General features: G+C 38.6%; 6 protein-coding genes and 1 long non-coding RNA gene across 9 annotated transcripts; 1 reads left to right on the top strand and 6 right to left on the bottom strand.

Moving 5' to 3' along the window:
* Positions 1-9,962: 9,962 nt before the first annotated feature.
* LOC138316322 (uncharacterized) lies at positions 9,963-17,041 on the bottom strand. The gene is made up of 2 exons (XM_069257989.1): positions 16,947-17,041; positions 9,963-10,844 (listed from the first exon to the last, which is right to left on the bottom strand). The coding sequence occupies exon 2, from the start codon at positions 10,841-10,843 to the stop codon at positions 10,025-10,027; it is 819 nt and encodes a 272-aa protein (XP_069114090.1). The 5' UTR covers position 10,844; positions 16,947-17,041; the 3' UTR covers positions 9,963-10,024.
* A 231-nt stretch (positions 17,042-17,272) lies between these two features.
* Positions 17,273-24,495, bottom strand: LOC138316321 (uncharacterized). The gene is made up of 2 exons (XM_069257988.1): positions 24,258-24,495; positions 17,273-18,154 (listed from the first exon to the last, which is right to left on the bottom strand). The coding sequence occupies exon 2, from the start codon at positions 18,151-18,153 to the stop codon at positions 17,335-17,337; it is 819 nt and encodes a 272-aa protein (XP_069114089.1). The 5' UTR covers position 18,154; positions 24,258-24,495; the 3' UTR covers positions 17,273-17,334.
* A 3,840-nt stretch (positions 24,496-28,335) lies between these two features.
* LOC138317072 (uncharacterized) lies at positions 28,336-34,589 on the top strand. Of its 2 annotated transcripts, XM_069258692.1 has the most exons (6): positions 28,336-28,511; positions 29,002-29,145; positions 29,952-30,071; positions 30,344-30,481; positions 30,604-30,738; positions 34,395-34,589. In XM_069258692.1, exons 1-6 carry the CDS (start codon positions 28,403-28,405, stop codon positions 34,538-34,540), a joined length of 792 nt encoding a protein of 263 aa, XP_069114793.1. In that variant the 5' UTR covers positions 28,336-28,402; the 3' UTR covers positions 34,541-34,589. The 2 variants fall into 2 exon arrangements, with proteins under 2 accessions (XP_069114793.1, XP_069114794.1); XM_069258693.1 differs by lacking the exon at positions 30,604-30,738.
* A 29,446-nt stretch (positions 34,590-64,035) lies between these two features.
* LOC138317070 (uncharacterized) lies at positions 64,036-70,264 on the bottom strand. Its single transcript, XM_069258691.1, has 6 exons — positions 70,147-70,264; positions 69,513-69,656; positions 68,585-68,704; positions 68,175-68,312; positions 67,918-68,052; positions 64,036-64,227 (listed from the first exon to the last, which is right to left on the bottom strand). The coding sequence occupies exons 1-6, from the start codon at positions 70,253-70,255 to the stop codon at positions 64,079-64,081; spliced, it is 795 nt and encodes a 264-aa protein (XP_069114792.1). The 5' UTR covers positions 70,256-70,264; the 3' UTR covers positions 64,036-64,078.
* Positions 70,265-79,399: 9,135 nt separating this feature from the next.
* Positions 79,400-90,605, bottom strand: LOC138317069 (uncharacterized). Its single transcript, XM_069258690.1, has 11 exons — positions 90,450-90,605; positions 87,216-87,338; positions 86,924-87,061; positions 86,420-86,557; positions 86,099-86,224; positions 85,245-85,358; positions 82,767-82,904; positions 81,993-82,118; positions 80,297-80,437; positions 80,054-80,182; positions 79,400-79,562 (listed from the first exon to the last, which is right to left on the bottom strand). The coding sequence occupies exons 1-11, from the start codon at positions 90,598-90,600 to the stop codon at positions 79,420-79,422; spliced, it is 1,467 nt and encodes a 488-aa protein (XP_069114791.1). The 5' UTR covers positions 90,601-90,605; the 3' UTR covers positions 79,400-79,419.
* A 7,374-nt stretch (positions 90,606-97,979) lies between these two features.
* On the bottom strand, positions 97,980-108,710 carry LOC138316320 (bifunctional apoptosis regulator-like). Of its 2 annotated transcripts, none has more exons than XM_069257986.1 (8): positions 108,607-108,710; positions 107,334-107,541; positions 106,597-106,828; positions 105,847-106,003; positions 104,705-104,853; positions 104,128-104,292; positions 103,369-103,544; positions 97,980-102,991 (listed from the first exon to the last, which is right to left on the bottom strand). In XM_069257986.1, exons 2-8 carry the CDS (start codon positions 107,525-107,527, stop codon positions 102,805-102,807), a joined length of 1,260 nt encoding a protein of 419 aa, XP_069114087.1. In that variant the 5' UTR covers positions 107,528-107,541; positions 108,607-108,710; the 3' UTR covers positions 97,980-102,804. The 2 variants fall into 2 exon arrangements, with proteins under 2 accessions (XP_069114087.1, XP_069114088.1); XM_069257987.1 differs by lacking the exon at positions 108,607-108,710 and adding an exon at positions 107,886-107,944.
* A 2,864-nt stretch (positions 108,711-111,574) lies between these two features.
* Positions 111,575-114,992, bottom strand: LOC138317068 (uncharacterized). The gene is made up of 3 exons (XR_011207706.1): positions 114,854-114,992; positions 114,483-114,664; positions 111,575-113,324 (listed from the first exon to the last, which is right to left on the bottom strand). It is a non-coding gene; the product is annotated as an uncharacterized lncRNA (long non-coding RNA).
* Between the last annotated feature and the right edge of the window lie 6,904 nt (positions 114,993-121,896).

Raw genomic sequence — 121,896 nt, 5'->3', positions numbered from 1 at the left:
CATATTTCTGGCATATGCAGTTCTTGAACACTGTCTTCATTCCATAACTGTTGACCACACCTTCAAATGTGCCGGAATTCCAGTCCTTGCACACCCCTTTCCTGTCTGTGCAAACTTAAAAGACAAAAAACACGTTTTCAGATGCAATCTATGTACAAATAGATGTTTTATTTTTCAAATATTTTGTATTCTCAAATGACCTGATTTTGAGAAATTAAAATACTATATGGATAAATTGACAGGAAACAGTACAGTCATTGATGACTATTGACAGGAAACAGTACAGTCATTGATGGACTATTTAAGTTAAATTGACAGGAAACAGTGCAATCATAGATGCACAATTTACGTTAAATTGACAGGAAACAGTAGAGTCATTGATGGACTATTTACGATTAAATGACAGGAAACAGTACAGTCATTGATGGACTATTTACGTTAAATTGACAGGAAACAGTACAGTCATTGATGGACTATTTACGTTAAATTGACAGGAAACAGTAGAGTCATTGATGGACTATTTCCGATAAATTGACAGGGAACAGTACAGTCATTGATGGACTATTTACGTTAAATTGACAGGAAACAGTAGAGTCATTGATGGACTATTTACGTTAAATTGACAGGAAACAGCACAGTCATTGATGGACTATTTACGTTAAATTGACAGGAAACAATACAGTCATTGATGGACTATTTACGTTAAATTGAAAGGAAACAGCACAGTCATTGATGGACTATTTTTACGTTAAATTGACATGAAACAGTGCAATCATTGATGCACAATTTACGTTACATTGACAGGAAACAGTACTAGTCATTGATGCACTATTTACGTTAAAATTGACAGGAAACAGTACAGTCATTGATGCACTATTTACGTTAAATTGACAGGAAACAGTACAGTCATTGATTGGACTATTTACACTAAATTGACACGAAACAGTAGAGTCATTGATGGACTATTTACGTTTAAATTGACAGGAAACAGTACAGTCATTGATGGACTATTTACACTAAATTGACAGGAAACAGTAGAGTCATTGATGGACTATATAAGTTAAATTGACAGGAAACAGTACAGTCATTGATGGACTATTTACGTTAAATTGACAGGAAACAGCACAGTCATTGATGGACTATTTACGTTAAATTGACATGAAACAGTGCAATCATTGATGCACAATTTACGTTACATTGACAGGAAACAGTAGAGTCATTGATGCACTATTTACGTTAAATTGACAGGAAACAGTACAGTCATTGATGGACTATTTACACTAAATTGACAGGAAACAGTACAGTCATTGATGGACTATTTGCGTTAAATTGACAGGAAACAGTACAGTCATTGATGGACTATTTACACTAAATTGACAGGAAACAGTACAGTCATTGATGGACTATTTACACTAAATTGACAGGAAACAGCACAGTCATTGATGGACTATTTACGTTAAATTGACAGGAAACAGTACAGTCATTGATGGACTATTTACGTTAAATTGACAGGAAACAGTAGAGTCATTGATGGACTATTTACGTTAAATTGACAGGAAACAGTACAGTCCCTGATCCACTATTTACGATTAACTGACAGGAAACAGTACAGTTATTGATGGACTATTTACGATAAAAGGACAGGAAACATTATAGTCATTGATGGACTATTTACGATAATTTGAAAGGAAACAGTACAGTTTTTGATGGACAGTAAACAGAAAACAGTACAATCATTGATGCACTATTTATGCTAATTGTTTAGGCATTTAAGTCGTTGATAGGCGATATATGGTTACATTAAGGGCAAATTATTTCAACTAATGTTTAGAAAATAGATTTTTTTCTCAAATTCATTTTTTTATTTGACAGTAAATTGACATTAATAATTTTTGTAGTACACTTGAGGAAATAAATCACAACCTCATTAATGATTCACAAATGTTGTAAATACAAATAAATGGCATATACGATAGCACATGAATAGTAAATACATAATTGTTTTTTAAATCTGTTATAATATATTTGAAAAATTGTTATACATTAGAAAGTTGAAGAGAGCTCAATCAGGATTTCATTGTTAACCTGAAAGACATTAATAAATGGTGTCTTGATTTGTTTATACATATTAATGAGAAAAATGGTTTCTACATATATAGATAATATTTGCAAAAAATGATAACTACAATATATAAGCAAAGCGGTACTTCAACATTCATAGATCGACAGCAATAAGATTGGACGCTTTTCCTCCGTAAAAGTCTTTTATGTATAGGATAAACCACTCGTTGACCTTTTCTTCACCAACGAGTTGTTTATTCAGCTTAAAGATTCCTATCCACTTTGAACCCCATCAAAAATTGCAACAATTCAACTATCCAACTGTTGGATAGTTGAATAGAACTTAATTGATTACAAAGGTAAATCATGTTTATTATATGGTCTAATGAAAACATATAAGTAAGGTTTATATATAGGTACACGTGCATTCCATTTGACATATCACATTTACATGGTCATCACATCAGTTTATAGTGATCCAAAAAGGTTTCCGTGAATTTTATTATTGTGGATATCAAATGAAGATTTTAACATCGATGATGAGGAAATTATAAATTCCAATGGAGCAAAAGTGTTCTTGGAATCCAATTTATGATTGGGAACGAAACACACCTTTAAAAGAAGAGTTGCAAAAGATAACGCTAAAATTGGATATTATTCGACACCTTTACAACCCACTTATGCAGAAGTGAGGTGTCACGCAGACACAAAGGAGATATAAACACGTCGAGAACAACATTCATGACGAATTACAGGGTAGAGCAACATCTTCAACATCAAAGAAAGTAGTAATACGTTTTATATATTACTTTTATACTCAGCGATTTTGTTAGTACAGAGCTCCCTCAAAAATAACCGAGGACTATCATCTAAAATACATCGGTTTTACTGGTCGTTGAAGAGAATCCCGTTTGTATACGAGAATATGCTGTTTAAGTTGTGAGCTTATGTAATCCCGTAAAGACACCAGTGTAATGTATTGAATTTTTGGGTATGACGAGACGTGTCAGAAATAGGAAATATTACCTTTTGATAATAATATAATTTGCCTTATTGATATTTTTACGATAGGAAGTAGTTGCAATCGTATCACCAAAGCCTTTACTGCGAACTGCACGTTCTTAGAATTCCATTCACACAGTCAACCAATCAGCTAACTAACACAAATTTTCATTATTCACCTGATTGGTTTTAAGATTAGTTCTGACCCTGCCATTTCATAAGTTTGTGTATAGTGTGTAACAGCATCCAGACGGGTACTCAAGTTTGCACGTATGGGTCGAGTAGACGTTATACCGGCAGCCACGGGCGATTGGTTTTTTATTATTGTGGTCTTTTGATCCAGACTCGTCTCGCCAATCATGAAATGAGAAACGTCCAGCATATCTTCATGTGTCGACGTGGTGACCAGCATAGTCCCAGCTTCACAGCCAATACTATAAAATATCATACAACAAACAGGTTTAATCTGGAAATCATGAATTCAACTTACGTATTTGGGTTACTGTTGTTTCTTTTTAACTTGATCATTTTTATTCATCCAAATGACTTTTAAGATTAAGTAAGCAATTTCGTGAGAATGTCAGCCATGCATTAAAATTTTTGAGTGATTCTTTCTCATACCGGATGTCATCGGGACGCCTACGACACAATGGAAAACATTTTATCGCTGGTTAATTAACAGCCCATAGTACAAGCTGGAAATGTTATGAAACATCTAGTGTCTGGGGGGGGGGGGGGGGTGAGGGGGGGGGGGAGGGGAGATGTCGGGGACACGGAGTCATGATAGATTGCTGTAAATATCATTGGCGATAGTAAGTTGGCATGGGGGATTGGGTGGGGGCGGGCGGGGAGGTATTGGGATTAAAACCGTTATCTTTGAACAATCAAGCTTCCAGTCGGCCAATTGATTAGATCTCCTTCACTATCATTTCGTAACATATTGTGATTCTAACCCCGATTCCACTAGTGACCCAATTAAGATCCACGAGCAAAATATTCGAAAACTGTTACGTTATATGGACCCTTCACTTGAACATAATTGAGAATAATCACATTTTATGGGCATAATTTATTGTCAAATTTGCAAGGAAGCCTAAAATTAGAAAATATCGTTAATTTAAAAGCGTCGGAGCAATGTTTAAGAATTCAGTATGGCTAATAGTTATTAATTTTGAATTTAAACAAGAAATGCCAGGGTTATTGTACCGGTCCGAGGTAGCATGTGATAGTGTTCGATAACATCGTAAAGCTGTAAGATCGATGTTATCTTTCAATAGTTCAAATTTTGCTTGTTATCGAGCATTTTCATTGGGCCTTAAAAATTTACTTTATCAGACCACCATAACTCAGGTTAAAATTGGCGGTCGCCCGTTATATAACGTTTGCATTGGCTCGAACATAATGAAAAAAAAAGTATTTATTGAATATTTATCATTTATAGTAAATTGAATTATAAGGATTCTATTTGAATATATTTGTTTTTTATGATTTATTGGAGATATAACTTACCTCTCTATGCATAACACCGCTGCAGAGTACTTGCAAGATTTTCATGTGTTATATTTCACATAACACCAAAAAAAAATATAATCAAGTTATTCTTAAATATTAGGATTTATTTATTTTGATACTTATTTTTCTGTTTTTTGGTCACATCTCATTGGTCAAAAACATGCCACGTGATCGCCGATAAACCTATATTGCAAGATTTTTCCGGAAGTAGTTTATAGAAAAAAGTATATTGCATGGTTATTTTTTAGATAACGTTATCGTCTCCGTTACCAAAACGCTTCGTGTTCCTGGCGCTTTGAAACAAACGCTTTGATGACCTGAATTTGAAGCGTAACCACAAAATTTGACAGACGACGTTGATTGTTTCGGTTTCTAACAAAGATGATGATGACTTCCAGCTGAACTAGGCAGTTTAAACTTTTAAATTTCCAACATAAACACGGTAGAAGAGTAGGAAATAATCGCATAACATTCATTAAGCGTCTGGAGCCGTTGAATAGTGAATACGTTTGATATTTATTTTTAAAATTCCACCTAGGCTACTTACAACATTAGGCCTAGGCTAATCCTACTGTATGTATACGATTTTTATTTTACGGAATGGAGTACTTAGCATAAGATAATGTACATGTATCTTAATGTCAATCTGAATCTGTGAAATATATGTTTGACTTGGAAGTATATTATTTCAACGGAGAACAAACTATACATTTAATTGACTGTGTCCTTAAGACATGGAGCTACATGTATAATGGAGTACATGGACATGTATGCAATTTACAAACACGCATGTACCGGGTTCATGTAATAAAGATTTGAAGTGCTTCAATTGATACTGTTTTCATATATTGTTTTTTAATTATACTTGTTACAAAATTATAGGATTATAACTGTCATCAAGAAAGCAGAATTTACAATGCGATGCTCATTTAATTTCACAATCGTTTCAAAATGTAAAAAATCCAGAAAAATAATAAAACAAATATAGCATTTTGATTTCGGTCATTACATGGTTATATCGATCACAGAAAAAATATCGACCTCGGACTGCGTCCTCGGTCAATATTCTTTTCTTTGGTCGATATAACCATGTATCGACCTCATCAAAATGTTATATTTCTATAATATTTTACTTGCAAAAATAAAAACATGATTGAAATATTGAAATGTTATATCGATAAGTATTAATCGACTTGTTGCGGTGAATATGGTACCATCGAAAAGCATGTCGAGAAACTGTGTTGTTTCTTACTTTTATCACTTGGATATCAAAAGTAAAGACACGAAGGACGATGTAGTTAGAATGTTAACTAATAAAAAGACCAGAATGTACATTTCCGGACGGAGACAGGGCACTTTATATAAAGGCTTGGTCACCTTTTGATATGGTGTCATTTGAATGAAAGCCATAGGACGGTCGCCATATTGGAGTCCATGATAGCCGTGATAGTAATATCCATGATATTAAAGTTGTATTGCTGCTAATTTCACACTGTAACGATATGCAACTTAAACATTTGATATTTAAACATTGATATGTAACTTGATGATTTAGCTCCCCAAAAGCATATGTCGGCCTAAAAGAGAGCCGAAATCTAGGAATCATATATTCCTGGTTTTGAATAAAGCGCCTTCAATCACCGCCATGTTCAGTGACTTCGGGTTTTGTCGGATTCCTAATCGTATCACGTGACTGACGTTCGACACGACCTGCACGTGGTCAGCCAGGTAACTAGCGTAAGCACACATGTGTTTGTTTACGTTTTCCTTCTGGCCTATATGAGCAAATCATGCTAGTATATGTCCACAGATTGAGTATTTGAAACATCCAATTTACACATTACCGTAAAATGTTGTGTGTATCAAATATTGTTATGTGCGAGCATTATTTTCTTTGTAGATAGAGTCTGATGAGGTCGACCACATATTTTGTTTATGAAAAATTGTTGATATATTCTCTTGGTCTCACAACTCTCGTTTTACTTCGAGATTGTCGCGACGATGTTCGGAAGAGTTCGGAATGATTCGGCATCTTTCGAGCCTATTTTTCACGTGTACACGTTAAAAAGATTTTTTTATTTTTATAATTTAAGATACTTCCAGTGCTGCAACTTTATAAAAAGTGGTAAAATTAGAAAGTTTAAACCTCAGACAGTGTAAAATAGCGTAAAGGAAAGCAGAAATTACGAAAGTAGCTTTAGATGGTTAATGGGTAGCAGTTTATCTTAGATGCCTTAATTTTAGTGGAAACTTGGCTATCTTAAGAAGGTGTCAGATGGGGTTAAAGATTAAAAAAAGGTAGATTGATAAAGGGTGGTGTTTATAAGAATTGGTTATATGGCGAAGTGTTTTATATTACAACCAATGGGTTGTTTTGGGGAGACTGTTGGTTAATATGTAAAATCACCTACAAGTCTGTCCTACTAAAGCAGAGGTTTGTATACAAATCACGTTGGATAGAAATAAAGGAAGAATAGCATCATAATAAAATTTACTGACCTCTTATAAAGTGTTAGGGGGGTCACCACGTGACGGCTCTCCGCCAATCATTTGAGGACATTTCTGTCCAAGGTGCTATAAGAATTCACAGAATGATGTTACTATTGTGAAAACATTATGTTTAATTACAACTGGTACAACAACACCACCTGTTGCTGTATATAACCCAATTTTCACCTGTGTGTTAGTACTGTACAAATCAGTACATGTAGCAACAGTCCACTGACGCGCTGGACAAGTGATTTTTGTTCGACATAGTTGCTTGGACTGTCTTAAAGTTGTATGGTCTATCACTTTCGCTCTTTTTGTCATAGTAAAAACTGTATAAGTGTTATACACATTTTTCTCCGTCTGTCCGAGGTTTAAACTTTCTACTTTTACCACTTTTTATTAAGTTGCAGCACTTGAAGTATTTTAATTATAGAAGTGAAAAAAATTTTTTAACGTGTACACGTGAAAAATAGGCTCGAAAGATGCCGAATCATTCCGAACTCTTTCGAACATCGTCGCGACAATCTCGAAGTAACACGAGAGTTGTGAAACCATGAGAGATGTCAACAATTTTCGTAAACAAAAGACGTGGTCGACCTCAGCAGACTCAATTTACAAAGAAAAATTAATTCTCGCACATTACAATTTTTAATACACACAATATTGAATTATGGCAATGTGTGAATTAGATGTTTCAAATACTCGCTCTGTGGACATAAACCAGCACGATTTGCTCATATTAGCCAGAAGGAAAACGTAAACAAACACATGTGCGCTTACGCTAGTTACCTGGATCACCACGTGCAGGACGTGTGGACGTCAGTCACGTGATACGATTCGGAATTCCGACAAAACCCGAAGGTACTGAATATGGCGGAGATTGAAGACGTTTTATTCAAAACCAGGAATATATGATCCCTAGATTTAGGCTCTTTTATAGACTGACATATGGTTTTGGGGAGCTAAATCATCAAGGTACATATTCAAATGTCGAATGTTAAAACGACATATCGTTACAGTGAAAATTACAAGAAATACAATTTTAATTACTTCGACTCAGAAAATGTCGACTTATTTCATATCAACAAATTCTTTTATTACACACAAAAGCACATATCAACGTATTATAAAACATGGTAAGCCTATATAAATCTTCTCCGTAGTTGTGCAAATACATATATCAACTAAATAAATTATTTTTATTAGTTTTAGTTGACTCATAAGTGGTTAGATAAATATTATTATAAAGGAGAAAATATCAGACCGAAATATATGTTCGATGAAGGTTAAGGCGTACATAATGTATATTCAGTATTGTTCGATGTGTCAGAATCATAACTCAGAGTCAACTTCGCTATTGAAATTTTAATATTTTCACAGCTGATATGATGGCCTGTTTTATCCACAAGTCAGAGTCAGCTCCCAATCCGCTTCTGTGAAAAACAGTACATTGAATGCTTAGATCAGGTTAAAAGTTTTGTATTACTACGTTTGTTTATATGTGAAATTGACACTCATTGAATCCTACCTATTCCATTTTACAGCACACGTACGCAGACGATATTCCCGTCTTCTCGTTATTTGTGATACCCGGTCACGTGGACAAAACAATCCAACACAGTTTGTCGATCAACTTTTCGGCGGTACCATATGTATATTAATCCTTATCGATATGACATTTCGGGTGTGTTCCACATCTTAAAGTTTTCCATATTTCAAATATAACGATAAATTTCTGTATTAATAGACAATGTCGACATTCTGTATTTTTTGTTTATGACTACATTATGATATTGTGGTAATTGTGATATTACCTTAAAGCTGAAAATGCAAGTTAAAAAACATGCATTTGAAAAAAACACATTGAAATATGTGACGTTTCTAAATGGGTTCGTCACTTATAGTGAATGATCTTGGTTAGTGACTAGTCTACAGAAGCAAATATATACAGATATGACTACTATTTGGTAGCGTAAAACATTGCATAAATTCCGAGCGATTAACAATATCATATATAAGTATATATACAGTGGTCTGCCTGACCATCGACACCTGGTCTTAAAGATTGGGTATACAACAAACAATCTATATTCACCGACTATATCCTATAGTCGTCAACCACCCCGTGGTCACTGACCGTGTCACTGACTACCGTGTAGTCGTTAACCACCCTGTGGTTACTGGCCTAGTCGCCGACTATCGCTAGCCGATGACTCTCGACAACAGTGTTGTCGCTGACTACCTTGTAGTCGCTGACTACCTATGTAGTCGCTAACCACCTTGTGGTTATATGCCTATAGTCACTGTCCTGTGACTCCCGACAACTACGTTGTCGCCGACTACCTTGTAGTCGCTAACCACCTTGTGGTTATATAGTATAGTCACTGTCCTGTGACTCCCGACAACTACGTTGTCGCCGACTACCTTGTAGTCGCTGACTACCTATGTAGTCGCTAACCACGCTGTGGTTGTTACTACCGACTATACTATGTATGCGTAGTCATTGACCTATCACAGGTCACGAGCCGCTGCCAAACACTCTATCAAGGGGAATACTGTTATAGCATATACCTGATATTCTCCGATCTTCTCAGCTTGAGTGTTGATTTCAGACTGACATTCGTCTGCGAGCGCGGGCTTTTATACCCTCGGATTTTGTCAATCCGGGTCTCGCAAACGCTTTACTCGCTAGCGTAAACTTGACTAGCCAAGCGTGTAATACACCGAGACAACAAACAGGAAACCCGGACGCACACATGTTGTAAACAAATATGCGGCGATGCCTGATCGGTATGTGTTAATTATTATTCATTACATTACCCACGCCTTCGAGGTTGAAGCTTCCACGCTTCTTAATCATCAAAACTGAATTACAAGAATCATAGAAAACACACAAGTAATGAACCATCAATAACTTTTAATATAAAGTAAAATGAATGTTTTTCTCCCCTATATGAGTCTATTCACGGCTATCACCAAATGCCTTGAAGTAGAAGAATGTCTCATCTACGGTAGTTTGCTTTACACGTTTATCAGCCTCATGATAGCGATAAGTTGTAGTGACAGTTCTCTTAGTGGTGTTTAAAGCCGTGTCCGTCTGGACACCTACACTGACAAAACGACGGGTCACTGTTTGAGTGTGTCGTTTGATAGGTTGTTCAAGAGTTACAGGTTTGGGGATAACATTGCGTAGATCTGTTGCGCGTAACTTCTTGCTCGTTGCAACGTTTTGCTCCATGGCCGCTCTTTTCTGGTTAAAAGGCAACGTAGGTTTAGTGGACTTCCGAATGACTCTTCCAAGCAACGAATCATCATCAGGTTCCTGATCATTGCATGTTCCTTCTGCCGAGGTAGATGCTCCTTCCTCAGGTTGGAACACATGATCACTAGATTCCATTTCTGATTCCTCTGACAGTAATGGCCCCGGATCCTGTGTTTGCCAGTCTTCTGGTGATGAGACATCATGATCGCTATCCGAGTCACTATCATTACTGCTGCTGATGCTTAAGGCTACGTCGCCTTTCCCGTCAGGCTGGCTGGACACTTGTCCTACTTCAGGCTGACTATTCTTGTCTTCTGATTTCTGGTGCCTTTTCTCATGGCGGGTTAGGTATATTTGCTTTGACGTTGTAAAATTGCAGTGGCTGCAGGAGAAGGGATTCTTTTCCGCATTTTTCAAACCACAAAGCACCAGGTGCTCCTTAAGCTCATCAGTTCCAGCTGTCCGGAATTTACACATTGGGCAGGCCTTCATTGGAGTTGTTTTAGTGTTTACCATCCTGAAAGTACAGAACACTTTGATTAGAGGGAATATATATCAGTAATATCACATATTACTTTTGGCAATAATTTATTCATATTATTCTGGAAATTGTATAACATTTTAGAACAGAATATAATCAGAGTGTTTGGCAGGTGCTTTCCTATGCCTACGACCTTGTCGTGGTACTGTCTTTGTACCCTTCAGACATTCATCCTCACACTTCAACTCTGTCTCACATTCAGGTATAAGGGTAGAGGAACTCTCCTCAAATGAACTGTTCACATTCTCTCCAATTAGGTCTTGCTTGCTCTCGAAGCAACTCTCATTCACCTGTGTCTGCTGCTCTTTTACTTTTGCAAAATCTTCAGCCTTTTCATTTCGTAACCGCTGGGTTTTCTTTGGTTTCATGCGGTCCACATGAATGACTTGCATCTTTCCCTTGCGTCCACAACGTACGCGATAAGTCACGTCAGTGAGTTTGGCTATCACTCGGAATGGACCTTTCCAGCGGCAAGCAAGCTTCGGGCTTTGCCCTGGCTTGACATTAGGGAAAAAGACAAAGACATCATCACCAGCTTTAAACTGTTGCCATGAAAGTTTCTGGTCATGTAGCTTTTTCTGTCGCAACATCTGGCCTTTGACATTTCCTCGGACCAACTGATGTGCATCTTCCATCTTCTCCTGTAGTTCCCAGGCCCACGTGTTCTGTGGCAAGGCTTTCAAGTTCCGTGGCATGGAGTATTGTAGATCAAGTGGAGTAGATGTCTCTCTTCCAAGCATCATAAAATTTGGTGAATGGGAGGTAGTCTCATGTTCGGTTGACCGATATGCCATCATGACATAAGGTAAGTGTCTATCCCAGTCAGTGTGTCGTTCATTCACAAAGGCCCTTAACATTGTGACCAATGTCTTATTGAATCTCTCGACCATACCGTCCGACTGAGGGTGGTAGGGAGTGGTACGGGTCTTTTCAATCTGCAATATGTGACACATTTCCTGAAATAAAGCACTCTCGAACTGAGATCCCTGATCTGAATGGATTATGCTTGGGACTCCGAATCGACAAACAACTTCTTCCACTAGTATGCGTGCTACGGTCTCAGCGCTCATATCTCGCATAGGGAAACTCTCTGTCCACTTAGTGTAATAGTCTGAGATGACCAAGATGTGCCTGTTGCCATCATCAGTCTCAGGTAGCTCGCACAGAATGTCCATGGCTATACGCTCCATGGGATAGCCAGACTCTGTCACCTGCATAGGTGCTTTCTTCGTCTGTGTCATGTTCTTGCTTTTAGCGCACAGTGTGCAACCTGTGACATATCGTTTGACATCATCTTGCATTCCAGGCCAGTAAAACTGTTGGCGGATCTTTGCAAGGGTCTTCCTTATTCCTAGATGAGCAGCTGTTCTGTTGTCATGGGCATGGTTAAGAACTGTGCGACGCTCATCTCTAGGTATGATAACTTGAACCATATTTTTCTCTGTCTTCCTTACCAACAGGTTATCTTGCATGGACAGTGTTTCGAACTGTGACCACAAAGATTTTACTGTTTTGTTTCTGCCACCTATGGACTTGTAACCAGGCTTTTCCTCCTGCCTGACCCAGCCGATAACCAACCCTAGGTCGTCATCATCCTTTTGTTTTTCGCTCAAGGTCTTCTCCTGTATCCCTTTGTTCTCCGACTTACATGGATCTTGACTTTTTATTACGTTGGCTGCACATGACGATGTTATGTTGTCAGCCTTCTGTTCCCAGTCCGGGTCATAGTTACACTGGCGACATGGAATCCTGCTCAAGCCATCTGCATTTTGATGTTGCTTGCCTGGTCGATGGACGATGTGCATATCATAAGAGCTTAAGACTTGCAACCATCTGGCCATTTGCCCCTCTGGGTCTTTGAAATTCAGCAACCACCTAAGTGAACTATGGTCTGTTCTGACAGTGAATTTTCTGCCATACAGGTAATGCCTGAAGTATTTTGTGAAGTTAACAACTGCCAGTAACTCCTTGCGAGTAACACAGTACTTCCTCTCCGCCTTGGTCAATGTACGACCTGCAAATGCTATTGGCCTCTCCACACCATCTACTATCTGTGATAGTGCAGCCCCGATTGCTTCATGACTCGCATCTGTGTCGAGTATGAACTCCTTACTAAAATCGGGATGAGCTAAAGTCTTTGTGCTAGTTAGCTCTTTCTTCAGAGTGTCAAATGCTGTTTGACACTGGGGTGTCCAGTCAAATTTCCGCCCCTTCTCTGTCAGTTTGTGTAGAATTTTTTGCAATTGCAGAAAAGTCCCTGACAAATTTTCTGTAGTAACTACAGAATCCTAAGAATGATCGCAACTGCTTAACGTTGACAGGCACCGGCCACTCTGCCACTTTCTTCACTTTATCAGGGTCAGTGGAGATACCTTCCTCCGAGATCTTGTGGCCTAGGAAAATTACTTCCTTAGCAAACAGACAACATTTGCGTGCTTTAAGCTTTAACCCCGCTTCTTGGAGTCGATTGAATACTTGTCTGAGATTCTCGACCATTTCTTCAAATGTCTTTCCGGTCACAATAACGTCGTCCAGGTATATCAAGCAAGTCTGCCACTGTAAACCTGCTAACACTGTCTCCATCAGTCTCTCGAATGTTGCAGGAGCTGATGCTAGACCAAATGGCATGACCGTAAATTCGTATAGCCCTGTCCTTGTTGCAAAAGCAGTTTTCTGCCGATCTTCAGGTGCCAACTCAACTTGCCAATATCCAGAGTTAAGGTCCAATGTTGAGAACCATGAGCAACCTGACATCTGATCAAGAGCCTCATCGATTCTTGGAAGTGGATACGCATCAGGGATGCTGACAGCATTCAGCTGTCTATAGTCCACACAAAATCGTAAGCTTCCGTCCTTCTTTTTCACTAGGACATTGCCAGAGTTCCAGGGACTGGATGACTTCTGAATAATTCCCCGATCAAGCATGTCTTTGACCTGCCTATCAACCTCAGGACCGAGGTTACCCGGAACTCTTCTGACTGGCTGTTTTATTGGTCTGACGCCCCCTGTATTAATCTTATGTTGGGTTACACCCGTTCTACCCAGATCGTCGTCAGTAACAGCAAAAAGTGCCTGGTTTGCAATCAGCAACTCGAATGCAGCATTGTACTGCTCTTCTGTAAGATTGGGCTTGGACTCATCCAATAATGATTGAATGTCAGCCCTCAGTCCGACTGTCTTCTTAGGCGTTGGGTTGTCGACATCTCCCATTACCTTATCGACAGTGCTGACTTGTGCAATCGTCGTCCCAGGGTAAAACTGTTGACTTTCGTTACACAGATTCATCAATCTTACAGGCACAGTGGTATCATACTGTACAAGTGCCCTGGCGACTAATGCCTTTTCCGTTTTAAGGAAAGTATCGGGCTTCTCAACTAGAAGCAGATTACTGACGGTTTCGCCCTCTGGTAGGCATACCTTTCCCTGAACCACAACCTCGGTGTTGGCGGGGAGTGTCACTTTCTCTACCAAGGAAAGTCGGTAACAACCCATACTGCCCTTATAGGTTGTCGGTATTTCAACACCGTCAAGAGTGAGAACACCTCTTGTGAAATCAAGGGAACCATTTCGGGCCTGCATAGCGTCAAGTCCTAGAATACCATCGGTATTTATCTTGGCAACAATGCCTTCAACACAAATATTCTTTGTGCTGTTAAGTTTCAGAACAAAACTGCCCTTGCCTTTGACCTTTATTTTTTCACCACTGGCTGTTAATACCTCTTGGCGAACTTGACTCAGTCGGGGTTTCGCTGAATCCGGAACTTGATCAAAGACGCGCTCTGATATAATAGTGACTGTCGCCCCCGTATCAACCAAAAGATTTACTTTTGTTCCGTGCAGTTCGGCAGCTATATACATGCCTGCCTCTTGCACTGCAGTTGAGGACCCTATACCAGCTCTCGGCTTCTTCCGTCGCTGTCGACGGCGAGTGTTTACTTGCTGGGCACCAGCCTGTTTCTGATCTTTATTGACATCTTTCTTTTTGTTAGGTTTAGGACAGTTTCTCTTGAAGTGTCCCTCCTCACCACAATTAAAACAGCTTCTGTTTTTGACTGTATTGGTTTTTGTGTTTGGCTTGCTCTTAGTTTTTATCTTTCCAACATCTTTCTCTAATGACTCTAACTTCTTCTGCATATCTTGCAACAGCTTAAGCATCTCTGACTGTTCAGATGGTTCAGCAGTAGTGTTACGGAGATATGACTGGCCTTCTGTTGACTTCTTCTCGCAGCGGTTGTAGGCTTCTAACTCTACTGACAACTGTATAGCCTCAGTCAAATTCTTAGGCCTAGCCTGCTTGATGCGTATGCGCATCTCTGAGTCTGCGAGGGCCTCTATGAACTGCTGCTTGGCCAATGTTTCCTTAACATCACTCGACACAGTACGGTATGTTAAGTTTACAAGCCGCCTGATGGCTTGCCCCAACTCTGGTAGAGTTTCGTTAGCCTTTTGGCGTCTCTCCATTAACTGGACCCTATACAACTCCGTCTGGTTAGGGGGAGCAAACCTTTCTTCTAAGGCTTTGACCAGTGCCCCATAATCCTCCTGCTCAGCAATATCGAGGTCACCTAATATGCCCTGAGCTTGGCCTCGTAGCGACACCGCTAGGTGGAGACCTTTCTCACTAGTGGACCAGCGATTTATTCTCGAGCAAGCCTCGAAATGTGACCTAAAGTCAACCCATGGAGTTGTGCCATCGTACGTTGATGCTTTCACATTAACAGTTTTCTTTCTTTGTTTCCTGGTCGTGTCGCTGACTTCGCCATGCTCATCATCTGATTCATCAACATCATGACCAGTAGTTCTGTATGATTGTTTCTTGCGTGTCGTGACATGGTCAAACTCGTGACTACCTGATATGGGCCCTTTGGTTTGTTCTGATGTCGCCGGTTTTGTTCTTGCCAACAGATTGTAACTGTCAGTTTTCATTTGCAACATCTGTTCTCTGAGATCGCTGATCTCTTTCTCGACCTTTTGGATACTTTCATTTTGTAACCCCAAACTCGTATCAAGGTTCAGTTTCACCACTTTTGGGCGAGTATCCTTCTCCCTAGTCCCCAACCCAGAGTCAGTAACTGAACTTGGGCCATATGGTATATTGGGTATATAGGGTTGTGAGAATGGGGTAGAGAAATCAAAATTCCGCTGACCGGTATTGTCAAAATCAAGGCCATGGTCAGACTCATCACCCAAAAGATCACGGATATTGGCTTCCGCCATGATGATTGAGAACAACAAACAACCACACCGTTTTGTGATTTTATTACAAAAACAATTTACAGTACTGTAATATCAATAAGAATTTCAAAGTGTAGACTGATACAATTATATTACAAAAACGTTGTCAAATAACCAAGATCCACACCGCTGCCACCAAAAACTGTGACGTTTCTAAATGGGTTCGTCACTTATAGTGAATGATCTTGGTTAGTGACTAGTCTACAGAAGCAAATATATACAGATATGACTACTATTTGGTAGCGTAAAACATTGCATAAATTCCGAGCGATTAACAATATCATATATAAGTATATATACAGTGGTCTGCCTGACCATCGACACCTGGTCTTAAAGATTGGGTATACAACAAACAATCTATATTCACCGACTATATCCTATAGTCGTCAACCACCCCGTGGTCACTGACCGTGTCACTGACTACCGTGTAGTCGTTAACCACCCTGTGGTTACTGGCCTAGTCGCCGACTATCGCTAGCCGATGACTCTCGACAACAGTGTTGTCGCTGACTACCTTGTAGTCGCTGACTACCTATGTAGTCGCTAACCACCTTGTGGTTATATGCCTATAGTCACTGTCCTGTGACTCCCGACAACTACGTTGTCGCCGACTACCTTGTAGTCGCTAACCACCTTGTGGTTATATAGTATAGTCACTGTCCTGTGACTCCCGACAACTACGTTGTCGCCGACTACCTTGTAGTCGCTGACTACCTATGTAGTCGCTAACCACGCTGTGGTTGTTACTACCGACTATACTATGTATGCGTAGTCATTGACCTATCACAGGTCACGAGCCGCTGCCAAACACTCTATCAAGGGGAATACTGTTATAGCATATACCTGATATTCTCCGATCTTCTCAGCTTGAGTGTTGATTTCAGACTGACATTCGTCTGCGAGCGCGGGCTTTTATACCCTCGGATTTTGTCAATCCGGGTCTCGCAAACGCTTTACTCGCTAGCGTAAACTTGACTAGCCAAGCGTGTAATACACCGAGACAACAAACAGGAAACCCGGACGCACACATGTTGTAAACAAATATGCGGCGATGCCTGATCGGTATGTGTTAATTATTATTCATTACATTACCCACGCCTTCGAGGTTGAAGCTTCCACGCTTCTTAATCATCAAAACTGAATTACAAGAATCATAGAAAACACACAAGTAATGAACCATCAATAACTTTTAATATAAAGTAAAATGAATGTTTTTCTCCCCTATATGAGTCTATTCACGGCTATCACCAAATGCCTTGAAGTAGAAGAATGTCTCATCTACGGTAGTTTGCTTTACACGTTTATCAGCCTCATGATAGCGATAAGTTGTAGTGACAGTTCTCTTAGTGGTGTTTAAAGCCGTGTCCGTCTGGACACCTACACTGACAAAACGACGGGTCACTGTTTGAGTGTGTCGTTTGATAGGTTGTTCAAGAGTTACAGGTTTGGGGATAACATTGCGTAGATCTGTTGCGCGTAACTTCTTGCTCGTTGCAACGTTTTGCTCCATGGCCGCTCTTTTCTGGTTAAAAGGCAACGTAGGTTTAGTGGACTTCCGAATGACTCTTCCAAGCAACGAATCATCATCAGGTTCCTGATCATTGCATGTTCCTTCTGCCGAGGTAGATGCTCCTTCCTCAGGTTGGAACACATGATCACTAGATTCCATTTCTGATTCCTCTGACAGTAATGGCCCCGGATCCTGTGTTTGCCAGTCTTCTGGTGATGAGACATCATGATCGCTATCCGAGTCACTATCATTACTGCTGCTGATGCTTAAGGCTACGTCGCCTTTCCCGTCAGGCTGGCTGGACACTTGTCCTACTTCAGGCTGACTATTCTTGTCTTCTGATTTCTGGTGCCTTTTCTCATGGCGGGTTAGGTATATTTGCTTTGACGTTGTAAAATTGCAGTGGCTGCAGGAGAAGGGATTCTTTTCCGCATTTTTCAAACCACAAAGCACCAGGTGCTCCTTAAGCTCATCAGTTCCAGCTGTCCGGAATTTACACATTGGGCAGGCCTTCATTGGAGTTGTTTTAGTGTTTACCATCCTGAAAGTACAGAACACTTTGATTAGAGGGAATATATATCAGTAATATCACATATTACTTTTGGCAATAATTTATTCATATTATTCTGGAAATTGTATAACATTTTAGAACAGAATATAATCAGAGTGTTTGGCAGGTGCTTTCCTATGCCTACGACCTTGTCGTGGTACTGTCTTTGTACCCTTCAGACATTCATCCTCACACTTCAACTCTGTCTCACATTCAGGTATAAGGGTAGAGGAACTCTCCTCAAATGAACTGTTCACATTCTCTCCAATTAGGTCTTGCTTGCTCTCGAAGCAACTCTCATTCACCTGTGTCTGCTGCTCTTTTACTTTTGCAAAATCTTCAGCCTTTTCATTTCGTAACCGCTGGGTTTTCTTTGGTTTCATGCGGTCCACATGAATGACTTGCATCTTTCCCTTGCGTCCACAACGTACGCGATAAGTCACGTCAGTGAGTTTGGCTATCACTCGGAATGGACCTTTCCAGCGGCAAGCAAGCTTCGGGCTTTGCCCTGGCTTGACATTAGGGAAAAAGACAAAGACATCATCACCAGCTTTAAACTGTTGCCATGAAAGTTTCTGGTCATGTAGCTTTTTCTGTCGCAACATCTGGCCTTTGACATTTCCTCGGACCAACTGATGTGCATCTTCCATCTTCTCCTGTAGTTCCCAGGCCCACGTGTTCTGTGGCAAGGCTTTCAAGTTCCGTGGCATGGAGTATTGTAGATCAAGTGGAGTAGATGTCTCTCTTCCAAGCATCATAAAATTTGGTGAATGGGAGGTAGTCTCATGTTCGGTTGACCGATATGCCATCATGACATAAGGTAAGTGTCTATCCCAGTCAGTGTGTCGTTCATTCACAAAGGCCCTTAACATTGTGACCAATGTCTTATTGAATCTCTCGACCATACCGTCCGACTGAGGGTGGTAGGGAGTGGTACGGGTCTTTTCAATCTGCAATATGTGACACATTTCCTGAAATAAAGCACTCTCGAACTGAGATCCCTGATCTGAATGGATTATGCTTGGGACTCCGAATCGACAAACAACTTCTTCCACTAGTATGCGTGCTACGGTCTCAGCGCTCATATCTCGCATAGGGAAACTCTCTGTCCACTTAGTGTAATAGTCTGAGATGACCAAGATGTGCCTGTTGCCATCATCAGTCTCAGGTAGCTCGCACAGAATGTCCATGGCTATACGCTCCATGGGATAGCCAGACTCTGTCACCTGCATAGGTGCTTTCTTCGTCTGTGTCATGTTCTTGCTTTTAGCGCACAGTGTGCAACCTGTGACATATCGTTTGACATCATCTTGCATTCCAGGCCAGTAAAACTGTTGGCGGATCTTTGCAAGGGTCTTCCTTATTCCTAGATGAGCAGCTGTTCTGTTGTCATGGGCATGGTTAAGAACTGTGCGACGCTCATCTCTAGGTATGATAACTTGAACCATATTTTTCTCTGTCTTCCTTACCAACAGGTTATCTTGCATGGACAGTGTTTCGAACTGTGACCACAAAGATTTTACTGTTTTGTTTCTGCCACCTATGGACTTGTAACCAGGCTTTTCCTCCTGCCTGACCCAGCCGATAACCAACCCTAGGTCGTCATCATCCTTTTGTTTTTCGCTCAAGGTCTTCTCCTGTATCCCTTTGTTCTCCGACTTACATGGATCTTGACTTTTTATTACGTTGGCTGCACATGACGATGTTATGTTGTCAGCCTTCTGTTCCCAGTCCGGGTCATAGTTACACTGGCGACATGGAATCCTGCTCAAGCCATCTGCATTTTGATGTTGCTTGCCTGGTCGATGGACGATGTGCATATCATAAGAGCTTAAGACTTGCAACCATCTGGCCATTTGCCCCTCTGGGTCTTTGAAATTCAGCAACCACCTAAGTGAACTATGGTCTGTTCTGACAGTGAATTTTCTGCCATACAGGTAATGCCTGAAGTATTTTGTGAAGTTAACAACTGCCAGTAACTCCTTGCGAGTAACACAGTACTTCCTCTCCGCCTTGGTCAATGTACGACCTGCAAATGCTATTGGCCTCTCCACACCATCTACTATCTGTGATAGTGCAGCCCCGATTGCTTCATGACTCGCATCTGTGTCGAGTATGAACTCCTTACTAAAATCGGGATGAGCTAAAGTCTTTGTGCTAGTTAGCTCTTTCTTCAGAGTGTCAAATGCTGTTTGACACTGGGGTGTCCAGTCAAATTTCCGCCCCTTCTCTGTCAGTTTGTGTAGAATTTTTGCAATTGCAGAAAAGTCCCTGACAAATTTTCTGTAGTAACTACAGAATCCTAAGAATGATCGCAACTGCTTAACGTTGACAGGCACCGGCCACTCTGCCACTTTCTTCACTTTATCAGGGTCAGTGGAGATACCTTCCTCCGAGATCTTGTGGCCTAGGAAAATTACTTCCTTAGCAAACAGACAACATTTGCGTGCTTTAAGCTTTAACCCCGCTTCTTGGAGTCGATTGAATACTTGTCTGAGATTCTCGACCATTTCTTCAAATGTCTTTCCGGTCACAATAACGTCGTCCAGGTATATCAAGCAAGTCTGCCACTGTAAACCTGCTAACACTGTCTCCATCAGTCTCTCGAATGTTGCAGGAGCTGATGCTAGACCAAATGGCATGACCGTAAATTCGTATAGCCCTGTCCTTGTTGCAAAAGCAGTTTTCTGCCGATCTTCAGGTGCCAACTCAACTTGCCAATATCCAGAGTTAAGGTCCAATGTTGAGAACCATGAGCAACCTGACATCTGATCAAGAGCCTCATCGATTCTTGGAAGTGGATACGCATCAGGGATGCTGACAGCATTCAGCTGTCTATAGTCCACACAAAATCGTAAGCTTCCGTCCTTCTTTTTCACTAGGACAATGCCAGAGCTCCAGGGACTGGATGACTTCTGAATAATTCCCCGATCAAGCATGTCTTTGACCTGCCTATCAACCTCAGGACCGAGGTTACCCGGAACTCTTCTGACTGGCTGTTTTATTGGTCTGGCGCCCCCTGTATTAATCTTATGTTGGGTTACACCCGTTCTACCCAGATCGTCGTCAGTAACAGCAAAAAGTGCCTGGTTTGCAATCAGCAACTCGAATGCAGCATTGTACTGCTCTTCTGTAAGATTGGGCTTGGACTCATCCAATAATGATTGAATGTCAGCCCTCAGTCCGACTGTCTTCTTAGGCGTTGGGTTGTCGACATATCTTCCATTACCTTATCGACAGTGCTGACTTGTGCAATCGTCGTCCCAGGGTAAAACTGTTGACTTTCGTTACACAGATTCATCAATCTTACAGGCACAGTGGTATCATACTGTACAAGTGCCCTGGCGACTAATGCCTTTTCCGTTTTAAGGAAAGTATCGGGCTTCTCAACTAGAAGCAGATTACTGACGGTTTCGCCCTCTGGTAGGCATACCTTTCCCTGAACCACAACCTCGGTGTTGGCGGGGAGTGTCACTTTCTCTACCAAGGAAAGTCGGTAACAACCCATACTGCCCTTATAGGTTGTCGGTATTTCAACACCGTCAAGAGTGAGAACACCTCTTGTGAAATCAAGGGAACCATTTCGGGCCTGCATAGCGTCAAGTCCTAGAATACCATCGGTATTTATCTTGGCAACAATGCCTTCAACACAAATATTCTTTGTGCTGTTAAGTTTCATAACAAAACTGCCCTTGCCTTTGACCTTTATTTTTTCACCACTGGCTGTTAATACCTCTTGGCGAACTTGACTCAGTCGGGGTTTCGCTGAATCCGGAACTTGATCAAAGACGCGCTCTGATATAATAGTGACTGTCGCCCCCGTATCAACCAAAAGATTTACTTTTGTTCCGTGCAGTTCGGCAGCTATATACATGCCTGCCTCTTGCACTGCAGTTGAGGACCCTATACCAGCTCTCGGCTTCTTCCGTCGCTGTCGACGGCGAGTGTTTACTTGCTGGGCACCAGCCTGTTTCTGATCTTTATTGACATCTTTCTTTTTGTTAGGTTTAGGACAGTTTCTCTTGAAGTGTCCCTCCTCACCACAATTAAAACAGCTTCTGTTTTTGACTGTATTGGTTTTTGTGTTTGGCTTGCTCTTAGTTTTTATCTTTCCAACATCTTTCTCTAATGACTCTAACTTCTTCTGCATATCTTGCAACAGCTTAAGCATCTCTGACTGTTCAGATGGTTCAGCAGTAGTGTTACGGAGATATGACTGGCCTTCTGTTGACTTCTTCTCGCAGCGGTTGTAGGCTTCTAACTCTACTGACAACTGTATAGCCTCAGTCAAATTCTTAGGCCTAGCCTGCTTGATGCGTATGCGCATCTCTGAGTCTGCGAGGGCCTCTATGAACTGCTGCTTGGCCAATGTTTCCTTAACATCACTCGACACAGTACGGTATGTTAAGTTTACAAGCCGCCTGATGGCTTGCCCCAACTCTGGTAGAGTTTCGTTAGCCTTTTGGCGTCTCTCCATTAACTGGACCCTATACAACTCCGTCTGGTTAGGGGGAGCAAACCTTTCTTCTAAGGCTTTGACCAGTGCCCCATAATCCTCCTGCTCAGCAATATCGAGGTCACCTAATATGCCCTGAGCTTGGCCTCGTAGCGACACCGCTAGGTGGAGACCTTTCTCACTAGTGGACCAGCGATTTATTCTCGAGCAAGCCTCGAAATGTGACCTAAAGTCAACCCATGGAGTTGTGCCATCGTACGTTGATGCTTTCACATTAACAGTTTTCTTTCTTTGTTTCCTGGTCGTGTCGCTGACTTCGCCATGCTCATCATCTGATTCATCAACATCATGACCAGTAGTTCTGTATGATTGTTTCTTGCGTGTCGTGACATGGTCAAACTCGTGACTACCTGATATGGGCCCTTTGGTTTGTTCTGATGTCGCCGGTTTTGTTCTTGCCAACAGATTGTAACTGTCAGTTTTCATTTGCAACATCTGTTCTCTGAGATCGCTGATCTCTTTCTCGACCTTTTGGATACTTTCATTTTGTAACCCCAAACTCGTATCAAGGTTCAGTTTCACCACTTTTGGGCGAGTATCCTTCTCCCTAGTCCCCAACCCAGAGTCAGTAACTGAACTTTGGCCATATGGTATATTGGGTATATAGGGTTGTGAGAATGGGGTAGAGAAATCAAAATTCCGCTGACCGGTATTGTCAAAATCAAGGCCATGGTCAGACTCATCACCCAAAAGATCACGGATATTGGCTTCCGCCATGATGATTGAGAACAACAAACAACCACACCGTTTTGTGATTTTATTACAAAAACAATTTACAGTACTGTAATATCAATAAGAATTTCAAAGTGTAGACTGATACAATTATATTACAAAAACGTTGTCAAATAACCAAGATCCACACCGCTGCCACCAAAAACTGTGACGTTTCTAAATGGGTTCGTCACTTATAGTGAATGATCTTGGTTAGTGACTAGTCTACAGAAGCAAATATATACAGATATGACTACTATTTGGTAGCGTAAAACATTGCATAAATTCCGAGCGATTAACAATATCATATATAAGTATATATACAGTGGTCTGCCTGACCATCGACACCTGGTCTTAAAGATTGGGTATACAACAAACAATCTATATTCACCGACTATATCCTATAGTCGTCAACCACCCCGTGGTCACTGACCGTGTCACTGACTACCGTGTAGTCGTTAACCACCCTGTGGTTACTGGCCTAGTCGCCGACTATCGCTAGCCGATGACTCTCGACAACAGTGTTGTCGCTGACTACCTTGTAGTCGCTGACTACCTATGTAGTCGCTAACCACCTTGTGGTTATATGCCTATAGTCACTGTCCTGTGACTCCCGACAACTACGTTGTCGCCGACTACCTTGTAGTCGCTAACCACCTTGTGGTTATATAGTATAGTCACTGTCCTGTGACTCCCGACAACTACGTTGTCGCCGACTACCTTGTAGTCGCTGACTACCTATGTAGTCGCTAACCACGCTGTGGTTGTTACTACCGACTATACTATGTATGCGTAGTCATTGACCTATCACAGGTCACGAGCCGCTGCCAAACACTCTATCAAGGGGAATACTGTTATAGCATATACCTGATATTCTCCGATCTTCTCAGCTTGAGTGTTGATTTCAGACTGACATTCGTCTGCGAGCGCGGGCTTTTATACCCTCGGATTTTGTCAATCCGGGTCTCGCAAACGCTTTACTCGCTAGCGTAAACTTGACTAGCCAAGCGTGTAATACACCGAGACAACAAACAGGAAACCCGGACGCACACATGTTGTAAACAAATATGCGGCGATGCCTGATCGGTATGTGTTAATTATTATTCATTACAAATATTTTTTCGAAAATTATTTTTGAGAATCCCCTTATTATGACAGTGTCGTATCCAAGGAAGTGGCAGTCATTTTCTTTTAGCGCTGCTTAGTAATTATAAACTTCACTGGCCAACCCCCTATATAAAGCACGGGACTTGACACACGTGAGTAAAATAACTCACGAGCATGCGCATGCAACCACTAAATACTTACACTCAGTCCGTCGGATGGGACTTAAAGACTATGTCCCGTGTGAGGATGCCCAGCCTCGCACGATAAAAACCCCTCGTAGTGGAGCAGATAAGTGCAGAAATATGGCCAAATTGTGCACATTAAGATAAAAGTATGAAACTCGGTGGTGTACTAGTAGGTGTGACAACGCCGGCCCAGAGGATAGGTATAGGTATATGTTATACATTAGATATTTTACACAGATAATTAGAAGGGCTTCAAAATTATATAATCTATATACAAAATTTAAATGCTAAGCTCTTCCCTTTGCGCCTGCTCTTGATGGGTTAGGCTTGTTACTGACAGATATATAGGTATAACAGACGACTACTTTCTCTTCATATTTTACTCTTCCTACTTCTTTTCCTGTCTTTTCTTGTACCATGAAACGTTTAGATGACGTTACGTTAAACTAACTCAACTCAACTCAACACACGTGCGTCATTCTAAACATATCTAAACATAAACCGAAATAAACACTGTATTCACCTGACAAGGTTTTCTTGGAGTAATACATGACTGTGTTGTCAGCTTTATCCCAAAATTTGTCCAATATGAGCTCATAAAACACTTAATATACACTAGGTTTTACACGTACATCGACACGTGTGTATCCTTGATATTTGTCGCTCGTACATGGTCAGTTCAGTGCATTGAGTACGATAATATATATACGTGGAGATACGTGGACGGATTATTGTTTGGATTTCTATTCACTTGTGTTGAAATTTTATTTTGACAAACATCTAAATGACAGTTTAGAGGAGTTAACATGTTTTCTTGCTAAAACAAGCCCCATATAGTTTTACAGGTGAGGGCTTTGTCAACCTATTTGTAGGTGAGTACATGACTGAGCGCACGTGTGTCGATTCACGGGCTTTATGTACGTAGGAGTCGGTGAGTCGTCGGAATGTAAAACAAAAATGGCTGTCCTCAACAGGGAATGTCTCATAAACGATTCTTGAAATACAGGTATACTTATTTAATAAAAATCATTTTAATAATTTTTAACTTGCATTGTCAGCTTTAACATGCAGGTATTCAAATGATGCTTTGTTTATTCATATGGTGTCAAACAGAGTTTTGTCGAATAAAATTACATTAACACAACAAGCGAGAATCCATATATGTAACATATATCATCAGTATTTTCATTGATATAGAACTTCGTTTTCAAACGCAGCGTTTGTTAGGAAATCAGTTTGGGTTAGTCTGATGTTCAACATTTTATTCCGGAGGCTTTAGCATAAAATTGTGCACTTTGTGATACAAGTATGAAATTTGGTACACCGTTACTATGACCTAATACAAGGTATTTGAGAACGAGACCCCAAGCGGATCTTGCTACTGACGGCCATGGCGCCCATTTTTCAAAATGGCCGCCATAAAAATATTTAAAGGCGAATGTCTTGAAAACCAAATGATGAAGAGTCCTATTTTTTTCAATACTTATATTTTCAGGGTTACTGAATAAAAAGATAAACATTAGAAATTGGTAAAAGACGTCGGCCATCTTGTTTTTTCAAAATGGCCGACATTGAAATGTTAATATTCTAATATCTTGAAAACTTATCGATGTATCGAAAACGTATACCTTAATATCTGCTATTTGGATTAGACATAGACAACTTCAGACTCATTTTTTTCCTCTGACCCATGCATGATTTATTTTTCAAGTAAAGACACTAATCGATGTACTGTATTATATGAAAGCTGAATGTATTTCGTCAAAAAAACAAATGGATTCAAAAATATTACTCCCGAAAAATTATATATATCTGTGATATGCCGGTTCTCATAACTTGGTATATAGAATTAAATCCGCCAAATCACAGTAGAATTAAATGACAATAAATATGTATAAATAATACAAAAATACTGGCAATGGTATTAAATTATATTAAGTCAAACGATCGATTGAAGACATAACACAATTGGTAGATGCATTCACATATGTGCAATAAATTCAGTTTATAATCATACCTTAATTCGTATGTGCAGGTTTTATGAAAAAGTCAGAATTTTGTAAAGAGGATTTGACCAGTAGACATTAGACGACCCGAGTCGGGTGTTGGATAACATAATCAAGAACAGAGTTTCTCGATATGCTTTTCTATGGTAACATATATATTAACCGCAACAAGTCGATTAATACTTATTGATATAACATTTCAACATTTCAATCATGTTTTTATTTCTGCGAGTAAAATATAACAATAAATTGCAGTATTAATAGACAACATCGAATTAAGTTTATCGACTTCACATCTAGCTCGACTTTCAATATCAAAAACACTATCTACAACAGATGAAAAATATCACATCAAAACATTATATATACCAGATGTAGAAGATCACATCAAAAACAATGTCTACTACAGATGTAAAAGATCAACATTAACTAACCCTGGTGATGTGATGCTAAGAAAGACAGTGGCGTGTCGATGCATTGACAAAAGTTTGGTCAAATGTCAGTGACTTGTACATACATGTATAATGAAATCCGCAGATAGAAAAACACCAAAGAAATGCGATACAATTGATATGACGGGTATCCCATAACCCGATTTATTTCTATTGTTAATTGAGATAGATAAAAAGAACAAATGTTACAAACAGAAGAATGTCTGTGTGTATGCCATTGTAACAAGATTAAATCCTTGGGGATAAGTATCGTGCTGACAACCTCGATATCTTCACATGTTATACCACTGTCAACATGAATGCTTTTACACTGACTCTCGTGGTTTTGACTTGTCCTGCAATATTTGCTGCTAATGAAGAATGTTCATCAAAAGGTAGGTTTTCCGTATTAATGACACGGAGGGCGTTTTCGCGATATTTCGAAACATTATGGGTTTTTTTTTCTACTGACGCAAAAATGGTTTATTGTTTTACAATTCGGTGAAATTTTCTAACCAGATTTATAATTACGTTTTTGTTTTGTATATCCTTATTTCACTTATAAGATATAAAATAATCAAAATAGTTGTAAAATAAACAAGTTCATTATATCATAGCAATTAATTCGGTCAATCAGTCGTTTTCCAATTTGGACATTTGATTACATGGTAGTTAAAATGGCGTTATTCTTGATATTTGAGCAAATTTTGAACACTAGTATCGAAGATTAATTATTATATTCTAATATATAATTGATGAACTGGAAAACGCTCTCTTGTTTTTGGTGATTCTGTAATTTCACAGTGTCTCCTATATAATGTCCTCTTTACCAATATCTTATAAGTGACGACGTCATTACAACGTCAATGTTTTTCTGCACAATCGAAATATTTGTTTTGATGCTCGTGAATGTCAAAAGTAATAATACTTTGAATGTGTAACATGATTCATGGGATAACCTGTATATACACTGACAGAACAATGCACGGCCGTCGACGGTGTCACCCTGGAGGAATGCAATACATACAAATGTAGGAAGAGCGACAAGGTTTTGAAATACCAAATCGTCAAAAAACTGCTAAATATGTCATAGATTGATGATTACAAACTTTTACCAGAATTCAATTCTAGGGTTTTATTTTATTTGTCATTAACCCGAATAATATATTTATAGCAGAAGTCGCCAGACCGGCATTCGAACACTAGCCGCATACTCTTATCAAATACAGAGACTTATTTGTGGTTATAAAATTGTAGAGTGTAAAAGACCAGACGGGACGTGTATGAAAAAAGGAATGGGCGAGAATAATGAAGAAAGGTGTATTTTTGAGACTTGTCGGCGTAGGAAGAATGACGGAAGCTTTACTATGGTGTATAAAGAAAGAGCGTATGGTATGTATAGCATTACTATTGCAACTATTAACATTTTATCTATATATAATTCAGTTTAGCTTGCAAAGAACATTTTCATAGTCCTCACAATTAAGTTTGAGAATTTCTTCTTTTTCATAGAGAAAAGCAATCAATGCATTTGAAACAGTCGAGAGATTATATAAATTGGTGATATAATATTTAGGATTAATTTAAATAGATGTTTTATATAATGGAGGTATGCTATTATTGTTATCACAATAAACTGCGAAGTGGTGGTCGGTTTATGATCAGAGAACACGCACATGTTTGTGTTATATTTCCAACATAATAAGGTTCCATCGCAAACAAATATATTTCAATTTCCATTGTTCAAAATATTTCGTTTAAAATCTTATGTGTAAAATCAGTCTTATTCAGTAGCTGCCTTTATACTATAACAATGATGTTTGTGTTATTGCTGTGTATAGCGAGTAAGAGCCTCCTTGGACGTCGCTTTCCATTTGTGCAGGTTGTCCTATGGATGATAGAACATGTTTACGATTCGGGAAGAGAAATGCACTACCAAACCCAGACAAATGTACAGTGACGACCTGTAATAAAAGGAGAAATAAGAAAGGAGTGCCAAGTACTCTTTTAAAAGAGAATTATTTTGGTAAGAGTACATGCGATTTGGTTTTTTCCACGTGATTTGTAGGTTATGTTTTAATATTGAAACCAAAGCTTAGCAAATGCTGTACTCGTATAACAGTTAGCCATTATACTGTGTTGAACAGTTGTGAAAGGGATTACGGTCATATGGCATAAGTCATCGCCCGTTATGTGCCAGACTTTCCGGCAAGATGTTACAAAGCCATGGGTGTGATATATGTCCAAGTCAATGAAAACAATGTAACGCTATCTCGGAGAATTCCTTTGTATTCTTGATTTGGTGGAATAATTAATGAGTGATATGTGCGTGCTAAATAAGCAAATATTTTAGTAGACGTAATGGAATTAAGACATTGTTAATTTGTTACTTTTTCCTCAGATCTTTAATCAGACAAACTAAGAGAACGATATCGTGATCATGTGACAAAAATTTGACTAAGTTCATTCCCTACCACTTGTACTCACGTGACAAAAAGATCTGACGGAAGGTCAATACCTGACCACCTGTACTCACGTGACCTTGTTTTGTAACCTGGACCTGGAAATTAAAGGCTTACCTTTGCCAGATTTTCGAAATAATATCTAAACCTATTTTCCACACATATTGGCATAAATGTAAGCGTGTGCGAAATTTAAATGATGCTCTGAAAAAAAGTACCATTTATTTGTCGTGATATGAACGCGTCAGTGGATGTTACCGAGGAAGATTGATTGATTTCTATCATGTATTTGAATAAAATACCACCCGGTGCTATACACATATCGTACTAAACTTGTTCACGTGTACCAATTGTTTGCTGTGTCTGTCAGGGTGTCCACATGATGGGAAGTGTATGACGGACGATGAGACCAGGACCGAGAATTGTACTACCTATCGGTGTGAGCTAACAAAAGGACGCACGATGATGAAGTGGGCGATAATCCAAACAGGTAATCAACTGGAAACTAATGACATGGTATACACGTATAAATATACCAACATCAACACTACAAAAAATTAAGAGTTTAATATATGCTTTAATGTTTTAATATTATTCCGTATTTTAAAGTGAAAATTAAACGGCAAATAATCATACTGTTACACAAACATGAACTGAACACTAATCCATAACCATTGTATCAGACAATACCACAATGACCTGTGTTGTATTCCGGCTATAGTAACAATGAGGCCTACATTTTTGTAAAAATTAAAAAAACAGGCTGTAACACTGAAGAGGGCTGTAAGTACGATGGCGAGGAATGGTCCGACCTTGACGCTCCTTCCTGTGTTAAGAGACGCTGTGACGTCACGTATGACGGAAACAAATATACCAGATCAAATACTGTGGCAAAGCACGGTAAGATAAGAAAATATCTGAGAGTTGTCAAATTATTCCAAACCCATATAATCAAGATCATTTACGAAAAAGCTTTTACTTTCTATAATACAATATAAGAGGATGATTTACCCTTTGTGAAGGCTGCAGAGCAACTAGCGGTATGTGTTACTATGATGGCGAGACGTGGTCTGAAAGTGACTGTTACACAAGACGATGTGAAGTCAGTGAGACGGAGGATGGTAAATCGATGGCATCCACTAAAATTGATAGTGGAGGTAAGTTAAGTACATAGAGATTCCCCAAAACAAACTCGAGATTGATAAACATAAAACAGTCACTTAGTAACCGTAGTCTCGGATATCACACAAAACAAAAGTAAATAAAATATGCCAAAAATCTGATCAAAAGTAGACTCGCAATTCTGCTCCACTACGATGATCTTCATTACGCTCCAATACAAGTAATCCTAAACAATTGTAATTAGATTTAATAAAATGATTTATTCAAATGTCCAACTTGTTTTACTTGTACAAGGATATACGTCACTGATTTGTCTCAACAGATACATAGTATTTCTCCACTTGTGGGTCCTTGATGTTCCACATCAATTTTACATCGTCAAAGAAGCTGTTAGGCATGTTAAAATATCACTTTCACACATAACATGATTTCAGGAGTTCCACATCAAAGGTTTCAGGTAACAGGGAACATCAAATTAATTTAGTCTTTTTAAAAAACTTAATCGCATGATAAGATACGCGCTTTCGACACTACGTTATCATAGAGATATGCAGGGCTGGTGCTACCATAGCGATGTTCAGAGCTGATTTTACCATAGCGATGTTCAGGGCTGATATTAACCTAACGATGTTCAGGTCTGATGTTACCATAGCGATGTTCAGGTCTAATGTTACCATAGCGATATTCAGGGCTGATGTTACCATAGCGATGTTCAGGGCTGACGTTACCATAGCGATGTTCAGGGCTGATGTTATCCTATCGATGTTCAGGTCTGATGTTACCATAGCGATGTTCAGGTCTGATGTTACTATATGATCAGGGCTGATGTTTCCATAGCGACGTTAAGGCTGATGTTACCATAGCGATGTTAAGAGCTGATGTTACCATAGTGATGTTCAGGGCTGATCTTACCATAAGCGATATTCAGGGCTGTTGTAACCATAGTGATGTTCAGGTCTAATGTTACCAAAGCAATGATTAGGGCTGTTGATACTATTGGGATGTTCAGGGCTGATGTTAACATAGCGATGTCCAGGTCTGATGTTACCACAACGATGTTCAGGGCCGATGTTACTATAACGATATTCAGGTCTGATGTTACGATAATGATGTTCAGGGATGATGTTACCATAGCGATGTTCAGGTCTGATGTAACCATAGCGATGTTCAGGCCTGATGTTACCATAGCGTTGTTCAGGGCTTATGTGTTACTATAACGATGTTCTGGGCTGATGTTACCATAACAATGTTTAGGGCTAATGATACCATATCGATGTTCAGGGCTGATGTTACCATAGCGATGTTTGCAGCTGATATTACCATAAAGATGTTCAGGGCTGATGTTACCATAGCGATGGTCAGGGCTAATGTTACCAAAGCGATGATCAGGGCTGATGTTACCATAGAGATGTTCAAAGCGTATGTTACCATAGCGATGTTCAGAGCTTATGTTACCATAGCGATGTTCAGAGCTGATGTTACCATAGCGATTTTTAGGGCTGATGTTACCATAGCGATGTTCAGATCTGGTGGTAAAATAACGATGTTCAGGGCTGATGTTACTATAGTGATATTAAGGATTGATGTTACTATAACGGTGTTCAGGGCTGATGTTACTATAGCGATGGTCAGAGCTGATGTTACCATAGCGATGTTCAGGTCTGATGTTACCATAACGATGGTCAGGTCTGATGTTACTTTAACGATGTTCAGGTCTGATGGTACTATAACGATGTTCAAAGTTGATGTTATGTTAACAATGTTCAGGGCTGATGTTACCATCGCGATGTTCAGGGCTGTTTTTACTATAAGGATGTTCAGGGCTGATATTACTATAGCGATGTTCTAGGCTGATGTTAACATAGCGATAATCAGAGCTGATGTAACCATAGCGATGTTCAGGTCGCATGTTGTTATAGCGATGTTCAGGGCTGATGTTACCATAGCGATGTTCAGAGCTTATGTTACCATAGCGATGTTCAGAGCTTATGTTACCATAGCGATGTTCAGAGTTTATGTTACCATAGCGATGTTCAGAGCTTATGTTACCATAGCAATGTTCAGAGCTGATTTTACCATAGCGATGTTCAGGGCTGATTTTAATATAGTGATGTTCAGGGCTGATGTTACCATAGCGATGTTCAGGTCTGATGCTACTATAGCAATGTTCAGAGCTGATGTTACCATAGCGATGTTCAGGGCTAATGTTACCATAGCGCTGTTCAGAGCTGATGATACCATAGCAATGTTCAGAGCTTATGTTACCATAGCGATATTCAGGGCTGATGTTACCATAGCGATGTTCAGGGCTGGTGTTACCATAGAGATGTTCAGAGTTTATGTTACCATAGCGATGTTCAGAGCTTATGTTACCATAGCAATGTTCAGAGCCGATGTTACCATAGCGATGTTCAGGGCTGATTTTACTATAGTGATGTTCAAGGCTGATGTTACCATAGCGATGTTCATGTCTGATGGTACTATAGCAATGTTTAGAGCTGATGTTACCATAGCGATGTTCAGGTCTGATGTTACTATAGTGATGTTCAGGGCTGATGTTACTATAGCGATGTTCAGGGTTGATGTAACCATAGCGATGGTCAGAGCTGATGTAACCATAGCGATGTTCAGGTCTGATGTTACCATAACGATGTTCAGGTCTTATGTTACTATAACGATGTTCAGGGCTGATGTTACCATAACGATGTTCAGGGCTGATGTTACTATGGTGATGTTCAGGGCTGATGTTACCATCGCGATGTTCAGGGCTGTTGGTACTATACGGATGTTCTGGTCTGTTGTTACTTTATCGATATGCAGGGCTGATGTTACCATAGCGATGTTCAGGACTGATGTTATTATAGCGATGTTCAGGACTGATGTTATTATAGCGATGTTCAGGTCTGATGTTATTATAGCGATGTTCAGGACTGATGGTATTATAGCGATGTTCAGGACTGATATTATTATAGCGATGTTCAGAACTGATGTTATTATAGCGATGTTCAGGACTGATGGAATTATAGCGATGTTCATGACTGATGTTATTATAGCGATGTTCAGGTCTGATGGTACTATAACGATGTTCAGGTCTGATGTTATCATAGCGATGTTCAGGACTGATAATCCTGATCACTTCCACTGATGAATCAAATGGTTCAAAGTAACAAAGAAATGAACTGAAAGTACTTTGGACAGGTCAACATTAAAGATGGTGTTTTATTCATGTGCGTAAGGAAATGTCTTCGTTTAGGTGGATTAATTATCTGATAATGCTCTAGCTGGCGTTGGCAGATTGATATCAGTACAAATGTTATCATGACGATGATAGGTCCCTGAGGACGCTTGGCCATACTATATATCTCATAATTTATCTGATTAGGGATAGGGCATACCACCAAATATTTCTTGATAATAAGGTATTAATCATTAATAATATACAGGGAAATGTTTATCTGCTATTCAATAAGTCATCTATATCATCAAATAGATATATTATGTTAATTACCCTCTAATGTTTTGTTAATGAAATATCTTACTTGTATTCAGGATATATATTATTGATTATATCTGGTGCTTTATATATGATACTAGATATTTTGAATAAATCAGATAGTTTAAATACTGACACTACTGTCTCCTTTTCCTGTGAATTTTTTGTGTGTTGAATGACGTTGACTTTTTTTATCAGTTTGTAAGGATGCTGATGGGTCGTGCAAGAGTTATGGCGAGTCATTTAAATACAGGGCGGGAAGTGAACTTCTTGACTGTGTGTGCGAGAAAACCACCTCTGAAAGCGGATACCCCCAAGGAAGTCCAAAGTGTGCAGTTCCGTAATCATTATGAACACCTAGGAATACACAACGTCTGGATAAATGAATTGTTGTAGCTGCCATATTATTGCTATAAGTAATTGATATAGTCACTCCGTATCAATTAAATCCACATATTCCTGTTAAGTTGACTTCCTTATATTTACATTCACTTGGAAAACGTTATAGACGGAATCGCTGCATGTTATACGGGTAACTATGATATTTGTTTACTTTAAAAACCTTTCATATCATAGCTATAAAATTATGCCCTTTATCCTCCAGAATGCAATATTAAAGAGTATAGAATTAATGTGAGGAGCCTGTATGTGAAAGTTTAATTATTCATCTGAAACAGGGAATACTAGACCAAGCAGTTTTTGTCCGTCCGTTCACAATACACGCCAAACATATACGGCACATTTGAGTAGCACAAAGGTCGACATGGTTACTGAAGGATTCACGAGTAGCACAAAGGTCGACATGGTTACTGAAAGATTCACGAGTAGCACAAAGGTCGAAATGGTTATTGAAGGATTCATGAGTAGCACAAAGGTCGACATGGTTACTGAAGGATTCATGAGTAGCACAAAGGTCGACATGGTTACTGAAGGATTCATGAGTAGCACAAAGGTCGACATGGTTACTGAAGGATTCACGAGTAGCACAAAGGTCGACATGGTTATAGAAGGATTCATAAGTAGCACAAAGGTCGACATGGTTACTGAAGGATTCATGAGTAGCACAAAGGTCGACATGGTTACTGAAGGACACATGAGTAGCACAAAGGTCGACATGGTTATTGAAGGATTCATAAGTAGCACAATGGTCGACATGGTTATAGAAGGATTCACGAGTAGCACAAAGGTCGACATGGTTATAGAAGGATTCACGAGTAGTACAAAGGTCGACATGGTTACTGAAGGATTCACGAGTAGCACAAAGGTCGACATGGTTACTGAAGGATTCACGAGTAGCACAAAGGTCGACATGGTTACTGAAGGATTCACGAGTAGCACAAAGGTCGACATGGTTACTGAAGGATTCACGAGTAGCACAAAGGTCGACATGGTTACTGAAGGATTCATGAGTAGCACAAAGGTCGACATGGTTACTGAAGGATTCATGAGTAGCACAAAGGTCGACATGGTTACTGAAGGATTCATGAGTAGCACAAAGGTCGACATGGTTACTGAAAGATTCATGAGTAGCACAAAGGTCGACATGGTTACTGAAGGATTCACGAGTAGCACAAAGGTCGACATGGTTACTGAAGGATTCATGAGTAGCACAAAGGTCGACATGGTTACTGAAGGATTCAAAAGTAGCACAAAGGTCGACATGGTTACTGAAGGATTCACGAGTAGCACAAAGGTCGACATGGTTACTGAAGGATTCATGAGTAGCACAAAGGTCGACATGGTTACTGAAGGATTCATGAGTAGCACAAAGGTCGACATGGTTATTGAAGGATTCATAAGTAGCACAAAGGTCGACATGGTTATAGAAGGATTCACGAGTAGCACAAAGGTCGACATGGTTACTGAAGGATTCATGAGTAGCACAAAGGTCGACATGGTTACTGAAGGATTCATGAGTAGCACAAAGGTCGACATGGTTACTGAAGGATTCATGAGTAGCACAAAGGTCGACATGGTTACTGAAGGATTCATGAGTAGCACAAAGGTCGACATGGTTATAGAAGGATTCACGAGTAGCACAAAGGTCGACATGGTTATAGAAGGATTCACGAGTAGCACAAAGGTCGACATGGTTACTGAAAGATTCATGAGTAGCACAAAGGTCGACATGGTTATAGAAGGATTCACGAGTAGCACAAAGGTCGACATGGTTACTGAAGGATTCATGAGTAGCACAAAGGTCGACATGGTTACTGAAGGATTCATGAGTAGCACAAAGGTCGACATGGTTACTGAAAGATTCATGAGTAGCACAAAGGTCGACATGGTTACTGAAGGATTCATGAGTAGCACAAAGGTCGACATGGTTATTGAAGGATTCACGAGTAGCACAAAGGTCGACATGGTTACTGAAGGATTCACGAGTAGCACAAAGGTCGACATGGTTACTGAAAGATTCACGAGTAGCACAAAGGTCGACATGGTTATAGAAGGATTCACGAGTAGCACAAAGGTCGACATGGTTATAGAAGGATTCACGAGTAGCACAAAGGTCGACATGGTTATAGAAGGATTCACGAGTAGCACAAAGGTCGACATGGTTACTGAAGGATTCATAAGTAGCACAAAGGTCGACATGGTTACTGAAGGATTCATGAGTAGCACAAAGGTCGACATGGTTATTGAAGGATTCATAAGTAGCACAAAGGTCGACATGGTTACTGAAGGATTCACGAGTAGCACAAAGGTCGACATGGTTACTGAAGGATTCATGAGTAGCACAAAGGTCGACATGGTTACTGAAGGATTCACGAGTAGCACAAAGGTCGACATGGTTACTGAAGGATTCAGAAGCACAAAGGTCGACATGGTTACTGAAGGATTCAGAGTAGCACAAAGGTCGACATGGTTACTGAAAGATTCACGAGTAGCACAAAGGTCGACATGGTTATTGAAGGATTCACGAGTAGCACAAAGGTCGACATGGTTATAGAAGGATTCACGAGTAGCACAAAGGTCGACATGGTTACTGAAGGATTCATGAGTAGCACAAAGGTCGACATGGTTACTAGAAGGATTCACGAGTAGCACAAAGGTCGAAATGGTTACTGAAGGATTCATTAGTAGCACAAAGGTCGACATGGTTACTGAAGGATTCATGAGTAGCACAAAGGTCGACATGGTTACTGAAGGATTCATGAGTAGCACAAAGGTCGACATGGTTACTGAAGGATTCATGAGTAGCACAAAGGTCGACATGGTTATAGAAGGATTCACGAGTAGCACAAAGGTCGACATGGTTACTGAAGGATTCACGAGTAGCACAAAGGTCGACATGGTTACTGAAGGATTCACGAGTAGCACAAAGGTCGACATGGTTACTGAAGGATTCACGAGTAGCACAAAGGTCGACATGGTTATAGAAGGATTCACGAGTAGCACAAAGGTCGACATGGTTACTGAAGGATTCACGAGTAGCACAAAGGTCGACATGGTTACTGAAGGATTCATGAGTAGCACAAAGGTCGACATGGTTACTGAAGGATTCACGAGTAGCACAAAGGTCGACATGGTTACTGAAGGATTCATGAGTAGCACAAAGGTCGACATGGTTATTGAAGGATTCATAAGTAGCACAAAGGTCGACATGGTTACTGAAGGATTCACGAGTAGCACAAAGGTCGACATGGTTACTGAAGGATTCATGAGTAGCACAAAGGTCGACATGGTTATAGAAGGATTCACGAGTAGCACAAAGGTCGACATGGTTACTGAAAGATTCATGAGTAGCACAAAGGTCGACATGGTTATAGAAGGATTCACGAGTAGCACAAAGGTCGACATGGTTATAGAAGGATTCATGAGTAGCACAAAGGTCGACATGGTTACTGAAGGATTCATGAGTAGCACAAAGGTCGACATGGTTACTGAAGGATTCATGAGTAGCACAAAGGTCGACATGGTTATAGAAGGATTCACGAGTAGCAAAAAGGTCGACATGGTTACTGAAGGATTCATGAGTAGCACAAAGGTCGACATGGTTACTGAAGGATTCATAAGTAGCACAAAGGTCGACATGGTTATAGAAGGATTCACGAGTAGCACAAAGGTCGACATGGTTACTGAAGGATTCATGAGTAGCACAAAGGTCGACATGGTTATAGAAGGATTCACGAGTAGCACAAAGGTCGACATGGTTATAGAAGGATTCATGAGTAGCACAAAGGTCGACATGGTTATAGAAGGATTCACGAGTAGCACAAAGGTCGACATGGTTATAGAAGGATTCACGAGTAGCACAAAGGTCGACATGGTTATAGAAGGATTCACGAGTAGCACAAAGGTCGACATGGTTATAGAAGGATTCACGAGTAGCACAAAGGTCGACATGGTTATAGAAGGATTCACGAGTAGCACAAAGGTCGACATGGTTATAGAAGGATTCACGAGTAGCACAAAGGTCGACATGGTTATAGAAGGATTCACGAGTAGCACAAAGGTCGACATGGTTATAGAAGGATTCACGAGTAGCACAAAGGTCGACATGGTTACTGAAGGATTCACATGAGTAGCACAAAGGTCGACATGGTTATAGAAGGTACTGAAGGATTCATGAGTAGCACAAAAGGTCGACATGGTTACTGAAGGATTCATGAGTAGCACAAAGGTCGACATGGTTACTGAAGGATTCACGAGTAGCACAAAGGTCGACATGGTTACTGAAGGATTCATGAGTAGCACAAAGGTCGACATGGTTACTGAAGGATTCATGAGTAGCACAAAGGTCGACATGGTTATAGAAGGATTCACGAGTAGCACAAAGGTCGACATGGTTATAGAAGGATTCACGAGTAGCACAAAGGTCGACATGGTTATAGAAGGATTCACGAGTAGCACAAAGGTCGACATGGTTATTGAAGGATTCATGAGTAGCACAAAGGTCGACATGGTTACTGAAGGATTCACGAGTAGCACAAAGGTCGACATGGTTACTGAAAGATTCATGAGTAGCACAAAGGTCGACATGGTTATTGAAGGATTCACGAGTAGCACAAAGGTCGACATGGTTACTGAAGGATTCACGAGTAGCACAAAGGTCGACATGGTTACTGAAGGATTCATAAGTAGCACAAAGGTCGACATGGTTACTGAAGGATTCATGAGTAGCACAAAGGTCGACATGGTTACTGAAGGATTCACGAGTAGCACAAAGGTCGACATGGTTACTGAAGGATTCAGATAGCACAAAGGTCGACATGGTTATGAAGATTCAAGTAGCACAAAGGTCGACATGGTTACTGAAGGATTCATGAGTAGCACAAAGGTCGACATGGTTACTGAAGGATTCACGAGTAGCACAAAGGTCGACATGGTTACTGAAGGATTCACGAGTAGCACAAAGGTCGACATGGTTACTGAAGGATTCACGAGTAGCACAAAGGTCGACATGGTTACTGAAGGATTCATGAGTAGCACAAAGGTCGACATGGTTATTGAAGGATTCACGAGTAGCACAAAGGTCGACATGGTTACTGAAGGATTCACGAGTAGCACAAAGGTCGACATGGTTACTGAAAGATTCATAAGTAGCACAAAGGTCGACATGGTTACTGAAAGATTCATAAGTAGCACAAAGGTCGACATGGTTACTGAAGGATTCATGAGTAGCACAAAGGTCGACATGGTTACTGAAGGATTCATGAGTAGCACAAAGGTCGACATGGTTACTGAAGGATTCATGAGTAGCACAAAGGTCGACATGGTTACTGAAGGATTCACGAGTAGCACAAAGGTCGACATGGTTACTGAAGGATTCATGAGTAGCACAAAGGTCGACATGGTTATAGAAGGATTCACGAGTAGCACACAAAGGTCGACATGGTTATAGAAGGATTCACGAGTAGCACAAAGGTCGACATGGTTATAGAAGGATTCACGAGTAGCACAAAGGTCGACATGGTTATAGAAGGATTCACGAGTAGCACAAAGGTCGACATGGTTATAGAAGGATTCACGAGTAGCACAAAGGTCGACATGGTTATAGAAGGATTCACGAGTAGCACAAAGGTCGACATGGTTACTGAAGGATTCACGAGTAGCACAAAGGTCGACATGGTTACTGAAAGATTCATGAGTAGCACAAAGGTCGACTTGGTTATAGAAGGATTCACGAGTAGCACAAATGTCGACATGGTTATAGAAGGATTCACGAGTAGCACAAAGGTCGACATGGTTATAGAAGGATTCACGAGTAGCACAAAGGTCGACATGGTTACTGAAGGATTCATGAGTAGCACAAAGGTCGACATGGTTACTGAAGGATTCATGAATAGCACAAAGGTGGTCGACATGGTTACTGAAAGATTCACGAGTAGCACAAAGGTCGAAATGGTTACTGAAGGATTCATAAGTAGCACAAAGGTCGACATGGTTACTGAAGGACACATGAGTAGCACAAAGGTCGACATGGTTATTGAAGGATTCATAAGTAGCACAATGGTCGACATGGTTATAGAAGGATTCACGAGTAGCACAAAGGTCGACATGGTTACTGAAAGATTCATGAGTAGCACAAAGGTCGACTTGGTTATAGAAGGATTCACGAGTAGCACAAAGGTCGACATGGTTATAGAAGGATTCACGAGTAGCACAAAGGTCGACATGGTTATAGAAGGATTCACGAGTAGCACAAAGGTCGACATGGTTACTGAAGGATTCACGAGTAGCACAAAGGTCGACATGGTTACTGAAGGATTCATGAGTAGCACAAAGGTCGACATGGTTACTGAAGGATTCATGAATAGCACAAAGGTCGACATGGTTACTGAAAGATTCACGAGTAGCACAAAGGTCGACATGGTTACTGAAGGATTCATGAGTAGCACAAAGGTCGACATGGTTACTGAAGGATTCATGAGTAGCACAAAGGTCGACATGGTTACTGAAGGATTCATGAGTAGCACAAAGGTCGACATGGTTACTGAAGGATTCACGAGTAGCACAAAGGTCGACATGGTTATAGAAGGATTCACGAGTAGCACAAAGGTCGACATGGTTACTGAAAGGATTCACGAGTAGCACAAAGGTCGACATGGTTATGAAGGATTCAGAGTAGCACAAAGGTCGACATGGTTACTGAAGGATTCAGAGTAGCACAAAGGTCGACATGGTTACTGAAGGATTCACGAGTAGCACAAAGGTCGACATGGTTACTGAAGGATTCACGAGTAGCACAAAGGTCGACATGGTTACTGAAGGATTCACGAGTAGCACAAAGGTCGACATGGTTACTGAAGGATTCACGAGTAGCACAAAGGTCGACATGGTTACTGAAGGATTCACGAGTAGCACAAAGGTCGACATGGTTACTGAAGGATTCATGAGTAGCACAAAGGTCGACATGGTTATTGAAGGATTCATAAGTAGCACAAAGGTCGACATGGTTACTGAAGGATTCACGAGTAGCACAAAGGTCGACATGGTTACTGAAGGATTCATGAGTAGCACAAAGGTCGACATGGTTATTGAAGGATTCACGAGTAGCACAAAGGTCGACATGGTTACTGAAGGATTCATGAGTAGCACAAAGGTCGACATGGTTACTGAAGGATTCATGAGTAGCACAAAGGTCGACATGGTTATAGAAGGATTCACGAGTAGCACAAAGGTCGACATGGTTATAGAAGGATTCACGAGTAGCACAAAGGTCGACATGGTTACTGAAGGATTCATGAGTAGCACAAAGGTCGACATGGTTACTGAAGGATTCATGAGTAGCACAAAGGTCGACATGGTTATTGAAGGATTCATAAGTAGCACAAATGTCGACATGGTTATAGAAGGATTCACGAGTAGCACAAAGGTCGACATGGTTATAGAAGGATTCACGAGTAGCACAAAGGTCGACATGGTTATAGAAGGATTCACGAGTAGCACAAAGGTCGACATGGTTACTGAAGGATTCATAAGTAGCACAAAGGTCGACATGGTTATAGAAGGATTCACGAGTAGCACAAAGGTCGACATGGTTACTGAAAGATTCACGAGTAGCACAAAGGTCGACATGGTTATAGAAGGATTCACGAGTAGCACAAAGGTCGACATGGTTACTGAAGGATTCATGAGTAGCACAAAGGTCGACTTGGTTATAGAAGGATTCACGAGTAGCACAAAGGTCGACATGGTTATAGAAGGATTCACGAGTAGCACAAAGGTCGACATGGTTACTGAAGGATTCATGAGTAGCACAAAGGTCGACATGGTTACTGAAGGATTCATGAATAGCACAAAAGGTCGACATGGTTACTGAAGGATTCATGAGTAGCACAAAGGTCGACATGGTTACTGAAGGATTCATGAGTAGCACAAAGGTCGACATGGTTACTGAAGGATTCATGAGTAGCACAAAGGTCGACATGGTTACTGAAGGATTCATGAGTAGCACAAAGGTCGACATGGTTATAGAAGGATTCACGAGTAGCACAAAGGTCGACATGGTTATAGAAGGATTCACGAGTAGCACAAAGGTCGACATGGTTATAGAAGGATTCACGAGTAGCACAAAGGTCGACATGGTTACTGAAGGATTCACGAGTAGTAGCACAAAGGTCGACATGGTTATTGAAGGATTCACGAGTAGCACAAAGGTCGACATGGTTATAGAAGGATTCACGAGTAGCACAAAGGTCGACATGGTTATAGAAGGATTCACGAGTAGCACAAAGGTCGACATGGTTATAGAAGGATTCACGAGTAGCACAAAGGTCGACATGGTTATAGAAGGATTCACGAGTAGCACAAAGGTCGACATGGTTACTGAAGGATTCATGAGTAGCACAAAGGTCGACATGGTTACTGAAGGATTCACGAGTAGCACAAAGGTCGACATGGTTATAGAAGGATTCACGAGTAGCACAAAGGTCGACATGGTTACTGAAGGATTCACGAGTAGCACAAAGGTCGACATGGTTACTGAAGGATTCACGAGTAGCACAAAGGTCGACATGGTTACTGAAGGATTCATGAGTAGCACAAAGGTCGACATGGTTACTGAAGGATTCATGAGTAGCACAAAGGTCGACATGGTTATAGAAGGATTCACGAGTAGCACAAAGGTCGACATGGTTACTGAAGGATTCATGAGTAGCACAAAGGTCGACATGGTTACTGAAGGATTCATGAGTAGCACAAAGGTCGACATGGTTATAGAAGGATTCACGAGTAGCACAAAGGTCGACATGGTTATAGAAGGATTCACGAGTAGCACAAAGGTCGACATGGTTACTGAAGGATTCATGAGTAGCACAAAGGTCGACATGGTTATAGAAGGATTCACGAGTAGCACAAAGGTCGACATGGTTATAGAAGGATTCACGAGTAGCACAAAGGTCGACATGGTTATAGAAGGATTCACGAGTAGCACAAAGGTCGACATGGTTATAGAAGGATTCACGAGTAGCACAAAGGTCGACATGGTTATAGAAGGATTCACGAGTAGCACAAAGGTCGACATGGTTACTGAAGGATTCATGAGTAGCACAAAGGTCGACATGGTTACTGAAGGATTCATGAGTAGCACAAAGGTCGACATGGTTACTGAAGGATTCACGAGTAGCACAAAGGTCGACATGGTTACTGAAGGATTCATGAGTAGCACAAAGGTCGACATGGTTACTGAAGGATTCATGAGTAGCACAAAGGTCGACATGGTTACTGAAGGATTCACGAGTAGCACAAAGGTCGACATGGTTACTGAAGGATTCATGAGTAGCACAAAGGTCGACATGGGTTATGAAGGATTCATGAGTAGCACAAAGGTCGACATGGTTACTGAAGGATTCATGAGTAGCACAAAGGTCGACATGGTTATGAAGGATTACACAAGTGCACATAGTAGCACAAAGGTCGACATGGTTATAGAAGGATTCACGAGTAGCACAAAGGTCGACATGGTTACTGAAGGATTCATGAGTAGCACAAAGGTCGACATGGTTACTGAAGGATTCATGAGTAGCACAAAGGTCGACATGGTTACTGAAGGATTCATGAGTAGCACAAAGGTCGACATGGTTATGAAGGATTCACGAGTAGCACAAAGGTCGACATGGTTACTGAAGGATTCACGAGTAGCACAAAGGTCGACATGGTTATAGAAGGATTCACGAGTAGCACAAAGGTCGACATGGTTATAGAAGGATTCACGAGTAGCACAAAGGTCGACATGGTTATAGAAGGATTCACGAGTAGCACAAAGGTCGACATGGTTATAGAAGGATTCACGAGTAGCACAAAGGTCGACATGGTTATAGAAGGATTCACGAGTAGCACAAAGGTCGACATGGTTACTGAAAGATTCACGAGTAGCACAAAGGTCGACATGGTTATAGAAGGATTCACGAGTAGCACAAAGGTCGACATGGTTACTGAAGGATTCATGAGTAGCACAAAGGTCGACATGGTTACTGAAGGATTCACGAGTAGCACAAAGGTCGACATGGTTATAGAAGGATTCACGAGTAGCACAAAGGTCGACATGGTTACTGAAGGATTCACGAGTAGCACAAAGGTCGACATGGTTACTGAAGGATTCATGAGTAGCACAAAGGTCGACATGGTTACTGAAGGATTCATGAGTAGCACAAAGGTCGACATGGTTACTGAAGGATTCATGAGTAGCACAAAGGTCGACATGGTTATTGAAGGATTCATAAGTAGCACAATGGTCGACATGGTTATAGAAGGATTCACGAGTAGCACAAAGGTCGACATGGTTACTGAAAGATTCACGAGTAGCACAAAGGTCGACTTGGTTATAGAAGGATTCACGAGTAGCACAAAGGTCGACATGGTTACTGAAAGATTCACGAGTAGCACAAAGGTCGACATGGTTATAGAAGGATTCACGAGTAGCACAAAGGTCGACATGGTTATAGAAGGATTCACGAGTAGCACAAAGGTCGACATGGTTACTGAAGGATTCATGAGTAGCACAAAGGTCGACATGGTTACTGAAAGATTCATGAATAGCACAAAGGTCGACATGGTTACTGAAGGATTCACGAGTAGCACAAAGGTCGACATGGTTACTGAAGGATTCACGAGTAGCACAAAGGTCGACATGGTTACTGAAGGATTCATGAGTAGCACAAAGGTCGACATGGTTACTGAAAGATTCACGAGTAGCACAAAGGTCGACATGGTTATAGAAGGATTCACGAGTAGCACAAAGGTCGACATGGTTACTGAAAGATTCATGAGTAGCACAAAGGTCGACATGGTTACTGAAGGATTCATGAGTAGCACAAAGGTCGACATGGTTACTGAAGGATTCACGAGTAGCACAAAGGTCGACATGGTTACTGAAGGATTCATGAGTAGCACAAAGGTCGACATGGTTACTGAAGGATTCATGAGTAGCACAAAGGTCGACATGGTTACTGAAGGATTCATGAGTAGCACAAAGGTCGACATGGTTACTGAAGGATTCATGATAGCACAAAGTCGACATGGTTAGAACAAAGTAGCACAAAGGTCGACATGGTTACTGAAGGATTCATAAGTAGCACAAAGGTCGACATGGTTATAGAAGGATTCACGAGTAGCACAAAGGTCGACATGGTTACTGAAGGATTCATGAGTAGCACAAAGGTCGACATGGTTATAGAAGGATTCACGAGTAGCACAAAGGTCGACATGGTTATAGAAGGATTCACGAGTAGCACAAAGGTCGACATGGTTATAGAAGGATTCACGAGTAGCACAAAGGTCGACATGGTTACTGAAGGATTCATGAGTAGCACAAAGGTCGACATGGTTATAGAAGGATTCACGAAGTCACGAGTAGCACAAAGGTCGACATGGTTATAGAAGGATTCACGAGTAGCACAAAGGTCGACATGGTTATAGAAGGATTCACGAGTAGCACAAAGGTCGACATGGTTATAGAAGGATTCACGAGTAGCACAAAGGTCGACATGGTTACTGAAGGATTCATGAGTAGCACAAAGGTCGACATGGTTACTGAAGGATTCATGAGTAGCACAAAGGTCGACATGGTTACTGAAGGATTCACGAGTAGCACAAAGGTCGACATGGTTACTGAAGGATTCATGAGTAGCACAAAGGTCGACATGGTTACTGAAGGATTCATGAGTAGCACAAAGGTCGACATGGTTATAGAAGGATTCACGAGTAGCACAAAGGTCGACATGGTTACTGAAAGATTCATAAGTAGCACAAAGGTCGACATGGTTATAGAAGGATTCACGAGTAGCACAAAGGTCGACATGGTTACTGAAGGATTCACGAGTAGCACAAAGGTCGACATGGTTATAGAAGGATTCACGAGTAGCACAAAGGTCGACATGGTTACTGAAGGATTCATGAGTAGCACAAAGGTCGACATGGTTACTGAAGGATTCATGAATAGCACAAAGGTCGACATGGTTACTGAAAGATTCACGAGTAGCACAAAGGTCGACATGGTTACTGAAGGATTCATAAGTAGCACAAAGGTCGACATGGTTACTGAAGGATTCATGAGTAGCACAAAGGTCGACATGGTTACTGAAGGATTCATAAGTAGCACAAAGTTCGACATGGTTACTGAAGGATTCATGAGTAGCACAAAGGTCGACAAAGTTACTGAAGGACACATGAGCAGCACAAAGGTCGACATGGTTACTGAAGGATTCATAAGTAGCACAAAGGTCGACATGGTTACTGAAGGATTCACGAGTAGCACAAAGGTCGACATGGTTACTGAAGGATTCATGAGTAGCACAAAGGTCGACATGGTTACTGAAGGATTCATGAGTAGCACAAAGGTCGACATGGTTATTGAAGGATTCATAAGTAGCACAAAGGTCGACATGGTTATAGAAGGATTCACGAGTAGCACAAAGGTCGACATGGTTACTGAAGGATTCACGAGTAGCACAAAGGTCGACATGGTTACTGAAGGATTCATGAGTAGCACAAAGGTCGACATGGTTATAGAAGGATTCACGAGTAGCACAAAGGTCGACATGGTTATAGAAGGATTCACGAGTAGCACAAAGGTCGACATGGTTATAGAAGGATTCACGAGTAGCACAAAGGTCGACATGGTTATAGAAGGATTCATAAGTAGCACAAAGGTCGACATGGTTATAGAAGGATTCACGAGTAGCACAAAGGTCGACATGGTTACTGAAAGATTCATGAGTAGCACAAAGGTCGACATGGTTATAGAAGGATTCACGAGTAGCACAAAGGTCGACATGGTTATAGAAGGATTCACGAGTAGCACAAAGGTCGACATGGTTACTGAAGGATTCATGAGTAGCACAAAGGTCGACATGGTTACTGAAGGATTCACGAGTAGCACAAAGGTCGACATGGTTACTGAAGGATTCATGAGTAGCACAAAGGTCGACATGGTTACTGAAGGATTCATGAGTAGCACAAAGGTCGACATGGTTACTGAAGGATTCATGAGTAGCACAAAGGTCGACATGGTTACTGAAGGATTCATGAGTAGCACAAAGGTCGACATGGTTACTGAAGGATTCATAAGTAGCACAAAGGTCGACATGGTTACTGAAGGATTCATGAGTAGCACAAAGGGGGTCGACATGGTTACTGAAAGATTCACGAGGTTACATACTGAAGGATTCATGAGTAGCACAAAGGTCGACATGGTTATAGAAGGATTCACGAGTAGCACAAAGGTCGACATGGTTATAGAAGGATTCACGAGTAGCACAAAGGTCGACATGGTTATAGAAGGATTCACGAGTAGCACAAAGGTCGACATGGTTATAGAAGGATTCACGAGTAGCACAAAGGTCGACATGGTTATAGAAGGATTCACGAGTAGCACAAAGGTCGACATGGTTATAGAAGGATTCACGAGTAGCACAAAGGTCGACATGGTTATAGAAGGATTCACGAGTAGCACAAAGGTCGACATGGTTACTGAAGGATTCATGAGTAGCACAAAGGTCGACATGGTTACTGAAGGATTCATGAGTAGCACAAAGGTCGACATGGTTACTGAAGGATTCATGAGTAGCACAAAGGTCGACATGTTTAAAGGATTCACGAGTAGCACAAAGGTCGACATGGTTATAGAAGGATTCACGAGTAGCACAAAGGTCGACATGGTTACTGAAGGATTCATGAGTAGCACAAAGGTCGACATGGTTACTGAAGGACAGATGAGTAGCACAAAGGTCGACATGGTTATAGAAGGATTCACGAGTAGCACAAAGGTCGACATGGTTACTGAAGGATTCATGAGTAGCACAAAGGTCGACATGGTTACTGAAGGATTCATGAGTAGCACAAAGGTCGACATGGTTACTGAAGGATTCATGAGTAGCACAAAGGTCGACATGGTTACTGAAGGATTCATGAGTAGCACAAAGGTCGACATGGTTATAGAAGGATTCACGAGTAGCACAAAGGTCGACATGGTTATAGAAGGATTCACGAGTAGCACAAAGGTCGACATGGTTATAGAAGGATTCACGAGTAGCACAAAGGTCGACATGGTTATAGAAGGATTCACGAGTAGCACAAAGGTCGACATGGTTACTGAAGGATTCATGAGTAGCACAAAGGTCGACATGGTTACTGAAGGATTCATGAGTAGCACAAAGGTCGACATGGTTACTGAAAGATTCATGAGTAGCACAAAGGTCGACATGGTTACTGAAGGATTCATGAGTAGCACAAAGGTCGACATGGTTACTGAAGGATTCATGAGTAGCACAAAGGTCGACATGGTTATAGAAGGATTCATGAGTAGCACAAAGGTCGACATGGTTACTGAAAGGATTCATGAGTAGCACAAAGGTCGACATGGTTACTGAAGGATTCACGAGTAGCACAAAGGTCGACATGGTTATGAAGGATTCACGAGTAGCACAAAGGTCGACATGGTTACTGAAGGATTCACGAGTAGCACAAAGGTCGACATGGTTACTGAAGGATTCATAAGTAGCACAAAGGTCGACATGGTTACTGAAAGATTCACGAGTAGCACAAAGGTCGACATGGTTACTGAAGGATTCACGAGTAGCACAAAGGTCGACATGGTTATAGAAGGATTCACGAGTAGCACAAAGGTCGACATGGTTACTGAAGGATTCACGAGTAGCACAAAGGTCGACATGGTTATAGAAGGATTCACGAGTAGCACAAAGGTCGACATGGTTACTGAAGGACACATGAGTAGCACAAAGGTCGACATGGTTATTGAAGGATTCATAAGTAGCACAAAGGTCGACATGGTTATAGAAGGATTCACGAGTAGCACAAAGGTCGACATGGTTATAGAAGGATTCACGAGTAGCACAAAGGTCGACATGGTTATAGAAGGATTCACGAGTAGCACAAAGGTCGACATGGTTACTGAAGGATTCACGAGTAGCACAAAGGTCGACATGGTTATAGAAGGATTCACGAGTAGCACAAAGGTCGACATGGTTACTGAAGGATTCATGAGTAGCACAAAGGTCGACATGGTTACTGAAGGATTCATGAGTAGCACAAAGGTCGACATGGTTATAGAAGGATTCATGAGTAGCACAAAGGTCGACATGGTTACTGAAGGATTCATGAGTAGCACAAAGGTCGACATGGTTACTGAAGGATTCATGAGTAGCACAAAGGTCGACATGGTTACTGAAGGATTCACGAGTAGCACAAAGGTCGACATGGTTATAGAAGGATTCACGAGTAGCACAAAGGTCGACATGGTTATAGAAGGATTCACGAGTAGCACAAAGGTCGACATGGTTACTGAAAGATTCATGAGTAGCACAAAGGTCGACATGGTTATAGAAGGATTCACGAGTAGCACAAAGGTCGACATGGTTATAGAAGGATTCACGAGTAGCACAAAGGTCGACATGGTTATAGAAGGATTCACGAGTAGCACAAAGGTCGACATGGTTACTGAAGGATTCATGAGTAGCACAAAGGTCGACATGGTTACTGAAGGATTCATGAGTAGCACAAAGGTCGACATGGTTACTGAAAGATTCATGAATAGCACAAAGGTGGTCGACATGGTTACTGAAAGATTCACGAGTAGCACAAAGGTCGACATGGTTATAGAAGGATTCACGAGTAGCACAAAGGTCGACATGGTTACTGAAGGATTCACGAGTAGCACAAAGGTCGACATGGTTACTGAAGGATTCATGAATAGCACAAAGGTGGTCGACATGGTTACTGAAAGATTCACGAGTAGCACAAAGGTCGAAATGGTTACTGAAGGATTCATAAGTAGCACAAAGGTCGACATGGTTACTGAAGGATTCATGAGTAGCACAAAGGTCGACATGGTTACTGAAGGATTCATGAGTAGCACAAAGGTCGACATGGTTATAGAAGGATTCACGAGTAGCACAAAGGTCGACATGGTTACTGAAGGATTCACGAGTAGCACAAAGGTCGACATGGTTACTGAAAGATTCATGAGTAGCACAAAGGTCGACATGGTTATAGAAGGATTCACGAGTAGCACAAAGGTCGACATGGTTATAGAAGGATTCACGAGTAGCACAAAGGTCGACATGGTTATAGAAGGATTCACGAGTAGCACAAAGGTCGACATGGTTATAGAAGGATTCACGAGTAGCACAAAGGTCGACATGGTTATAGAAGGATTCACGAGTAGCACAAAGGTCGACATGGTTACTGAAGGATTCATGAGTAGCACAAAGGTCGACATGGTTATAGAAGGATTCATGAGTAGCACAAAGGTCGACATGGTTACTGAAGGATTCATGAGTAGCACAAAGGTCGACATGGTTACTGAAGGATTCACGAGTAGCACAAAGGTCGACATGGATTCTGAAGGACATGAGTAGCACAAAGGTCGACATGGTTACTGAAGGATTCATGAGTAGCACAAAGGTCGACATGGTTATAGAAGGATTCACGAGTAGCACAAAGGTCGACATGGTTACTGAAGGATTCATGAGTAGCACAAAGGTCGACATGGTTATAGAAGGATTCACGAGTAGCACAAAGGTCGACATGGTTATAGAAGGATTCACGAGTAGCACAAAGGTCGACATGGTTACTGAAGGATTCATGAGTAGCACAAAGGTCGACATGGTTATAGAAGGATTCACGAGTAGCACAAAGGTCGACATGGTTATAGAAGGATTCACGAGTAGCACAAAGGTCGACATGGTTACTGAAGGATTCACGAGTAGCACAAAGGTCGACATGGTTACTGAAGGATTCATGAGTAGCACAAAGGTCGACATGGTTACTGAAGGATTCATGAGTAGCACAAAGGTCGACATGGTTACTGAAGGATTCACGAGTAGCACAAAGGTCGACATGGTTACTGAAGGATTCACGAGTAGCACAAAGGTCGACATGGTTACTGAAGGATTCATGAGTAGCACAAAGGTCGACATGGTTATAGAAGGATTCACGAGTAGCACAAAGGTCGACATGGTTACTGAAGGATTCACGAGTAGCACAAAGGTCGACATGGTTATAGAAGGATTCACGAGTAGCACAAAGGTCGACATGGTTACTGAAGGATTCACGAGTAGCACAAAGGTCGACATGGTTACTGAAGGATTCATGAGTAGCACAAAGGTCGACATGGTTACTGAAGGATTCATGAGTAGCACAAAGGTCGACATGGTTACTGAAGGATTCATGAGTAGCACAAAGGTCGACATGGTTATTGAAGGATTCATAAGTAGCACAAAGGTCGACATGGTTATAGAAGGATTCACGAGTAGCACAAAGGTCGACATGGTTACTGAAGGATTCATGAGTAGCACAAAGGTCGACATGGTTATAGAAGGATTCACGAGTAGCACAAAGGTCGACATGGTTATAGAAGGATTCACGAGTAGCACAAAGGTCGACATGGTTATAGAAGGATTCACGAGTAGCACAAAGGTCGACATGGTTATAGAAGGATTCACGAGTAGCACAAAGGTCGACATGGTTATAGAAGGATTCACGAGTAGCACAAAGGTCGACATGGTTATAGAAGGATTCACGAGTAGCACAAAGGTCGACATGGTTACTGAAGGATTCATGAGTAGCACAAAGGTCGACATGGTTACTGAAGGATTCACGAGTAGCACAAAGGTCGACATGGTTACTGAAGGATTCATGAGTAGCACAAAGGTCGACATGGTTACTGAAGGATTCATGAATAGCACAAAGGTGGTCGACATGGTTACTGAAAGATTCACGAGTAGCACAAAGGTCGAAATGGTTACTGAAGGATTCATAAGTAGCACAAAGGTCGACATGGTTACTGAAGGATTCATGAGTAGCACAAAGGTCGACATGGTTACTGAAAGATTCACGAGTAGCACAAAGGTCGACATGGTTATAGAAGGATTCACGAGTAGCACAAAGGTCGACATGGTTACTGAAGGATTCATGAGTAGCACAAAGGTCGACATGGTTATAGAAGGATTCATGAGTAGCACAAAGGTCGACATGGTTATAGAAGGATTCACGAGTAGCACAAAGGTCGACATGGTTATAGAAGGATTCACGAGTAGCACAAAGGTCGACATGGTTATAGAAGGATTCATTCACGAGTAGCACAAAGGTCGACATGGTTATAGAAGGATTCACGAGTAGCACAAAGGTCGACATGGTTACTGAAGGATTCATGAGTAGCACAAAGGTCGACATGGTTACTGAAGGATTCACGAGTAGCACAAAGGTCGACATGGTTACTGAAGGATTCACGAGTAGCACAAAGGTCGACATGGTTACTGAAGGATTCATGAGTAGCACAAAGGTCGACATGGTTACTGAAGAATTCATGAGTAGCACAAAGGTCGACATGGTTACTGAAGGACACATGAGTAGCACAAAGGTCGACATGGTTATTGAAGGATTCATAAGTAGCACAAAGGTCGACATGGTTATAGAAGGATTCACGAGTAGCACAAAGGTCGACATGGTTACTGAAAGATTCATGAGTAGCACAAAGGTCGACATGGTTATAGAAGGATTCACGAGTAGCACAAAGGTCGACATGGTTATAGAAGGATTCACGAGTAGCACAAAGGTCGACATGGTTATAGAAGGATTCACGAGTAGCACAAAGGTCGACATGGTTACTGAAAGATTCACGAGTAGCACAAAGGTCGACATGGTTATAGAAGGATTCACGAGTAGCACAAAGGTCGACATGGTTATAGAAGGATTCATGAGTAGCACAAAGGTCGACATGGTTACTGAAGGATTCATGAGTAGCACAAAGGTCGACATGGTTACTGAAGGATTCATGAGTAGCACAAAGGTCGACATGGTTACTGAAGGATTCATGAGTAGCACAAAGGTCGACATGGTTATGAAGGATTCACGAGTAGCACAAAGGTCGACATGGTTATAAAGGATTCAAGAGTAGCACAAAGGTCGACATGGTTATAGAAGGATTCACGAGTAGCACAAAGGTCGACATGGTTATAGAAGGATTCACGAGTAGCACAAAGGTCGACATGGTTATAGAAGGATTCACGAGTAGCACAAAGGTCGACATGGTTATAGAAGGATTCACGAGTAGCACAAAGGTCGACATGGTTATAGAAGGATTCACGAGTAGCACAAAGGTCGACATGGTTATAGAAGGATTCACGAGTAGCACAAAGGTCGACATGGTTATAGAAGGATTCACGAGTAGCACAAAGGTCGACATGGTTACTGAAGGATTCATGAGTAGCACAAAGGTCGACATGGTTACTGAAGGATTCATGAGTAGCACAAAGGTCGACATGGTTACTGAAGGATTCATGAGTAGCACAAAGGTCGACATGGTTATTGAAGGATTCACGAGTAGCACAAAGGTCGACATGGTTACTGAAGGATTCACGAGTAGCACAAAGGTCGACATGGTTACTGAAAGATTCATGAGTAGCACAAAGGTCGACATGGTTATAGAAGGATTCATAAGTAGCACAAAGGTCGACATGGTTACTGAAGGATTCACGAGTAGCACAAAGGTCGACATGGTTACTGAAGGATTCACGAGTAGCACAAAGGTCGACATGGTTATAGAAGGATTCACGAGTAGCACAAAGGTCGACATGGTTACTGAAGGATTCATGAGTAGCACAAAGGTCGACATGGTTATGAAGGATTCACGAGTAGCACAAAGGTCGACATGGTTACTGAAGGATTCATAGTAGCACAAAGGTCGACATGGTTACTGAAGATTCATGAGTAGCACAAAGGTCGACATGGTTATGAAGATTCACAGTAGCACAAAGGTCGACATGGTTATGAAGGATTCACGAGTAGCACAAAGGTCGACATGGTTACAGAAGGATTCATGAGTAGCACAAAGGTCGACATGGTTACTGAAGGATTCACGAGTAGCACAAAGGTCGACATGGTTTTAGAAGGATTCACGAGTAGCACAAAGGTCGACATGGTTATAGAAGGATTCACGAGTAGCACAAAGGTCGACATGGTTACTGAAGGATTCACGAGTAGCACAAAGGTCGACATGGTTACTGAAGGATTCATGAGTAGCACAAAGGTCGACATGGTTATAGAAGGATTCATGAGTAGCACAAAGGTCGACATGGTTACTGAAGGATTCATGAGTAGCACAAAGGTCGACATGGTTATAGAAGGATTCACGAGTAGCACAAAGGTCGACATGGTTATAGAAGGATTCACGAGTAGCACAAAGGTCGACATGGTTATAGAAGGATTCACGAGTAGCACAAAGGTCGACATGGTTACTGAAGGATTCACGAGTAGCACAAAGGTCGACATGGTTATAGAAGGATTCACGAGTAGCACAAAGGTCGACATGGTTATAGAAGGATTCACGAGTAGCACAAAGGTCGACATGGTTACTGAAGGATTCATGAGTAGCACAAAGGTCGACATGGTTATAGAAGGATTCACGAGTAGCACAAAGGTCGACATGGTTATAGAAGGATTCACGAGTAGCACAAAGGTCGACATGGTTACTGAAGGATTCATGAATAGCACAAAGGTCGACATGGTTACTGAAGGATTCACGAGTAGCACAAAGGTCGACATGGTTACTGAAGGATTCATGAGTAGCACAAAGGTCGACATGGTTACTGAAGGATTCATGAGTAGCACAAAGGTCGACATGGTTACTGAAGGATTCACGAGTAGCACAAAGGTCGACATGGTTACTGAAGGATTCATGAGTAGCACAAAGGTCGACATGGTTACTGAAGGATTCATGAGTAGCACAAAGGTCGACATGGTTACTGAAGGATTCATGAGTAGCACAAAGGTCGACATGGTTACTGAAGGATTCATGAGTAGCACAAAGGTCGACATGGTTACTGAAGGATTCACGAGTAGCACAAAGGTCGACATGGTTATAGAAGGATTCACGAGTAGCACAAAGGTCGACATGGTTACTGAAGGATTCATGAGTAGCACAAAGGTCGACATGGTTATAGAAGGATTCACGAGTAGCACAAAGGTCGACATGGTTATAGAAGGATTCACGAGTAGCACAAAGGTCGACATGGTTATAGAAGGATTCACGAGTAGCACAAAGGTCGACATGGTTATAGAAGGACTCACGAGTAGCACAAAGGTCGACATGGTTACTGAATTACAAATGAGTAGCACAAAGGTCGACATGGTTATTGAAGGATTCATGAGTAGCACAAAGGTCGACATGGTTACTGAAGGATTCATGAGTAGCACAAAGGTCGACATGGTTATAGAAGGATTCACGAGTAGCACAAAAGTCGACATGGTTATAGAAGGATTCATGAGTAGCACAAAGGTCGACATGGTTACTGAAGGATTCATGAGTAGCACAAAGGTCGACATGGTTACTGAAGGATTCATGAGTAGCACAAAGGTCGACATGGTTATAGAAGGATTCACGAGTAGCACAAAGGTCGACATGGTTATAGAAGGATTCATGAGTAGCACAAAGGTCGACATGGTTATTGAAGGATTCATGAGTAGCACAAAGGTCGACATGGTTATAGAAGGATTCACGAGTAGCACAAAGGTCGACATGGTTACTGAAGGATTCATGAGTAGCACAAAGGTCGACATGGTTACTGAAGGACATATGAGTAGCACAAAGGTCGACACGGTTATTGAAGGATTCATAATTAGCACAATGGTCGACATGGTTATAGAAGGATTCACGAGTAGCACAAAGGTCGACATGGTTACTGAAGGACACATGAGTAGCACAAAGGTCGACATGGTTATAGAAGGATTCATAAGTAGCACAAAGGTCGACATGGTTATAGAAGGATTCACGAGTAGCACAAAGGTCGACATGGTTACTGAAGGATTCATAAGTAGCACAAAGGTCGACATGGTTATAGAAGGATTCACGAGTAGCACAAAGGTCGACATGGTTACTGAAGGATTCATGAGTAGCACAAAGGTCGACATGGTTACTGAAGGATTCATGAGTAGCACAAAGGTCGACATGGTTATAGAAGGATTCACGAGTAGCACAAAGGTCGACATGGTTATAGAAGGATTCACGAGTAGCACAAAGGTCGACATGGTTATAGAAGGATTCATGAGTAGCACAAAGGTCGACATGGTTATAGAAGGATTCACGAGTAGCACAAAGGTCGACATGGTTATAGAAGGATTCACGAGTAGCACAAAGGTCGACATGGTTATAGAAGGATTCACGAGTAGCACAAAGGTCGACATGGTTATAGAAGGATTCATGAGTAGCACAAAGGTCGACATGGTTACTGAAGGATTCATGAGTAGCACAAAGGTCGACATGGTTACTGAAGGATTCATGAGTAGCACAAAGGTCGACATGGTTACTGAAGGATTCATGAGTAGCACAAAGGTCGACATGGTTACTGAAGGATTCACGAGTAGCACAAAGGTCGACATGGTTACTGAAGGATTCATGAGTAGCACAAAGGTCGACATGGTTACTGAAGGATTCATGAGTAGCACAAAGGTCGACATGGTTATGAAGGATTCATGAGTAGCACAAAGGTCGACATGGTTACTGAAGGATTCTGAGTAGCACAAAGGTCGACATGGTTACTGAAGGATTCATGAGTAGCACAAAGGTCGACATGGTTATAGAAGGATTCACAAGTAGCACAAAGGTCGACATGGTTACTGAAGGATTCACGAGTAGCACAAAGGTCGACATGGTTACTGAAAGATTCATGAGTAGCACAAAGGTCGACATGGTTATTGAAGGATTCATAAGTAGCACAAAGGTCGACATGGTTACTGAAGGATTCATGAGTAGCACAAAGGTCGACATGGTTATAGAAGGATTCACGAGTAGCACAAAGGTCGACATGGTTATAGAAGGATTCACGAGTAGCACAAAGGTCGACATGGTTATAGAAGGATTCACGAGTAGCACAAAGGTCGACATGGTTACTAGAAGGATTCACGAGTAGCACAAAGGTCGACATGGTTATAGAAGGATTCATGAGTAGCACAAAGGTCGACATGGTTATAGAAGGATTCATGAGTAGCACAAAGGTCGACATGGTTACTGAAGGATTCACGAGTAGCACAAAGGTCGACATGGTTACTGAAGGATTCATGAGTAGCACAAAGGTCGACATGGTTACTGAAGGATTCATGAGTAGCACAAAGGTCGACATGGTTATTGAAGGATTCATAAGTAGCACAAAGGTCGACATGGTTACTGAAGGACACATGAGTAGCACAAAGGTCGACATGGTTATTGAAGGATTCATAAGTAGCACAAAGGTCGACATGGTTATAGAAGGATTCACGAGTAGCACAAAGGTCGACATGGTTATAGAAGGATTCACGAGTAGCACAAAGGTCGACATGGTTATAGAAGGATTCACGAGTAGCACAAAGGTCGACATGGTTATAGAAGGATTCACGAGTAGCACAAAGGTCGACATGGTTATAGAAGGATTCACGAGTAGCACAAAGGTCGACATGGTTACTGAAGGATTCATGAGTAGCACAAAGGTCGACATGGTTACTGAAGGATTCATGAGTAGCACAAAGGTCGACATGGTTACTGAAGGATTCATGAATAGCACAAAGGTGGTCGACATGGTTACTGAAGGATTCATGAGTAGCACAAAGGTCGACATGGTTACTGAAGGATTCACGAGTAGCACAAAGGTCGACATGGTTATAGAAGGATTCACGAGTAGCACAAAGGTCGACATGGTTATTGAAGGATTCATAAGTAGCACAAAGGTCGACATGGTTATAGAAGGATTCACGAGTAGCACAAAGGTCGACATGGTTACTGAAGGATTCATGAGTAGCACAAAGGTCGACATGGTTATAGAAGGATTCACGAGTAGCACAAAGGTCGACATGGTTATAGAAGGATTCACGAGTAGCACAAAGGTCGACATGGTTATAGAAGGATTCACGAGTAGCACAAAGGTCGACATGGTTACTGAAGGATTCACGAGTAGCACAAAGGTCGACATGGTTACTGAAGGATTCACGAGTAGCACAAAGGTCGACATGGTTACTGAAGGATTCACGAGTAGCACAAAGGTCGACATGGTTACTGAAGGATTCATGAGTAGCACAAAGGTCGACATGGTTACTGAAAGATTCTTGAGTAGCACAAAGGTCGACTTGGTTATTGAAGGATTCACGAGTAGCACAAAGGTCGACAATGGTTACTGAAGGATTCACGAGTAGCACAAAGGTCGACATGGTTATGAAGGATTCACGAGTAGCACAAGTCGACATGGTTATAGAAGATTCACGAGTAGCACAAAGGTCGACATGGTTATAGAAGGATTCATGAGTAGCACAAAGGTCGACATGGTTATGAAGGATTCACGAGTAGCACAAAGGTGGTCGACATGGTTACTGAAAGATTCACGAGTAGCACAAAGGTCGACATGGTTATAGAAGGATTCACGAGTAGCACAAAGGTCGACATGGTTACTGAAGGATTCACGAGTAGCACAAAGGTCGACATGGTTACTGAAGGATTCATGAGTAGCACAAAGGTCGACATGGTTATTGAAGGATTCACGAGTAGCACAAAGGTCGACATGGTTACTGAAGGATTCATAAGTAGCACAAAGGTCGACATGGTTATTGAAGGATTCATAAGTAGCACAAAGGTCGACATGGTTACTGAAGGATTCATGAGTAGCACAAAGGTCGACATGGTTACTGAAGGACACATGAGTAGCACAAAGGTCGACATGGTTATTGAAGGATTCATAATTAGCACAATGGTCGACATGGTTATACGAAGGATTCACGAGTAGCACAAAGGTCGACATGGTTACTAGAAGGATTCATGAGTAGCACAAAGGTCGACATGTTCGACCTTTGTGCTACTCATGAATCCTTCAGTAACCATGTCGACCTTTGTGCTACTCGTGAATCCTTCAGTAACCATGTCGACCTTTGTGCTACTACGTGAATCCTTCAGTAAAACATGTCGACCTTTGTGCTACTCGAGATCCTTCAGGTAACCATGTCGACCTTTGTGCTACTCGTGAATCCTTCTATAAACCATGTTCGAACCTTTGTGCAACTCGTGACTCTTTTCAGTAAACATTCGACCCCCTTTGTGCTAATCATTACCAGAATCTATTCAGTAACCATTGTCGACCTTTGTGCTACTCATGAATCCTTCAGTAACCATGTCGACCTTTGTGCTACTCGTGAATCCTTCAGTAACCATGTCGACCTTTGTGCTACTCGTGAATCCTTCAGTAACCATGTCGACCTTTGTGCTACTCGTGAATCCTTCAGTAACCATGTCGACCTTTGTGCGTTTGTGCTAACTCGTGATCATGAATCCTTCATAAACCCATGTCGACCTTTGTGCTACTCGTGAATCCTTCAGTAACCATTTCGACCTTTGTGCTACTCGTGAATTTTTCAGTAACCATGTCGACCACCTTTGTGCTATTCATGAATCCTTCAGTAACCATGTCGACCTTTGTGCTACTCATGAATCCTTCAGTAACCATGTCGACCTTTGTGCTACTCGTGAATCCTTCAGTAACCATGTCGACCTTTGTGCTACTCGTGAATCCTACTATAACCATGTCGACCTTTGTGCTACTCGTAATCCTTCTATAAATCCATGTCGAACCTTTGTGCTACTCTGTGAATCTTCAATAACCATGTCGACCTTTTGTGCTACTCGTACGAATCCCTTCTATAACCATGTCGACTTTGTGCTACTACGTCCTTCACCATGTCGAACGCTTCTGTACTACCATGTGTCAGGAACTTTGGTCGACCTTTGTGCTACTCATGAATCCTTCAGTAACCATGTCGACTTTTGTGCTACTCATGAGTCCCTTCTATAACCATGTCCGACCTTTGTGCTACTCGTGAATCCTTTCAATAACCATGTCGAACCTTTGTGCTACTCATGTGTCTTTCAGTAAACCAAGTCGACCTTTGTGCTACCATGAATCTTTCAGTAACCATGTCGACCTTTGTGCTACTCGTGAATCCTTCTATAACCATGTCGACCATTGTGCTAATTATGAAATCCTTCAATAACCATGTCGACCTTTGTGCTATTCATGTTGTCCTTCAGTAACCATGTCGACCTTTGTGCTACTCAGAATCCACTTCAGTAACCATGTCGACCTTTGTGCTACTTATGAATCCTTCAGTAACCATGTCGACCTTTGTGCTACTCATGAATCCTTCAGTAACCATGTCGACCTTTGTGCTACTCGTGAATCCTTCAGTTACATGTCGACCTTTTTGCTACTCGTAGAATCTTTCAAAAACCAAGTCTGACCTTTTTGTGCTACTCAAGAATCTTTACAGTAACCATGCCACCGTTTGGTGCAACTGGCGAGAATCCAACAGTAAACATTTCGACCTTGATTCTACTTCGTAATCCTTCAGTAACTCATGTCGACCTTTTTTGCTACTTAATGAATCCTCTCTATAACCAATGTCGACCTTTTGTGCCTACTTATGAATCACTTCAGTAACCATGTCGACCTTTGTGCTAGTCGTGAATCCTTCAGTTACCATGTCCGACCTTTGTGCTACTCGTGAATCCTTCAATAACCAAGTCGACCTTTGTGCTACTCAAGAATCTTTCAGTAACCATGTCGACCTTTGTGCTACTCGTGAATCCTTCAGTAAACATGTCGACCATTTGTGCTACTCGTGAATTCTTCAGTAACCACATGTCGACCTTGTGTGTTATCACGTGAATCCTTCTATAACCATGTCGACCTTTGTGCAACTCGTGAATCTTTCAGTAAACATGTCGACCCCCTTTGTGCAATTCATGAATCTTTCAGTAACCATTTCGACCTTTGTGCTACTCATGAATCCTTCAGTAACCATGTCGACCTTTGTGCTACTTATGAATCCTTCAGTAACAATTTCGAAACCTTTTGGAGCTACCACGAAAATTCTTTCAGTAAGCACAGTGTCGACCAACCTTTGTGCTATTCATGAATCCTTTCAGTAAGCATGTCGACCACCATTTGTGCTATTCATTAAACCTTCAGTAAGCATGTCGACCTTTGTGCTACTCATTTAATCCTTCTATAACCATGTCGACCTTTGTGCTACTCGTGAATCCTTCTATAACCATGTCGACCTTTGTGCTACACGTGAATCCTTCTATAACCATGTCGACCTTTGTGCTACTCGTGAATCCTTTCTATAACCATGTCGACCTTTGTACTTACTCGTGAATCCTATATAACCATGTCGACCTTTGTGCTACTACTCGTGAATCCTTCTATAACCTTGTCGACCTTTGTGCTACTCGTGAATCCTTCTATAACCATGTTGACCTTTGTGCTTACTCGTGAATCCTTCTATAACCATGTCGACCTTTGTGCTACTTACGACCTCCCTTCATAACCATGTCGACCTTGTTGTGCTACTGATGTGTCCTTCATATAACTTTGTCGACTATTTGTGCTACTTACATGAATCCTTCAATAACAATGTCGACCTTTGTGCTACTGATGTGTCCTTCAGTAACTTTGTCGACCTTTGTGCTACTCATGAATCCTTCTATAACCATGTCGACCTTTGTGCTACTCTTAGTCCATTCTATAACCATGTCGACCTTTGTGCTACTCGTGAATCCTTCTATAACCATGTCGACCATTGTGCTACTCATGAATCTTTCAGTAACCATGTCGACCTTTGTGCTACTCACGTGTCCTTCTATAAACCATGTCGACCATTGTGCTAATTATGAATCCTTCAATAACCATGTCGACCTTTGTGCTACTCATGTGTCCTTCAGTAACCATGTCGACCTTTGTGCTACTCATGAATCTTCAGTAACCATGTCGACCTTTGTGCTACTTATGAATCCTTCAATAACCATGTCGACCTTTGTGCTACTTATGAATCCTTTCAGTAACCATGTCGACCTTTGTGCTCTTCGTGAATCCTTCAGTTTCCATGTCGACCTTTGTGCTACTCGTGAATCCTTCAATAACCAAGTCGACCTTTGTGCTACTCAAGAATCTTTCAGTAAACATGTCGACCTTTGTGCTACATCGTGAATCCTTCTATAACCATGTCGACCTTTGTGCTACATGTGAATCCTTCTATAACCATGTCGACCTTGTGCTACTCATGAATCCTTCAATAACCATGTCGACCTTGTGCTACTTATGAATTTTTCAGTAACCATTCGACCTTTGTGCTACTTATGAAATCTTTCAGTAACCATTTCGACCTTTGTGCTACTCAAGAATCTTTCAGTAACCATGTCGACCTTTGTGCGCTATTCATAGAGTCTTTCAGTAACCATTCGACCTTTGTGCTACTTCATGAGTTCTTCAAGTAACCATTTCGATCTTTGTGCTACTCGTGAATCCTTCAGTAACCATGTCGACATTAGTGCTACACAGTGATGTCCTTCAGTAACCATGTTGACCTTTGTGCTACTCCATGTGTTGTCTTCAGTAACTTTGTCGACCCTTGTGCTACTCGGTGAATCTTTCAGTAACCATGTCGACCACCATTGTGCTACTCATGAATCTTTCAGTAACCATGTCGACCTTTGTGCTACTCATGTGTCCTTCAGTAACTTTGTCGTACCTTTGTGCTACTCATGAATCTTTCAGTAACCATGTCGACCTTTGTAGCTACTTATGAATCTTTCAGTAACCATGTCGACCTTTGGTGCTACTCGTGTGAAATCCTTCAGTGATCATGTTCGACCTTTTTTCTTTTCTACTTTCGATTCAAATACAGCAGACAACGATATAGACTTAACATCACTGCGTTTGCATTTAAAAAAAACTGTTTCTTGTGTAATTCCTGATAAAAGAATTGGAATGACTGATTTACCTGATTGTATGGGACTTGGATTTTAGCTTGAGAGATGCAACACCAATATTCAGTATCTTCCAAAAACAGAAACCCCGTCATTTAATGAACCCTGTGCTGTATGAGATGAGTCCGAGGAATAAAAAACAGTTTTATGATCAGCATTCATTAGTACTCAGACTAGTTTTACATTGTTGAAGTTGAATTGATTGTGTTCAAGAGGCATATCCATTTCTCTTTTGAGATTGAAATGTGCCGTATATGTTTGGCGTGTATTGTGAACGGACGGACAAAAACTGCTTGGTCTAGTATTCCTGTTTCAGATGAATAATTAAACTTTCACATACAGGCTCCTCACATTAATTCTATACTCTTTAATATTGCATTCCGGAGGATAAAGGGCATAATTTTATAGCTATGATATGAAAGGTTTTTAAAGTAAACAAATATCATAGTTACCCGTATAACATGCAGCGATTCCGTCTATAACGTTTTCCAAGTGAATGTAAATATAAGGAAGTCAACTTAACAGGAATATGTGTATTTAATTGATACGGAGTGACTATATCAATTACTTATAGCAATAATATGGCAGCTACAACAATTCATTTATCCAGACGTTGTGTATTCCTAGGTGTTCATAATGATTACGGAACTGCACACTTTGGACTTCCTTGGGGGTATCCGCTTTCAGAGGTGGTTTTCTCGCACACACAGTAGTCAAGAAGTTCACTTCCCGCCCTGTATTTAAATGACTCGCCATAACTCTTGCACGACCCATCAGCATCCTTACAAACTGATAAAAAAAGTCAACGTCATTCAACACACAAAACATTCACAGGAAAAGGAGACAGTAGTGTCAGTATTTAAACTATCTGATTTATTCAAAATATCTAGTATCATATATAAAGCACCAGATATAATCAATAATATATATCCTGAATACAAGTAAGATATTTCATTAACAAAACATTAGAGGGTAATTAACATAATATATCTATTTGATGAATATAGATGACTTATTGAATAGCAGATAAACATTTCCCTGTATATTATTAATGATTAATACCTTATTATCAAGAAATATTTTGGTGGTATGCCCTATCCCTAATCAGATAAATTATGAGATATATAGTATGGCCCAAGCGTCCTCAGGGACCTATCATCGTCATGATAACATTTGTACTGATATCAATCTGCCAACGCCAGCTAGAGCATTATCAGATAATTAATCCACCTAAACGAAGACATTTCCTTACGCACATGAATAAAACACCATCTTTAATGTTGACCTGTCCAAAGTACTTTCAGTTCATTTCTTTGTTACTTTGAACCATTTGATTCATCAGTGGAAGTGATCAGGATTATCAGTCCTGAACATCGCTATGATAACATCAGACCTGAACATCGTTATAGTACCATCAGACCTGAACATCGCTATAATAACATCAGTCATGAACATCGCTATAATTCCATCAGTCCTGAACATCGCTATAATAACATCAGTTCTGAACATCGCTATAATAATATCAGTCCTGAACATCGCTATAATACCATCAGTCCTGAACATCGCTATAATAACATCAGACCTGAACATCGCTATAATAACATCAGTCCTGAACATCGCTATAATAACATCAGTCCTGAACATCGCTATGGTAACATCAGCCCTGCATATCGATAAAGTAACAACAGACCTGAACATCCCTATAGTACCAACAGCCCTGAACATCGCGATGGTAACATCAGCCCTGAACATCACCATAGTAACATCAGCCCTGAACATCGTTATGGTAACATCAGCCCTGAACATCGTTATAGTAACATAAGACCTGAACATCGTTATGGTAACATCAGACCTGAACATCGCTATGGTTACATCAGCTCTGACCATCGCTATGGTTACATCAACCCTGAACATCGCTATAGTAACATCAGCCCTGAACATCACTATAGTAACATCAGACCTGAACATCGCTATGGTAACATCAGCTCTAAACATTGCTATAGTACCATCAGACATGAACATCGCTATGGTAACATCAGCCTTGAACATCACTATAGTAAAATCAGCCCTGAACATCGCTATGGTAACATCGGCTCTGAACATTGCTATGGTAACATAAGCTCTGAACATCGCTATGGTAACATAAACTCTGAACATCTCTATGGTAACACCAGCCCTGAACATCGCTATGGTAACATCAGCCCTGAATATCGCTATGGTAACATAAGCTCTGAACATTGCTATGGTATCATCAGCTCTGAACAGCGCTATGGTAACATTAGCCCTGAACATCGCTATGGTAACATCAGCTCTGAACATTGCTATAGTAGCATCAGACCTGAACATCGCTATGGTAACATCAGCCCTGAACATCACTATATTAAAATCAGCCCTGAACATCGCTATGGTAAAATCAGCTCTGAACATTGCTATGGTAACATAAGCTCTGAACATCGCTATGGTAACATAAACTCTGAACATCGCTATGGTAACATAAGCTCTGAACATCGCTATGGTAACATAAGCTCTGAACATCGCTATGGTAACATCAGCCCTGAACATCGCTATAACAACATGCGACCTGAACATCGCTATGGTTACATCAGCTCTGATTATCGCTATGTTAACATCAGCCTAGAACATCGCTATAGTAATATCAGCCCTGAACATCCTTATAGTAAAAAACAGCCCTGAACATCGCGATGGTAACATCAGCCCTGAACATTGTTAACATAACATCAACTTTGAACATCGTTATAGTACCATCAGACCTGAACATCGTTAAAGTAACATCAGACCTGACCATCGTTATGGTAACATCAGACCTGAACATCGCTATGGTAACATCAGCTCTGACCATCGCTATAGTAACATCAGCCCTGAACACCGTTATAGTAACATCAATCCTTAATATCACTATAGTAAACATCAGCCCTGAACATCGTTATTTTACCACCAGATCTGAACATCGCTATGGTAACATCAGCCCTAAAAATCGCTATGGTAAACATCAGCTCTGAACATCGCTATGGTAACATAAGCTCTGAACATCGCTATGGTAACATACGCTTTGAACATCTCTATTGTAACATCAGCCCTGATCATCGCTTTGGTAACATTAGCCCTGACCATCGCTATGGTAACATCAGCCCTGAACATCTTTATGGTAATATCAGCTGCAAACATCGCTATGGTAACATCAGCCCTGAACATCGATATGGTATCATTAGCCCTAAACATTGTTATGGTAACATCAGCCCAGAACATCGTTATAGTAACACATAAGCCCTGAACAACGCTATGGTAACATCAGGCCTGAACATCGCTATGGTTACATCAGACCTGAACATCGCTATGATTACATCAGACCTTAACATCGCTATGGTAACATCATCCCTGAACATCATTATCGTAACATCAGACCTGAATATCGTTATAGTAACATCGGCCCTGAACATCGTTGTGGTAACATCAGACCTGGACATCGCTATGTTAACATCAGCCCTGAACATCCCAATAGTATCAACAGCCCTAATCATTGCTTTGGTAACATTAGACCTGAACATCACTATGGTTACAACAGCCCTGAATATCGCTTATGGTAAGATCAGCCCTGAACATCACTATGGTAACATCAGCTCTTAACATCGCTATGGTAACATCAGCCTTAACGTCGCTATGGAAACATCAGCCCTGATCATATAGTAACATCAGACCTGAACATCGCTATGGTAACATCAGACCTGAACATCGATAGGATAACATCAGCCCTGAACATCGCTATGGTAACGTCAGCCCTGAACATCGCTATGGTAACATCAGCCCTGAATATCGCTATGGTAACATTAGACCTGAACATCGCTATGGTAACATCAGACCTGAACATCGTTAGGTTAATATCAGCCCTGAACATCGCTATGGTAAAATCAGCTCTGAACATCGCTATGGTAGCACCAGCCCTGCATATCTCTATGATAACGTAGTGTCGAAAGCGCGTATCTTATCATGCGATTAAGTTTTTTAAAAAGACTAAATTAATTTGATGTTCCCTGTTACCTGAAACCTTTGATGTGGAACTCCTGAAATCATGTTATGTGTGAAAGTGATATTTTAACATGCCTAACAGCTTCTTTGACGATGTAAAATTGATGTGGAACATCAAGGACCCACAAGTGGAGAAATACTATGTATCTGTTGAGACAAATCAGTGACGTATATCCTTGTACAAGTAAAACAAGTTTGGACATTTGAATAAATCATTTTATTAAATCTAATTACAATTGTTTAGGATTACTTGTATTGGAGCGTAATGAAGATCATCGTAGTGGAGCAGAATTGCGAGTCTACTTTTGATCAGATTTTTGGCATATTTTATTTACTTTTGTTTTGTGTGATATCCGAGACTACGGTTACTAAGTGACTGTTTTATGTTTATCAATCTCGAGTTTGTTTTGGGGAATCTCTATGTACTTAACTTACCTCCACTATCAATTTTAGTGGATGCCATCGATTTACCATCCTCCGTCTCACTGACTTCACATCGTCTTGTGTAACAGTCACTTTCAGACCACGTCTCGCCATCATAGTAACACATACCGCTAGTTGCTCTGCAGCCTTCACAAAGGGTAAATCATCCTCTTATATTGTATTATAGAAAGTAAAAGCTTTTTCGTAAATGATCTTGATTATATGGGTTTGGAATAATTTGACAACTCTCAGATATTTTCTTATCTTACCGTGCTTTGCCACAGTATTTGATCTGGTATATTTGTTTCCGTCATACGTGACGTCACAGCGTCTCTTAACACAGGAAGGAGCGTCAAGGTCGGACCATTCCTCGCCATCGTACTTACAGCCCTCTTCAGTGTTACAGCCTGTTTTTTTAATTTTTACAAAAATGTAGGCCTCATTGTTACTATAGCCGGAATACAACACAGGTCATTGTGGTATTGTCTGATACAATGGTTATGGATTAGTGTTCAGTTCATGTTTGTGTAACAGTATGATTATTTGCCGTTTAATTTTCACTTTAAAATACGGAATAATATTAAAACATTAAAGCATATATTAAACTCTTAATTTTTTGTAGTGTTGATGTTGGTATATTTATACGTGTATACCATGTCATTAGTTTCCAGTTGATTACCTGTTTGGATTATCGCCCACTTCATCATCGTGCGTCCTTTTGTTAGCTCACACCGATAGGTAGTACAATTCTCGGTCCTGGTCTCATCGTCCGTCATACACTTCCCATCATGTGGACACCCTGACAGACACAGCAAACAATTGGTACACGTGAACAAGTTTAGTACGATATGTGTATAGCACCGGGTGGTATTTTATTCAAATACATGATAGAAATCAATCAATCTTCCTCGGTAACATCCACTGACGCGTTCATATCACGACAAATAAATGGTACTTTTTTTCAGAGCATCATTTAAATTTCGCACACGCTTACATTTATGCCAATATGTGTGTGGAAAATAGGTTTAGATATTATTTCGAAAATGTGGCAAAGGTAAGCCTTTAATTTCCAGGTCCAGGTTACAAAACAAGGTCACGTGAGTACAGGTGGTCAGGTATTGACCTTCCGTCAGATCTTTTTGTCACGTGAGTACAAGTGGTAGGGAATGAACTTAGTCAAATTTTTGTCACATGATCACGATATCGTTCTCTTAGTTTGTCTGATTAAAGATCTGAGGAAAAAGTAACAAATTAACAATGTCTTAATTCCATTACGTCTACTAAAATATTTGCTTATTTAGCACGCACATATCACTCATTAATTATTCCACCAAATCAAGAATACAAAGGAATTCTCCGAGATAGCGTTACATTGTTTTCATTGACTTGGACATATATCACACCCATGGCTTTGTAACATCTTGCCGGAAAGTCTGGCACATAACGGGCGATGACTTATGCCATATGACCGTAATCCCTTTCACAACTGTTCAACACAGTATAATGGCTAACTGTTATACGAGTACAGCATTTGCTAAGCTTTGGTTTCAATATTAAAACATAACCTACAAATCACGTGGAAAAAACCAAATCGCATGTACTCTTACCAAAATAATTCTCTTTTAAAAGAGTACTTGGCACTCCTTTCTTATTTCTCCTTTTATTACAGGTCGTCACTGTACATTTGTCTGGGTTTGGTAGTGCATTTCTCTTCCCGAATCGTAAACATGTTCTATCATCCATAGGACAACCTGCACAAATGGAAAGCGACGTCCAAGGAGGCTCTTACTCGCTATACACAGCAATAACACAAACATCATTGTTATAGTATAAAGGCAGCTACTGAATAAGACTGATTTTACACATAAGATTTTAAACGAAATATTTTGAACAATGGAAATTGAAATATATTTGTTTGCGATGGAACCTTATTATGTTGGAAATATAACACAAACATGTGTGTGTTCTCTGATCATAAACCGACCACCACTTCGCAGTTTATTGTGATAACAATAATAGCATACCTCCATTATATAAAACATCTATTTAAATTAATCCTAAATATTATATCACCAATTTATATAATCTCTCGACTGTTTCAAATGCATTGATTGCTTTTCTCTATGAAAAAGAAGAAATTCTCAAACTTAATTGTGAGGACTATGAAAATGTTCTTTGCAAGCTAAACTGAATTATATATAGATAAAATGTTAATAGTTGCAATAGTAATGCTATACATACCATACGCTCTTTCTTTATACACCATAGTAAAGCTTCCGTCATTCTTCCTACGCCGACAAGTCTCAAAAATACACCTTTCTTCATTATTCTCGCCCATTCCTTTTTTCATACACGTCCCGTCTGGTCTTTTTACACTCTACAATTTTATAACCACAAATAAGTCTCTGTATTTGATAAGAGTATGCGGCTAGTGTTCGAATGCCGGTCTGGCGACTTCTGCTATAAATATATTATTCGGGTTAATGACAAATAAAATAAAACCCTAGAATTGAATTCTGGTGAAAGTTTGTAATCATCAATCTATGACATATTTAGCAGTTTTTTGACGATTTGGTATTTCAAAACCTTGTCGCTCTTTCCTACATTTGTATGTATTGCATTCCTCCAGGGTGACACCGTCGACGGCCGTGCATTGTTCTGTCAGTGTATATACAGGTTATCCCATGAATCATGTTACACATTCAAAGTATTATTACTTTTGACATTCACGAGCATCAAAACAAATATTTCGATTGTGCAGAAAAACATTGACGTTGTAATGACGTCGTCACTTATAAGATATTGGTAAAGAGGACATTATATAGGAGACACTGTGAAATTACAGAATCACCAAAAACAAGAGAGCGTTTTCCAGTTCATCAATTATATATTAGAATATAATAATTAATCTTCGATACTAGTGTTCAAAATTTGCTCAAATATCAAGAATAACGCCATTTTAACTACCATGTAATCAAATGTCCAAATTGGAAAACGACTGATTGACCGAATTAATTGCTATGATATAATGAACTTGTTTATTTTACAACTATTTTGATTATTTTATATCTTATAAGTGAAATAAGGATATACAAAACAAAAACGTAATTATAAATCTGGTTAGAAAATTTCACCGAATTGTAAAACAATAAACCATTTTTGCGTCAGTAGAAAAAAAAAACCCATAATGTTTCGAAATATCGCGAAAAACGCCCTCCGTGTCATTAATACGGAAAACCTACCTTTTGATGAACATTCTTCATTAGCAGCAAATATTGCAGGACAAGTCAAAACCACGAGAGTCAGTGTAAAAGCATTCATGTTGACAGTGGTATAACATGTGAAGATATCGAGGTTGTCAGCACGATACTTATCCCCAAGGATTTAATCTTGTTACAATGGCATACACACAGACATTCTTCTGTTTGTAACATTTGTTCTTTTTATCTATCTCAATTAACAATAGAAATAAATCGGGTTATGGGATACCCGTCATATCAATTGTATCGCATTTCTTTGGTGTTTTTCTATCTGCGGATTTCATTATACATGTATGTACAAGTCACTGACATTTGACCAAACTTTTGTCAATGCATCGACACGCCACTGTCTTTCTTAGCATCACATCACCAGGGTTAGTTAATGTTGATCTTTTACATCTGTAGTAGACATTGTTTTTGATGTGATCTTCTACATCTGGTATATATAATGTTTTGATGTGATATTTTTCATCTGTTGTAGATAGTGTTTTTGATATTGAAAGTCGAGCTAGATGTGAAGTCGATAAACTTAATTCGATGTTGTCTATTAATACTGCAATTTATTGTTATATTTTACTCGCAGAAATAAAAACATGATTGAAATGTTGAAATGTTATATCAATAAGTATTAATCGACTTGTTGCGGTTAATATATATGTTACCATAGAAAAGCATATCGAGAAACTCTGTTCTTGATTATGTTATCCAACACCCGACTCGGGTCGTCTAATGTCTACTGGTCAAATCCTCTTTACAAAATTCTGACTTTTTCATAAAACCTGCACATACGAATTAAGGTATGATTATAAACTGAATTTATTGCACATATGTGAATGCATCTACCAATTGTGTTATGTCTTCAATCGATCGTTTGACTTAATATAATTTAATACCATTGCCAGTATTTTTGTATTATTTATACATATTTATTGTCATTTAATTCTACTGTGATTTGGCGGATTTAATTCTATATACCAAGTTATGAGAACCGGCATATCACAGATATATATAATTTTTCGGGAGTAATATTTTTGAATCCATTTGTTTTTTTTGACGAAATACATTCAGCTTTCATATAATACAGTACATCGATTAGTGTCTTTACTTGAAAAATAAATCATGCATGGGTCAGAGGAAAAAAATGAGTCTGAAGTTGTCTATGTCTAATCCAAATAGCAGATATTAAGGTATACGTTTTCGATACATCGATAAGTTTTCAAGATATTAGAATATTAACATTTCAATGTCGGCCATTTTGAAAAAACAAGATGGCCGACGTCTTTTACCAATTTCTAATGTTTATCTTTTTATTCAGTAACCCTGAAAATATAAGTATAGAAAAAAAATAGGACTCTTCATCATTTGGTTTTCAAGACATTCGCCTTTAAATATTTTTATGGCGGCCATTTTGAAAAATGGGCGCCATGGCCGTCAGTAGCAAGATCCGCTTGGGGTCTCGTTCTCAAATACCTTGTATTAGGTCATAGTAACGGTGTACCAAATTTCATACTTGTATCACAAAGTGCACAATTTTATGCTAAAGCCTCCGGAATAAAATGTTGAACATCAGACTAACCCAAACTGATTTCCTAACAAACGCTGCGTTTGAAAACGAAGTTCTATATCAATGAAAATACTGATGATATATGTTACATATATGGATTCTCGCTTGTTGTGTTAATGTAATTTTATTCGACAAAACTCTGTTTGACACCATATGAATAAACAAAGCATCATTTGAATACCTGCATGTTAAAGCTGACAATGCAAGTTAAAAATTATTAAAATGATTTTTATTAAATAAGTATACCTGTATTTCAAGAATCGTTTATGAGACATTCCCTGTTGAGGACAGCCATTTTTGTTTTACATTCCGACGACTCACCGACTCCTACGTACATAAAGCCCGTGAATCGACACACGTGCGCTCAGTCATGTACTCACCTACAAATAGGTTGACAAAGCCCTCACCTGTAAAACTATATGGGGCTTGTTTTAGCAAGAAAACATGTTAACTCCTCTAAACTGTCATTTAGATGTTTGTCAAAATAAAATTTCAACACAAGTGAATAGAAATCCAAACAATAATCCGTCCACGTATCTCCACGTATATATATTATCGTACTCAATGCACTGAACTGACCATGTACGAGCGACAAATATCAAGGATACACACGTGTCGATGTACGTGTAAAACCTAGTGTATATTAAGTGTTTTATGAGCTCATATTGGACAAATTTTGGGATAAAGCTGACAACACAGTCATGTATTACTCCAAGAAAACCTTGTCAGGTGAATACAGTGTTTATTTCGGTTTATGTTTATAAATCGGGGCATGTGTATCTGAGACAAGATATGTTTAGAATGACGCACGTGTGTTGAGTTGAGTTAGTTTAACGTAACGTCATCTAAACGTTTCATGGTACAAGAAAAGACAGGAAAAGAAGTAGGAAGAGTAAAATATGAAGAGAAAGTATAGAGTGAAAGGAGTCGTCTGTTATACCTATATATCTGTCAGTAACAAGCCTAACCCATCAAGAGCAGGCGCAAAGGGAAGAGCTTAGCATTTAAATTTTGTATATAGATTATATAATTTTGAAGCCCTTCTAATTATCTGTGTAAAATATCTAATGTATAACATATACCTATACCTATCCTCTGGGCCGGCGTTGTCACACCTACTAGTACACCACCGAGTTTCATACTTTTATCTTAATGTGCACAATTTGGCCATATTTCTGCACTTATCTGCTCCACTACGAGGGGTTTTTATCGTGCGAGGCTGGGCATCCTCACACGGGACATAGTCTTTAAGTCCCATCCGACGGACTGAGTGTAAGTATTTAGTGGTTGCATGCGCATGCTCGTGAGTTATTTTACTCACGTGTGTCAAGTCCCGTGCTTTATATAGGGGGTTGGCCAGTGAAGTTTATAATTACTAAGCAGCGCTAAAAGAAAATGACTGCCACTTCCTTGGATACGACACTGTCATAATAAGGGGATTCTCAAAAATAATTTTCGAAAAAATATTTCAATGTGTTTTTTTCAAATGCATGTTTTTTAACTTGCATTTTCAGCTTTAAGGTAATATCACAATTACCACAATATCATAATGTAGTCATAAACAAAAAATACAGAATGTCGACATTGTCTATTAATACAGAAATTTATCGTTATATTTGAAATATGGAAAACTTTAAGATGTGGAACACACCCGAAATGTCATATCGATAAGGATTAATATACATATGGTACCGCCGAAAAGTTGATCGACAAACTGTGTTGGATTGTTTTGTCCACGTGACCGGGTATCACAAATAACGAGAAGACGGGAATATCGTCTGCGTACGTGTGCTGTAAAATGGAATAGGTAGGATTCAATGAGTGTCAATTTCACATATAAACAAACGTAGTAATACAAAACTTTTAACCTGATCTAAGCATTCAATGTACTGTTTTTCACAGAAGCGGATTGGGAGCTGACTCTGACTTGTGGATAAAACAGGCCATCATATCAGCTGTGAAAATATTAAAATTTCAATAGCGAAGTTGACTCTGAGTTATGATTCTGACACATCGAACAATACTGAATATACATTATGTACGCCTTAACCTTCATCGAACATATATTTCGGTCTGATATTTACTCCTTTATAATAATAGTTATCTAACCACTTATGAGTCAACTAAAACTAATAAAAATAATTTATTTAGTTGATATATGTATTTGCACAACTACGGAGAAGATTTATATAGGCTTACCATGTTTTATAATACGTTGATATGTGCTTTTGTGTGTAATAAAAGAATTTGTTGATATGAAATAAGTCGACATTTTCTGAGTCGAAGTAATTAAAATTGTATTTCTTGTAATTTTCACTGTAACGATATGTCGTTTTAACATTCGACATTTGAATATGTACCTTGATGATTTAGCTCCCCAAAACCATATGTCAGTCTATAAAAGAGCCTAAATCTAGGGATCATATATTCCTGGTTTTGAATAAAACGTCTTCAATCTCCGCCATATTCAGTACCTTCGGGTTTTGTCGGAATTCCGAATCGTATCACGTGACTGACGTCCACACGTCCTGCACGTGGTGATCCAGGTAACTAGCGTAAGCGCACATGTGTTTGTTTACGTTTTCCTTCTGGCTAATATGAGCAAATCGTGCTGGTTTATGTCCACAGAGCGAGTATTTGAAACATCTAATTCACACATTGCCATAATTCAATATTGTGTGTATTAAAAATTGTAATGTGCGAGAATTAATTTTTCTTTGTAAATTGAGTCTGCTGAGGTCGACCACGTCTTTTGTTTACGAAAATTGTTGACATCTCTCATGGTTTCACAACTCTCGTGTTACTTCGAGATTGTCGCGACGATGTTCGAAAGAGTTCGGAATGATTCGGCATCTTTCGAGTCTATTTTTCACGTGTACACGTTAAAAAATTTTTTCACTTCTATAATTAAAATACTTCAAGTGCTGCAACTTAATAAAAAGTGGTAAAAGTAGAAAGTTTAAACCTCGGACAGACGGAGAAAAATGTGTATAACACTTATACAGTTTTTACTATGACAAAAAGAGCGAAAGTGATAGACCATACAACTTTAAGACAGTCCAAGCAACTATGTCGAACAAAAATCACTTGTCCAGCGCGTCAGTGGACTGTTGCTACATGTACTGATTTGTACAGTACTAACACACAGGTGAAAATTGGGTTATATACAGCAACAGGTGGTGTTGTTGTACCAGTTGTAATTAAACATAATGTTTTCACAATAGTAACATCATTCTGTGAATTCTTATAGCACCTTGGACAGAAATGTCCTCAAATGATTGGCGGAGAGCCGTCACGTGGTGACCCCCCTAACACTTTATAAGAGGTCAGTAAATTTTATTATGATGCTATTCTTCCTTTATTTCTATCCAACGTGATTTGTATACAAACCTCTGCTTTAGTAGGACAGACTTGTAGGTGATTTTACATATTAACCAACAGTCTCCCCAAAACAACCCATTGGTTGTAATATAAAACACTTCGCCATATAACCAATTCTTATAAACACCACCCTTTATCAATCTACCTTTTTTTAATCTTTAACCCCATCTGACACCTTCTTAAGATAGCCAAGTTTCCACTAAAATTAAGGCATCTAAGATAAACTGCTACCCATTAACCATCTAAAGCTACTTTCGTAATTTCTGCTTTCCTTTACGCTATTTTACACTGTCTGAGGTTTAAACTTTCTAATTTTACCACTTTTTATAAAGTTGCAGCACTGGAAGTATCTTAAATTATAAAAATAAAAAAATCTTTTTAACGTGTACACGTGAAAAATAGGCTCGAAAGATGCCGAATCATTCCGAACTCTTCCGAACATCGTCGCGACAATCTCGAAGTAAAACGAGAGTTGTGAGACCAAGAGAATATATCAACAATTTTTCATAAACAAAATATGTGGTCGACCTCATCAGACTCTATCTACAAAGAAAATAATGCTCGCACATAACAATATTTGATACACACAACATTTTACGGTAATGTGTAAATTGGATGTTTCAAATACTCAATCTGTGGACATATACTAGCATGATTTGCTCATATAGGCCAGAAGGAAAACGTAAACAAACACATGTGTGCTTACGCTAGTTACCTGGCTGACCACGTGCAGGTCGTGTCGAACGTCAGTCACGTGATACGATTAGGAATCCGACAAAACCCGAAGTCACTGAACATGGCGGTGATTGAAGGCGCTTTATTCAAAACCAGGAATATATGATTCCTAGATTTCGGCTCTCTTTTAGGCCGACATATGCTTTTGGGGAGCTAAATCATCAAGTTACATATCAATGTTTAAATATCAAATGTTTAAGTTACATATCGTTACAGTGAAATTAGCAGCAATACAACTTTAATATCATGGATATTACTATCACGGCTATCATGGACTCCAATATGGCGACCGTCCTATGGCTCTCATTCAAATGACACCATATCAAAAGGTGACCAAGCCTTTATATAAAGTGCCCTGTCTCCGTCCGGAAATGTACATTCTGGTCTTTTTATTAGTTAACCTTCTAACTACATCGTCCTTCGTGTCTTTACTTTTGATATCCAAGTGATAAAAGTAAGAAACAACACAGTTTCTCGACATGCTTTTCGATGGTACCATATTCACCGCAACAAGTCGATTAATACTTATCGATATAACATTTCAATATTTCAATCATGTTTTTATTTTTGCAAGTAAAATATTATAGAAATATAACATTTTGATGAGGTCGATACATGGTTATATCGACCAAAGAAAAGAATATTGACCGAGGACGCAGTCCGAGGTCGATATTTTTTCTGTGATCGATATAACCATGTAATGACCGAAATCAAAATGCTATATTTGTTTTATTATTTTTCTGGATTTTTTACATTTTGAAACGATTGTGAAATTAAATGAGCATCGCATTGTAAATTCTGCTTTCTTGATGACAGTTATAATCCTATAATTTTGTAACAAGTATAATTAAAAAACAATATATGAAAACAGTATCAATTGAAGCACTTCAAATCTTTATTACATGAACCCGGTACATGCGTGTTTGTAAATTGCATACATGTCCATGTACTCCATTATACATGTAGCTCCATGTCTTAAGGACACAGTCAATTAAATGTATAGTTTGTTCTCCGTTGAAATAATATACTTCCACGTCAAACATATATTTCACAGATTCAGATTGACATTAAGATACATGTACATTATCTTATGCTAAGTACTCCATTCCGTAAAATAAAAATCGTATACATACAGTAGGATTAGCCTAGGCCTAATGTTGTAAGTAGCCTAGGTGGAATTTTAAAAATAAATATCAAACGTATTCACTATTCAACGGCTCCAGACGCTTAATGAATGTTATGCGATTATTTCCTACTCTTCTACCGTGTTTATGTTGGAAATTTAAAAGTTTAAACTGCCTAGTTCAGCTGGAAGTCATCATCATCTTTGTTAGAAACCGAAACAATCAACGTCGTCTGTCACATTTTGTGGTTACGCTTCAAATTCAGGTCATCAAAGCGTTTGTTTCAAAGCGCCAGGAACACGAAGCGTTTTGGTAACGGAGACGATAACGTTATCTAAAAAATAACCATGCAATATACTTTTTTCTATAAACTACTTCCGGAAAAATCTTGCAATATAGGTTTATCGGCGATCACGTGGCATGTTTTTGACCAATGAGATGTGACAAAAATCCAGAAAAATAATAAAAAAATATATTGCAATATTTAAGGATTAACTTGAATATATTTTTTATGTTATGGAGATATAACACAAAAATCTGAGTGTACTCTAAATAAACCGAGAAGCGGTTTATGATGAGAGTACACTCAGATTTTTGTGTTATATCTCCATAACATAAAAAATATATTCAAATTAATCCTTATAATTCAATTTACTAAAGATAATCTCTTCAATATTCAAAAATCATTTTGGGACTCTTTTGTCTATGAAATCATTACGCCGTCATCTTAGCCAATCAGAAGCAACGTTATAAACGGCGACGCCATTTTTTCCTTTATGGGCTGATAAAGTAAATTTTTAAGCCAATGAAAATGCTCGTAACAAGCAAAATTGAATTATTGATAGATAACATCGAATTAAGTTTATCGACTTCACATCTACCTCGACTTACAATATCCTGCATTTCTTGTTTAAATTCAAATAATAACTTGAGATATAATCTTAACATGTCGACTTTTAAATTACGATATTTTAAGTTTGCTCTTGCAAAGTTGACATAATTTATGCCAAAAATTGATATTCAATATATCAAGTGAAGGTCCATAAACGTAGTTTTCGTATATATGCTGTGGATCGTATTGGGTCTCAAAGTGGATTTAAAACCAATATGTTCGAAATGATAGTGAAGAATTAACAAGTGGCGACTGGAAGCTTGATGTCAAAGATAAACGTGTTTAATTCAACTCGAAATCATGATTATTGCCAATGATTTAAGAATTATTTGAAAGTGTTCCGAATATCTTCAAACACTGGATGTTTCATAACATTTCCAGCTTGACTAGGGCTTTATTTAATCAGTAAATGTTCCATTTGTGCCGTCCGTGAAAGAATCATATATAACTCTACATTCTAGAAATGTAATTTAAATATGTGAATAAAAATCAATTAAAGAAAAACAGTAACCAATAAGTACGTGAATTATGATTTATTAACTGTTTGTGGATGATGTTCTATTTTGCTGGAACTGGACATGTGGTCTGACCAATGAGATAGCCTGAAGGCGAGACAGTCTGACTACAGACACACATCGCCCCGTCCTCCTGGATAACGTCTCCCCCATACGGCACACAGGAACCGTCTGCTGCTTTACACACTACAAACATAAAGGTGGTCAACTAAAAACATCAGGGAATAATTGGTATAGAATGGGGTGAATGGAATAAGAAGGCAGTTTTTAAAGGCGTGATCGATTGCACAATTCCTATCGTAAAAATCAATAAGAAATTTTAATATTATAAAAAGGTAATATTTACTATTTCTGACACGTCTCGTCATACCCATATTTCAATAATACACTGGTGTCTTACTGATACATAACTCACAACTTAATCAGCATTTCTCGTACAAACGGATTCTCTTCAATGACAGTAAACCGATGTATTTAGATGATAGTCCTCGGTATTTTTGAGGAACTGTACTACAAAACGCTGAGTATAAGAAATAAACGTATACTACTTTCTTTGATGTGAAGAGTTGCTTACCCTGTATTCGTCATGAATGTTGTTCTCACGTGTTTATATGACTCTGGCTGTGAATAGGGCGTTAAATGAATTACAAATCAAGCCACGTTTTGTAGATACGTACCCCCACTCACGGTATCTGTTCTTACACTTCCTCCGTTAGTCGTCTCACTGACTGTACAGTTTTTAGTGAAGCAGCTCTCTTCCATCCAGGTATCTCCATTGTAGTAACATGTGTCATTGTAACGACACCCTGAGAAAACAGAAACGTGTAGGATAAAACAATTGATTGATGAATAAATGTTTAACATAGTCAGTGTAGATCTTGGCTAACGACTGTTGGAGAAACATATATGTGTTTATATACCTTGATGGACGATTTCCGTGTCCCACTTGAAACCTCCATTCTTGTTACCCTCTACGTTACAACGTTTCTCAACACACATGAACTCTGTATTTTCATGCCAAACGTTGGTGTCATTTTTGCATTCGCCTTCAACAACACATCCTGCAAAATAAGCAACTCGTTTTCAACAACACATACTGCAAAATAAAAAAAAACCACTCTTCATCAACAACACATCCTGTAAAATAAGCGACACTCTCCATCAACAACACATCCTGTAAAATAAGCGACACTCTTCATCAACAACACATCCTGTAAAATAAGCGACACTCTTCATCATCAACAACACATCCTGTAAAATAAGCGACACTCTCCATCAACAACACATCCTGTAAAATAAGCGACACTCTTCATCATCAACAACACATCCTGTAAAATAAGCGACACTCTCCATCAACAACACATCCTGTAAAATAAGCGACACTCTTCATCAACAACACATCCTGTAAAATAAGCGACACTCTCCATCAACATCATATCCTGTAAAATAAGCGACACTCTCCATCAACAACACATCCTGTAAAATAAGCGACACTCTTCATCAACAACACATCCTGTAAAATAAGCGACACTCTTCATCAACAACACATCCTGTAAAATAAGCGACACTCTTCATCATCAACATCATATCCTGTAAAATAAGCGACACTCTCCATCAACAACACATCCTGTAAAATAAGCGACACTCTTCATCAACAACACATCCTGTAAAATAAGCGACACTCTTCATCAACAACACATCCTGTAAAATAAGCGACACTCTTCATCAACAACACATCCTGTAAAATAAGCGACACTCTTCATCAACAACACATCCTGTAAAATAAGCGACACTCTTCATCATCAACATCATATCCTGTAAAATAAGCGACACTCTCCATCAACAACACATAATGTAAAACAAGCTTACGGTAAGTATTGCAAGCAACACACGTCCTCTGCCGTCAATTACAGTTTCTGATCTGTGACAAGTTATTATTGATTAGTTATGTTATCATTGTATGAAGTTTTAACACATTCTGTTGATGTGTTCTCAAGTTATTGTCCGTAAACTAAACTTTCTGAAACAATCTCTTTTTAGTAAAAGTGACCTTTGTAGTAGACATTTTGACGCCAAGTTCATCCCAAGCTGTTTTCTTTCATATGCTACCATTGCATGAAGTTTGATCAAAATCAGTTGATGTTTGTTCAAATTATCGTCTGTTTACAAAATTCAATCATAAGCTGTATTTTTCAATATGCAACCATTGTGTGAAGTTTAATCAAAATCCATCATTTCATTCTCAAGTTATCATCTGCTAACGAAATCCAGACGAACGGGTATAAACACTATAGTCCCCTCCGGTTTCACCGACACTCTCCGTCAACAACACATCCTGTAAATTTAGCGACACTCTCCATCAACAAGACATCCAATTAAGAGTTACCTTACATAGTGATAAAAGTAAATATTCATTCAATTTCTTGAGCAATGAACCCGTTTCACACATTTACAATGACCACAAATATTACTCATCAACAAGTAAATCCCAAACACATGTATTACTTCTTCTCATACAATTATAGAATAAACCGTATGATTTTGAATATTTATCTGGTTGCAACGACACAGGCTTTATTTTATCGTAAAATGTACCGGATATATGAAAAACTTTACCTTGCTGAATTGGAATCCAGGCCATTTTCCGACCTCTGTTGTATAACCTGCATTGTTTAGTTGTGCAGGTCTGTGTGTCCAGTATGGTAGACTGATCTTCTTCACATCCGCCATTGTGAGGGCACCCTAAAATAACAATGACCTTTTTGTACTGAAATAGACATAAGCTTATCAAACCTTTATTATCTTTACAGTTCAACGAAACATTCCATGTTGTGTTGCCCTTTTTAAATGATATAACTGCATCAATTTTATATATTCAAGGAAATTGATTAGCTATTTTACTTACTCAATCTTATTTGTTTACACATCTAGATCCTAGAATCGATTTTTATACCGGACAGAATTTGCTTATTAGGATAACAAACAAGAGAAATTTAGGTTTCCGTAGTAAGTTCTGAAAACGTGTCAAATAATTACTATTTATAATGTATATTCCGGGATTGATCATGCGTTATTTAATCTCGCGAAGAATAAATACTTTTATCATACACTGCCCCCGAAAAGTTGTTTTACAGATGGACATTTTACAATTATACATAAAATATAGAAATATGTAAACCTTGTTGATATAGGCATCAGTATGTATATTTTATCTTCTCTAACTTATTAATTTATTTTTCAAGAGTTTTCTCAGAGATTAATTGTAAAACAAATTTTAACATAAGTAACACAACTTTTGGGGGGCTATGTATTTATTTGCATAATGAAGAAAAAGCAAATTAAGGCATACCCAAATCGATCTAAAATGCAAATAATCAATAAAAGACCTACCATAATAGATTTCCACGGTTTTTGTTACAAACGTGCCGTTATCAGCTTTGAAAGGTCTGCATACTTTTTCAAGACATGACGTTTCGTTGCGTACGGTGTCCTCTCTACGATGACACGTTCCATCACCCAAGTCACAATCTAAATAGATCATTTACATATTGTAATAATATACTTAGTCGATATCTAAATAGATCATTTCATAAATTGATCATATACAAAAAGTAATAATTTACTATGTCAACATATATATATATCATTTACAAATAGTAATAATATACTAACTCGATATCTAAATATATCATTTACATATAGTAATAATATACTCATTCAACATCTATATATATCATTTACAAATAGTAACAATATGCTAAGTCAATATCTAAACATGTCATTTACAAATAGTAATAATATACTATGTCAACATCTATATATATCATTTACATATAGTAATAATATACGCATTCAACATCTATATATATCATTTACAAATAGTAATAATATACTAAGTCAATATCTAAATATATCATTTACAAATAGTAATAATATACTAAGTCAATATCTAAATAGATCATTTACAAATAGTAATAATATACTATGTCAACATCTATACATATCATTTACAAATAGTAACAATATGCTAAGTCAATATCTAAATATGTCATTTACAAATAGTAATAATATACTATGTCAACATCTATATACATCAGTTACAAATAGTAATAATATACAATATCAACATCTATACATATCATTTACAAATAGTAACAATATGCTAAGTCAATATCTAAATATGTCATTTACAAATAGTAATAATATACTATGTCAACATCTATATACATCAGTTACAAATAGTAATAATATACAATATCAACATCTATATATATCATTTACAAATAGTAACAATATACTAACTCGATATCTAAATATATCATTTACATATAGTAATAATATACTCATTCAACATCTATATATATCATTTACAAATAGTAACAATATGCTAAGTCAATATCTAAACATGTCATTTACAAATAGTAATAATATACTATGTCAACATCTATATACATCATTTACAAATAGTAATAATATACAATATCAACATCTATATATATCATTTACAAATAGTAACAATATACTAACTCGATATCTAAATATATCATTTACATATAGTAATAATATACGCATTCAACATCTATATATATCATTTACAAATAGTAATAATATACTAAGTCAATATCTAAATATATCATTTACAAATAGTAATAATATACTAAGTCAATATCTAAATAGATCATTTACAAATAGTAATAATATACTATGTCAACATCTATACATATCATTTACAAATAGTAACAATATGCTAAGTCAATATCTAAATATGTCATTTACAAATAGTAATAATATACTATGTCAACATCTATATACATCAGTTACAAATAGTAATAATATACAATATCAACATCTATACATATCATTTACAAATAGTAACAATATGCTAAGTCAATATCTAAATATGTCATTTACAAATAGTAATAATATACTATGTCAACATCTATACATATCATTTACAAATAGTAACAATATACTAAATCAACATCTATATATATCATTTACAAATAGTAACAATATACTAACTCGATATCTAAATATGTCATTTACAAATAGTAATAATATACTAAGTCAATACTAAATAGATCATTTACAAATAGTAATAATATACTATGTCAACATCTATACATATCAGTTACAAATAGTAATAATATACTCAGTCAACATTTTAATATATTATTTACAAATCGTAATAATATACTACAATATCTGCCCGTCGAAAATCTGTACATATAGGGATTGAATGTATTTTTCTAATTTTCATAGCCGCTATGAAAATTAGAAAAATACATTCAATCCATATGTAAACATTAAAATAATTTATGAAAATAAAAATTATTGAATGGTTATTATATCATATTTAAAATTATGACACCTATATACGACGAGAAACAAAATTAATGGAACAGCTGGATGACAAAGTTGTTCCGCAACGTCGAGTTTTCAAGCTTCCGCCTTGTATGCGTCACACCGGATCCGCAGCTACAATCAGCCAAGACAATCAAGAGGCATCATCACAAGCTAATACTAGCTTCCTTCGATGCGAAATTCAGCCAAAGATTTAGCCAAAGATAAATATTTATTTAATTGATTAATTGAAGTCGACAATGCTTTTAATCTATGTGGCTTTCGTGTTGTTCTATAAACGGAATCCAATAAGGAAAGATTAAAAACCTAACCGTAACTGTGAGCAGAGGTAGCTGTCATTTCATTCCGTAGACAATATTTGAGTTTTGACATAAAATGTGTGAGGTACACTATTCTACGTCCAAACCCATGATTAAGCCGCATATAAATAAAGTATCTAATATACGAGCAAACTATAAAGTAATGACGAGGAATTACCGACAACTTTTTCTTGTGATACGTTACCTATTGGCTTCCACTGCATTGTCGATCCAAAGTTTGACACTTTACATATGTATCTCATGCATCCCACATCCACTACGGTATCAACCAACTCACATTTTCCGTTCCGAGGACACCCTGTTGTAAACCAATAACCAGTTTACACCAATATTCCCATGGTTCGCTGTAGATCATCGATTATTGAACATTAAAGGGGCCGTAGTCATTGGTGGCGAAGGAGTTCTGCTTGTTACCTCTGGGCCCAGTTTCATGAACATTCCTTAACTTTAAGGAACTTCTTAAACTTGAAATTCCCAATAGGAAAGCATTACACGAGTTATAGAAAACACCTTAAGTTATGGAACCTGCCTTAGAATTTCTAATGGTATCCAATGGAGACTTTTAAGTTAAGGAATTCCTTAAAATTAAGGAATGTTCGTGAAACTGAGGCCAGAACCCACCTCACGATTACGTGTTCTAAACTCCATTGGGAGAGTTGTTAAACATTGGCCGTAAATTACGTAAAAACTAATTAGAACTTAGATTTGGCGGCAGAATTTCATATTTCAATAAGACAACAACCGCCTTTCGAGTAGTTCTGGACAACTGTACATCACTTGAATGAAGACTAATGTTAGAATAGCAGGACATAAACACGCCACTATTTTCGAAATATCAGACTGAGGAACAATTTAGAAGACACATTTGTAGGTTTTTATCATTATCATTTTATGAATTTTGATATTCTGTTTGATTTTTTAATATGATATGATAATAAATAATATATGAAAATACATATAACAAAATAAAAGCACTAAGATTAAAAAACCGCATGTAGATTTTAAAAGAGCAAACATACTAGTCAGCAAGGCACTTACCCTGATAGTTTCGTTTTAGTATGAATCCCCCTAAAGATCTCCTACAGACTGGGCTGCAACAACGTTCCAGGTCCTTGTAAAGTGGTATGTTGGGAGCAAGGCAGGATCCACTGGGCAGCATACAGCCTGGAAAATATAGCATTGATACTACTACATGTATATGGAAATAGTATATTCTGAAAGACAGGATGCACTAAGCAGTACACAAAATGAATAATGCATTAATATAGGAAATGTAGATTCTGAAATCAAACTTTATAAAATATGAGGTCGATTATTATTGGTAGATATTGTAAGGCAGTCTATATGTTGGAAACCTACCATGCTGTCTGATGCGGAGATTCATTCGGAGCATGCCGTTCGGATCAGCTTCCTTTCTACATGTTATTAAATCACAGGTTCTGATATTCCACTCTATGTAGTTCTCTTCTAAACAGGTGCCATTCGAATGTAAACATCCTGTAAATCAGACACAACGTTCATTAGGATATTTAACTAGTCACAATCAGACATTTCTCAAGGTTTTTAGCTACATTAAACAAGAAAAAACGTTTCTCAAGGTTTTTAGCTAGGCACAATCAGAAAAAACGTTCCTTAAGGTATTTAACTGGACACAATCGGATTGGACAGAGATATGCTTTATAAAGTGACAAAACCTTGATTGAAAACTTATTTAAAAGGAATCAAATCCATTCAATCTTTGATCCTATTACAAATTTATCCATATATATGCTTAGATTTTCCCAATTGATGATTTAAATGGGAGAAAGCTATATAACACGCTTCTGAATATTTTTGGATGAAAAAATTTAACCATTCACGTACCATAAGGCCTATGGCGTACTCTCATGGTAATTGATTCGTCCATTTCTGTTTGTTTTATACACGAAGTGAAGATGCAAGTCTTCTTATTTCGCTCTTCGTAGCCTTCTGGTAAACACGTTCCATTAGGATGTCGGCACCCTTCAATGGACAATAATTAAAAATTAAAAAAAAAAACAATCACATATCTACCCCAATTCATAATGGCATCATGAAAAAGTTTGTTTTTGTTTATAACCATTTAAGTAACTGTTAATATCAAGTTATCCTTATTATCCCTAACTTTATGACTTACTTAATTCATCAATTACGTAGTCCAGATTATCGTCCACGAATTCACACCGGTAGATGTCGCATCCCTCCTGGTTAGTACTTCCTAGGGCCACACACGTGGTACCGTCCATAGCAGTACATTGACCTGTGGAATAATTAGGAGGATAATGTCATTTTATTTTTGTAACTCACAAAATTTATATAATAAATGACTTCAAAAACATGTGACACAGAATGGGTTTAAAAATGTGACATAGATTGGTCTAAAAATATGCCATAGATTGGTCTAAAGATATGACATAGAATGGTCTGAAATGTGACATAGATTGGTTTAAAGATATGACATAGAATGGTCTAAAAATGTGACATAGATTGGTTTAAAGATATGACATAGAATGGTCTAAAAATGTGACATAGATTGGTCTAAAAATGTGACATAGATTGGTTTAAAGATATGACATAGAATGGTCTAAAAATGTGACATAGATTGGTTTAAAATATGACATAGATTGGTTTAAAAATATGACATAGATTGTCCTAAAATGTGACATAGATTGGTCTAAATATATGACATAGATTGGTCTAAAAATGTGACATAGATTCATCTAAAATAACGTACGATTACAGTTGACAAAAAAGAATAGGCCAAACCGAAAATCGGGTTTTGCATGAAAATACAGAAAAATAATTATTGTTCAGTAAATCAACTAGTCCAAATTGATGACCCCACTATACAGATACATCTGATTATATGTCGTACTTAAATAAGCGATGTTTTGTGACTTTTCCCTATGTCGGCGTTTGGGCAATGATTTTACTTATTCAATCAACTTGGCATATAACGTTCATTAATCTTGTATATATATTGTTTTTTCACTGTGGACTGTTTTTAATGATATTTTTTAAGTGCCTGCAATCCCAAGAACAGTAAATGTCGCCATATTTCAATCTAAATGGATAGGGAAAACGTAGTTCAGACAGGATTTTAGTCAAGTGATTAGTGATAATAATAGATTTGATATTTTCTTTATGAATTAAAGTGCTAGAGGATTATTTAGTAGCATACATTGGTGAATGATATATCTATAGCAAACTCTCTTCCTTTCAATTAAAGTCCGCTGCGGAAAATGTCTAAAGAATTAAGTCATGTTGTATAGCAGAATGAACTTTCAGACCACTCTTGTTTGTCAACATTGTTCAGCAGTCTGTTCAGAATGAACTTTCAGACCACTCTTGTTTGTTTGTCAACATTGTTCAGCAATCTGTTCAGAATGAACTTTCATATCACTCTTGTTTGTTTGTCAACATTGTTCAGCAGTCTGTTCAGAATGAACTTTCAGACCACTCTTGTTTGTTTGTCAACATTGTTCAGCAGTCTGTTCAGAATGAACTTTCAGACCACTCCTGTTTGTTTGTCAACATTGTTCAGCAGTCTGTTCAGAATGAACTTTCATACCACTCTTGTTTGTTTGTCAACATTGTTCAGCAGTCTGTTCAGAATGAACTTTCATACCACTCCTGTTTGTTTGTCAACATTGTTCAGCAGTCTGTTCAGAATGAACTTTCATACCACTCTTGTTTGTTTGTCAACATTGTTCAGCAGTCTGTTCAGAATGAACTTTTAGACCACTCCTGTTTGTTTGTCAACATTGTTCAGCAGTCTGTTCAGAATGAACTTTCAGACCACTCTTGTTTGTTTGTCAACATTGTTCAGCAGTCTGTTCAGAATGAACTTTCAGACCACTCCTGTTTGTTTGTCAACATTGTTCAGCAGTCTGTTCAGAATGAACTTTTAGACCACTCCTGTTTGTTTGTCAACATTGTTCAGCAGTCTGTTCAGAATGAACTTTTAGACCACTCCTGTTTGTTTGTCAACATTGTTCAGCAGTCTGTTCAGAATGAATTTTCAGACCACTCTTGTTTGTTTGTCAACATTGTTCAGCAGTCTGTTCAGAATGAACTTTCAGACCACTCCTGTTTGTTTGTCAACATTGTTCAGCAGTCTGTTCAGAATGAACTTTCATACCACTCTTGTTTGTTTGTCAACATTGTTCAGCAGTCTGTTCAGAATGAACTTTTAGACCACTCCTGTTTGTTTGTCAACATTGTTCAGCAGTCTGTTCAGAATGAACTTTCAGACCACTCCTGTTTGTTTGTCAACATTGTTCAGCAGTCTGTTCAGAATGAACTTTCATACCACTCCTGTTTGTTTGTCAACATTGTTCAGCAGTCTGTTCAGAATGAACTTTCATACCACTCTTGTTTGTTTGTCAACATTGTTCAGCAGTCTGTTCAGAATGAACTTTCATACCACTCCTGTTTGTTTGTCAACATTGTTCAGCAGTCTGTTCAGAATGAACTTTCATACCACTCCTGTTTGTTTGTCAACATTGTTCAGCAGTCTGTTCAGAATGAACTTTCATACCACTCCTGTTTGTTTGTCAACATTGTTCAGCAGTCTGTTCAGAATGAATTTTAGACCACTCCTGTTTGTTTGTCAACATTGTTCAGCAGTCTGTTCAGAATGAACTTTCAGACCACTCTTGTTTGTTTGTCAACATTGTTCAGCAGTCTGTTCAGAATGAACTTTTAGACCACTCCTGTTTGTTTGTCAACATTGTTCAGCAGTCTGTTCAGAATGAACTTTCAGACCACTCCTGTTTGTTTGTCAACATTGTTCAGCAGTCTGTTCAGAATGAACTTTTAGACCACTCCTGTTTGTTTGTCAACATTGTTCAGCAGTCTGTTCAGAATGAATTTTCAGACCACTCCTGTTTGTTTGTCAACATTGTTCAGCAGTCTGTTCAGAATGAACTTTCAGACCACTCCTGTTTGTTTGTCAACATTGTTCAGCAGTCTGTTCAGAATAAACTTTCAGACCACTCCTGTTTGTTTGTCAACATTGTTCAGCAGTCTGTTCAGAACAAACTTTCAGACCACTCCTGTTTGTTTGTCAACATTGTTCAGCAGTCTATTCAGAATGAACTTTTAGACCACTCCTGTTTGTTTGTCAACATTGTTCAGCAGTCTGTTCAGAATGAACTTTTAGACCACTCCTGTTTGTTTGTCAACATTGTTCAGCAGTCTGTTTAGAATGAACTTTCAGACCACCTATGTTTGTTTGTCAACATTGTTCAGCAGTCTGTTCAGAATGAACTTTCAGACCACTCCTGTTTGTTTGTCAACATTGTTCAGTAGTCTGTTCAGAATGAACTTTCAGACCACTCCTGTTTGTTTGTCAACATTGTTCACCTACTAGAAGCGGGGTCTATTCCGTATGTAAGAGTGTCGTTAACTAGGTCACACAGGTAGACTTTACATCCTTCCTGGTTCGTGGTGCCAGGTGACACACATGTGGTACCGTCTAGGGCTGTACATAGGCCTGAATATAAAAAAAAGTTTTTCATTACCTAGCTTTAAACGTAGTAATTCATTTAGTGGATACGATTTTCTCATTATTTCAAAGCAAAACTGCACAAATTAGTTACACATTCAAAGCTAACGAAATGTTTATTCAGAAAGACTTGTAAATTTCGGCGATGATTTTTTTCTCTCATCTAAAGAAGATGTTGCCAACATATCTATCATCAAGGAATAATTACCATAATGATTGTTTTTTCTATATGATAAATGTTACATGTCTCTGTCCTTTATCTATTAAGCGTTTGACTTCCATTATGAGACAGTCTTGAGGTGTTTAACTTTCTAGATAATGTTTGATAGTATCTAACTTCAAATTAGGTTTTCATACAGACGAGCTGTAGTTGTATATATCGCGATATGTTCATTCGATCTACCATTAATTTACTTGCATGTTTATAGTTAAGATATCTAAAAGTCGATAAAACGGCGGAATAGTTCTAATTATCTTAGGTAAAATATACACTCCAATATTTTGAAATTTGCTTAGAAAAGAAGAATGGTAATTTGACGATATTTATATAAAAAAATTATATTCACCCAAATGTTATAACGTTTCGTTTCATGATAAAAAAATTCGAGCAATTTACATTATATCATGCTAGTGGATACATATTGGCATTGAAGCAGACAACTAGTATGTAACTACCACTTTAGTTTGTGATACCATACGCACCTGATGCGGAGCAGTCCTCGTTATATGCCGAAATTATCGGCACAATGATGATTGCAGTTACAGCTAAGTATGCCGTGAACATCCTCGCAGAAGTAGCCCCCTTTCACACCAGTCTCACACTTTTATCGTCCTAATAAACTAACCACGTGACCTCCAGGCAACTCGTGCGATACACTTAAAATGGAATATCTAATAACTACCATTTACAATCATATGCATCTGTCTTTCATTGTCAACTATTCAGTAACAAAAATAATAATGCTTAAACGCATTATTTAAAAAAAACCCATTATGTTGTTATCATGATCATTGCTAGGAATTTAAAAATGCCGTTTACGATATATATATATAAAATAAAGAAATTAGAGACAATGGTAAGACAAAATGTTGATGTGTATATTGAACTATTATTTCCTTAGTGCACAGGAGTGATATCGATATAATCTTTCATCGTTTACACCAATCCTCTTTATTTAACGCTGTGTTTATCGAGTCACTTACACCAGTTTTAGCTCTAATCAATACGTAAAGACATATAATTAATACTTGTGTCTACCCTCGGCTGTTACTGCCGTCTGATGTAGCATGCAGACCAGCGTGCTATTGAAGCTACATCAAATAACGGGTAGTTGTGTGATTGCTGCTTATAAATGTAATCTTATGAAAAAGTATTCTGAACAAAACAACATTTAAGACATATCCATCGAAAACAATAGACGAAATAATGACGAATACCAAATATGGGAATCATTAAAATAAATTAATACATCCACATCGGAGAACAGAACACAATAAAACTCTTTGACATTACCAGCCAATGAAGCGTGACACTTCAGACAACATCTCTAGATTATCTCCCTTAACGACCTTATCAAGACAAATGATTCGTGACACTCCAGACAACATCTCTATGTTATCAGCCTACACGACCTGATCCAGACAAATGAAGCGTGACACTCCAGACAACATCTCTATGTTATCACCCTTACGACCAGATCCAGACAAATGAAGCGTGACACTCCAGACAACATCTCTATGTTATCACCCTTACGACCAGATCCAGACAAATGAAGCGTGACACTCCAGACAACATCTCTATGTTATCACCCTTAACGACATGATCAAGACAAATGAAGCGTGACACTCCAGACAACATCTCTATGTTATCACCCTTACGACCAGATCCAGACAAATGAAGCGTGACACTCCAGACAACATCTCTATGATTATCACGACAGCGTACACTCAGACAACATCTCTATGTTATCCAGACCAGATCCAACAAATGAAGCGTGACACTCCAGACAACATCTCTAGATTATCAGCCTACACGACCTGATCCAGACAAATGAAGCGTGACACTCCAGACAACATCTCTATGTTATCACCCTTACGACCAGATCCAGACAAATGAAGCGTGACACTCCAGACAACATCTCTATGTTATCACCCTTACGACCTGATCCAGACAAATGAAGCGTGACACTCCAGACAACATCTCTATGTTATCACCCTTACGACCAGATCCAGACAAATGAAGCGTGACACTCCAGACAACATCTCTAGATTATCAGCCTACACGACCTGATCCAGACAAATGAAGCGTGACACTCCAGACAACATCTCTAGATTATCTCCCTTAACGACCTTATCAAGACAAATGAAGCGTGACACTCCAGACAACATCTCTAGATTATCACCCTTAACGACATGATCAAGACAAATGAAGCGTGACACTCCTGAAAACACCCCTAGATTATCACCCTTGACGACCTGATCCAGACAATTGAAGCGTGACACTCAAGACAACAACTCTAGATTATCAGCCTACACGACCCGATCAAGACAAATGAAGCGTGACACTCCAGACAACATCTCTATGTTATCACCCTTACAACCTGATCAAGACAAATGAAGCGTGACACTCCAGACAACATCTCTAGATTATTAGCCTACAAGACCTGATCCAGACAAATGAAGCGTGACACTCTAGACAACAACTCTAGATTATCAGCCTTAACGACCTGATCCAGACAAATGAAGCGTGACACTCCAGACAACATCTCTATGTTATCACCCTTAACGACCTGATCCAGATAAATGAAGCGTGACACTCCAGAAAACATCCCTAGATTATCACCCTTGACGACCTGATACAGACAATTGAAGCGTGACACTCCAGACAACATCTCTATGTTATCACCCTTACGACCTGATCAAGACAAATGAAGCGTGACACTCCAGACAACAACTCTAGATTATCAGCCTACACGACCTGATCAAGACAAATGAAGCGTGACACTCCAGACAACATCTCTATGTTATCACCCTAACGACCTGATCCAGATAAATGAAGCGTGACACTCCAGACAACATCTCTAGATTATTAGCCTACACGATCTGATCCTAAAAGGAGTCTGGAATCGAGTTATTACGTTCGACTCCAGAGAGGACCTTTATTTATGTAACAGAAATGCTCGGAATATTTTCAAGAAATGTTGTAAAGGACCACGGTAAAGAGTTTAAGAGGAATAGAACAGTTCCATACATTTCTATTCCGGCAGACGGCTGGTATGTTAAGTACAGCAAATTTCAATGCTGACAAGATTTTCTGGAATTAGCTGCAATATCGTAATATGCGGCCAAGACCCAACGATGATAAGAAACTTAATGCTTGAATGTCTGAGGAGGGTCTTAATATAGCAATCAAGCCTAGAGGGAGGGCCCGGGGCCTGACGACATAATGAATGAACATATTAGACAAGTTTGTTCTATGCTAAGTCCTTTTTAGTCACATTATTTAACTCTGTGATAAGTCATGTTTTATTTCCAGAAGCCAGGTGTGAGGCAATTATCCCGACCCTTCATAAAATGGGTGATCTTCAAATCCCAAAAAACTATCGTGGTATTTCTTTAGATTTAAGTATTGGTCTAATGTTCATGAAAAACTGGTTGAAGACCAGATTGGTTATAGATGTAGGGCAGGCTGTAACATTGCAGATAACATATTTGTATTACATGTTCTAATTCAAAAGCATATATCAAGATCAAAGGACACACTCTAATACAATCTTACATGGACATGTCAAGTGGACAGGGATATCTCAACCATCTTGGAAGATTTTGGCATGTCAACCTGAGCCTTGTCAATGTTTGACGGCCAAGATCTTTCACGAGGGTCTAGATATCCCTTTCCACTTGACAGACCCATTTTTGATTCATTTTACCACTTAGTTATTGGAAAAAATATGAAATTCTTGTTGCTTGCCAGCTTTTTCACCGCGTCATAATCACAGGAACGTCGTTATGCTTCAAAATTCATGACATCATCGACAATACACGCCGCAGCTACACCGCATGTACAATATTTTGATGACGTGACGTTATTGTCAAGCGCGTGTTAGCTGTCTTACATCCCATGTGTAAAATAGAGTTTTCTCCCATACTTAACAGGGTTATCCCGCGGTTGCTGGGGAATAAATAACTCTGTCTTTTACCGGGGTAGGGAAAAGACAGCTCATACGCGCTAGATGGTGACGTCATCATACAAATGCGGCGACTATTTTTACGCTCAGTGACGTTCTTCACCATTTCTCGTTAAAGTGTGAGAGAAAAAGAATCTTACATGGCTGTCAGGTGGACAGGGATATCTCAACCCTCGTGAAAGATTTTGACCATCAACCCTCGGCAAGCCTCGGGTTGACCAGCCAAAATATTTCACTCGGGTTGAATAATCCCTGTCCACCTGACAGGCCCATGTAAGATTCTATTAATCTTTCCTCTAGCAACCACGGGATATCCCTGTGAAGTAAGGGAGAATATACTGTCGTTTTATAGGTTTTTGGCATTTAATAGTGTCATGCACACACTTTTTAAGTATGTATTACTGAAAAATAGTATAACTTGCAAATTTTTGACGTCATATCATCAATGTAGTCAAAATCAACATCATGTGTGAAAGTAGATAGGTTAAGGTTATCAGAGCATTTCCACTGTACAGTCGGTACCAGGCAAGGCTGTTTGGTAAGTCTTCTGGTTTTTGTATAATTTTAAACGAATTTCATGAGATGCAAAGACATAAAAGATGTATTTGTAAACAGTTGTATAGACAATATTGTATTACTGCTTTATGCTGAAGATATGCTGGTTTATCGACACTGTGGTCGGTTTACAGAGCAAATTGACTGTGTATTTTGAAATAAATTTTTTTTAACTTTACATGTACTATGGGCTATCACTGAATAAAGAGAATTGCTTGATTGTTTTGTCATGGAAAGTACCCTAGGTTGTATAAGGAATTATAAAAGTGTCTAACATTTTGTCACGTAAAGTATCGTGGTTATATAAGGAGTTATGAATACGTTTTGTCATGGATAGTATCCTATGTTACATCAGGAATTGTAAATAAGTCTAACTTGTTGACATAGAAAGAACCATATGTTAAATAAGGAATTATATATTAGTCTTAAATTTTGTCACGGTGAGTATCATATGCTATATAAGAAATAATAAAGTACTTTTTGTCACGCAATATATGAAATAGTACTTTCCGAATCGGATTAAGTGTTGTTAAGAGGAAACAGATACTTCTTGTAATACATTAAAATGAAAATTCGCGATAAACCGTAACGTGGTAGTTCTTTGCTCGCTTCAATTTTTATGAAACATGTGTTGCTTTACTGTGTATTTCAAGCACTTTTGACTGTAAATAATGTTTTAATAAAAAATCAAAGAAATCTGTAGAAAAACTATCACAAAAGAATCACAAACGTACTTTTTTAAATACAAATGGTTTCGCTGCTATTTATATAACTGTATAACATTCACAAGAAACTTTGGTTATTGGTTGATATTAAAAAAGAAAACGATAAATAATAAAAATGTATGTTAGGAGTAGAATATCATTACTAAACGCTAAAGAATGGGACTGGTATGGCCCACTGAAAATGAAGAAAGCTTGAAAGTTATTGGAATTTTGTGAAACAATTTCTTATTTATTGTTCAAATTTTGAACTTGTAATCGATGACAGTGACTCCAGTACAGTCATAGTCGATCCATCACACAGCAGCTGTATTTCTTTTTGTGACGCACCACACCCTAAATCCACAATAACTATTTTATTGTTGAAAGGTTTATTTGGTATTGATCAAGCAATAAAAGTTGACCTAGTGAGCGGATAGGTCACCACGTGGATAATATATCTCAGTGGTTCAGCAAGAGTCAGAAATGGCGACTTCTACTAATATTGGGCGTTTGCAGAAATGATACAATTTATGAGAGTTTGACGTCTAAATGTCGTTGCTTTAACATTTTAAAATTTTTTTTACGATAAATCAATCAATCATTATTTTATTTAAGTGTCACGCATCGCAAACATATACAGCCATTGATAAAATAAATTTACAAGTAATTTTTATGCCCAGATATGTAGGCTTATAAAACACTTATGAAAATGTACATAAAGTTAAAAATCCTCATTGTTATACAAATAAAAACTATGTTAAAAATCACATGTGAAGTACAAAAATAAAATTGCACCATGGTATCATTAAAAATAATTCTTTATATTCTTAAAATTAGCCTTCTTTGTTTCATCATTTGATAGATTGTTTTAAATAATAGAAATTGAAGTTCATTATCACAGAATAAATAAAACATCTTTTCAATTGAAGTGAGCTCATTAAAATTACTGTAACAGTTCGCTGCTTTTTCGAACAGATATAGTCTGATATCGCTATAGACAGGACAGTCACAGAGAATACGAGGTTCATCTCCCACTTTATCTGGACAAAAAGGACATTCACGCTGCTCCACTGGCAATTTCGTGTATCGCCCATGAAAGGAAGCATCTAATTCCTATGCAGGTTGTGGAAAACAACGGTAATATACGTGATGATATTCCAAGTGTCTTAAATAGGTGTAAAATGGATTACTGCGAATTGTATAATGACATCAGTGACAGGGTCTCCAGGAATGAATCTACATCACATGACAACTATTTCATAAAACGCGACACGAGCAGCCTTAATCAGCCTATCCCCAATAAAGAAGTTGTAATGCAGTCTCGCGCGCAAAACAAAAAAAAATATTATAATTCATGAATTGTCTAGTAGGAAAACGTATTGTAGAAAAAAATTCATGTTGTTCATCCAAAATACGTACTCCAAATTTTCTTGCAGGTATCATAAGATAACAGTAAGAGATTTTGAATCCTAAAATTGGTATAGGCAAGTAATTTGTTTCTGTCAGTTCGGATCACATAACCACATTGCAGTAATTCGGATAATAATTTTAATTTTAAAGATGCTCCTCCGTCGATAGAGGATAAAATTTACTCATCATTTGAACAATAATTGGTGTTAAATCGTATATATATATGCCAAAGAAACACAAAAAATATAAAATAATTTATTTTGCTTTTTGTGCATGCGCATTCAGTACTTCATTCTATATAGGACATAAAGCCATGGATTTTTTTGGTATGCAATTACTTATTTTTGATATTTTCATCGTGAATTAAATTAGAAGGTCAAACTTTTCATTGGTGATAATGGTGTAATGAAAGTAAATTTTGTAACTGAAGAATAATACTAATTTGACTGCTTATGATTTTACTAGAAAAACAATACCATTTTTCAGCAGTGGAGCATCTTTAAACGTACTTGTATATATATATAAGTAACAAGACATGATACAGCATATTTTAATACAGCCTATACGCACTACACCTCATTTCAATTTTTTACATAAAATATCACAGTAAGGATGTATCAATAACATTCACAAATTGTTATGTAACATATCACTTGTAACAGATACACAAAAGTAAGAAAGAATAAAAAGAATGTATTATAACACATGCATTAAAGATAGATGATTAAGTTGTAATGTACTAGAAATTATCTATTTATCTTAACACAGACAAAAATGTAATTCCCAGAACAGGTAAACATCTTCAAGAATATGAACAATGTCACATTTTCAAGAATATGAACAATGTCGTCACCCAAGCCAGCTCTCACCTTACTTTCACATTCTATAACAAAAACCTTTATCACATTCCAATACAACAACATGTTGTCTATTCATAGATCAAAGATACAGAAATGCATGTTTTTTATAAATAGTTTTACTTGTATATGAAGACGTCATTCTACCTTACATATTCTCATTCATGCATGCACACAACTGTCATACCACGCGTAACCTACTACCCATACACACAGCACATAAGTACTTTAACTGCATGGAACGGATGCATACATGGATATACCATGTTAGATGATTTACAAGAATGTTCTACCAAAAGCCATACAGGTATTACTCGCTAGCTAACCATCCTTGTTATATAAGTCGACAAAAAGCCATACATGTATTACTTGCTAGCTAACGATCCGTATTATATAAGTCGACCTAAAGTCATACAGGTATTACTTGCTAGCTAACGATCCGTGTTATATAAGTCGACCTAAAGCCATACAGGTATTACTTGCTAGTTAACCATCCGTGTTATATAACTTAACCTAAAGCCATACAGGTAATACTCGTTAGCTAACCATCCGTTGTATATAAGTCGACCAAAAGTCATACAGGTAATACTTGCTAGCTAACCATCCGTGTTATATAAGTCGACGTGAAGCCATACAGGTATTACTTGATAGCTAACCATCCGTTGTAAATAAGTCGACCTAAAGCCATACATGTATTACTTGCTAGCTAACGATCCGTGTTATATAAGTCGACCTAAAGCCATACAGGTATTACTTGCTAGCTAACCATCCGTTGTATATAAGTCGACCTAAAGCCATACAGGTATAACTTGCTAGCTAACCATCCGTTGTATATAAGTCGACCAAAAGTCATACAGGTAATACTTGCTAGCTAAACATCCGTGTTATATAAGTCGACCTAAAGCCATACAGGTAATACTTGCTAGCTAACCATCCGTTGTATATAAGTCGACCTAAAGCCATACAGGTATAACTTGCTAGCTAACCATCCGTTGTATATAAGTCGACCAAAAGTCATACAGGTAATACTTGCTAGCTAACCATCCGTTGCAATAGGTCGACCTACAGCATAAATGTATTACATGCAATCTAACGATCCGTTGTATATAAGTCGACCTAAAGCCATACAGGTATTACTTGATAGCTAACCATCCGTGTTATATAAGTCGACCTAAAGTTATGCAGGTATTACTTGCTTGATAACCATCCGTTGTATATAAGTCGACCTAAAGCCATACATATATTACTTGCTAGCTAAACATCCGTGTTATATAAGTCGACCAAAAGCCATACAGGTATTACTTGCTAGTTAACCATCCGTGTTATATAACTCGACCTAAAGCCATACAGGTATTACTTGCTAGCTAACGATCCGTGTTATATAAGTCGACCTAAAGCCATACAGGTATTACTTGCTAGTTAACGATCCGTGTTATATAAGTCGACCTAAAGCCATACAGGTAATACTTGCTAGCTAACGATCCGTGTTATATAAGTCGACGTAAAGCCATACAGGTAATACTTGCTAACTAACGATCCGTGTTATATAAGTCGACCTAAAGCCATACAGGTAATACTTGCTAGCTAACGATCCGTGTTATATAAGTCGACCTAAAGCCATACAGGTAATACTTGCTAGCTAACGATCCGTGTTATATAAGTCGACGTAAAGCCATACAGGTAATACTTGCTAGCTAACGATGCGTGTTATATAAGTCGACCTAAAGCCATACAGGTAATACTTGCTAGCTAACGATCCGTGTTATATAAGTCGACGTAAAGCCATACAAGTATTACTTGCTAGCTAACGATCCGTGTTATATAAGTCGACCTAAAGCCATACAGGTAATACTTGCTAACTAACGATCCGTGTTATATAAGTCGACCTAAAGCCATACAGGTAATACTTGCTAGCTAACGATCCGTGTTATATAAGTCGACGTAAAGCCATACAGGTAATACTTGCTAGCTAACGATCCGTGTTATATAAGTCGACGTAAAGCCATACAGGTAATACTTGCTAGCTAACGATCCGTGTTATATAAGTCGACCTAAAGCCATACAGGTATTACTTGCTAGTTAACCATCCGTGTTATATAACTCGACCTAAAGCCATACAGGTAATACTTGTTAACTAACGATCCGTGTTATATAACTCGACCTAAAGCCATACAGGTATTACTTGCTAACTAACGATCCGTGTTATATAAGTCGACCTAAAGCCATACAGGTAATACTTGCTAGCTAACCATCCGTGTTATATAAGTCGACCTAAAGCCATACATATATTACTTGCTAGCTAACGATCCATTGTATATAAGTCGACCTAAAGCCCTACAGGTATTACTTGCTAGCTAACCATCCGTGATATATAAGTCGACCTAAAGCCATACAGGTAATACTTGCTAGCAAACCATCCGTGTTATATAAGTCGACCTAAAGCAATACAAGTATTACTTGCTAACTAACAATCCGAGTTATATAAGTCGACCTAAAGCCCTACAGGTATTACTTGCTAGCTAACCATCCGTGATATATAAGTCGACAAAAAGCCATACATGTATTACTTGCTTGCTAACGATCCGTGTTATATAAGTCGACCTACAGTCATACAGGTATTACTTGATAACTAACCGTCCGTTGTATATAAGTTAACCTATAGCCTTACAGTTAATACTCGCTAGCTAACCATCCTTGTTATATAAGTCGACAAAAAGCCATACATGCATTACTTGCTAGCTAACGATCCGTATTATATAAGTCGACCTAAAGCCATACATGTATTACTTGCTAGCTAACGATCCGTATTATATAAGTCGACCTACAGTCATACAGGTATTACTTGATAGCTAACCATCCGTTGTATATAAGTCGACCAATAGTCATACAGGTAATACTTGCTAGCTAAACATCCGTGTTATATAAGTCGACCTAAAGTCATACAGGTATTACTTGATAGCTAACGATCCATTGTATATAAGTCGACCAAAAGTCATACAGGTAATACTTGCTAGCTAACCATCCGTGTAATATAAGTCGACCTAAAGTCATACAGGTATTACTTGATAGCTAACGATCCGTTGTATATAAGTCGACCTTAAGCCCTACATGTATTACTTGATAGCTAACCATCGGGGTTATATAAGTCGACCAAAAGCCCTACAGGTATTACTTGCTAGTTAACCATCCGTGTTATATAAGTCGACCTAAAGCCATACAGGTATTACTTGCTAGCTAACGATCCATTGTAATTACGTCGACCTAAAGCCATACAGGTAATACTTGCTAGCTAACCATCCGTGTTATATAAGTCGACCTAAAGCCATACAAATAATGCTTGCTAGCTAACAATCCGTGTTATATAAGTCGACCTTAAAGCCTTACAGGTATTACTTGCTAGCTAACCATCCTTGTTATATAAGTGTACGTGTCTTTTTGTGTGGCACATAATTTTATTTACGTCTGTTTGACGTAGTTGGCTTATGATTTAAATATCTATTTTTAAACTTGATAGACAATCTCCAGTGGTGAAGTAATATAAGACTCTTTTATATGTGGATATGAAGGATAGGAAGCCTCGGGTTTAACTACATTTTGTGACCCTCGGGTAGAATATCCCTATCCTTCATATCCACTTATGAAAGAGTATTTTTCTTTCATACCTCGACTTTTTATTGTAATTTTACAGCTATAATATCACACCATTTTGAAATAAATTCGAAGAATACCTCGACTGCAAGTCAATATTTTATACATGAAGAATAACGTGATATTTTCAACACAAATTCCGTTGTTTGCATCTTCTTGTGCACAACCAGGCAAGTTTGTGAAAAAAATTGTTAAAATTTTACCGAGGAAATAGTAATTTTGTTGACGCTGTGACGTCACGAGGCTTAATTGCATCGGTAGCCATGCAATGCAGCCTCATGCAACATGAGTGCATTGCCCTAGACCAGCCAGTATTACACCCGTAGGTATGAAAGACATATGAATCATGAATATTACCATTAGCACTAGAATATTTAAACTAATGTAGGTAATCTAGACATCCAGACAAAGAAAACTCACAGAGCGATTTTCTTTTCCCAAATTAATGTTTTGCATATATTTGCAGTTACATGTATATTAATTTCCTTGGCCAAAGATATATTGAGATGTTAATCAGAATGAAGACCATTATCACTACTACTATGTAAACAACAACAATACATATGAAATGAACACACATTTAAGGTATGTTTTATCACATAGCTACAATCACCTATATTTTGAGAAATCTCAACGTCAAAATGTGTTTTGTACCAACGTCCCTGAATCATGACGTCACGTCATTTTTTATAAAGGTCAATCTATGACGTCAAAATGAATTTAGAACCAATGAAAATATCTCCAGGTTAGTACACTAGTGACATATGACGAAGTCATTGGATGCCTTTGGAATTATGCTATAAATATTAACAGAGAAGCAAGAAGGTGAGGTGGGGGTGTTATAATATGTAACTCATTACAGTATGGGCACTGTCACTGTCGTCAATCTTTTCCAAATTGTGTGGATACTTGTGGGGTACAGGAGAACCAAGGACAAGAGATGGTCATAGAAGTAGAAGTTATACACGAACCAAGGCATTATGGTAGAGAGCAGGATTAATAGCAGCACCCTCAGGTAGACTACGACATGGGCATGTACGTCTCTGAAATACACAAATACCAGTTTTAGTTTCTATTGTGAGGATCACGGGAATCTGTTATACATAAAACTGTTGATTTTAAATGCAAAATAATCCATATTATCATTGAAATCATTAATTGACTTTCCTGTGGCGATTACGATTACCGGTAAATAAGTGCATTTGTTGATAAGAGTTTTTGCTCTGAGATAACACGGTTTGATTGTATAAAATAATACAATAAACATGGCCATTTTAAAGTATACCCTTTGTGTTCAAATTTATGTTTAAACTGTACACAGCATGGTTTAATAACAGAAAATTGCAATCCATGTGATATTACATAAAGTATTTTGTAAGTCTGTTTCATGTGTACGTCATATCCAGGTAACACTACTTACTTTAAGGTCCATTTGCGCATGAAGATTGGAAGATACCACATGACATCATAAACAGTTGCGAGGACACAGATCAGTACGATGTATCTACTGACAAAGTAATGAGTACTCGACCATGCTAAGGCATATCTTCCAAATAACCAGTACGGCAGACAAATCGTGGTGGCCACTCTGGAAAACTGAAAAAAAACTTTAACGATTACCATCATATCTTCCAAATAACCAGTACTGCTGACAAATCGTGCTGACTACTCTGGAAAACTGACAAAAGTTTTCGATTGGCATGATAGTTTTTTGCAACATTACAATTGTATTCTATTCATATTGCAACATTCGTATGCATACATTTTTTTATTATTGTTTGCCAAAATCAATGTGGAATTTAATGTTACGCATATTTTGTTTTTTTTGGTTTTTCCGTTATTTTTGTTTGTTCGTTTGGGTTTTTCATAACATATCTTACATACCGAAACTAATGAAACTTAGTGCGGTCACACAACTCAGACTGTAACCTAACTACATGCCCTGACGAATATGCCACATAAAACAAAACAATTACAACTATGACGGAATGTGGCTTCTTCGATAAAGGCAGATTCCGCACATTCCACACGACATAAATCTATGCAAAAGCGGATTTTTTAATTTTTGGTTACAAGTACATCACTTGATACAAAGAATCACTAATCACAAGTTTAGATTATATAATTTTCTCATAAGCATGATTGATAATTTATAATGTAGATGTATGATGCTACTTACAGCAGTTGCGTGTGTCATTCCCTGGTTAGTAAACTCTGGACAAGCGTAGTTCATGAACGGCAGATAGACAGTGGTGTATTCAAACAGGTAGAGGTATGCTATGGTGACACGAGGGCAAAGCTTGAAGCCGAAGAACATGACAAGTGTGAAGAAAGGATACTTCGACTGAAAATGGAAGAAAAATTTGCACATTTAAAACTTGTTTGTGTTTCATTAGAACCTCAGCCTATGAACACTTATATTATCAAACATTGTTGAAGTACTTTCGGACCGCGGTTTCCAGATGGCATGGTGTACCGGCATATTGCTATAAGCCCTTCAACACTGTTTAGCAAGTTCGAAACCCGTGCGGGATAGTTATGTAGTTATCACGTAACACCTATTTCTCAAAGTTTCCAGGCTTTCCTTAAATAACCCTGGTTATTCCCAATGTTAACCAACAAAAGCTAATTAAATCAAACGTTGTTGACAGCCAAGGAAAATTTTCATTTCCTTCTTGAGCTGAAAATAACATAATAAGTGTGAATAAAGGATACCAGAGACATTCGTATGCCTTTATCATAACATGACTACATACCTTATACTCCCACAGATCTTTAGGTGGCTTGTTTCCTGTAGACGCTAGTACAGCTATTTCACTGAGAAATACTCGTCTCTGTAACTCATCAGTCAGGTGAAGTGTATGTATTACATCAGACTCCTTCATCACTAACAACATTCTGCCGTCTGCAATAGACACGGGTATAGGAGTCTCCAACACGACATAGATACATATTAATCATAGGTCTGGTGTAATTGATAGGCTAGTTCCGTATAAGGCGTTATGTTGCTGCAACAATATAGGCCGTCAGAAGTATTTAGCAAATATATCGATACTGAATGAAGAAAACAAGTAATAGAACAACTTTCAACACTTTTTTTATCACATTATCCGCCTGATATCCAGTGATTTCACCCGTGTAATATTTTCTACGCATGTCACTAGTGTAATATGACCTTGAGCGATATTCTTTAGCTGGAAATTCATTGTGACGTCAGACATAAATAATAAAATAACGTCAGGATAACGAGGACGGCGGGACAAAATTGCAGTCTGTGCTGGATTTTCGGAAAACATTTCGACGTGAAATTCTTTATTATGCAGGTTTTTGTAGTTATGTGATAAAAAGTATCTTAAATTTGTGTTAATTTCATATGAGATTTTATGAAACTCGTCTCGAGGTTTTAATTTTTGCTCGCCAAGGCTCGCAACATTCTTCTTAGACTTGTTTCATACAATCTCATATGAAATGAACACTCATATAAGATCCTATATATAACCAGGGATCTTACCAATGAAATTTTTATATTAGATAATTCTTAATCGTTTCGTTTTTCATAAATTATCTGATCTTAAAAGGCGCACAATTTTACATATACAATTGTATTCCTAAAAAAATAATTCTTTCACTTTGTCATTTTTTACAGAATTCAGATATTTAAACAACGAAAATCTACAAAATCGTCAGATCAGATAAAATTTTTTATCTGAGACGTGTAACAAGAGAAAACAACCATACGTCCAAAAATAGTAAGCGTTGTCTGTTTTGTCAAAAACAGCTTAAGTACAAAGATATGTCATTTTCTGGGTTAAGTCTTAACTTATTTGGCGCGAATAAAATGTCATCTAGCATAATGTTAGTTATGAATGGCGAACATGTCTGATTAAGGTGACTGTACCAATGCCGTTGTTTCTGATCGTGTCGGAGTAACGCTCTGCCCACGAACCAAGCTGACCCATCCACTGTATGACGTCATCAGTGTTCCATTCCTTCACTGGTGTGTCGATGAGGTTCCTCTGGCCGAGATTCCTAATATAGGCAAGGATACAGATGACCTATCAATAGACAGGTGTGAAACGAACCGTAAATAAAAATAAGAAATGCCTGCAGATAAGTGGGATTGATTTATTAGCACAAGATAAAAACAATAAATTGTGCATTTGAAAGACAATAGCGGCCATTATCATTGTGGATATACAGGATTTCATTATATATCATCATGTAAAATAACACTGAATGAAAATCTAAAGTAGAATATTCCCCATTCTTCATTCGTAGAAAACGACGACGACTGCCTTCTGACAGATATTTTAATGCCCCTCTTTTTTTCATTTTGATACAATACAACAAAAAGAAAGTGATGTCAGATTTATCTCACTGATTGGTTCACTTGAAAACACACGATGATATTGTAGTTGCAAACTGGAGCCCCGTACGTAGCCCTATATCGTTTAACATCAGCCAAGGTAAACGAACCTTGGTCGTCTAGGTGATCAGCGGGGAATCACCAACTTTCGTGTTAATTGACCATAACTTACACTGATACACCATTACATATCGTGAAATAACCTTTTAAAGATTCGTATGATAAACCGATGACATGTGAGATCTACAACACCGTATAATCAGTTATCTTAACGATACTAACCAGGACTCCTATGGCGATTCCCGTGGAGAAATACTTGCATCTTGCGTCATTGTTTTGTTCGAGGGTACCGCGGCCTGCTTGGACGCCATTTTGCAACATAAGCATTATTTCACGACGAGCAGCATCACTTGTCATAGTATCAAACATTGCAATTAGACGTCGATTCTCGTCTGTTTTCACCTCTCGTATCCTTTGTGCTAGCTTTTGAGAGTAGGCATTCTCCAACATATTTCTATAAACAGAAATTTGTGACTGATCGATCAAAAATTATATTTTGAATTTAATGTAGATTATAAAGCAAATGTCTAATGAATGGTTATTAGTTACATCTTTAGTTCCCCCTGACTTGAGCCAATCACAAATGTTATGAACCAAAACTCAAAATGACATAGTATTTACGTCTATGATTTGTATCGTGATATTGGAAGTGGTATTGAATGATATATAAACTCGTATATCTTGAGACAAGTGAATGTCAACTAACATTGCCTGAAACAAATGTAATTATTCGCATAACAAGAATTTTAGTAAATGATAGCAAAGGCAATGAATGTATGGACCATTACATGGTGATAATGAAAGTCAATTAAACGCTTGATATATTGTTCAGCAAAGAACACAAATAGTGTAAACAAATTTATATCAAAGGTAAAATTACAGTCGTAAAAATACCAAATTCTACTGACAGCAAACAAGGAGTGTGACAGGTCATAGAAGACTTTAAATGGCCCGTCTACCTGATAAGGATGTTAACTTTTGGTGAGCCCCGCCATTCCACTTTACAGTTAGGACATAATCGTTTACCACTGGAGACAGTCCACTGGGCCAGACAATGTCTACAAAACGTGTGACCACAAACCAGTGTGGTGGGCTCAACCAGCAGCTCAAAGCAGATTCCACACTGCGCATCCCCATGTTCCTCTGTCAACATAGCAGGGCTTTATCCTGAAAACCAGTCATTACTTGATTGAATAGTTTAGTCTAGGGTCATACGGAGAAACTGCGGTACCCAAATCCCTAAACACTATAAGTAAGTTACTTTGAATTAGTGATTAATGTTTAATCATTATTGTCTAAAATTAAAAATGACAATTCGTAAATCAAACACAAAATGGAAACCATATATGTATAAATCCACGCAATCTTTATTTATAATCACCACTTAACCCGACACGAATGGTTGACTGTGTTGACTATACACACGTAACCAATACCATGTATTGTGTTCACAGTGGAATTCCTCACTGTGGCAGTATTCCAATAAATTTACAGAATGTAGACAATTTTACCTGAGACGCCTTCACCTTAATATGGACAGTGACACCAATCAAGTATATCAAAGTCTGACCTAAAATTTTAAGCAATAAATATTTCTGGTTGGTTTATCATACTTGAGTCACTCCAATAGATACATTCCAATAATTCCCATTCATTGTTGTAATTATTACCTTCCGAAATGGGCCTTAGTTAATTATATTTATAAAGTTAGATTATATATCAGTACCTTACTTATTGCATGATATGTCTAACTAGTTCGATGCGACCATACTTTACACCAGAGTGCTGATTGTTTTACATTTAGTCTTTGTGATGGTTATAAGGAGCTATCCCCAGGTGTGATATATCGAATACAGTACATGCATACGTCTTACTCCCTGAAGATATATGTTATTATTGTTTAGTAACAGGTGAGTGACATTTACGAGGATTCATGGCTGATCAGAAATGTAAACAGGGTAGTGTCGTAACAAACTTAAACGCCAATATACTGTAGCATAAGTATGTATAACTGACTTGTTAATGTAACAAACTTCTACAGTGTTTCTGATCAGACATTTTCTTAGGCTGGGGAACATAGAGTGGTCCCATGTGATACAAACCAATAGTTTCCAGAGTACAACGCTAATAATAGAGATACACTCGCATATACAGAATATCAACTGAAGACATAAGAATATGAGCCTTGAACTATACCTTATATACAGGTAAGACATATTAGATAATACTCACATTTACTGCCGCTTTACTTATGTTATAAGGACGTGTATTTTACGTATTTGTAAGCCAAACCGAAAGTAGGGATTTTCAGGGTTTTTTTCTTTCGTCATGTTTATAGTAGTCAGTGACGGGTTGTTTTATTATCGGGTATGTATTCGTTCCGGTTGAGTGCTTTGACTAATGGGTGAGGTAGTGTGTGTGTATATACAGAAACATATATACATAGAAATTGACAACTTCGTCATTTTTACGATAGGCAGATGTACCTCTGTATGTCCCTAAAGGGGCTTTTAGATAAACTCTTAAATAGTTAAAACAGCAGAATAACTTTGATATGTTATAAAAGTTAAGTAATTTTCAGATGGTTTGAGTACAATTTTTGAAAGAAAAAAAATAATATTTCAACTTATATATTGATAAAACAAAATGCACTTAGGTTTTGAATGCCTGATTTTCGAAAAAATAGGTAAAAATGCTCATTTTCATTTTTTCAAAAATCATATTAAATAACATCAATTTGGAAAACTGATCACATCAAATCATGATATAATGTTTAAAGTTCGTGTTGATGCAAAAATATCATGTTTAAAAGAATACGCTTAAAAGTAGTTAGCCAAGGGGAAATGCCTTTAAACTGGAGGTCCCTCTGCCTGTCAACATAGACAACATTGTTGTAAATATGTTTTTGGTATTTACACCACCACTCTACGTGTTGTCAATGGTACAATGTATTTTATGAAATTCGCTGGGTATCATCAAAACTCCTTACTACGTGTTATAACCGACAGTGCGTGATCTTATGTGAATGTGCAATGCCTAAGTAAGTGGCTATTTGGTTGCTTCAATTGTTATTATATCTGTTTAGAATACTTGGATACTACAAACATATCAAATGTAGCAGGATTGGACTGGATCGATCATCGGTGACCAGGTAGCTCAGTCGGTAGAGCACTCGGTTAGTATTCGGAGGGTTCCGGGTTCGAATCCCGGTCTGGCCGCTACATTTTCTCTTCTCCTGTTACAGAATTGGCGCTGAACTTAATAAATCACCGTGGTGGTGTTTGGAAGGGTCTCGTATGTCCTCGAGGGCGAAGACTTCGAGAAAGGAGGGAGGAGTGTAGCGGGATTAAACTGGGTCGATTATCGGTGACCAGGTAGCTGAGTCGGTAGAGAACTCGGCTAGTGTTCGGATTGTCCCAGGTTCCAATCCCGGTCTGGCCGCTACATTTTCTCTCCTGTCACAAAAAAGTCTGTATCAACCATTACCTAGGTATATTGTCTAGTGGTCAAAAATCGGACGTATTGATCAGGTATGGTGTATTGTGGTCAAATATCGGATGTATTGATCACGTATGATGTCTAGTGGTCAAATATTGGATGTATTGACCAGGTATGGTGTCTAGTGGTCAAATATCGGACGTATTAACCAGTTATAATGTCTAGCGGTCAAATATCGGATGAATTGACGAGATATGGTGTCTAGTGGTCAAATATCGGACGTATTGATCAGGTATGGTGTCTTGTGGTCAAATATTGGATGTATTGACCAGGTATGGTGTCTAGTGGTCAAATATCGGACGTATTAACCAGTTATAATGTCTAGCGGTCAAATATCGGATGAATTGACGAGATATGGTGTCTAGTGGTCAAATATCGGACGTATTGATCAGGTATGGTGTCTTGTGGGCAAATATCGTATATATTGATCACGTATGATGTCTAGTGGTCAAATATTGGATGTATTGACGAGATATGGTGTCTAGTGGTCAAATATCGGACGTATTGATCAGGTATGGTGTCTTGTGGTCAAATATCGGACGTTTTGATCACGTATGGTGTCTTGTTGTAAAATATCAGATGTATGGATCAGATATGATGTCTTATGGTCAAATATCGGACGTATTGACCAGGTATGGTGTCTAGTGGTCAAATATCGGACGTATTGATCAGGTATGGTGTCTAGTGGTCAAATATCGGACGTTTTGATCACGTATGGTGTCTTGTTGTAAAATATCAGATGTATGGATCAGATATGATGTCTTATGGTCAAATATCGGACGTATTGACCAGGTATGGTGTCTGGTGGTCAAATATCGGACGTATTGACCAGGTATGTTGTCTGGTGGTCAAATATCGGACATATTGATCGGGTATGATGTCTTATGGTCAAATATCGGACGTATTGACCAGGTATGATGTCTTGTGGTCAAATATCGGACGTATTGACCAGGTATTGTGTTTAGTGGTCAAATATCGGATCAGAGATCAGTTGAATGATTGAAGCTGAATAGAGCCAGAACACGAGTCGTGTTAATGTCAAACCATTTAGAAGATTTTCCATAGACCAAACCTATAAAGTTTTGAAATGCAATATTAACCTTAAGTTTAAGCCTTAACTTTTTTTACCTTAACTAAAGTCTTGGTTCCCATCAACTAGAAGATAGAACAAACGCGGTTCTTTCATTTCAAACTCAAATTCTCCAATTTTATATCCTTGTTACCAAGGATTTTTCCTGTCAGAAAACGCCTTTATTTAGGGAATTACTAACTAGCCAAACCAGTGTCCTGGATCACTTCTATCCTCGACTAAATCTTTGTTTTTTATTAAAAGAATCATGTGTGGAAACACATTGAAGGGGAACGGATTCTAGCGCTATCTTATTATGATATTGCAAAAAATATGACTCTTTTATACATTTAGCACCAAATGTGATTAGAATTGACCTCGCCTTGGTTGTGGTTTTGTATCACTTCAGTAATGCCAATTATCATTTCGGAACATACATAATTTGTTTCAATGAATTGTTTATTTACATATATCCTTGTTTTGCCCAATTTTCTTTTTAGCATTTTTGACGACAAAATTGTAAAAGAAATAAAAGTACGGATGACATTAGAGTTCTGGTATCGCACCTGATTTTAGGAATCAACAGATGTCTTCTTTTTATTACAGAAGAGGAAAACACCAAATGTAGGAAATAAAAAAAGTTTATTAGACATAATTGAATGTAAACTAACAAATAGTATCATTACTGTCTGGTAGACGTGCACACTACACACGGAGAAAGTCACGTCTCTTCTCAATCACATACCACCATAATTAATATTGGTGAAATAATAAAGAAAATTACAAACAAGTCATCCAACGAAATTCTAAAAAATAATCAAACTATTTCTTAGCTTACGATACGATATACATATAATGATCTCTAGTATAAATCCATTTCACACTCTCTATACTGTATAGATACATACAAATTATTAAAAACAATACATTATCAAGATAACATACGAAAACGTTCAATCTAGGGTACAACCATAACAAAAAAATGTTATAAACGATTTTAAACAACTCTTCTGTTGTCTGTCTCAACAATGCATTAAAAACTAATTAACAATAGCATGTTAGTAATTGAGTTGGATGACACTACAATGACATAACCATTAATAAAGTGTAAAACAGGGTGACATATAAGCCTATGGTATATATCTTAGTGATACAGGAGGTATCATACCCCCATTTAAAACTGTTTTCACTTTTCATTACAATATCAAGCCAAATAAGATGGTATATTTATAATGCTATCATCAATTGTTGTAATACCATAGTAAACAGCTAGAATTTAACTAAAATAAAACATCACGACATAATTGATAACATCATCGGAATCAATACTATAATATGTTGGTTTTGGTTTATTCGAACAAAGTGACCAAAATTATTGTGTATTCCAGAACACAGGTACCGAAACAAACAATAAACTGTTTAAAATACAACCTACGTACACTTAATCCCAAACTGTCCAGTCGGAGAGACCGCAGAGAGGAAGTTGTTGGAAGTTTCTCGAACTGGACACACATACTTAAGTCATCCCTATCTATTCAGAGGGGATGCTCCTCCTACATGCTATGTTTGTGATTCTCTTCTCACAGTGCACTGTATTGATTTTAAACACATATGAGATAAGTATATTTTGCTCTAAATCGTGAAACATAGCTCTAAATCGTGAAACATAATCATATTTTAAATAAAACCAAAGAAATCGGCATTTGAAAAAATACAAACGTTTCCCAATCTTATCATGGTATCAACGCAACATTTTATCGTTTCAACAACATTGTGCCCGAGTTTTCTCATGGGTTTTAGCCAAAGTTATTTTATTCCATACACTCCTTTTATAACATCAACATTTACAATCTGTGTTTTAGTTCTTACTTGCGTTTTTCTGATCTTTTAGATGCAATCATTTTTTACATTCTGTCTGGATCATTGATATTAGTTTAGCCCTAAATGATCTTAGTTGTCGATGGGCTGTAAAACTCAAACAAACGTATTATTGTGGTAATCATCAGCATTCCGACCCTAAAACTACAACTGTTGTGAATATTCAGATGAACTGTGACTTAATGGTAGAGAACCCATAATGTGTTTTCTTATATCCCTATAACAGTTTGAACAAGCATTCAGTTATTGACTGATGTCCATATGACATCATTTCCTAAATTTTTTGAAATATGAGCCGTTCTGAGATCAATGCATTAAGGTCGGTACATGTTTGCTGGTTTGACATATCCTCTCCACAGTTTATAGGTATCCACGCAGCCTCTACTGACAAGTGACACGACGTGATCATAAAACAAAAAGGTGTAAAAAAAACCATGGCAGTACAGACGATGCGGCAAACAGGATCATTTCTCCAAACAGAATCAGCAGCTTTTCTTTAATCAACCTAGTAGGGAGAAACAAAAGACAATTATACACAACTGGTTATGACTTTTACACAACCTTCCATACTGTGCTTACCACTATGATATAGAACGACAGCTGTAGATTCTGTCCTCATTAAGAGTACTCATTCTTCTGTTCTTGACACTTGGCGTTAGATGATTTTAAATGACTAAATCATATTTAGTATAATGTGTCCGGATGGGGCGGCCTGCTGGCTATCGTTGGTGGTATATTTCAGTATATATAGTGGACAGAATTCTACTATCACAAAGAGACACAATGTGAATATAACACAGTCATCTAAAACGAAAAGATTTCTAAAGTAATATAATGAGATAGACACGTTATAAAGCTAGTAGATTAATGATCCGAAATAAAGAGCCAAAATCATTTCTATGGAATTGATATTCAGCCACTATAGGGCCTTGTTCAGTCCAAATAACAGTTACACAGCGTGTCGTCTACATGTTTGTTTAGATCACTAGATGCAACAGTAATATAGCACAGTCACCTAAAACGCAGATTAAATTTAAACAGTTTTTTGAACACAAAACTACTTGTTCTACACTCTAATCCGTGTTTTGATCGACCCTATAACTCCGAAGACTACAGACAAATTTGATAATGCATATTTGCGCGTTTTGACTATTTGTCTGTAGTCATTTTTCTAATTATAACATAATAAAACGGGCCAGAATGATATCTACCGCTTATGTGTACATTTGTAAGTATTTCTAATATGAAGTGTTCCGTTTGAATTATATTTGAAATCGTTAGTACACAACGAGAAGGGACAGCCTACGGCACTGCTGATGTTTGGTGACGTCACTATAGAAAGACAATAAGACTTACATCGCAAAGGAAGGGTTGATAACCATCATATACAAACGTAGTATTCCGCCTCATATATTTATTGTGACAGAGTTCAAAAACTATCCTGATATGTTATATAGTGCATTGCACAGCAACTACCAGTCTTGGGGTATCAATAAATTCATCCAACACCCCGCTGACTGAGAGTGGAATAGGCCAAATGTGGTCGAATAAAAAAACCAATCTTAATTGCGAAAAAACATACATTTCTATATCCCAAAAAGAAGTAATACCCAAATGTTTTAAATTGGAAATATTGGATATTAAACCTTTCCTGAAAACTTACCCTTTTGACATTGACTTGGTACAAACTAACCATATCCACGTCATTTCCTGAAGGCTATTGGCAACACAAGCGAGCAGAATGTAACAACTTATGTAGTAGTGGGTAGAAAACCACGTACTTTTATAGATATACTGTCCTACCAGCCAGTACGGCGTAAACAAGGTGTAAGTCAACCTGGAATACTAATGAGAAATAGGAAGTTACAATCTACCATAGCATTACATTACATTGTATTATGTAGATAAGAATTGAATAATGACTGGACTTAAATGCATGTGTCATATCATTACTAACTGTATGAAAACAAGTGTAAATGGGTAAACAGATAAGTCTCAACAGAGTCATTCTAGTATATCAAAAAATATGCTTACAAATTATATTGTTGCAACAAGTGGTCATATCTTCAGTGTTTTGTGACAGCTTTTATTACCAGTGCGAACCAGATTTGTATGTATCATGGCTAACACACTACCCCTAGGGCGATCAGTGACTTCTCACTCTTAACCAATTGTTTGTTGCGTTGTATGAGAATGATGCAACACTTTATGTCATTCTAACGTGGTGTGTGATTGGTTGGCTTTCTAGGGAATCCTCCTGTCCATATGATACTTTCAAATGTGCTAAGTCACCAGGAGATAACGATTAGCCCTCGAAATCTCTCTTAAACTCATTTGTATTCAATTCGTGTGCTTATTTTGTTGGTGGTTTTGGCTTCATGGTCTATGAACAGTCAGCCAATCCTGTGTGTTAACAATAGGTAACAGAGTACGTGACGTAATACACATCCACCAAGACTCATTTCAAAGGCAATACGATATCGCTATGCAATATAACAAGCATATGTTATACAGACAAAGGTTGAATATCCAAACTATTCGTCACAGTAACGTGACGTTTGTGGACGACATAAGTGTTAATCAAAGCACTGATTGACTTTGTATTGTAGGAAACAGATAATTATGTTAACGCAGGAATGACAGCTAGTCTTACTTACACTTATATATTCACCCATTTCTGTCTCGGGAAAATCTGGGTAAGCATACTTCATGAAGGGGGAAAAGATTGCATCATACTCAAAGAGGTAAAGGTAGACAATCGTCATCCGAGGGTAGTAAAACCCAAACAACAGGAACAGTACGTAGTAAGGATACACCGACTGAAATATGATATTGGTCTTTAATGACGTATTCACTAACTAAACATAACATTGGTCTTTAATGACGTATTCACTATCTAAACAAAATATTGTTTTTTTTAATCTAATATTCACTAACTAAACATAATATTGGTCTTTAATGACGTATTCACTTACTAAACATAACATTGGTCTTTTAATGAAACATTCACTAACTAAACATAAGACTGGTACTAAATGTAGTAAGATAAAAACAAAATGTAAAGTTTACTTATGTTTTTGTCCTTGTGTAATGACTCATGACTGCCTCTCTTACCTTAAACTCCCAGAGATTTACTGGTTGTTTCTTTCCCGTGGATGCCGGGAGGCTGAAGTTGGTTCCGAGTTCGAGTTCGAGTTCCGAGTTCAGTTATCCGAGTTTAAGCTAAACGGAACTCGGAACCGGTTTTCTGTTGTGTTTTTTTTCATGTATAATTTGTGATAGAGCTAGTTTAAATACGTTTTCAAATAACATCTATTTCCGTTTAAGTAAAACGGAACTCGGAACCAGTTCCGAGTTCCGTTTAAGGAAATTCTCTATCTTTTTAGATAAAAGTTGTCAATGTGCTTTGGACATATTAGAAATGTTGCCTGTTGGCTTTTTTAATGGATTAATATTGGTAAATCCTCTTTAATTTAGTTTTCGATCGACTTCCATTTCCCAGTTCCGTTTAAGGAAATTTTCTATCATTTTGGATAAAATCATTCTATATGCCTAAGACATATGAGAAATGTTGCCAGTTGTCTTTTTTCATGGGTAACTAGTGATGGATCTACTTTAATTCAGTTTTTGATCAACTCCTATCTCCCAGTTCCGTTTAAGTAAAACGGAACTCGGAACCAGTTCTGAGTTCCGTTTAGGGAAATTTTCCATCTATTTAGATGAAATCATTCTATATGCCTAAGACATATGAGAAATGTTGCCAGTTGTCTTTTTTCATGGGTTACTAGTGATGAATCCACTTTAATTCAGTTTTCGATCAACTCCCATTTCCGAGTTCCGTTTAAGTAAAACGGAACTCGGAACCAGTTCCGAGTTCCGTTTAAGGAAATTTTCTATCTATTTAGATAAAATCATTCTATATGCCTAAGACATATAAGAAATGTTGCCAGTGGTCTTTTTTCATGGGTTACTAGTGATGAATCCACTTTAATTCAGTTTTCGATCAACTCCCATTTCCGAGTTCCGTTTAAGTAAAACGGAACTCGGAACCAGTTCCGAGTTCCGTTTAAGGAAATTTTCTATCATTTTGGATAAAATCATTCTATATGCCTAAGACATATGAGAAATGTTGCCAGTTGTCTTTTTTCATGGGTTACTAGTGATGAATCCACTTTAATTCAGTTTTCGATCAACTCCCATTTCCGAGTTCCGTTTAAGTAAAACGGAACTCGGAACCAGTTCCGAGTTCCGTTTAAGGAAATTTTCTATTTATTTAGATAAAATCATTCTATATGCCTAAGACATATGAGAAATGTTGCCAGTTGTCTTTTTTAATGGGTTACTAGTGATGAATTCACTTTAATTCAGTTTTCGATCAACTCCCATTTCCGAGTTCCGTTTAAGGAAATTTTCTATCATTTTAGATAAAATCATTCTATATGCCTAAGACATATGAGAAATGTTGCCAGTTGTCTTTTTTCATGGGTTACTAGTGATGAATCCACTTTAATTCAGTTTTCGATCAACTCCCATTTCCGAGTTCCGTTTAAGTAAAACGGAACTCGGAACCAGTTCCGAGTTCCGTTTAAGGAAATTTTCTATTTATTTAGATAAAATCATTCTATATGCCTAAGACATATGAGAAATGTTGCCAGTTGTCTTTTTTCATGGGTTACTAGTGATGAATTCACTTTAATTCAGTTTTCGATCAACTCCCATTTCCGAGTTCCGTTTAAGTAAAACGGAACTCGGAACCAGTTCCGAGTTCTGTTAAAGGAAATTTTCTATCATTTTGGATAAATCATTCTATATGCCTAAAACTTATGAGAAATGTTGCCAGTTGTCTTTTTTCATGGGTTACTAGTGATGAATCTACTTTAATTCAGTTTTCGGTCAACTCCTATCTCCCAGTTCGGAACTCGGAACCAGTTCCGAGTTCCGTTTAGGGAAATTTTCCATCTATTTAGATGAAATCATTCTATATGCCTAAGACCTATGAGAAATGTTGCCAGTTGTCTTTTTTCATGGGTTACTAGTGATGGATCTACTTTAATTCAGTTTTTGATCAACTCCTATCTCCCAGTTCCGTTTAAGTAAAACGGAACTCGGAACCAGTTCTGAGTTCCGTTTAGGGAAATTTTCCATCTATTTAGATGAAATCATTCTATATGCCAAAGACATATGAGAAATGTTGCCAGTTGTCTTTTTTCATGGGTTACTAGTGATGAATTCACTTTAATTCAGTTTTCGATCAACTCCCATTTCCGAGTTCCGTTTAAGTAAAACGGAACTCGGAACCAGTTCCGAGTTCCGTTTAAGGTAATTTTCTATCTATTTAGATAAAATCATTCTATATGCCTAAGACATATAAGAAATTTTCTATCATTTTAGATAAAAGCAGTCAATGTGCTTGGGACATTATAGAAATGTTGCCTGTTCCGAGTTACGTTGAAGAATTTTTTAATGAATAGACTACGAACCAGACCTGAGTTCCGTTTAGGCCGATGTTGGCGTAGACATTGCTGTTAAAGACTGAATATCCTGATGCTTATAATCGCATCGCAATACGGGTGCCTTTTAGTAATCAGGTTGTCCGTCTGCCTGTCGATCGGTCCGTCGGTCTGTATGGTTGTCTGTCCGCCTGTCCGTCCGGCTGTCTCTCTTTTTGTTACCACTATTTATCAAAAGACAAGGAACTGTTTCAAATTTCATTTGTAGGTTACCCCGGCGCCCATGTTTTGTATACTGCATTTTGGGACCAATTGGTCAACATGATGGCCGATAAGCATATATTTAGGATTTTGATAGTTGAAAATTGTTACCCTTTTATCTTAGAAAGTACCAACTGGATCGGTCTCAAATTTTATAGGTAGATTTCCCTTAGGATCTTGTTGTGCATATGACGTTTTTGGATAGATCTATTAAAACAATGGCTCTGAAGGACATTAGTTGTCGATGGGCCATAAAACTCGTTCAAGCAAATTCATCAAGATGGCCAAGAGGCAGCCATCTTGTATTTTGATATTTACAGTTTAAAAAAAAAAGAAAAGATCTCTTTTTCAATTGTCAGAAATATATCCTACTTTGGTAGGCGCCGATAATTCTCTGGGACCTTTTGTACTATACTGTCATCAATCTTTTTCGAGTGATAGCTTCAATTGTATATTCCATTTTCTAATCGTAATGTAGATTGAGCGGGGCCTTTTCTGATATGTCAGTGTTTTAGTTTTTTTACAGGAATCGTCTTCTGAACCTTCAATAACATAAAGTCACAGTAAAATTCTATATACCGTCGATTTCTTAAACGGAGCCAAAAACGAGGTCCCCGTTCCGTTTTAGATTACATGTATATCAAAAATAGGAACCAGACCTGAGTTCCTTTTAACCCCACGCTTGCAAATTCCATGTTAAAGCTGACGATGCAAGTTAAAATATATATATTTGAGATTTAAAACAATTTTTTTTTCAAATATCGTTTCTGAGACAACCCTTTGCGTTTCTAAGGACGGGCAGTCGCCATTTTGTATTAACTCTGCTTGGATAGAAAACGCCTACCGGCCCCTAAATAAAGCGCATGGATCGACACACTTGCGCTCTATCATGTACATATAGACCTAGCAGTTGTCCACTGTGTATCACCTACTAATACGTAAAAAACCACTAACCTGTAAATCTGTGTAGGGCTTATTTTAGCAAGAATACATGTCAAATCCTCTAAGTTGTCATTTAGATGCTTGTCATAACCTAAATACAATCCCTGGATTGCAGCTCCACAGACGTCATCAGCCAGGTCCACCTTTCCTTGAACGTTTCGACTTTGAACGTCCCCAAGATGGCGAGTCGACAAAGGTTGGCCAAATCACTGCCCGTCTGTGGATAGTGTCCAGCTCATGTGTTGTCGTCTCCACCACAGCCAGCTGGACGACTTCTCTGCTGTTCTTGACAGTCGGTCCACTGCTGATTTTCTGTCTCTGCCCTTCACACCCAGTGCTGCAAACATGCTTCATGTGGAATGTGCAGGTAATCCTCTGCATCCTATCTCCACCCTAGGGCCCCGATGTCTCCTACACATTCTTCATACTTCCCCTTCTTTCGCTCAAATGCCTCCTCACATCTTTCTTCCCATGGAACTGTCAATTCCACAGTGACCATTTTCTTTCCCTGCGTTGACCATATGAGGATATCTGGACGCAGATTGGTCTGGATGATTTCGGGGGATACCAGTCTTCTGTCTAGATCGACCCTCATCTCCCAGTTCTGTGCGCCGTCAAGGATACCCCCCTGGTGAACAGTTGAAGAAGTGTGTCCTCCCTTCCCGCCTTGTACAAAGTTGATGAATGTACAACCCTTAACAGGCTTCCGCTTCTAATCCTCTCCCTCTCCAGGATGTCAGCCAGTTCATTTAGCACCTTGTCATGGCGCCATCTGTAGCGTCCTTGCGTAAGGGCGACATTGTATCCTGATAGTACAAGCGCAAGGTTCCCTGGTCGGTTGCACAATGGACAGTCTGGAGTCTCAGTCAAGCCCCACCTATGAAGGTTAGTAGGCGAGGGAAGCAGGTCGTAAACTGACCTCAGCAGGAACTGGATTCGGCAAGGTTCCATAAACCAGATGTCCGACCAAGACAGTCTTCTGTCTTTAGTTCCCCACCTCGTCCATGCTCCCTGGGCTCCCAATATCCACCACTTTGGCCTTCCTGATTTCCTCCACCCTTTTCCTGATGTTGTCCTGTACCATCTTCCTCTTGCCGGCTTTTTCTGATGTCCCCCAGCGCTGCACATGACTTGTAACCAGACCCTGGCATCATACGCACGTTGTACCAACGATACCTTGATATCTCAGGCGGCTCTCAGCTGCCTCTACTGCGTTGCTTGCAGACCATTTTCCTCTCCGTTCTCGTCTCTATGCCCGCGAATCTGATGTTATCGTCTTTTGAGTGCCTCACAGGCATCACCTGTCTTGCCTTAATCACCATGAACTCCTCAACCAGTGATGAAATTGGGATCTGTAGTTTGGCTGATGAGCTGTACAGGCCAACGCTCGTAAAGCTTGTGGGTACTGCTAGCCATCTTCGCAAGAACTTGCTGATGGTTCTTTCCAGTGCCTCTACTGTCGTTGTTGTAACCTCATATTATGTGCGCGGCCACGTCAGACGAATGCTAGGAGCCACGGAACCAGACCTGAGTTCCTTTTAACCCCATGCTTGCAAATTCCATGTTAAAGCTGACGATGCAAGTTTAAAAAAATATACATTTGAGATTTAAAACAATATTTTTTTTTTCAAATATCGTTTCTGAGATAACCCTTTGCGTTTCTAAGGACGGGCAGTCGCCATTTTGTATTAACTCTGCTTGGATAGAACACGCCTACCGGCCCCTAAATAAAGCGCATGGATCAACACACTTGCGCTCAGTCATGTACATATAGACCAAGCAGCTGTCCACTGTGTATCACCTACTTATACGTAAAAATCCCACTTACCTGTAAATCTGTGTGGGGCTTATTTTAGCAAGAATACATGTCAAATCCTCTAAGTTGTCATTTAGATGCTTGACAAAATAAAATTCCAACACAAGTGAATAGAAATCCAAATTGATAATCCGTCCACAAATCTCCACGTATATCATCGTACTCGATGCTCTCGACTGGCTATATACACGTGACGTAGCTGTCACAAACGGGCGACAACTACCAAGGACACACACGTGTCGATGCAAGTGTAAATTTTGTATATATTGAAGTGTTTTATTAGTTAGTATTATACATATTTTGGGATCTAGCTGACAACACATTTATGTATTTCTTCACTGAAATCTTGTCAGGTGAGTGCAGTGTTTATCTTCAGTTTGACATTGTTATTTGCAATATCACGGCATGTGTATCTTAGACCAGGTATGTTTAGAATGATGCACGTGTGTCAAGTCCCGTGCTTTTTTATAAGGGGTGGCCAGTGGTGGTTACTAAGCAGAGCAAAAGAAAAATGGCTGCCACTTTCTTGGATACGGCACCGTTATACAATGTAACTAGGGGATATCTCAAAAACAATTTTCGACAAAAATATTTCATTATATATATAC

Source organism: Argopecten irradians, chromosome 2 (assembly GCF_041381155.1).
Source record: "Argopecten irradians isolate NY chromosome 2, Ai_NY, whole genome shotgun sequence".
Taxonomy (NCBI): Eukaryota; Metazoa; Mollusca; class Bivalvia; order Pectinida; family Pectinidae; genus Argopecten; species Argopecten irradians.
Note: the sequence above shows the minus strand (reverse complement) of the source record. Positions and strands in the feature narration are given on the sequence as shown.

Excerpts from the sequence above, each read along its gene's own strand:
- LOC138316322 (XM_069257989.1), bottom strand. The coding sequence starts at position 10,843 with ATGGTAAACACTAAAACAACTCCAATGAAGGCCTGCCCAATGTGTAAA.
- LOC138316320 (XM_069257986.1), bottom strand. The coding sequence starts at position 107,527 with ATGTTGACAGAGGAACATGGGGATGCGCAGTGTGGAATCTGCTTTGAG. Across the intron at positions 103,545-104,127 it reads GAATGACACACGCAACTGCT|TTTTCCAGAGTGGCCACCAC; the intron begins GTAAGTAGCATC and ends GTTTTTTTTCAG. Across the intron at positions 102,992-103,368 it reads ATGCGCAAATGGACCTTAAA|AGACGTACATGCCCATGTCG; the intron begins GTAAGTAGTGTT and ends TGTGTATTTCAG.
- LOC138317070 (XM_069258691.1), bottom strand. The coding sequence starts at position 70,255 with ATGAAAAAAGGAATGGGCGAGAATAATGAAGAAAGGTGTATTTTTGAG. Across the intron at positions 69,657-70,146 it reads GTATAAAGAAAGAGCGTATG|GTTGTCCTATGGATGATAGA; the intron begins GTATGTATAGCA and ends CCATTTGTGCAG. Across the intron at positions 68,053-68,174 it reads AAATACTGTGGCAAAGCACG|GCTGCAGAGCAACTAGCGGT; the intron begins GTAAGATAAGAA and ends CCCTTTGTGAAG.
- LOC138317069 (XM_069258690.1), bottom strand. The coding sequence starts at position 90,600 with ATGAAAAACTTTTTTTTATATTCAGGCCTATGTACAGCCCTAGACGGT. Across the intron at positions 87,062-87,215 it reads CTACGTAATTGATGAATTAA|GGTGCCGACATCCTAATGGA; the intron begins GTAAGTCATAAA and ends TGTCCATTGAAG. Across the intron at positions 82,119-82,766 it reads AACCGTGGAAATCTATTATG|GGTGCCCTCACAATGGCGGA; the intron begins GTAGGTCTTTTA and ends TTGTTATTTTAG.
- LOC138317072 (XM_069258692.1), top strand. The coding sequence starts at position 28,403 with ATGAAAAAAGGAATGGGCGAGAATAATGAAGAAAGGTGTATTTTTGAG. Across the intron at positions 28,512-29,001 it reads GTATAAAGAAAGAGCGTATG|GTTGTCCTATGGATGATAGA; the intron begins GTATGTATAGCA and ends CCATTTGTGCAG. Across the intron at positions 29,146-29,951 it reads TTTAAAAGAGAATTATTTTG|GGTGTCCACATGATGGGAAG; the intron begins GTAAGAGTACAT and ends TGTGTCTGTCAG.
- LOC138316321 (XM_069257988.1), bottom strand. The coding sequence starts at position 18,153 with ATGGTAAACACTAAAACAACTCCAATGAAGGCCTGCCCAATGTGTAAA.